The following is a 128614-nucleotide window of genomic DNA, read 5'->3' on the forward strand; positions in this document are numbered from 1 at the left end:
CTGGCCCACCTGAAAACCATCACGGATCTGCTGTTAGATCCCTTGCAATTTACCTACTGTTAGTATGACTCTGCACCAGGAGTGAAATCCAGCAGGTTCTGACAGGTTCTGGAAAACCAGTAGTGGAAATTTTGATTAGTTTAGAGCAGTGTTTCCTTAAACACCTTAAACTCCCAGAATTCCCCAGCCAGTGAATGCTGGCGGGGGAATTCTGGGAGTTGAAGTCCAGATATCTTTAAGTTGCCAAGGTTGGGAAACACTGGTTTAGATAACTGGTAGCTGAAATTTTGAGTAGTTCAGAGAACTGGCATATACCACCTCTGGTTTGCCCCAGAGTAGGGTGGGAATGGAGATTTTGCAATAATCTTCCCCTGGAGTGTGGGTGTGGGGAGAATTGAGATTCTCCACAGTGGGTGGAACTAATCTCCAAGAATGGGATGACCCCGTCCCTTCAGCCAATAAGGACTGAGTCTGACCTCTATATAAAAGCATCCCTGGCCTCTATTCCCCCTCTTGCAACTCAATCCTTGGCTGAACAGATGCATGCTTTCCATTGCTCCCTTTCTTCGAGGTCTGTCTTTTATTTGACCTGTACTTTGTGAGTTTTTGTTCCAGACGGTCATTCCATCTGACCGCTGGAATTTTCTGCACTCTTCTTCTAATTAACCACATTTCTCACAGTGGCCTCCTTCTGCTAGTCTTCATCAATCACCTATACCTGTGACAGAGATTGTAATGTCCTCCGTGGAACTGGCACGCTCGCATGGGTATCTTGTCACTGACAGCTGGCCCGAGGCCTGTCCCCTTGACCACTCCAACTGACCCACCCTGCCATATCTGATCAGCCACTGTGACGTACAGCTGATTTTTATAGCTAAGAGGCTTTGAAGGGCCGCAGGAGCTTTTGCACTCGCACAGCCAGCCTTCTTTCATCAAATTGCTGTCCAGGGCCCAAAGCTGTCTCTCCCGCCCTTTTGGGTGCCGATAAGGCATACCTACCTTAGGCCTGCTGATCTTCACCTTCACAGAGGCTTCTGAGGGAATGGAAGCCATCTTGGTTGCATTGAGGGCAGCAGTGGCCATTTTGAAGCAACTCAAGGCAGTGGCCATATTGAATGCTCTTGCAAGGGCAGCGGCCATCTTGAGGCAACTAAGGGGGTGGCCATGTTTGATTTACCCTTTTCAAATGGTGGCAGCCATTTTGAAGCTGATTGCCAGGCTATTGTGAATGCTCTACCTGGCCAGTGGCCATTTTGAAATGCAACCTGAGAGTGGTGGCCATTTTGATTGTCTCAGTGTGGGCAGTGGCCATTTTGAATGCCCCAATAAGGTTAGTGGCCATTTTGATTATCTCAAAGTGAGGACAGCGGCCATTTAAAGGCTCCAACAGGGTGGTGGCCTTTTTGAATGACCCAAAATGACTATAGGCCTCACAGATTATAGATTGTAATTTTAGTAGTATTGACCATGTGTAATTAACAGGCTGGATTTTATCATGGATTTTATCTGTTGTTTCCTATTTTATCCTGCAACTTTTGATTATGTGTTTGCTGAGTGTTTTTGTTTGCTTTACTATCTGGTCTATTACCACAATAAAATATACAATACAGTGATCCCCCGAGTTTCGCGATCTCGATCTTTGCGAAGCGCTATATCGCGATTTTTCCACCCGATGACGTCACTCCCTTCCTTTCTCATCTTTCTTTCGCTCTCTCTTTCTCTCTCTTTCTTCTTCCTCTCTCACACTCTCTTCCTCCCTCTCTCATCTCTTTCTTTCCTTCTCTCTCTTTCTCTATCTCTCCCCCTCTTGCTCTCGAGCGGCAAGCGAGCAGCCGAGCGGGCGGGTGAACGGGCAAGCGGAGCGACCGGGCGGGCGGGTGAACGGGCAAGCGAGCAGCCGGGCGGGTGGGCAAACGGGCAAGCGGAGCGGCCGGCCGGGCGGGTGAACGGGCAAGCGAGCAGCCGGGCGGGCGGGCGAACGGGCAAGCGGAGCGGCCGGGCGGGCGGGTGAAAGGGCAAGCGAGCAGCCGGGCAGGCGGGTGAACGGGCAAGCGGCAAGCGATCTTGGGGTTTCCCCTTTGCCTGGGCGGCGGGAAGACCCAGGGAAGGTTCCTTCGGCCGCCCAACAGCTGATCTGCTCTGCAGCGCAGCAGCAGCGAGGAGCCGAAGATGGGGTTTCCCCGTTGGGCAACGGGGAAACCCCATCTTCGGCTCCTCGCTGCTGCCGCGCTGCGGAGCAGATCAGCTGTTGGGCGGCCGAAGGAACCTTCCCTGGGTCTTCCCCGCCGCCCACACGCAAACTCCACCATCTGCGCATGTGCGGCCATGGAAAAAGGGGTGCGCATGCGCAGATGGTGTTTTTACTTCCGCACCACTACATCCCGAAAAATCGATTATCCCAAGGGGTCTTGGAACGGAACCCTCGCGATAATCGGGGGATCACTGTATACAATACAGCACAGTATCATCATTAGAGACCTTTAAGTTTCTAGGTTCTATTTTAAGACTTAGAATGGACACACCTAACATCAAAAATGTCATCCAAAAAGCACAACAAAGAATGTTCTTTCTGTCCCAACTCAGAAAGCTCAAACTGCTCAAGGGTCCCACATCAGCTCCTTTTCAATCCTCAGTTAATTCTCTGATGCTTCAGGGTTTGATACGAAGAATGAATTAACCAGTTCTGCTTTCTGTCTGCTATCTGTTATTTCCTTACCACCTTCTTTCTTTAATAGACCTACTACTTTTTTCTTGTTATTTGTATGTTGAAAGAAATGTGTATGTTGAAAGACATGTGCTTTTATTATCTTTGTCTTTTGTTGCAAGTCTTTGTTCATTAACAAATTTTGAATTCCAATACGACGTGGTCACTCTCATCCAAACCTAAATGTCATCTTTCTTCTGACCTAAGTGTAGTACATAAAATTATCTGCTACCTACTTGTCCTACCTGTCAATGACTACTTCAGCTTCAACCACAACAATACATGAGCAAGCAACAGATACATGCTTAAAGTAAACCACTCCAAACTTGATTGCAGAAAAAACATCATCAGCAACAGAGTAATTAGTGCCTGGAATGCACTAACTGACTCTGTAGTTTCTTCCCCAAATCCCCAAAACTTTAACCTTAGACTGTCTACTGTTGATCTCACCTCATTCCTAAAAGGTCTGTAAGCACACCAACATGCCTATTGTCCCTGTTCTAATATCCCTTTTTATTCATATCCATTTCATGTATTCATAATCATGTTTATACTTACATCCAGGGGTGGGCTGCTAGCCGGAATGCTAAATTGGGCTCGCTGCCGCAGTTCGTGAATACTTGCGGGGCCGGCACAATTTTACTTCTGCACCTGTGGAGATAGCAAAATCACGCACAGGGCTGCAAGTGCGCCCGTGTTTTGGTGAGGTTTTTTTGCTTCCGAGCATGCTGAAACATGGCTCTGTGCGCGATTTTGCTATCTTCACAGGTGCAGAAGCAAACCTGCGCTGGCCCCACAAGCGCTCATGAGCCGCAGCGGCGAGCCCAATTTAGAGTTCAAGCTGGAGCCCACCTCTGTTTACATCTGTACATGTTTGACAAAATAAATAAATGAATAAATACATGCATGCATGAATGCATAGATAGATAGATAGATAGATAGATAGATAGATAGATAGATAGATAGATAGATAGATACATACATACATACATACATACATACATACATACATACATACATACATACATATATACATCAACTTTGATTCCTTCCATCACTGCTTCCTTATTAATAAGAATTAAGTCCAGTATAGCTGTTCCTCTAGTTCCCTCATCTATCTTTTGGATGACAAAGTTGTCAGCTATGTTGGTTAGAAATATATTGATCCCTCACTTGCTGCAGAGTTTGTCTCCTAGTTGATTTCAGGGTAGTTAAAGTCTCCCATTAGGACTGTGATATGTTTCCTAAATACATTCATTAATTGATTAGCAAAAAGCTAATATATTTCTTCTGCTTGATTAAGTGGCCTGTACCATATGCCTATAACAATATCATTCTGTTTTTCCTTTTGTATTGACCCATATGGATTCTAGGAGGTTTTCATCCTTGATTTTGTGGATTTCTGTAGAGATGTAGTGATCTTTCATTTATAATGCAACTCCACCTCTTCTTTTGTTAGGTCTGTTTCTTTTCAATAGTTTGTATCCTTCCATCAGTAAATTTCACTCATGAGTTTCATACCACTTAGTTTCATCCCACCATAGCAAAATGTGAGGAAAGTTTGTAAATATGCAGAGCCTTCAGGAAAAACGATTTTTAAAAGACACTTGCAACTTTTTTCAATTTCAACTGTAATATGCATTTTTTAATATTTTTTATACACGCATATACCCAAATATAGTTCAGTAAAACATCAACAATGTTTAAAATGGAGATAGTTGTATGATGAATCTTCTATGTTTCATTTACAGCAGTAAAAAATCACATTATTAAGCCCTGTGTTATCAAAAGTGTATGAATTTTTATAAGCCTCAACCCTGGTCCTGAGGCCACAAATGGCTCCATCATCACAGGATTCACTCCGTGGACCATATTCACCCCAATCAGTTGGAGAATAAGTCTCCAGGACCTTCCGATCTTGGCAAGTGAACTTAATATTATTGGCTGAAGTTTCATCAATACGTTCTCCATATTTTGCCACTTGGAGACTGAAGCTAATTAAATAGCCCCTGGAGCACTTAAAAAGTGTTCCCCAATCTCCAATCCTGTAAGGAAATACAGTATTCAGAAAAAAAACATAGAAGGGGCCTCAGAGAGCTTCTAGTCCAACCCCCACCCCCATGCTCAAAGACAAGAACTTTCTTTATACCACTCAAATGATTATCCAATCTACTTTTCATCATCTAGTGAGGAACAACTCTGCTAGGCAAGCTATTCCATTGATTAATTGTTCTCATAACCAGAACATTTCATCTTAGTTCTAAGTTGGATGTTTCTTCCATAAGCTTCCACCCATTGTCCTGCCCTCTGATGCTTTGGAGAATAAGTCAATCCCCTCTTTTCTGTGACCATCCCTCTGAGGAAGACACCGCAAGATATGTATTTTCCTATATACCTTAAGAAGTGGTTTAATAAGAATTTCTTCTACTTGTGGTTTCCATTCCCTTGACTGGTAACTGGTTTTTGCTGCAACACCTCAATTCTGGAAGATATTTCTTATGTGTCCCCTAATCCTTCTCTTCATTAGGCTGAACATATCTAGTTTCCTCAAGAGTTTATCATATATTATACTGACGTTTTATGCGTAATAACGTAAAACTGCATAAAATATTTAGTGTCCTGCAACACTTTATGATTGCATATGTATGATTGCATATAAATAAATCTGCACCTTAACTTTCTGTGTAACTAGCTGTTCTTGTGTACCAGGAGCAAATTCAATGGGTTTTTTGCTCCTGAATTTCAGCTTCATTTCTGACAAGCAGTTTAACATTGGAGGTTGAGGAAAACAGTGATTTTTTTCTTTAGATTCATATTATCAGCACAGACCAAATATGCAATGACTAAAAATTATCCTATTTTGATCACACCAGTTCATGCAGCATAAGCAGAGGTGGATTGCTCCCAGTTTGGACTGGTTCTATTGAACTGGTAGCTGGAATTTTCCCCTGCTCGCTGAACCAGGAGTGATCACCGGCTGACCAGATCCCCAAATTGGCTCTCTTGACGGTGCCATAGGTTCTGCCATCTTGTTTCTGGATTCTATGCATATGTAGAAGCTCTCTTTTGCTTCTGCACATGAGTAGAATCCATGTTTTCGTGGTGCAGGAGGAAGCAAACTGGTGGTGAAATACGTTAAAACCCACCCCTGAGCATGACATATTTCAGCCAACCCTACAAAGTGAAAAAGTGTCCAATCCAAAAGATACTCACTCTGAAACAGTAGACTCTATAGTAGTACCAAATTCACAGTAAAGACGGATGCCAGTAAGAGATGAGTCATCTGAAAACCAACCGTGGTATGGTTGAAACTAATGCAAAAGTAAAAAACAAACAAGACCACATCTAATAATAATAATTAATAATAATAATAATAATTTATTAGATTTGCATGCGGCCCCTCTCCAAAGACTCAGGGCGGCTCACAACACAATAGCAATACAATATAGATAAAAATCTAATGTTAAAAAATTGAAAAAAACTAATTTAAAAATACATTATAAAAACTTAATCCTCAACTGACTGTAATTGAGCTCTCAATTGGTTATACGTTGATCATTAAGCAGGACATCACATGACTGCACCTGATTTTATTACCTTTTGCATCAAGCTTTAAATGGGTGATGCAGCCATTAAGCAAAACCACTCTTCAATCTGAAGAGGTGGAGTTGCATAACTTTGAATGCTCCTTAAACAAGCAGTCATACATTAAGAACTATCTTTATGATGAAACTGATTCTGTGGTCTTGAATTTAACAGGACCTTTGTAAGCAAACTCAGTGGGAGAAACTAAACTATCTATTGACATGTCAAGACATACCCAATCCCCACTATTTCTTTCAAGCAGGACGTTGGAGGCCCCAAACTTGCAATGAAGCATTATATCTGAATTGGATTACTTCATAAGTCAGTCTCCCAAAAGTGCTATTTTCAAGAAGCAACTGGACTCTGGTTTTTCTTTGAAGACTTTTCACTTCTCTGAAGAAGCTCTCTAGATGAGAAGTGAAACATCTTCAAAGAATAACCAGAAAGTCCAGTTGCCTTTTTAAGAAAGCACCTTTGGGACAACCATGACCTGGATGACTGAGAATCTCCATAGACATTCCCACTTGAATATAATTAGGAATTGGGATCTCTTTTGGAGGTAAGGGGATGTAAGAAAGTTGCCAGGCATTTCTACTTTCCCATCTGCCCAACACCAAGTCCTGATCTGAGGTGATTTTCTTTTGTTGAAAATACGATAAAGTATAATGCTGTCCTTTGCAAAATAACAAAAACTATTATTATTTTTCATAACAGTTATATCCTTTATATTAAAAAGATCTCACATGAAGTTTCCATATTTATTTTCTCCAGTTGATAATCTCATTTTAAAACCTTATTAAACTTTCTTAAATTCTTCTATTTTCTACTGCCATAAAATAATAAATGGATGTGAAGCAATAGAAAGGGTAATTAAGGAATTATTACTCAGTAATCTTAATGTTAGGCTCAAAAATTGGGCCTTTGAGTTTGCAGCCAGATTTCTGGAGGCTACAATGAAAGAAGCATAGGATTGTGAGTTATCCATCCTGCATGAATGAATGAATGAATGAATGAATGAATGAATGAATGAATGAATGAATGAATGAATGAATCAACCAACCAACCAATCAAAATCTCTTTAAGGACAATGTTACTAATCATGACCGCAGAGAATCTTGGCTAGTGTGGACTGATCTAACATCACAGAATGATATTAGCCAAGTGAATGCCATTGCAATATAAAATATTGAGAGCTACTTTTTAATATTACTTCCGTAGGACAATCAAAAAATGAAGTTTTTCTCAGAGTAATGAAGATTTAATAGCTGACCAGCTGATGGAAGGCTGTAAACTGAAATATGGATACAATGAGGATAAGTCAACAGCATTACTGCTGCATTAAGAATCTGTCTATGTAAGTGGGGCTATGAGAGATTGTATCTCTCTCTCTTCATGTATCTTTCTCTTCCTTGTGTTCTATCTGCATTATAGTACTTTGTGTAGAGGTGAACATTGGTTGCTTTTTACGTATGTGCCTACCACGTGTATGTATGTAAAAGTCCTATATATAAACCATTATTTATAAGACAAACCTCTGATTACTGTATTTTGCTCCTGGGTTATCTCAAAAGAGTAGTCATGCTGTGCACACTCTGACAATTAATAAGTTAGCGCTGAATAGCATTCAATAAATTAGGTCATCTTGAATTGTCTTTAGACTGCTTGTAGCCATTATGCCTAAATTAGGTACAAAAATAAATAAATCGAACATAGCTGCTTCCATCAGGCGTATCTATGATCTAGATATTTGTAGCAAGATGCTTCATCTGACTTTCGCTCAAAATCTTTTCTTTAACTTAACTTCCCTCCCCATTTTTAGTACTATAACCTCAACTTCCACGATTTCATTTTCCCAAGCCTAGGGGAAGTTTTAACAGCCCCCAAAATGGGTTAAGACGACTTTAGAGAGATGACTGGGAGAGTTCTTTAGCCTCATGAGGTCTGAACAGGGTAAGACCAGGAGATTATTACCTTCAAGATGAATCCACTTGCAAAACCTTTATCACACATTTCAACATCCCCCCATTTTCCAAACCCTCCTCCATTTGTCACTGTGAGTATCTGGTTATAAGTTCGACATTCTGCATTCCAAAGCCAGCAGGAAAGGATCAGGAACACTGCGGAGCTGAAGCGGGGGTCCATTGTCCAACAATTCTGTATAGATCAACATAAGAAATACTTAATACTTTTCAAGTTTTGGGCTGTGCACCTGACAGTTTAGTCTACCCACCCACACCCTTTTGGCACATGAACCAAAACAGGTTTGCTGTCACTGTTCTAGATGCTTCCCCAAACATGCCCATGTTACACCAACACTCCGCAGTCTGCATTGGTTGCAGATCAGTTTCCGGTCACAATTCAAAGTGTTGGTTATGACCTATAAAGCTCTTCATGGCACCGGACCAAATTATCTCCGGGACCGCCTTCTGCTGCACAAATCCTAGCGACCAGTTAGGTCTTCTCTGAGTCCCGTCAACTAAACAATGTTGTTTGGCAGGGCGCAGGGGAAGAGCCTTCTCTGCGGCGGCCCCGGCCCTCTAGAACCAACTCCCCCCAGAGATTAGAATTGCCCCCACACTCCTCGCCTTTCGTTAGCTTCTTAAAACCCATCTTTGCCGTCAGGCATGGGGGGAACTCAGATACTCTTCCCCCCTAGGCATTTACAATTTATGCATGGTATATTTGTATGTATGTTTGGTTTTATAATAAGGGATTTTTTTAGTTGTTTTAATATTGCATTGTTACATGCTGTTTTTATCACTGTTGTTAGCCGCCCCGAGTCTACAGAGAGGGGTGGCATACAAATCCAATAAATAAATAAATAAATAAATAAATGTTAGCTCTCTTCTTTTGACATGGGGCCAGGCCAGCTTAATCAAGGCGATATTTTGGGGTCGCCGGCCAGACCGTCTCTACTGGGCCCTCATAGCAAATTGTGCGGAAGGAGTGCCATTTGGAGCTTTTGCCCAGCTGCAGAGGATGCTCCTCCTTGTCCAGCAGAAGGTTTGCCACACTGTTTCTATCTACGACGGTGCCCGCCAAGAACAACAAGCACCCACACAGCTGCACTGCACTGCCTGGCTTCTCTTTCGGGCTCAGAGCAGTGTGCAACTTGGAATACACTTGCCCACCAGGGGAATCTATCCAGAGGGACCATACCTGATCCCCAGGGTCACATGCACTCCCCCAGCATTGCTCCACTCCACCTTCATCCCCCAGAGTTTTAAAAATGTATAATCTAGACATTGTAGCTGAATCTCTGGTTCTACTTTATTTAAGTTCAACCTATCTTCTTCCAACCCTCAAACCTTTTCTCCATTTCATCTTCTCTACCCAGACACTGGTTTTCTCTTTCTCTTTTCCTTATCACTGTTCTTCTCCATTCATTCCTTACTTTACTAGACTTCTTAAACCTTGCTTGTTTCCCCCTCATTCTTCAAAACATTATATTTCGTCCATATCCTTTCATCAGAAATTGTTCTCTGACTCTGCCTCACTTTTTCCCTTCTGCAATTATAATCCAGGGATAAGTGACATGATACCTTTAGTCAAAAATGGATCTGGAAACCATAATCTAGACCCATGATGGCAAAGCTATGGCCATATGGGAGGGCATGCAAGACTTTGTTCTGTTTCAACTCGGCCTTGGAAAAGGCTGTTTTGTCCTCCAGACACTTCAGGCGAGTTTCCCTGAAACCCAGGAGGGAAGAAAAACCCCAACAGACAAACTGGAAGTTCAAGAAAATGCATTTTTTTCCACCTACCAGTAATGGTAGGTTCATACCAATGTGATCCCGAGAGCCGCATCAGTATGAGCCCACTGATTTTCGGTGATATTTTGTCCAGCATCTACATGTGGAGGAAGCTCTCAGCTGTACTTTGGATGAAGAATACAAGTCAGCATTAAGACAAAGGTGGGCGGAGGGCTTCTTCCACATGGGGAGGCCGTAAAAAGAATCGTTGAAAATCAGTGGGTTCATAATGGTGCAGCTCTCTGGACCACATTGGTTGAAAACCCTCCACTGCCGACCAGTCTTCAGAAAGGTCTGTGCACATGGTGGAGGGCAGTGCAAGGGTGGTGAACATGCATGGGGAGAGGGAAGGGGTGTGGGTACATGCACAAATGCTAGTCTACCCACACACACCCTTTTGGCACATGAACCAAAAAAGGTTCCCCATCATTGCTCTAGATTTTATCTCTCTTTTTTTGCTCCAAAATATGCCCTGAAAACCACCTATAAACAGTGAGCTTTTTTCACTGAATTTATTAATAACTTACCTTATGGAAATGACTAGAAATCCTAGAAGATTAGTTTGCCTTCAGATGCATGGGTTATTTGGGGATTAATAATAATAATTAATAATAATTTATTAGATTTCTATGCTGTCCCTCTCCGAAGACTTGCTCATGTCCACAGGGCCATCACTTTATTCATGGGGGAGATTCCCAAGCCAGCCATTTTTCAAGCATGCAAGTGTGCCCATCATAGATTTTCAACATTCCAAATTGGCCCATGTGACAAAAGATTGCATATTTCTCACTTAATATATTTTTTCTTTTATTACTCAAAGCTTTTCACATTCTATAGACTCTTTTGCCTTTTCTTTGATTTTGCCTTAATTTCTCAGTCTCCCCTTCTTTTTCAACCATCTCTTACTTTCATGTTCATGCTACTGTTAGAGCAAAAATAGTTATCCTTATTTCACTTGAACCAAGTTTTCTATTTTTCTACACAACTAAATGTGTGTAATTCTGACTCAGTCACAACCTCTGGTCTCCCTTCCCTGCTCTCTGTGGCCTGTGAAGCTCCACTTACCCTTTTCCTGCAGTTAATTATCTTACAGCCAGAATGAGAAAGATTTTAAATGGGGAACTATTTGTAGGCAGGGCAAGAAATAGGGACAGGGCAGTTCTAGATATTCATGTTTGGCATACATAAGAAACCAGACTATTAGTTTCACTCACTAAATTTGGAATAAATTGGTCACACACTGAGATTTTATGTATTTCCATACATGCAATAACAGTAAGTCAAGGTACTCATTTTTTATAACTAGTCATACAAGATTTGGAGATCAAGTTGTCTATTTCTGCAATAAGTGATAGTTTGCACAGCACAACAGTAATTTACATAGCACTAACTCAAAGAGACCATATTATTGGACACCATCATGAATGAATCCAGCCACTAGAAGGAATGAATTTCCTTCTTTTTACTAAAATGGGTAAAATACAAAATACTGTGTGTATAGTATTTGAAGGAAGACAAAATTATTAATCATGTCCCCATACTAATCACATTATTGCATGCTCTTTCCAAAAATCTCTGCAGAGATGCAGCAATCCTGGAATGTGACTATGCAGAATGTTTTTGCTGGAAAACATTTTTTAAAATGTTTAAAATGCCTTGGAAAACATATTTTCAAAACTAAAAACTCCCTTAGCCCACTAAGTTCTTAATTTTGAAAATGTACATATTTATTTATTCAATATTTCCCCCCTAATATATAGTCTTGACACTGTAGCCATTCAGTTCAACAATTTGCATTTCTTGTTCTAGAAGTATAGAAGTCTATGCAGGTCTTTTTCTTCCGAACAGTTAATCAAGAAATTCAACTAATTCTACATTTACTGTATTTATTAAGTTTTGAAATGGATTATGTAGGCAGATCTTAAACAAATTGCTGAAAATAATTGCTGAAATACTTTCTAAAAATTTACTGTGAGAACAAATTGCTGAACTATGCCCTGGTAAAAACCATAACCTCATGGAAACTTACTTTTATCAGTTTAAGTCTATCTGCCATATTTAGTGTAATTTATGACCTGAAGGGAACATGTCCTTGGAACAGATCATTCTGTTGAGATTATATGGACCTCTGCAAAAAACAGCCCAGTAATTGCATTAGTGAAGAACAGTAGACCATCACTAAAACATTTTGTTTATAAGTTAGGAGGATGCAAATTAGATGCAAGAGTGTGTGCTGTTATTCTTTTAACAGGGAAGGGCAAGTGTTGAATTGGGGTAACCAGTGTAGAATTCTTGGGATTATTATCTAGGCCCTCAACAGTCTGGATTCAGGCCTGGCTACAGCATGGAAACTGCTTTGGTCGCGTTGATGGATGATCATCCACACACAATCTTGAACAGGAAAAACCATGATCTTGACGAAACCTTGAATCAGATAAACTGCCATGAGGCTAAAACAACAGGCTGCTCTTTTATCTGTAGCACTAATTACAGCAGCCCCACCCAACCAAAGGTGGCCTCATTTATCTCCTGTAATAATCCTTCAGTTGTTGTCTCCTATGCATCACTCTACGCATGCGTGGATGTGTCATACATTCTTGTTCAAAATCCAGGGATGATAAGGATGATTGATCTCCTCCTGGGCTGTCTGCCAAACTCCCTTCTTCCAAGTCACCGCCACCTTCTTCTTCTTCCGAGGAAACTTCACTACCTGCCTCTGTCGGCAATAAAACAGGCATATGACATGTTGATGTTTCCCCTGCATCCACCTCCACATTCCTTGGAGCAGGAGCTGGGCCAGAGCCAACCACAACATATTAATTGATTAGCAAAAGGCTAATCTGATTCTTCTTCTTGATTGGGTCGTCTACAGTATATGCCTATAACAATGTCATTCTTTTTTTCCTTTTTATTGACCCAAATGGATTCTAGGAGGTTTTCATTCTTGGGGTTTTTTTGAATTTCTGTAAATATGTGTAAATACCCAGAGGCTTCAGGAAACACGATTTTAAAAAGACACTTGCAACTTTTTTCAATTTCATTGTGCATGTTTTTTAATTTTTTTTTTAATATTCGAGCATAAACTCAAATGTAGTTCAGTAAAACATCAACAAAGTTTAAAATGGAGACAGTTGATGAATCCTCTAGGTTTCAGTTACAACAGTAAAAAAAACTACATCATTAAGCCCTGTGTTATCAGAACGGAAGTCACGGCTAAAAGCCTGAACCCTGGTCCTGATGCCATATATGGCTCCAACTTCACAGGAATCACTCCATTTACCAAAACTACCCAAATCTTTTGGAGAATTACCCTCCAGCACTTTCTGATCTTGGCAAGTGAACTTAATATTATTGGCCGATACATTGTCCTCAGACTTTCCTCTATATTTTGCCACTTGGAGTCGGAAGGAAATTAAATTGCCACTGGAGCACTTCACAAGATTACCCCAATCTCCAATCCTGTAAAAAAATACAATATTCAGAAAAAACATAGAAGGGGCCTCAGAGAGCTTCTAGTCAAACCACCACCACCATGCTCAAAGAAAAGAATTTTATACCATTCAAATGGATATCCAGTCAATTTTTCATCATCAAGTGAGGAACAAGCTATTCTATTGATTAATTGTTCTCACAACCAGAACATATCTCCTCAGTTCTAAATTGGATATTTCTTTAAGCTTCCACCCATTGTCCTGCCTTCTGAAGTCAATCCCCTCTTTTCTGTGACCATCCCTCAATACTGGAATATATTTATTATGTGTCCCCTAATTATGTGCCTCCTCTTCATTAGAGTGAACATACCTAGTTTCCTCAAGTGTTTATCATATATTATACTGAAGTTTAATGCATGATAATGTAAAACTGCATAAAATATTTAGTGTGCTGCAACACTTTATGATTGCATATGTATGATTGCACATTAATAAATCTGCACCTTAACTTTCTGTGTAAGTAACATTTTGTGTGTTCCAACAAAAACAAATTTGGCAGTTTTTTTGCTCCTGAAATTTAGCTTCATTTCTGACAAGCAGTTTAACATTGGAGGTTGAGGAAAAAAGTGATTCTTGCTTTTTCTGTCTTATTTTCTTTAGATTCATATTATAAGCAGAGGTGGATTGCTCCTGGTTTGAATCTATTGAACTGGTAGCGGGAATTTTCCCCTGATTGCCAAAGCGGGAGCGGTTGCCGGGTGGCCAGATCCCCAAACTGGCTCTCTTGGTGGTGCCTTAGGTTCTACCTTCTTGTTTTTGGTTTCTACACATGCATAGAAGCTCTTTTTGCTTCTGCACATGAATAGAATCCATGTTTTCATGGTGCAGGAGGAAGCAAACTGGTGGTGAGATAAGTTAGAACCTATTCCTGAGCATAATATATTTCTGCCAACCGTATAAAATGAAATAGAGTGCAATCTGAAAGATACTCACTCTGAAGAAGAAGACTCTATAGTAGTACCTTGTTGACAATGAAGACGGATCCCAGTAAGATATGAGTCATCTTCAACCTCACCTTGATATGGTTGAAACTAATGCAAAGGTAAAAAACAAACAAGACCGCATGTAATCCTCGACTGATTGTAATTGAGCATGCTTGGTTTTGCCACCAAATCTCTGGAGGCTACAATGAAGAAAACTTAGGATTATCAGTTATCCATCTGTCAGCGCCCCAAATAGCATGTGGGAAATAAATCAGATTCCAATCCAATTCTCTGATCTAAAGTTCGATTTATTATCAGAGCCATGTTGGTCACGCCATTGCCATCCTGATATTAACTTCCTTCCAGTTCCCCATCCAGGTTAAGGTTAATCCCCCCACCATACAAGTTCATCATGAGGATCAATCCGAGTGCAGGGATTTTACCGACCTCCTCTTTACATCCATGGATGCAGACCAAAAGATGACCTTGGACTCTAAGAAAGGAATTTGTTGTGGCTCCTTAAGGACAAAGTTACTAATTATGACGGCAGAGAATCTTGGCTAGTGTGGGACAGATCCAACATCACAGAATGATATTAGCCAAGTGAATGTCATTGCAATATAAAATATTGAGCTACTTTTTATCTCCACAGGTGCAGAAGCAAAATCGGGCTGGCCCTGCAAGCATCCACGAGTTATGGCAGTGAGCCCAATTTAGCATTCCGGCTAGCAGCCCACCCCTGGATGTAAGTATAAACATGATTATGAATACATGAAATGGATTTGAATAAAAAGGGATATTAGAACAGGGACAATAGGCATGTTGGTGTGCTTATGTATGCCCTTTACAGACCTTTTAGGAATGAGGTGAGATCAACAGTAGACAGTCTAAGGTTAAAGTTTTGGGGATTTGGGGAAGAAACTACAGAGTCGGTTAGTGCATTCCAGGCACTGATTACTCTGTTGCTGATGATGTTTTTTCTGCAATCAAGTTTGGAGTGGTTTACTTTAAGCATGTATCTGTTGCTTGCTCATGTATTGTTGTGGTTGAAGCTGAAGTAGTCATTGACAAGTAGGACAAGTAGGTAGCAGATAATTTTATGTACTACACTTAGGTCAGAACAAAGATGACGTATAGGTTTGGATGAGAGTGACCACGTCATATTGGAATTCAACATAATGCATACACAAGCAATAGAATATAATCCAATCATTGTCTTAAACTTTAGAAGAGCCGATTTTAACAAATTTTAACAAATTCAAAAAATTTGTTAATGAACAAAGACTTGCAACAAAAGACAAAGATAATAAAAAGACATTTCTTTCAACATACAAATAACAAGAAAAAAGTAGTAGGTCTATTAAAGAGAGAAGGTGGTAAGGAAATAACAGATAGCAGACAGAAAGCAGAACTGCTTAATTCATTCTTCGCATCAATCTTCACGCAAAAAGAAACTATAGCCCAACTGCCCAAAACTTAACTGTAAAAAACAGACTAGAAATAAAAATTAAAATAAGCCAGAAAATATTTAGAGAACTTCTATCTGATCTTGATGAAAATAAATCACTGGGAATTGACAGATTGCATTCCAGAGTTCTGAAAGAGGTGGCAGATATTATCTCAGAAACATTGTACTATATTTTTCAAAAATCCTGGAGCACCAGAGAATTAACTGAGGATTGAAAAGGAGCTGATGTGGGACCCTTGAGCAGTTTGAGCTTTCTGAGTTGGGACAGAAAGAACATTCTTTGTTGTGCTTTTTGGATGACATTTTTGATGTCCATTCTAAGTCTTAAAATAGAACCTGGAAACTTAATGGTCTCTAATGATCATACTGTGCTGTATTGTATTGTATTGTATATTTTATTGTGGTAATAGACCAGATAGTAAAGCAAACAAAAACACTCAGCAAACACATGATCAAAAGTTGCAGGATAAAATAGGAAACAACAGATAAAATCCATGATAAAATCCGGCCTGTTAATTACACATGGTCAATACTACTAAAATTACAATCGATAATCTGTGAGACCTATAGTCATTTTGGGGCATTCAAAATGGCCACCACCCTGTTGGAGCCTTTAAATGGCCGCTGTGCTCACTTTGAGGTAATCAAAATGGCCACTAACCTTATTGGGGCATTCTCCTGCTCCTGCCCCAAGGAATGTGGAGGTGTATGCAGGGGAATCATCAACATGTCATAGGCCTGTTTTATTGCCGACAGAGGTAGGTGGTGAAGTTTCCTCGGAAGAAGAAGGTGGGGGTGACTTGGAAGAGGGGAGTTTGGCAGACAGCCCAGGAGGAGATCAATCATCCTTATCATCCCTGGATTCTGAACAAGAATGTATGACACATCCACGCATGTGTAGAGTGATGCATAGGAGACAACAACTGAAGGATTATTACAGGAGATAAATGAGGTCACCTGTGGTTGGGTGGGGCTGCTGTGATTAGTGCTACAGATAAAAGAACAGCCTGCTGCTTTAGCCTCATGGCAGTTTATCTGATTCATAGTTTCGTCAAGATCGTGGTTTTTGCTGTTCAAGATTGTGTGTGGACTTTCTGGACTCAATTTCCCAGTTATTGGGTGAGCATTTGGATTGCATTTAATCTGTGCCTTGTGTGTACCAGAAAATCCCTTTGACATTTTAAAAGGGAGCTGTTTCTGTTTTTCTGTTGATAAAGACTTTTGGGTTTTCCTTTTATCGTGTGGTGTGTGTCTTTCTGGACTAATTATCCTGTAATTACGGGCGGTTGAGACACGCCGGCAGAACATAATGAATGTATTTAGGAAACATATCACAGTCCTAATGGGAGACTTTAACTACCCTAAAATCAACTGGGAGATAAACTCTGCAGCAAGCTGGGGGATCAAATAGAATAGAATAGAATAGAATAGAATAGAATAGAATTTTATTGGCCAAGTGTGATTGGACACACAAGGAATTTGTCTTGGTGCATATGCTCTCAACGTACATAAAATATACATTTGTCAAGAATCATGTGGTAATGATTGTCATAGGGATCAATAATGATTGTCATAGGGATTGTCATAGGGATCAATAATGATTGTCATAGGGATCAAATAAGCAATGAAGAAGCAATATTAATAAAAATCTTAGGATATACGCAACAAGTTACAGTCATACAGTCAACATGGGAGGAAATGGGTGATAGGAATGATGAGAAAAACTAGTAGAATAGAAGTGCAGATTTAGTAGAAAGTCTGACAGTGTTGAGGGAATTATTTGTTTAGTAGAGTGATGGCGTTCAGAAAAAAAACTGTTCTTGTATCTAGTTGTCTTGGTGTGCAGTGCTCTGCAGCGACGTTTTGAGGGTAGGAGTTGAAACAATTTGTGTCCAGGATGTGAGGGGTCAGTAAATATTTTCCCCGCCCTCTTTTTGACTCGTGCAGTATACAGGTCCTCAATGGAATAGATTTTTAACCAACATAGCTGGCAACTTAGTCATCCAAAAGATAGATGAGGTAACTAGAGGGAAAGCTATACTGGACTTAATTGTTATTAATAGGGAGGAAGGGATAGAAATAATTGAAGTCACTTGAACTTTGGGTGAGAGTGATCACATCTTATTGGAATTCAATACAATTCAAACACAACCGATAGAATAAAATCCAACCTTATTTTAAAGATTAAAAATTGAATTAATAAATTCAAAGAAAGCTTAACCTTAGCACCTAGAGTTTTGTTTATTTAGTTTTGAATGTCTTAAATTCTTCCCCTTTCTCCTCCTGTGGCCAACCACTCAATGCCTATTTCAAAACTTCATAGTTCATATGTTCCACAATTTCCTTTGATGTAATAAAACTGGTTTCCTCTATGTTGACAAGTACGATTTCAGCCACAAGTGCAGGGTCCTACACAAATTCTGTTTTATTCCTAGGGGTACAGCTTTATTTATTTTTTTGTCTGTGGGATGAATACCTGACCTGTTGATTAATAATAATAATAATAATAATAATAATAATAATAATAATAATAATAATTTATTAGATTTGTATGCCGCCCCTCTCCAAAGACTTGGGGAGGCTCACAGCAATAATAAAAACAATGTTACGGTGGAACAAATCTAATATTAAAAGAGAAAGAAACATATAAAACCCTATCATTTAAAACCAAACAACACATACATACCAAACATAAAATATAAAAGCCTGGGGAAGGTGTCTCAGTTCCCCCATGCCAGGCGATATAGGTGGGACTTGAGTAATTTACGAAAGACAAGGAGGGTGGGGGCAGTTCTAATCTCTGGGGGGAATTGATTCCAGAGGGCTGGGGCCGCCACAAAGAAGGCTCTTCCCCTGGGGCCCGCCAAACGACATTGTTTAGTTGACGGGACCCAGAGAAGGCCAACTCTGTGGGACCTTATCGGTCGCTGGGATTCGTGCGGGAGCAGGCATTTTCGCAGGTACTCTGGTCCAATGCCATGTAGGGCTTTAAAAGTCATAACCAACACTTTGAATTGTGACCGGAAACTGATCAGCAGCCAGTGCAGGCCACGGAGTAGAAACGTGGGCGAATCTGGGAAGCCCCACAATGGCTCCCACGGCCGCATTCTGCACGATCTGAAGTTTCTGAACACTTTTCAAGGGTAGCTCCATGTTGAGAGCGTTGCAGTAATCAAACCTCAAGGTGATGATGGCATGAGCGACTGTGAGCAATGATTCCCTGTCCGAATAGGACCGCAACTGGTGCACCAGGCGAACCTGGGCAAACACCCTCCTCGCCACAGCCAAAAGATGGTGTTCCAATGTTAGCTGTGCATCGAGGAGGACACCCAAGTTGCGAACCTTCTCTGAGGGGGTCAATAATTCCCGCCCCCCAGGGTAATGGACAGACAGATGGAATTGTCCTCGGGAGGCAAGACCCACAGCCACTCCATCTTGTCTGGGTTAAGTTTGAGTTTGTTGACACCCATCCAGACCCCAACAACCCCCAGGCACCGGTACATCACTTCCACTGCTTCATTGACTGGTCATAGTGTGGAGGTGCATAACTGGGTATCATCGGCATATTGATGATACCTCACCCCATGCCCTTGGATGATCTCACCAAGCGGTTTCATGTAGATATTAAACAGCAGGGGGGAGAGGACCAACCCCTGAGGCACCCCACAAGAGAGAGATCTAGAGGTCTACCCCTGACCCCCCCCACGGACCGTGACCGACTGGAGAGGTAGGAGGAGAACCACTGGAGAACAGTGCCTCCCAGTCCCAACCCCTCCAGACGGCGCAGAAGGATACCATGATCGATGGTATTGAAAGCCACTGAGAGGTCAAGAAGCACCAGGACAGAGGACAAGCCCCTGTCCCGGGCCCGCCAGAGATCATCCATCAATGTGACCAAAGCAGTTTCCGTGCTATAGCCAGGATTGAATCCAGACTGTTGAGGGCCTAGATAATAATCCCAAAAATTCTACACTGGTTACCCCAATTCAACACTTGCCCTTCCCTGTTAAAAGAATAACAGCACAGACTCTTGCATCTACTTTGTATCCTCCTAATTTATAAACAAAATGTTTGGTGATGGTCTATTGTTCTTCACTAATCAAAATACGGGGCTTTTTTTTTGCAGAGGTCCATACAATCTCAACAGAATGATCTGTTCCAAGGACATGTTCCCTTCAGGTCATAAATTACACTAAATATGTCAGATAGACTTAAACTGATAAAAATAAGTTTCCATGAGGTTATGGTTTTTACCAGGACACTGTTCAGCAATTTGTTCTGACAGTAAATTTTTAGAAAGCGTTTCAGCAATTAGTTTCAGCAATTTGTTCAAAAAACAAAGTTTGAGCTGTTCATTTCAGTATTTGTTTAAGATCTGCCTACGTAATCAATTTCAAAACTTAATAAACACAGTAAATGTAGAATTAGTCGAATTTCTTGATTAACTGTTCTGAAGAAAAAGACCTGCATAGACTTCTATACTTCTAGAACAAGACATGCAAATTGTTGAACTGAATGGCTACAGTGTCAAGACTATATATTAGGGGGGAAATATTAAATAAATAAATATGTACATTTTCAAAATTAAGAACTTGGTGGGCTAAAGGAGTTTTTAATTTTGAAAATATGTTTTCCAAGGTATTTTAAACATTTTAAAAAATGTTTTCCAGCAAAATCATTCTGCATAGTTACATTCCAGGATTGCTGCATCTCTGCAGAGGTTTTTGGAAAGATCATGCAATAATGTGATTATTATGGGGACATGATTAATAATTTTGTCTTCCTTCAAATACTATACACACAGTATTTTGTGTTTTACCCATTTTAGTAAAAAGAAGGAAATTCATTCCTTCTAGTGGCTGGATTCATTCATGATGGTGTCCCATAATATGGTCTCTTTGAGTTAGTGCTATGTAAACTACTATTGTGCTGTGCAAACTATCGTTTATTGCAGAAATAGACAACTTGATCTCCAAATCTCGTATGACTAGTTATAAAAAATTAGTACCTTGACTTACTGTTATTGCATGCATGGAAATATATAAAATCTCAGTGTGTGACCCATTTATTCCAAATTTAGTGAGTGAAACTAATAGTCTGGTTTCTTATCTATGCCAAACATGAATATCTAGAACTGCCCTGTCCCTATTTCTTGCCCTGCCTTCAAATAGTTCCCCACTTAAACTCTTTCTCATTCTGGCTGTAAGATAATTAACTGCAGGAAAAGGGTAAGTGGAGCTTCACAGGCCACAGAGAGCAGGGAAGGAAGACCAGAGGTTGTGACTGAGTCAGAATTACACACACTTAGTTGTGTAGAAAAATAGAAAACTTGGTTCAAGTGAAATAAGGATAACTATTTTTGCTCTAACAGTAGCATGAACATGAAAGTGAGAGATGGTTGAGAAAGAAGGGGAGACTGAGAAATTAATAAGGCAAAGAAAAAGAAAAGGCAAAAGAGTCTATAGAATGTGAAAAGCTTTCAGTAATAAAAGAAAAAATGTATTAAGGGAGAAATATGCAATTTTTGTCACATGGGCCAATTTAGAATGTTGAAAATCTATGATGGGCACACTTGCAAAATGGCTGGCTTGGGAATCTCCCCCATGAATAAAGTGATGGCCCTGTGGACATGAGCAAGTCTTCGGAGAGGGACAGCATAGAAATCTAATAAATTATTATTAATTATTATTATTAATTCCCAAATAACCCATGCATCTGAAGGCAAACTAATCTTCTAGGATTTCTAGTCATTTCCATAAGGTAAGTTATTAATAAATTCAGTGAAAAAAGCTCACTGTTTATAGGTGGTTTTCAGGGCATATTTTAGAGAAAAAAAGAGAGATAAAATCTAGAGCAATGATGGGGAAACTTTTTTGGTTCATGTGCCAAAAGGGTGTGTGTGGGTAGACTAGCATTTGTGCATGTACCCACACCCCTTCCCTCTCCCCATGCATGTTCACCACCCTTGCACTGCCCTCCACCATATGCACAGACCTTTCTGAAGACTGGTCGGCAGTGGAGGGTTTTCAACAAATGTGGTCCAGAGAGCTGCACCATTATGAACCCACTGATTTTCAACGATTCTTTTTACGGCCTCCCCATGTGGAAGAAGCCCTCCGCCCATCTTTGTCTTAATGCTGACTTGTATTCTTCATCCAAAGTACAGCTGAGAGCTTCCTCCACATGTAGATGCTGGACAAAATATCACCGAAAATCAGTGGGCTCATACTGATGGGGCTCTCGGGATCACAATGGTATGAACCTACCATTACTGGTAGGTGGAAAAAAATGCATTTTCTTGAACTTCCAGTTTGTCTGTTGGGGTTTTTCTTCCCTCCTGGGTTTCAGGGAAACTCACCTGAAGTGTCTGGAGGACAAAACAGCCTTTTCCAAGGCCAAGTTGAAACAGAACAAAGTCTTGCATGCCCTCCCATATGGCCATAGCTTTGCCATCATGGGTCTAGATTATGGTTTCCAGATCCATTTTTGACTAAAGGTATCATGTCACTTATCCCTAGATTATAATTGCAGAAGGGAAAAAGTGAGGCAGAGTCAGAGAACAATTTCTGATGAAAGGATATGGACGAAATATAATGTTTTGAAGAATGAGGGGGAAACAAGCAAGGTTTAAGAAGTCTAGTAAAGTAAGGAATGAATGGAGAAGAACAGTGATAAGGAAAAGAGAAAGAGAAAACCAGTGTCTGTGTAGAGAAGATGAAATGGAGAAAAGGTTTGAGGGTTGGAAGAAGATAGGTTGAGCTTAAATAAAGTAGAAGCAGAGATTCAGCTACAATGTCTAGATTATACATTTTTAAAACTCTGGGGGATGAAGGTGGAGTGGAGCAATGCTGGGGGAGTGCATGTGACCCTGGGGAACACGTATGTTCCCTCTGGATAGATTCCCCTGGTGGGCAAGTGTATTCCAAGTTGCACACTGCTCTGAGCCCGAAAGAGAAGCCAGGCAGTGCAGTGCTTCTGTGTGGGTGCTTGTTGTTCTTGGCGGGCACCGTTGTAGATATAAACAGTGTGGCAAACCTTCTGCTGGACAAGGAGGAGCATCCTTTGCAGCTGGGCAAAAGCTCCAAATGGCACTCCTTCCACACAATTTTCTATGAGTGCCCAGTAGAGACGGTCTGGCCGGCGACCCCAAAATATCACCTTGATTCGGCAAGCCTGGCCTCATGTCAAAAGAAGAGAGATAACATCTAGAACAGTGACACCAAACCTGTTTTGGTTCATGTGCCAAAAGGGTGTGGGTGGGTAGGCTAAACTGTCTGGTGCACAGCCCAAAACTTGAAAAGTATTAAGTATTTCTTATGTTGATCTATACAGAATTGTCAGACAATGGACCCCCGCTTCAGCTCCGCAGTGTTCCTGATCCTTTCCTGCTGGCTTTGGAATGCAGAATGTCGAACTTATAACCAGATACTCAAAGTTATAAATGGAGGAGGGTTTGGAAAATGGGGGGATCTTGAAATGTGTAATAAAGGTTTTGCAAATGGATTCCTCTTGAAGGTAAAAATCTCCTGGTCTTACCCTGTTCAGACCTCATGAGGCTAAAAAACTCTCCCAGTCATCTCTCTAAAGTCGTCTTAACCCATTTTGGGGGCTGGTAAAACTTCCCCTAGGTTTGGGAAAATGAAATCGTGGAACTTGAGGTGATAGTACTAAAAATGGGGAGGGAAGTTAAGTTAAAGAAAAGATTTTGAGCTAAAGTCAGATGAAGCATCTTGCTACAAATATCTAGATCAGAGATAGGCCTGATGGAAGCAGCTATGTTCCATTTATTTATTTTTGTACCTAATTTAGGCATAATGGCTACAAGCAGTCTAAAGACTATTCAAGATGACCTAATTTATTGAATGCTATTCAGTGCTAACTTATTAATTGTCAGAGTGTGTACAGCATGACTACTCTTTTGAGATAACCCAGGAGCAAAATACAGTAATCAGAGGTTTGTCTTATAAATAATGGTTTATATATAGGACTTTTATATACATACACGTGGTAGGCACATACGTAAAAAGCAATCAATGTTCACCTCTACACAGAGAACTATAATGCGGATAGAACACAAGGAAGAGAAAGATACATGAAGAGAGAGATATACAAACTCTCACAGCCTCCCTTACATAGACAGATTCTTTAATGCAGCAGTAATGCTGTTGACTTATCCTCATTGTATCCATATTTCAGTTTACAGCCTTCCATCAGCTGGTCAACTATCTTCATTACTCTGACAAAAACTTCATTTTTTGATCGTCCTACGGAAGTAATATTAAAAAGTAGCTCTCAAATTTTTTTATTGCAATGGCATTCACTTGGCTAATATCATTCTGTGTTGTTAGATCAGTCCCCACTAGCCAAGATTCTCTGCGGTCATGATTAGTAACTTTGTCCTTAAAGAGATTTTGATTGATTAATTGGTTAGTTGATTCATTCATTCATTCATGCAGGATGGATAACTCACAATCCTATGCTTCTTTCATTGTAGCCTCCAGAAATTTGGTTGCAAACTGAGAGGCCCAATTTTTGAGCCTAACATTAAGATTACTGAGTAATAATTCCTTAATTACCCTTTCTATTGCTTCACATCCATTTATTATTTTATGGCAGCAGAAAATAGAAGAATTTAAGAAAGTTTAATAAGGTTTTAAAATGAGATTATCAACTGGAGAAAATAAATATGGAAACTTCATGTGAGATCTTTTAAATAAAAAGGATATAACTGTTACAAAAAATAAAAATAGTTTTTGTTATTTTGCAAAGGACAGCATTATACTTTATCGTATTTTCAACAAAAGAAAATCACCTCAGATCAGGACTTGGTGTTGGGCAGATGGGAAAGTAGAAATGCCTGGCAACTTTCTTACCTCCCCTTACCTCCAAAAGAGATCCCAATTCCTAATTACATTCAAGTGGGAATGTCTATGGAGATTCTCAGTCATCCAGGTCATGGTTGTCCCAAAGGTGCTTTCTTAAAAAGGCAACTGGACTTTCTGGTTATTCTTTGAAGATGTTTCACTTCTCATACAGAAAGCTTCTTCAGCTTCTTCAGAGAAGTGAAAAGTCTTCAAAGAAAAACCAGAGTCCAGTTACTTCTTGAAAATAGCACCTTTGGGAGACTGACTTATGAAGTAATCCAATTCAGATATAATGCTTCACTGCAAGTTTGGGCCTCCGACGTCCTGCTTGAAAGAAATAGTGGGGATTGGGTATGTCTTGACACGTCAATAGATAGTTTAGTTTCTCCCACTGAGTTTGCTTACAAAGGTCCTGTTAAATTCAAGACCACAGAATCAGTTTCATCATAAAGATAGTTCTTAAACTGCTTGTTTAATGAGCATTCAAAGTTATGAGGGATCTCATAAAATCTCATTAGGTGGATCCAGGTTTTACTTTGAAACTTGAATCCCTGGTGATCACATGACCACATATATGGCCATTTGGAGCATCTTGCTATCTTGCCATGTGAACTTGCTCTGCAACATTTTTGCCAGAAATTGGCATTTATTTTCAGTTTCCAGAAAAAACCTGCCCCAGATTGAAGAGTGGTTTTGCTTAATGGCTGCATCACCCATTTAAAGCTTTCTGCAAAAGGTAATAAAATCAGATGCAGTCATGTGATGTCCTGCTTAATCACCAACATATAACCAATTGAGAGCTCAATTACAGTCAGTTGAGGATTAAGTTTTTATAATGTATTTTTAAATTAGTTTTTTCAATTTTTTAACATTAGATTCTTATCTATATTGTATTGCTATTGTATTGTGAGCCGCCCCGATTCTTTGGAGAGGGGCAGCATGCAAACCGAATAAATTATTATTATTATAAATTATTATTATTAGATGTGGTCTTGTTTGTTTTTTACTTTTGCATTAGTTTCAACCATACCAAGGTTGGTTTTCAGATGACTCATCTCTTACTGGCATCCGTCTTTACTGTCAACATGGTACTACTATAGAGTCTACTGTTTCAGAGTGAGTATCTTTAGGATTGGACACTTTTTCACTTTGTAGGGTTGGTTGAAATATGTCATGCTCAGGGGTGGGTTTTAACGTATTTCACCACCAGTTTGCTTCCTCCTGCACCACGAAAACATGGATTCTACTCATGTGCAGAAGCAAAAAGAGCTTCTACTCATGCGTAGAAGCCAAAAACAAGATGGCAGAACCCATGGCACCGTCAAGAGAGCCAATTTGGGGATCTGGCCAGCCGGTGATCACTCCTGGTTCAGCGACCAGGGGAAAATTCCAGCTACCAGTTCAATAGAACCAGTCCAAACTGGGAGCAATCCACCTCTGCTTATGCTGCATGAACTGGTGTGATCAAAATAGGATAATTTTTAGTCATTGCATATTTGGTCTGTGCTGATAATATGAATCTAAAGAAAATAAGACAGAGAAAGGAAGAATCACTGTTTTCCTCAACCTCCAATGTTAAACTGCTTGTCAGAAATGAAGCTGAATTTCAGGAGCAAAAAAAACACTGAATTTGCTCCTGGTAAACAAGAACAGCTAGTTACATAGAAAGGTAAGGTGCAGATTTATTTATATGCAATCATACATATGCAATCATAAAGTTGCGGAACATTAAATAGTTTATGCAGTTTTACGTTATTATGCATAAAACGTCAGTATAATATATGATAAACTCTTGAGGAAACTAGATATGTTCAGCCTAATGAAGAGAAGGATTAGGGGACACATAAGAAATATCTTCCAGAATTGGGGTTTTGCAGCCAAAACCAGTTACCAGTCAAGGGAATGGAGACCACAAGTATACGAAATTCTTATTAAACCACTTCTTAAGGTATATAGGAAAATACATATCTTGCGGTGTCTTCCTCAGAGGGATGGTCACAGAAAAGAGGGGATTGACTTATTTTCCAAAGCATCAGAGGACAGGACAATGGGTGGAATCTTATGGAAGAAACATCCAACTTAGAACTAAGATGAAATGTTCTGGTTATAAGAACAATTAATCAATGGAATAGCTTGCCTAGCAGAGTTGTTCCTCACTGGATGATGAAAAATAGATTGGATAATCATTTGAGTGGTATAAAGAAAGTTCTTGTCTTTGAGCATGGGGGTGGGGGTTGGACTAGAAGCTCTCTGAGGCCCCTTCTATGTTTTTTTTTCTGAATACTGTATTTTCTTACAGGATTGGAGATTGGGGAAATCTTTTTAAGTGCACCACGGGCAATTTAATTAACTTCAGTCTCCAAGTGGCAAAATATGGAAAACGTACTGATGAAACATCAGCCAATAATATTAAGTTCACTTGCCAAAATCGGAAGGTCCTGGAGACTATTTCTCCAACTGATTGGGGTAAATATGGTCCATGGAGTCAATCCTGTAATGATGGAGCCATTTGTGGCATGAGGACCAGGGTTGAGGCTTATAGAAATTCATACCGTTTTGATAACACAGGGCTTAATAATGTGATTTTGTACTGCTGTAAATGAAACATAGAGGATTCATCATACAACTATCTCCATTTTAAACATTGTTGATGTTTTACTGAACTACATTTGGGTATATGCGTGTATAAAAAAAATATTTAAAAATGCATATTACAGTTGAAATTGAAAAAAGTTGCAAGTGTCTTTTAAAAATCGTTTTTCCTGAAGGCTCTGCATATTTACAAACTTCCCTCACATTTTGCTATGGTGGGATGAAACTAAGTGGTATGAAACTCATGAGTGAAATTTACTGACGGAAGGATACAAACTATTGAAAAGAAACAGACCTAGCAAAAGAAGAGGTGGAGTTGAATTATAAATGAAAGATCACTACATCTCTACAGAAATCCACAAAATCAAGGATGAAAACCTCCTAGAATCCATATGGGTCAATACAAAAGGAAAAACAGAATGATATTGTTATAGGCATATGGTACAGGCCACTTAATCAAGCAGAAGAAATATATTAGCTTTTTGCTAATCAATTAATGAATGTATTTAGGAAACATATCACAGTCCTAATGGGAGACTTTAACTACCCTGAAATCAACTAGGAGACAAACTCTGCAGCAAGTGAGGGATCAATATATTTCTAACCAACATAGCTGACAACTTTGTCATCCAAAAGATAGATGAGGGAACTAGAGGAAAAGCTATACTGGACTTAATTCTTATTAACAAGGAAGCAGTGATGGAAGGAATCAAAGTTGCTGTGTGTGTGTGTGTGTGTGTGTGTGTGTGTGTGTGTGTGTGCATGCATGCATTCATGCATGCATGTATTAATTCATTTATTTATTTTGTCAAACATGTACAGATGTAAACAGAGGTGGGCTCCAGCTGGAACTTTAATTGGGCTCGCCGCTGCGGCTCATGAGCGCTTGTGGGGCCAGCGCAGGTTTGCTTCTGCACCTGTGGAGATAGCAAAATCGCACACAGAGCTGCAGATGCACCCGTGTTTCAGCATGCTCGGAAGTAAAAAAACCTCACCAAAACACGGGCGCACTTGCAGCCCCGTGCGTGATTTTGCTATCTCCACAGGTGCAGAAGTAAAATCGTGCTGACCCCCAAGTAGTCACGAGCTGCAGCAGTGAGCCCAATTTAGCATTCCAGCTAGCAGCCAACCCCTGGATGTAACTATAAACATGATTATGAATACATGAAATGGATATGAATAAAAAGGGATATTAAAACAGGGACAATAGGCATGTTGGTGTGCTTACAGACCTTTTAGGAATGAGGTGAGATCAACAGTAGACAGTCTAAGGTTAAAGTTTTGGGGATTTGGGGAAGAAACTACAGAGTCAGTTAGTGCATTCCAGGCACTAATTACTCTGTTGCTGATGATGTTTTTTCTGCAATCAAGTTTGGAGTGGTTTACTTTAAGCATGTATCTGTTGCTTGCTCATGTATTGTTGTGGTTGAAGCTGAAGTAGTCATTGACAGGTAGGACAAGTAGGTAGCAGATAATTTTATGTACTACACTTAGGTCAGAACAAAGACGACGTATAGGTTTGGATGAGAGTGACCACGTCATATTGGAATTCAACATAATGCATACACAAGCAATAGAATATAATCCAACCAGTGTCTTAAACTTTAGAAGAGCCAATTTTAACAAATTTTAACAAATTCAAAAAATTTGTTAATGAACAAAGACTTGCAACAAAAGACAAAGATAATAAAAAGACATTTCTTTCAACATACAAATAACAAGAAAAAAGTAGGAGGTCTATTAAAGAGAGAAGGTGGTAAGGAAATAACAGATAGCAGGTAGAAAGCAGAATTGCTTAATTCATTCTTCACATCAGTCTTCACCCCAAAAGAAACTATAGCCCAACTACCCAAAACCTAACTGTAAAAAACAGACTAGAAATAAAAATTAAAATAAGCAAGAAAATATTTAGAGAACTTCTATCTGATCTTGATGAAAATTAATCACTGGGACTTGACAGATTACATCCCAGAGTTCTGAAAGAGGTGGCAGATATTCTCTCAGAAACATTGTACTATATTTTTCAAAAATCCTGGAGCACCAGAGAATTAATTTAGGATTGAAAAGGAGCTGATGTGGAACCCTTGAGCAGTTTGAGCTTTCTGAGTTGGAACAGAAAGAACATTCTTTATTGTGCTTTTTGAATGACATTTTTGATGTTAGGTGTGTCCATTCTAAGTCTTAAAATAGAACCTAGAAACTTAAAGGTCTCTAATGATGATATTGTGCTGCATTGTATTGTATATTTTATTGTGGTAATAGACCAGATAGTAAAGCAAACAAAAACACTCAGCAAACACATAATCAAAAGTTGCAGGATGAAATAGGAAACAACAGATAAAATCCATGATAAAATCCGGCCTGTTAATTACACATGGTCAATACTACTGAAATTACAATCTATAATCTGTGAGGCCTATAGTCATTTTGGGGCATTCAAAATGGCCACCACCCTGTTGGAGCCTTTAAATGGCCACTGTCCTCACTTTGTGGAAATCAAAATGGCCACTAACCTTATTGGGGCATTCAAAATGGCCACTGCCCACACTTTGAGACAATCAAAATGGCCACCGCTCTCAGGTTGCAATTCAAAATGGCCACTGGCAAGGTAGAGCATTCACAATAGCCTGGCAATCAGCTTCAAAATGCCTGCCACCATTTGAAAAGGGTAAATCAAACATGGCCACCCCCTTCGGTGCCTCAAGATGGCCGCTGCCCTTGCAAGGGCATTCAATATGGCCACTGCCTTGAGTTGCTTCAAAATGGCCACTGCTGCCCTCAATGCAACCAAGATGGCTTCCATTCCCTCAGAAGCCTCTGTGAAGGTGAAGATCAGCAGGCCTGAGTTAGGTATGCCTTATCGGCACCCAAAAGGGCGGGAGAGACAGCTTTGGGCCCTGGACAGCAATTTGATGAAAGAAGGCTGGCTGTGCGAGTGCAAAAGCTCCTGCGGCCCTTCAAAGCCTCTTAGCTATAAAAATCAGCTGTACGTCAGAGTGGCTGGTCAGATATGGCAGGGTGGATCAGTTGGGGTGGTCAAGGGGACAGGCCTCGGGCCAGCTGTCAGTGACAAGATACCCATGCGAGCGTGCCAATTCCATGGAGGATGTTACAATCTCTGTCACAAGTATAGGTGATTGATGAAGACTAGCAGAAGGAGGCCACTGTGAGAAATGTGCTTAATTAGAAGAAGAGTGCAGAAAATTCCAGCGGTCAGATGGAATGACTGTCTGGAACAAAAACTCACAAAGTACAGGTCAAATAAAAGACAGACCTCGAAGAAAGGGAGCAATGGAGAGCATGCATCTGTTCAGCCAAGGATTGAGTTGGAAGAGGGGGAATAGAGGCGAGGGATGCTTTTATAGAGAGGTCAGACTCAGTCCTTATTGGCTGAAGGGATGGGGTCATCCCATTCTTGGAAATTAGCTCCATTCTCTGTAGAGAATCTCAATTCTCCCCACACCCACACTCCAGGGGAAGGTTATTGCAAAATCTCCATTCCCACCCTACTCTGGGATAAACCAGAGGTGGTATATGCCAGTTCTCTGAACTACTCAAAATTTCAGCTACCAGTTCTCTAAACCAGTGTTTCCCAACCTTGGCAACTTGAAGATATCTGGACTTCAACTCCCAGAATTCCCCCACCAGCATTCGCTGGCTGGGGAATTCTGGGAGTTGAAGTCCAAATATCTTCAAATTGCCAAGGTTGGGAAACACTGCTCTAAACTAATTAAAATTTCCACTACTGGTATTCCAGAACCTGTCAGAACCTGCTGGATTTCGCTCCTGGTGCAGAGTCATACTAACGGCAGTGTATGTTGATTTATTCAGTAGGCAAATTGCAAAGGATCTAACAGCAGATCCGTGATGATTTTCAGGTGGGCCAGCACTAGCCTTTCAAAGGTTTTCATAACTGTAGAGACATTCACATTTCTAGGTTCTATCATATCTCAAGACCTAAAATGGTCACCTAACATCCGAAACATCATCAAAAAAGCACAATAAAGAATGTTCTTTCTGTGCCAGCTCAGGAAGCTCAAACTGCCCAAGGAGCTGATGATCTACAGAGGAATCATTGAGTCTGTCATCTGCACCTCTATAACTGTCTCATTTGGTGCTGCAACCCAACAGGACTGGCACAGACTTCAGAGGACAATCAGAACTGCAGAAAAAACAATTGCTGCCAACCTACCTTCCATTGAGGACCTGTATACTGCACGAGTCAAAAAGAGGGCGGGGAAAATATTTACTGACCCCTCGCATCCTGGACACAAACTGTTTCAACTCCTACCCTCAAAACGTCACTACAGAGCATTACACACCAAGACAACTAGACACAAGAACAATTTTTTCCCAAACGCCGTCACTCTACTAAACAAATAATTCCCTCAACACTGTCAGACTTTTTATTAAATCTGCACTTCTATTTCTACTAGTTTTTCTCATCATTCCTATCATCCTTTTCCTCCCACTTAGGACTGTATGACTGTAGCTTGTTGCTTGTATCATAAGATTTTTATTAATATTGATTGTTTCTTCATTGCTTATTTGACCCCTATGACAATCATTAAGTGCTGTACCACATGCTTCTTGACAAATGTATCTTTTTCTTTTATGTACACTAAGAGCATATGCCCCAAAACAAATTCCTTGTGTGTCCAATCACACTTGGCCAATAAATAATTCTATAAATGACATGAAGCTAGCTATGCCCACCCTGGCCATGCTACCCTGGTCCCCCCAGGTCAAACCCAATCATGATGTGGCCCCCAATGAAATCAAATATGACATCCCTGTCCTGGAGAGAAGGAAGACAACCTCTTTTCTGCCATTCGCACCACTCTTTGCACAGCCTTCTTGTCCAAAACAGTAACACTTCAAAACCAATCAGTAATACAATGGGACAGGATATCTTCAATCGTGCCTCTATAGTAAGTGGTAAGAATAAAGGAAGGAAGATGTGCTCTTCTCATATGACACAGAAAATGTAGGCAATGATATGTCTGCTTCATCAGGATTTCTCTGGTGAGTGACCAAGCTAAACTGTTAGATGGACACCCCAAAACCTGAAAAGTATTAAGTATATCTTATGTTGATCTACACAAGATTGTCAGAGAATATACCCCGCTTCAGCTTCGCAGCGTTCCTGATCCTTTCATGCTGGCTTTGGAATGCAGAATGTCGAAATTATAACCAGATACTCAAAGTGTCAAATGGAGGACAGTTTGGAAAATGGGGAGAGCGTAAAATCTGTCCAAAAGGCTACGCAAATGGATTCTACTTGAAGGTAAAAATCTCCTGGTCTTACCCTGTTCAGACCTCATGAGGCTAAAAAACTCTCCCAGTCATCTCTCTAAAGTCGTCTTAACCCATTTTGGGGGCTGTTAAAACTTCCCCTAGGCTTGGGAAAATGAAATCGTGGAACTTGAGGTGATAGTACAAAATGAGGAGGGAAGTTAAGTTAAAGAAAAGATTTTGAGCAAAAGTCAGATGGAGCATCTTGCTACAGATATCTAGATCGGAGATAGGCCTGATGGAAGCAGCTATGTTCCATTTATTTATTTATTGTACCTAATTCAGACGTAATGGCTGCAAACAGTCTAAAGCAGTGTTTCCCAACCTTGGCAACTTGAAGATATTTGGACTTCAACTCCCAGAATTCCCCCGCCAGCGAATGCTGGTGGGGAATTCTGGGAGTTGAAGTCCAGATATCTTCAAGTTGCCAAGGTTGGGAAAAACTCGTTTTAGAGAACTGGTAGCTGAAATTTTGAATAGTTCAGAGAACTGGCATATACTACCTCTGGTTTGTCCCAGAGTAGGATGGGCATGGAGATTTTGTAATAACCTTCCCCTGGAGTGTGGGTGTGGGGAGAATTGAGATTCTCCACAGTGGGTGGAGCTAATCTCCAAGAATGGGATGACCCCGTCCCTTCAGCCAATAAGGATTGAGTCTGACCTCTATACAAAAGCATCCCTCGCCTCTATTCCCCCTCTTCCAACTCAATCCTTGGCTGAACAGATGCATGCTTTCCATTGCTCCCTTTCTTCGAGGTCTGTCTTTTATTTGACCTGTACTTTGTGAGTTTTTGTTCCAGACGGTCATTCCACATGACCGCTGGAATTTTCTGCACTCTTCTTCTAATTTACCACATTTCTCACAGTGGCTTCCTTCTGCTAGTCTTCATCAATCACCTATACCTGTGACAGAGATTGTAACGTCCTCCATGGAACTGTCACGATCGCATGGGTATCTTGTCACTGACAGCTGGCCCGAGGCCTGTCCCCATGACCACCCCAACTGACCCACCCTGCCATATCTGACCAGCCACTCTGACGTACAGCTCATTTTTATAGCTAAGAGGCTTTGAAGGGCCGCAGGAGCTTTTGCACTCGCACAGCCAGCCTTCTTTCATCAAATTGCTGCCCAAGGCCCAAAGCTGTTTCTCCCGCCCTTTTGGATGCCGATAAGGCATACCTACCTCAGGCCTGCTGATCTTCACCTTCACAGAGGCTTCTGAGGGAACGGACGCCATCTTGGTTGCATTGAGGGGAAGCAGTGGCCATTTTGAAGCAAGTCAAGGCAGTGGCCATATTGAATGCCCTTGCAAGGGCAGCGGACATCTTGAGGCAACTAAGGGGGTGGCCATGTTTGATTGCCAGGCTATTGCGAATGCTTTACCTTGCCAGTGGCCATTTTGAATTGCAACCTGAGAGTGGTGGCCATTTTGATTGTCTCAAAGTGTGGGCAGTGGCCATTTTGAATGCCCCAATAAGGTTAGTGGCCATTTTGATTACCTCAAAGTGAGGACAGCGGCCATTTAAAGGCTCCAACAGGGTGGGGACCATTTTGAATGCCCCCAAATGACTATAGGCCTCACAGATTATAGATTGTAATTTTAGTAGTATTGACCATGTGTAATTAACAGGCCAGATGTTATCATGGATTTTATCTGTTGTTTCCTGTTTTATCCTGCAACTTTTGATTATGTGTTTGCTGAGTGTTTTTGTTTGCTTTACTATCTGGTCTATTACCATAATAAAATATACAATACAATACAGCACAGTATTATCATTAGAGACCATTAAGTTTCAAGGTTCTATTGTAAGACTTAGAATGGACACACCTAACATCAAAAATGTCATCCAAAAAGCAGAACAAAGAATGTTCTTTCTGTTCCAACTCAGAAAGCTCAAACTGCTCCTGGGTCCCACATCAGCTCCTTTTCAATCCTCAGTTAATTCTCTGGTGCCCCACGATTTTTGAAAAATATAGTACAATGTTTCTGAGAGAATATCTGCCCCCTCTTTCAGAACTCTGGGATGCAATCTGTCAAGTCCCAGTGATTTATTTTCATCAAGATCAGATAGAAGTTCTCTAACTATTTTGTTGCTAATTGTAATTTTAATTTTATTTCTAGTCTGTTTTTTACAGTTAGGTTTTGGGTAGTTGGGCTATAGTTTCTTTTTGCGTGAAGATTGATGCGAAGAATGAATTAAGCAGTTCAGCTTTCTGTCTGCTATCTGTTATTTCCTTACCACCTTCTCTCTTTAATAGACCTACTACTTATTTCTTGCTATTTGTATGTTGAAAGAAATGTTTTTATTATCTTTGTCTTTTGTTGCAAGTCTTTGTTCATTAACAAATTTCTGGTATTTGTTAAAATTTGTTAAAATCAGTTCTTCAAAAGTTTAAGACACTGGTTGGATTATATTCTATTGCTTGGGTATGCATTATATTCCAATATGATGTGGTCACTCTCATCGTTGTCTTTGTTCTGACCTAAGTGAAGTACATAAAATTATCTGCTACCTACTTGTCCTACCTGTCAATGACTACTTCAGCTTCAACCACAACAATACATGAGCAAGCAACAGATACGTGCTTAAAGTAAAGCACTCCAAATTTGATTGGAAAAAACCTCAGCAACAGAGTAATCAGTGCCTGGAATGCACTACCTGACTCTGTAGTTTCTTCCCCAAATCTCCAAAACTTTAACTTTTGTCTACTGTTGATCTCACCTCATTCCTAAAAGGTCTGTAAAGGGCATACATAAGCACACCAATATGCCTGTTGTCCCTATTCTAATATCCATTTTTATTCATATCCATTTCATGTATTCATAATCATGTTTATACTTACATCCAGGGATGGGCTGCTTGATTAAGTGGCCTGTACCATATGCCTATAACAATATCATTCTATTTTCCCTTTTGTGTTGACCCATATGGATTCTAGGAGCTTTTCATCCTTGATTTTGTGGATTTCTGTAGAGATGTAGTGATCTTTCATTTATAATGCAACTCCACCTCTTCTTTTGATAGGTCTCTTTCTTTTCAATAGTTTGTATCATTCCATCAGTAAATTTCACTCATGAGTTTCATCATACCTAGTTTCATCCCACCATAGCAAAATGTGAGGGAAGTTTGTAAATATGCAGAATCTTCCGGAAAAACGATTTTTAAAAGACACTTGCAACTTTTTTCAATTTCAACTGTAATATGCATTTTTAAATATTTTTTATACAAACATATACCCAAATATAGTTCAGTAAAACATCAACAATGTTTAAAATGGAGATAGTTGTATGATGAATCCTCTATGTTTCAGTTACAGCAGTACAAAATCACATTATTAAGCCCTGTGTTATCAAAACGGTATGAATTTCTATAAGCCTCAACCCTGGTCCTCATGCCACATATGGCTCCATTATTACAGGAATCACTCCATAGACCATATTTACCCCAATCAGTTGGAGAAATAGTCTCCAGGACAGTCCGATCTTGACAAGTGAAGTTAATATTATTGACTGATGTATCATCAGTACGTCCTCCATATTTTGCCACTTGGAGCCTGAAGTTAATTAAATTGCCGGTGGGGCACTTTAAAAGATCTCCCCAATCTCCAATGCTGTAAGGAAATACAGTATTCAGGAAAAAAAACATAGAAGGGGCCTCAGAGAGCTTCTAGTCCAACCCCACCCCCATGCTCAAAGACAAGAACTTTCTTTATACCACTCAAATGATTATCCAATCTATTTTTCATCATCCAGTGAGGAACAACTCTGCTAGGCAAGCTATTCCATTGATTAATTGTTCTCATAACCAGAACATTTCATCTTAGTTCTAAGTTGGATGTTTCTTCCATAAGCTTCCACCCATGGTCCTTTGAGAATAAGTCAATCCCCTCTTTTCTGTGACCATCCCTCTGAGGAAGACACCACAAGATATGTATTTTCCTATATACCTTAAGAAGTGGTTTAATAAGAATTTCTTATACTTGTGGTCTCCATTCCCTTGACTGGTAACTGTTTTTTGCTGCAACACCTCAATTCTGGAAGATATTTATTATGTGTCCCCTAATCCTTCTCTTCATTAGGCTGAACATATCTAGTTTCCTCAAGAGTTTATCATATATTATACTGACGTTTTATGCACAATAACGTAAAACTGCATAAAATATTTAGTGTCCTGCAACACTTTATGATTGCATATGTATGATTGCATATAAATAAATCTGCACCTTAACTTTCTGTGTAACTAGCAGGAGCAAATTCAGTGGGTTTTTTGCTCCTGAAATTCAGCTTCATTTCTGACAAGCAGTTTAACATTGGAGGTTGAGGAAAACAGTGATTCTTGCTTTCTCTGTCTTATTTTCTTTAGATTCATATTATCAGCACAGACCAAATACGCAATGACTAAAAATTATCCTATTTTGATCACATCAGTTCATGCAGCATAAGCAGAGGTGGATTGCTCCCGGTTTGGACTGGTTCTATTGAACTGGTAGCTGGAATTTTCCCCTGATCGTGATCACCAGCTGGCCAGATCCCCAAATTGGCTCTCTTGACGGTGCCATAGGTTCTGCCATCTTGTTTTTGGCTTCTACGCTCTTTTTGCTTCTGCACATGAGTAGAATCCATGTTTTCGTGGTGCAGAAGGAAGTAAACTGGTGGCGAAATACGTTAAAACCCACCCCTGAACATGACATATTTCAGCCAACCCTACAAAGTGAAAAAGTGTCTAACCCAAAAGATACTCACTCTGAAACTTTAGACTCTATAGTAGTACCATGTTGACAGTAAAGACGGATGCCAGTAAGAGATGAGTCATCTGAAAACCAACCTTGGTACGGTTGAAACTAATGCAAAAGTAAAAAACAAACAAGACCACATCTAATAATAATAATTTATAATAATAATAATTTATTAGATTTGCATGCCGCCGCTCTCCAAAGACTCAGGGCGGCTCACAACACAATAGCAATACAATGTAGATAAGAATCTAATGTTAAAAAATAGAAAAAACTAATTTAAAAATACATTATAAAAACTTAATCCTCAACTGACTGTAATTGAGCTCTCAATTGGTTATACGTTGGCCATTAAGCAGGACATCACATGACTGCACCTGATTTTATTACCTTTTGCAGAAAGCTTTAAATGGGTGATGCAGCCATTAAGCAAAACCACTCTTCAATCTGGGGCAAGTTTTTTTCTGGAAACTGAAAATAAATGCCAATTTCTGGCAAAAAATGTTGCAAAGCAAGTTCACATGGCAAGATAGCAAGATGCTCCAAATGGCCATATATGTGGTCATGTGATCACCAGGGATTCAAGTTTCAAAGTAAAACCTGGATCCACCTAATGAGATTTTATGAGATCCCTCATAACTTTGAATGCTCATTAAACAAGCAGTCATACATTAAGAACTATCTTTATGATGAAACTGATTCTGTGGTCTTGAATTTAACAGGACCTTTGTAAGCAAACTCAGTGGGAGAAACTAAACTATCTATTGACGTGTCAAGACATACCCAATCCCCACTATTTCTTTCAAGCAGGACGTCGGAGGCCCAAACTTGCAGTGAAGCATTATATCTGAATTGGATTACTTCATAAGTCAGTCTCCCAAAGGTGCTATTTTCAAGAAGCAACTGGACTCTGGTTTTTGTTTGAAGACTTTTCACTTCTCTGAAGAAGCTGAAGAAGCTTTCTGTATGAGAAGTGAAACATCTTCAAATAATAACCAGAAAGTCCAGTTGCCTTTTAAAAAAAGCTCCTTTGGGACAACCATGACCTGGATGACTGAGAATCTCCATAGACATTCCCACTTGAATGTAATTAGGAATTGGGATCTCTTTTGGAGGTAAGGGGATGTAAGAAAGTTGCCAGGCATTTCTACTTTCCCATCTGCCCAACACCAAGTCCTGAGTTTGCAACCAAATTTCTGGAGGCTACATTGAAAGAAGCATAGGATTGTGAGTTATCCATCCTACATGAATGAATGAATGAATGAATGAATGAATGAATGAATGAATGAATGAATCAACCAATCAATCAATCAAAATCTCTTTAAGGACAAAGTTACTAATCATGACAGCAGAGAATCGTGGCTAGTGTGGACTGATCTAACATCACAGAAGGATATTAGCCAAGTGAATGCCAATGCAATATAAAATATTGAGAGCTACTTTTTAATTTACATCCATAGGACGATCAAAAAATAAAGTTTTTGTCAGAGTAATGAAGATTTAATAGCTGACCAGGTGATGGAAGGCTCTAAACTGAAATATGGATACAATGTGGATAAGTCAACATCATTACTGCTGCATTAAGAAGCTGTCTATGTAAGTGGGGCTATGAGAGTTTGTATCTGTCTCTCTTCATGTATCTTTCTCTTCCTTGTGTTCTATCCCCATTATAGTTCTCTCTGTAGAGGTGCATTGATTGCTTTTTACGTATGTGCCTACCACGTGTATGTATGTAAAAGTCCTATATATAAACCATTATTTATAAGACAAACCTCTGATTACTGTATTTTGCTCCTGGGTTATCTCAAAGGAGTAATCATGCTTTGCACACTCTGACAATTAATAAGTTAGCGCTGAATAGCATTCAATAAATTAGGTCATCTTTAATAGTCTTTAGTCTGCTTGTAGCCATTATGCCTAAATTAGGTACAAAAATAAATAAATGGAACATAGCTGCTTCCATCAGGCCTATGTCTGATCTAGATATTTGTAGCAAGATGCTTCATCTGACTTTTGCTCAAAATCTTTTCTTTAACTTAACTTCCCTCCCCATTTTTAGTATTATCACCTCAACTTCCACAATTTCATTTCCCCAAACCTAGGGGAAGTTTTAACAGCCCCCAAAATGAGTTAAGACGACTTTAGAGAGATGACTGGGAGTGTTCTTTAGCCTCATGAGGTCTGAACAGGGTAAGACCAGGAGATTTTTACCTTCAAGAGGAATCCATTTGCAAAACCTTTATTACACATATCACCATCCCCCCATTTTCCAAACCCTCCTCCATTTACAACTTTGAGTATCTGGTTATAACGTCGACATTCTGCATTCCAAAGCCAGCAGGAAAGGATCAGGAACACTGCGGAGCTGAAGCGGGGGTCCATTGTCTGACAATTCTGTATAGATCAACATAAGAAATACTTAATACTTTTCAGGTTTTGGGCTGTGCACCTGACAGTTTAGCCTACCCACCCAGACCCTTTTGGCACATGAACCAAAACAGGTTTGGTGTCACTGTTCTAGATGTTATCTCTCTTCTTTTGACATGCGGCCAGGTCAGCTGAATCAAGGCGATATTTTGGGGTCGCCGGCCAGACCGTCTCTACTGGGCACTCATAGAAAATTGTGCAGAAGGAGTGCCATTTGGAGCTTTTGCCCAGCTGCACAGGATGCTCCTCCTTGTCCAGCAGAAGGTTTGCCACACTGTTTATATCTACAACGGTGCCCACCAAGAACAACAAGCACCCACACAGCTGCACTGCACTGCCTGGCTTCTCTTTCGGGCTCAGAGCAGTGTGCAACTTGGAATACACTTGCCCACCAGGGGAATCTATCAAGAGGGACCATACCTGATCCCCAGGGTCACATGCACTCCCCCAGCATTGCTCCACTCCACCTTCACCCCCCAGAGTTTTAAAAATGTATAATCTAGACATTGTAGCTGAATCTCTGGTTCTACTTTATTTAAGTTCAACCTATCTTCTTCCAACCCTCAAACCTTTTTTCCATTTCATCTTCTCTACCCAGACACTGGTTTTCTCTTTCTCTTTTCCTTATCACTGTTCTTCTCCATTCATTCCTTACTTTACTAGACTTCTTAAACCTTGCTTGTTTCCCCCTCATTCTTCAAAACATTATATTTTGTCCATATCCTTTCATCAGAAATGGTTCTCTGACTCTGCCTCACTTTTTCCCTTCTGCAATTATAATCCAGGGATAAGTGACATGATACCTTTAGTCAAAAATGGATCTGGAAACCATAATCTAGACCCATGATGGCAAAGCTATGGCCATATGGGAGGGCATGCAAGACTTTGTTCTGTTTCAACTCGGCCTTGGAAAAGGCTGTTTTGTCCTCCAGACACTTCAGGTGAGTTTCCCTGAAACCCAGGAGGGAAGAAAAACCCCAACAGACAAACTGGAAGTTCGAGAAAATGCATTTTTTTCCACCTACCAGTAATGGTAGGTTCATACCATTGTGATCCCGAGAGCCGCATCAGTATGAGCCCACTGATTTTCGGTGATATTTTGTCCAGCATCTACATGTGGAGGAAGCTCTCAGCTGTACTTTGGATGAAGAATACAAGTCAGCATTAAGACAAAGGTGGGCGGAGGGCTTCTTCCACATGGAGACGCCGTAAAAAGAATTGCCGAAAATCAGTGGGTTCATACTGGTGCAGCTCTCTGGACCACATTGGTTGGAAACCCTCCACTGCCAACCAGTCTTCAGAAAGGTCTGTGCACATGGTGGAGGGCAGCGCAAGGGTGGTGAACATGCATGGGGAGAGGGAATGGATGTGGGTACATGCACAAATGCTAGTCTACCCACACACACTCTTTTGGCACATGAACCAAAAAAGGTTCCCCATCATTGCTCTAGATTTTATCTCCTTTTTTCTCTCCAAAATATCCCCTGAAAACCACCTACAAACAGTGAGCTTTTTTCACTGAATTTATTAATAACTTACCTTATGGAAATGACTAGAAATCCTAGAAGATTAGTTTGCCTTCAGATGCATGGGTTATTTGGGGATTAATAATAATAATTAATAATAATTTATTAGATTTCTATGCTGTCCCTCTCCGAAGACTTGCTCATGTCCACATGGCCATCACTTTATTCATGGGGGAGATTCCCAAGCCAGCCATTTTGCAAGCGTGCAAGTGTGCCCATCATAGATTTTCAACATTCTAAATTGGCCCATGCGACAAAAGATTGCATATTTCTCCCTTAATATATTTTTTCTTTTATTACTCAAAGCTTTTCACATTCTATAGACTCTTTTGCCTTTTCTTTTTCTTTGCCTTATTAATTTCTCAGTCTCCCCTTCTTTCTCAACCATCTCTTACTTTCATGTTCATGCTACTGTTAGAGCAAAAATAGTTATCCTTATTTCACTTGAACCAAGTTTTCTATTTTTCTACACAACTAAATGTGTGTAATTTGACTCAGTCACAACCTCTGGTCTCCCTCCCCTGCTCTCTGTGGCCTGTGAAGCTCCACTTACCCTTTTCCTGCAGTTAATTATCTTACAGCCAGAATGAGAAAGATTTTAAGTGGGGAACTATTTGTAGGCAGGGCAAGAAATAGGAGCAGGGCAGTTCTAGATATTCATGTTTGGCATAGATAAGAAACCAGACTATTAGTTTCACTCACTAAATTTTGAATAAATTGGTCACAAACTAAGATTTTATGTATTTCCATACATACAATAACAGTAAGTCAAGGTACTAATTTTTTATAACTAGTCATACGAGATTTGGAGATCAAGTTGTCTATTTCTGCAATAAGCGATAGTTTGTACAGCACAGCAGTAGTTTACATAGCACTAACTCAAAGAGACCATACTATGGGACACCATCATGAATGAATCCAGCCACTAGAAGGAATGAATTTCCTTCTTTTTACTAAAATGGGTAAAATACAAAATACTGTGTGTATAGTATTTGAAGGAAGACAAAATTATTAATCATGTCCCCATAATAATCACATTATTGCATGATCTTTCCAAAAACCTCTGCAGAAATGCAGCAATCCTGGAATGTGACTATGCAAAATGTTTTTGCTGGAAAACATTTTTTTAAATGTTTAAAATGCCTTGGAAAACATATTTTCAAAACTAAAAACTCCTTTAGCCCACTAAGTTCTTAATTTTGAAAATGTACATACCGGTATTTATTTATTTAATATTTCCCCCCTAATATATAGTCTTGACACTGTAGCCATTCAGTTCAACAATTTGCATGTTCTAGAAGTATAGAAGTCTATACAGTTAATCAAGAAATTCGACTAATTCTACATTTACTGTATTTGTTAAGTTTTGAAATGGATTATGTATGCAGATCTAAAACAAATACTGAAATGAACAGCTCAAACTTTGTTTTTTAAACAAATTGCTGAAACTAATTGCTGAAATGCTTTCTAAAAATTTACTGTCAGAACAAATTGCTGAACTATGTCCTGGTAAAAACCATAATCTAAGGTAAACCTATTTTTATAATCTTAAGGTAACCTGCCATATTTAGTGTAATTAATGACCCGAAGGGAACATGTCCTTGGAACAGATCATCCTGTTTGGGTTGTATGGACCTCTGCAGCAAACAGCCCAGCAATTGTATTAGTGAAGAAGAGTAGACAATCGCCAAAATATTTTGATAGTAAGTGAGGAAGATGCAAAGTAGATAGGACCAAGAATGTGCTATTATTTTGTTAACAAGGGAAGGGAATGGGAAGGACTTAGAGCAGAGTTGTCAAACTCAATTTTATTGAGGGCCTCATCAAGGTTGTTTATGACTTCAGGAGGATCAGATGAAGCTTTATCCCTGCTGCCCGTACAGTCAACACTAGAAAGCCGCTTTGGCAGGCTGTTGCCCACGTTCCCTTAGCTGAAGCCTCCAGTAATCCTGTGTCAGAACTACCATCTACAAATGGCAAATAACTGGTGGGATCATAAGCCCGAAATAGTGGTCAAAAATAAGCAAGCAAAACTACTGTGGGACTTTCGACTTCCAACCGGATTTTGAAACATAATACACTAAGACATCATGATTGTGGAGGAAAAGAAAGTATGAATCATCAACATCCCAATCCCAGGGGACAGCAGAATTGAGGAGAAGCAGCTAGAGAAATTTGTGAAATACGAAGATCTGAAAATCGAGCTGCAATGACTCTGGCATAAGCCAGTGTAAGTGGTCCTTGGCACACTGGGTGTAGTGCCAAAGAGTCTTTGTGGATATTTGAAAACCATTGGAATTGACAAAATCTCCATCTGTCAATTGCAAAAGGCTGTTTTACTGCAATCAGCATACATAATTCGCCGCAACATCTCGCAATCCTAGCTGATTGGGAAGCACCCGACTGGTGATGAAATATGAACTCCAGCATAGTGAACTCATTTGCTGTGTTGCATTGTTAATAATAATAAGCTGTTCCACAGGTTAATTGTTCTAATTGTCGGGACATTTTTCTTTAGTTCTAAGTTACTTCTTTCCTTATTTAGTTTCTTCCCATTGCTTCTTGTTCAACCCTCAGATGCTTTGGAGAATAGACTGACTCCCTCTTCTTTGTGGCATCCACTGATATATTGGAACACTGCTATCATGTCTCCTCTGGTCCTTCTTTTCATTAAACTAGACATACCCAGTTCCTGCAGCCATTATTCATATATTTTAGCCTCCAGTCCAATTTAGCCTCCAATCCCTATCAGTAGATCAACGTTTTCCACTCTTGGCAAGTTTAAGATGGACAAACATCTTGCTGCCCTAGGAATTCTAGAATTGAAATCCATGCACCATAAAATTGCCAAAGTTGAGAAGCATGGCAGAGCTTAGGCTTGTCCATTCTTGTTTTATATAGAGGTGTCTAGAATTTTAAAAATCAGTTAGGTTAGGTTAGGTTTATTGGATTTATATGCCGCCCCTCTCCGCAAACTCGGGGCGGCTCACAACAATAATAAAAACAGCACAGTACATAATACCAAATCCAATGCCCACCCATCTAGTTACAATTTAAATTAATAATCTCATAAAACAGTATATATATAAAAAAAACAGGCACACAGTCAACCAATCAACAAAACAACATGGGCAAGGGGGAGGTGTTTTAGTTCCCCCATGCCTGACGGCAAAGGTGGGTCTTAAGAAGTTTACGAAAGGCAGGGAGGGTGGGGGCAATCCTAATCTCAGGGGGGAGCTGGTTCCAGAGGGTCGGGGCCCCCACAGAGAATGCTCCTCCCCTGGGTCCCGCCAGACGACATTGTTTAGTCGACGGGACCCGGAGAAGGCCAACTCTGTGGGACCTAACCGGTCGCTGGGATTCGTGCGGCAGGAGGCGGTCCCGAAGATATTCTGGTCCGGTGCCATGAAGGGCTTTATAGGTCATAACCAACACTTTGAATTGTGACCAGAAACTGATCGGCAACCAATGCAGACTGCGGAGTGTTGGAGTGATATGGGCATACTTGTAGAAGCCCATAATTGCTCTCGCAGCTGCATTCTGCACGATCTGAAGTTTCCGAACACTTTTCAAAGGTAGCCCCATGTAGAGAGCGTTACAGTAATCGAGCCTCGAGGTGATGAGGGCATGAGTGACTGTGAGTAATGATTCCCGGTCCAAATAGGGCCGCAACTGGCGCACCAGGCGAACCTGGGCAAACGCCCCCCTCGCCACAGCTGAAAGGTGTTTTTCTAATGTGAGCTGTGGATCGAGGAGGACACCCAAGTTGCGGACCCTCTCTGAGGGGGTCAATAATTCCCCCCCCCAGGGTAATGGACGGACAGATAGAATTGTCCTTGGGAGGCAAAACCCACAGCCACTCCGTCTTGTCTGGGTTGAGTTTGAGTTTGTTGACACCCATCCAGGCCCCAACAGCCTCCAGGCACCGGCACATCACTTCCACTGCTTCGTTGACTGGATATGGGGTGGAGATGTACAACTGGGTATCATCGGCATATTGATGATACCTCACCCCATGCCCTTGGATGATCTCACCCAGCGGTTTCATGTAGATATTAAATAGCAGGGGGGAGAGGACCGACCCCTGAGGCACCCCACAAGGGAGAAACCTTGGGGTCAACCTCTGACCCCCCACTAACACCGACTGCGACCGATCGGAGAGGTAGGAGAACCACTGAAGAACAGTGCCTCCCACTCCCAACCCCTCCAGCCGGCGCAGATGGATACCATGGTCGATGGTATCGAAAGCCGCTGAGAGGTCACGGAGCACCAGGATAGAGGACAGGCCCCTGTCCCGGGCCCACCAGAGATCATCCATCAACGCGACCAAAGCAGTTTCCGTGCTGTAGCCGGGCCTGAATCCAGACTGTTGAGGACCTAGATATTTCCCTAACAAATAGTGATTAAAGCAATAAGAACCATTAATTGACTGTTTGTGAGAAACAGATATTAAAAGTTGATCTGGGCTTTGATAATTAGATATGGGATATGGAAATAAAGTAGACAAATGATAATCATAGAGCAAGATATCAAAATTTAGAATGAAATTCATTGGGAGCCAACCAGTGGTAGTGGCAGCACAAGGCTCCACTCAACTGCACAGACATAACAATTTTATTGTTTTTAACCCTTTGTGCATGCAGAAAGCCCTCTGTGCATCTGCCAGCATTACGTGGAGAGACTCGAAAGCTGCCAGACTCTGGTAGAATGCACATCTCATGGCATTTTGAAATGAGCTCCTTGAGGCGAGGAAGAGGATGAAATGCAGGGATCAAGGCTCTAGCACTATTGCAGCAGCAGGGAGGAGAACACTAGCTGCCCCATCCACCAGCGCTATGCGGAGAGACATGGAAGGGCCCTTCCAGCCGCCTGCTCCAAGATCCACCTCCCTGCACCTCTGGCTTGGTGGGCAACTCTCTCGACCGGCTCCATAGTGGTCCCTCCTGCTGCCTCGGCTCTTTCCTGCCATTGACCGCCACGCCACGCTGCTGAGCATGAGTTCCATCACTGGGTGAGTTGATGCTGCTGCTGTGACCATCTGTCTCTCCAGGGAAAGGATGGGGGGCTTGGAACAAATGGGAGCCATTCCGATATAAACACAATCCTTCAACCCTTACTCGCTGAATCCAAATGTCACAAAGGAAAGCCCACATTTTGTAATTAACATCCATGCCCTTTTTTGACCAGCAGATTGCTGTAGGAGATTGAGTGCTGTCTCACAATCTGGCCATGGTTCTGACCATGACCAGCCAGCCAGCCATTAGATCAAAAAAACAGTTGTTTAAAAAGTTGCAGCTCACCACTGCCTAAGATGAGTGGCCAATACATTTAATGAATAATGATAAGAATATCACTCAAGGTAACATGAACAATTAAAAAGCAAACTATGAAATCACAAATTCAACCATTAAAGTTATTGAAAACAATTGAAACCTACAGAAACTGCCAAAAAACCCAACAATTTTCTAGGCTGCATTAACAGAGGGAAAAAATCAAGATCATGTGAAGTGTTAATACCACTTTATAAGGCCTTGGTAAGGCCACACTTGGAACACTGCCTTCAGTTTTGATCACCACAATGCAAAAAGGATGTTGAGACTCTAGAATAAGTGCAGATGATTAGGGCACTAGAGGCTAAAACATATGAAGAACGGTTGCAAAAATTGACCATGGCTAGTTTAATGAAAAGAAGGACCAGGGAAGACATGATAGCAGTGTTCCAATATCTCAGAGGATGTCACAAAGAAGGAGGAGTCAACCTATTCTCCAAAGCACCTGAGAGTAGAACAAGAAGCAATGGGTGGAAGCTAAACAAGGAGAGAAGCAACTTAGAACTAAGGAAAAAATTCCTGACAATTAGAACAATGAATCAATGGAACAGTTTGCCTCCAGAAGTTGTGAATGCTCTAACACTGGGAGTTTTTAAGAAGATGTTGGATAACCATTTGTCTGAAGTCATGTAGGGTTTCCTGCCTAAGCAGGGGGTTGTACTAGAAGACCTCCAAGGTCCCTTCCAACTCTGTTGTTATGATTATGATTAATTTCCTATTTTCTAGGCTGAACGTACTTCCTCATATGTTTAGTCTTTTCATATCTGTTTCCCTGAAGTCACTTAACATCTTAATTGCTTTCTTCTGTACATTCAGGTCATCAATGTTCTTCCAAAGTTGCAGTGCTCAGAACTGAATGTAATATTCTTGAAGTGGTCATACCATGCCAGAGGGATTATGACTTCTGGTGTGGGCCCAGTTCAAGACCTTACAATTGTTATGCAATCATTGTATTGTTTTATGTGGTCTCACTTTCAGGTTCAGTAAAAGCTCAGATCATTTTTGCTCAGCATACTTTCATTCCACTAATACTATACTTCTCCATAGTGGTTCCCTCCCGCTGGCACATTACCACCATGAAGATATGATTGGCCCTCATCTTGGTACTCTTTCGAAAGGCCCTGGATAGATGGTTTGCTAGAGCCCTTGGGGAACAGTTGAGTGATATCTACCCTATTAAGGGGATTGCTTGATATGAGCTGGATAGGGAAGGACTTATTGAATTTTGTCTTTGGGGGTTTTAATTCTATAACCTGCCTGAAGATATTTTGAGTGAGTTGGACAGTACTTATCTATTTATTTATTTATTTATTTATTTATTTATCTATTTATTTATTTTGTCCAATACACAATGAAGGTTATAGAGGATATACTCATAGTAAAATGTATCAGTTTTCTACATAGTGCTGCTGTTTGTTCAGATCTTCCTTGAACCTTGATTCAGTCCTCATAGACGTATCCTATTGTGTATGGTCTTGCCCATGATATTTATAAACATATTGAGCAGTACTGGATCCAGCATCTCACTTGCATGTGTGGTAAGATGGGCAGTCAATAAATTTATAAATGCTATTAGGGAAAATTGTATTATGTATACTGATATATAATAGAACACATTATAATTACCAAATGCTAGAAGTTGAAAAATTAGGATTATGCATATCAAAAATTAGTAGTAATACTGTATTTAAAATATATCGACCCAGGCAATACACTATTCACCAAGCATTTATGGATTTTAAAGAAAAAACAATTAAAAAACTATTTAAAAATTTAATAAAATAGTGATGGCCTGGATTGATTATAAGAAAGAATCTGATTCTGTTTCACATAGTTGGATTTAGAAATGCTTAGGCATTTTTGTATGCTGAACATCTAACTTACAATAGATACTATAAATACCACACACATATTACCTCCCCCTCTGCTAGAGAGAACTTCTGGTTTTGACCCAGATTGGATATTTCAACTTCCTCCTGGGACATGTATGTTTGCCTGCATTCAGCAGCAAAAATAACTGGGAACATCAGGTTGACACAGTTCTTGAAAATCAACAGGTATCATGCAGAAGAAATTCTATCGATAGTCCCACCAAATACAGAAGGTCCAACAGAATTTTATTTGCATGCAAGCAAGTATCATATGGTATTGTACTTTGATGTTGTGACTTGGATCAAAATGATGAGAGGGAAAGATGGTCAATCACTTGCAGTGCTTGAGGTTCTGCTATCTCCCTTATGTCTTTCCAATCAGGACTGTTTTGAAGTCCAGTTTCTACCTGGGGGAACGGTTAGTTTGTACTACCGCATTATGCAGAAATATTTATTTGTTTGTTTGTTTATTTGTTTGTCGATTATTATTTATTAATTACATACATTATCTATTTTAGTTGGTTCTTGACTAATGCAGGCCCACCTATAGTTTATTTTCTTTAATATTTCTGTATTCTTTGTAGTGAGATGCAGAGTACAAGAATAAATAAACCCAAAGAAATACATATGTATCATTGTGGCCCAAACCTGCCTCAATGAAAGAAAAACATGACTTTGAAGATGCAACACCATTTTTATTTCCAAGCAAGAAATCAGTAATACAGAATTACAGTTTGGTTCTGTGACTTGATTCAAAATAATAGAGAAGAGATCATCAATCTTTGAAAAGCTTGAGGTTTCTGCCATCACATTTGTTTTCTCTCCAATTTGAATCCATTTCAATACACACATGTGGGAGCAGGATTACCTTGTACTACTATATTTTACACAAACATATCCTCTCTTCTCAAGTTAATATTGGACTATAATTAACAGTTTTTGAAAATGTATAGCAAAAGTGCATTTCATGGTGACAAAATATGTATCAGCTATTAACAGCAGAAAAAGCGCACATCATTGAGGGCTGTGTCATCACCAGCACCCTGGTCCCTCTCCAGCCTTGTTCGTAACCCACATATACCCTTTGACGTTGAGGGGCAGCGACTAGACCACTTGTCAAATTTTCCCCAATTATGGCCATAGCCCCTCAGAACCTGACCATCACTGCAGCTGAACTGGATGTTGTTGGCTGCGGTATCATCACGAACTCCTTGAGCGGGTTCCACTCTCAGAGAAAAGGAAACCAGGTAGTGGGTTGGCCGACAGTACTGGGACTTGGTCCAGATTCCCCACCTGCCCAAATAAAAGATAGATATGCATCTCTTTGGTGTGTATATTATGCCCTTGTCATTAGGTCACAAGACTTAAGCATAATGGCTAAAATCTGGGACTAGGAACCAGTTGAACTCTATGCCTGAATATCTAAATTCATTATCTCTGGATATATAATTGACTTTCCACCTAACTCGTTGGGCTGTTTTAGGTGGTGGGGAAGGGAAGAGGATGTTGTGGTTTCTGCCATAATCTCCTGGAAGTGGGGGTGGGAAATAAAGATTTTTTTTTTAATCCCAAACCTTCCCTTGACCACATTTCCAACTCTATTCCCAAACCACGTCACACTCAGAAACCATTAGAGCACAGATTTCTTATTCTGGAAATTGCAGTATTGAAAGCACCATTTCCCCTGAAAAGATCTTTTATTTCTATTACCCACTAGTGAAGAGGTGAGTCATTATTCAGCTAGTGAGGCTGGTAGAGTATTCATGGCTTGCAAAGCCATGTTAACAAGGATAGCCAATGAATAGGCATAGCAACTAAGTCAGCCAATGGGAGCTAACCACTTTTGAGTCTGTACAGAGACTCGAAACTGGAACTTAATCTTAATCCTCTTGGTATTCTCTGCTGAAATGAAACTAACTCCTGCTTGTGTTTACTTGAAATAATCTATCATTATGTTTATAAAGATGTTATTGAATCTAGCTGAATCAGTCAACAGTCTGCACTTCTGGTTTTGAATTTTGCAACAAACTATAATAGAGTCCACTGTGGTAATTCAGTGCCTCATTTTCTTACTGGAAATCTGGACTTCCATCTCAGTTCACAAAAACATAGAGTGTCCCTTCTGGTTGCCATGTGGGTCTTCCCCATGCTTTTCTTTGGAGAGAGACTATATTTCAATAAATAAAAATTGGAACAACCTCTCATAAACCCAATGCTGCCCAAATCCTGATTTGAGGCATTTTGATTGCTGAGACCTTCATTTGCAATCAAGCTGATTTTATAATCTGATAAATAAATCAAAGATACTGTAAATTATAGACATTACCATAAATCAGTACAGTAACAGAAATACATGTGTCTGAATTGACTGAGATTTGACGTTTAAAAAGCTATACCCAGAATTCAAGTACAGGACATTAATAACAGCCACATTTCTGACTTTCATAAACAGCAATCTCACATGTAGTTCAAGACTGAAGTCTATGTCTCCCTACAAACAGAGTTATTATAAAGTGACCAGATTTTAAGATTGGGAAAGAAGGACACCGTTGGGGGTGGGGACTAAAAAATATTCACAAAAAATGTTTTTCTCTCTGTCCCTTCCTCTTTTTTCTCTCTTTTTCTCTCTCTTCCTTCCTCCTTATTTTTTTCTTTCTCTCTTCCTCCTTCCCTCCCTCTTGGTCTCTTTATGTCTCTCTTCCTTCCTCTCCTTTTTTCTCTCTTCCTTCCTCCCTTTCACTCTTTCTCCCCCTCTCTTGCTATCTCTCTCTCTCTTTCTCTCTCTTCCTTCCTCTCCTTTTCTCACTCTCTTCCTTCCTCCCTTTCTCTCTCTCTCTTCCCCGCTCTCTTTTCTCTCTCTCCCCTTTTCTCTCTCTCTTCCTTCCTCTCCTTTTTTCTCTCCTTTCCTTCCTTTCTCTTCATCTCTCTCCCCAACTCTCTTTCTCTGTGAGTGTGTCTCTCTCTCTCTCTCTCTCTCTCTCTTTCTCTCTTGTAAACCACATACAGGGGTCAAAGTAGGAGCGGGATGCCGCCGGCATCAGCAGCACTTGGCAATAGCAGCGGGGTGGCGGCAGGGTGGTTGGCTGCAAGCAGGAGCTCCAGGGCGGAGGCATCGACGGCGTTGACTGGACATGTTGCTGGATGCTGTACATGCTGGTGCTGTGCTGGGCATAGGTGTGGGGCTGGCACTGGCCCACTGGCTGGGCCGGGATGGAGGTGACAGCCTAGTGCCGCTGCTGCCGCCGCCCTGTCAGTCCTACTTTGACCACTGCTTGGTGGCACCGCCTTCACTGCCCACCCCACTGCCCCGTGCCCGCCAGAGCTGCCCGGCCCCACTGCCCCTGCAGGCCCACCTCGGGCCCAAGCCCTTCCTGCCACCCAAGAGCTGCAAAGCTAAGCTCCCACTGGCAGGCCCCAAATCTCACCTGCCGCCACCAGCAGGAAACTCCAGCTGGGCGGAGCGCTGCAGCTGTGGGAGAGGTCACCTCCGTAGCCGAAGGGTGGAAACTCAGTGCTTGGAAGGGCTGTGTATGCATTTGCTCCAAACCTTTTGCAAACTTTGCCAGGCTTCGGGACTGGGGGAGGGGGAAGCCAGCTCCAAAATTGGGACATTTCTGAACTGCCATGTGACAGGGAAAAAAATCATTCAAAAGCGGGACTATCCCATTGAAGGCGGGACGTCTGTTCACTTTAAGTTATAAGAACAGCAGATAGAACCATGGATTGCATATGAGAGAAGTTTGTGGGAGACTGTAGCCAATAAAGGGCTGTTTGGGGGCATGAATGAAGGTCAGGAAAGAGCACGCGTTAGAGATCGATTACAAAATATTGGTAGCTATTTGGGGACTTTTTGGGAATAAACAAATCTCCAACCATGTCCCTGCTGCTAATTCAGAGAGACCATTGCACAACAGTGTCAGAAAGTCAGCTGTACTCATTCCAGTGCATCCTCTTCTAAAATCAGTAGCGGTAGATAAGGATCAGTCACCTATTTCCCAATTCCTTTTTTTTCCTGCCAAATAATTTTTATTTTATTTTTCACTCTAATCACACATACAAAGTAAAATACCATCAATATCGAATTGCATTACAATAAATCATTTTTAAAATTTCTGGAGACATAATCCATCCAATACTACCTCCTTACATTTGACATCTGGACAAAAATAATTACTCAAATTTCTTATATGATATTTAAAAAGCTGTTAGTTAATACACTTTTTAGGCTGTTCCTAATCACATCAAATTAATAGGCCATAGTGCTTCAATTTTCTCTATATATCCTTAATATCAATGTCCATGTATGGAATTTCTAATTACACCCAGCAGTTTTTAATTTAAATCAAATCATTACTAAGAAAAAAATAGAACAATTTTGTGCGGGAATATCCAAATAATGTGTCACAACCCCATGAACCGAATTAATAATACTTCCCTTTAATAGGTAAATTAAAAATTAAAAATAAAATTTAAAAATTTAAAAAGGAGGAAAGAGAAAGAGAAGGAGGTTCGTTTACTTTTGAACCATAAAATTCCGTAGGGTTCTATAAGGAATGTATACAAGAAAAAGGAGAAAGATATGCTCCCCGATTCCTGATGATAAGAAAATAAAATAGTACAAGTAAGTCAGTTACTCACGGCCCAACTGCAGACTGAATGTATCCACCTTCGGAACAGTGCAAACGGATTCCATTCACAGCTGTGTCATCAGAACTTCCTTGTGCTGCTTCTACCTAAGAAAATAAGACTCTGATAAAGTTCAAGATCAGTCCTTCTGCCCTTCAATGCTGAGAATTTTCAACATTGACCCATTAATATGGAACAATCAGTGCCTCTCTTTAATTATAGAATTTTTTAAAAATGTTAAGCATCAACACATATCTTATGGCCGTTCTTAAAACACAAAGTGAAAAAATGAAGAGTTAATTTGAAGGAAAGAGAAAGAAGTAGAAATGTAAGTTCTTACCTTCAGGGAGAAGCCATTTACAAAGCCTTCAAGACAAAAGCCATCTCCGCCCCAGTAACCCCAGGCACCCCCATTTTTTACAAAGATTGTACTTTTGAACTCTCGAATTTCGGTATTCCCCAGGCAGCAGAAGATGGTCAGAAGAAGAGCGGTGCTGACAGAGAGGTCCATGGAAGAGTTAACCAGCCTGCCTTTTAAAAGAAAAATGTCTTCAGAAATTGTGGTCTTCTAGAAACCAAGAGTCTTTTATCAAGTATCTGCGGTACCACTCTTATGAAATCATCCTTTTCGATTTATTTATTCTGTACACTTGAATCAGTTTTCTTGGACTATGTCCTGAAAATTTCTGTGCAAATTTGAGAAGTTTTTTGCCACTGCTTCCATCTTCCTAGAGAAGAAGGGACTGGTCCAAGGTCAGAATCAGAATTAGAACGAGCTGAAAGTGACCTTAGAGGTCTTCTACTCCCACCCCCTATACCCGTGATAGCGAACCTATGGCATGCGTGCCACAAGTGGCATGCGAAGCCATATCAGCGGGCACACAAGCTCAGGTGTGGTGTGCATGCACATGCGGCCAGCTGATTTTCAGGCCTTCCAGGCCCACTGGGAGTCAGGAAACATTTTTCTTGTTCTTCTTAAAATCCAGAGCCTTTGCAGGAACCTGGGCAGAACAAAAGAGCAGGCCTTCCCGTTCAAATGAAACATGGCAAATGGGTCATTTTCTGCCTCCAGAGGGCCTTTGACAGGGTGAGGAAGACCATTTTCACCTTCTCAGGCTCCTAGAGTGAAAAAATGGTTTGCCATTGGGTGCTGGGACTGGGGGGTTCGGGTGCGAATGGATGGGAGGGCATGGAATTATGGGTGGGGGCCCACACGGGCATGCCCCCAGCACCCCCTTCTGGCATGTGAATCAAAAAGTTTCACCATCACTGCTATAGACTCTTTAGCCTTCTCTTTTTCTATGCCTCAATTTCTACATAACTAGATGTGTGTCATTCTGACTCAATCACAATCTTTGGTCTCCCTTCCTTGTTCTCTGCTTACCGTCTTCCTGCAGTTAATTGTCCTACAGCCAAAATGGGTAAGACTTTAAATGGAGAACTATTTGTAGGCAGGACAAGAAATTAGGGCAGGGACAGTTCTAGATGTTCACTGTTTGGTATAGATAAGAACCCAGACTATTCGTTTCACTCACTAAATTTTGCATAAATTGATCACGCACTGAGATTTTATATATTTCTGTACTTGAAATAAGAGAAAGTCAAGGTACTAATTTTTAATAATTGGTCATAAGAGACTTGGAGATCAAGTTGCTTACCTCTGCAGTAAGTCACAGTTTGCACAGCACAACAGTAGCTCACATAGCATTAACTCAAACAGACCATATTATGGGTTACCACAATGTATGAATCCTGCCAGTGGAAGGAATACATTTCCTTCTTTTTGCTAAAACACAAAATACCACGTGTGTGGTATTTGAGGGAAGACAAAATTATTAATCATGTATCCATGCTAATCACATTATTGCATGGTCCTTCCAAAAACCTCTGCAGAGAGGCAGCAATTCTAGAATGTGACTATGCAGAATGTTTTGCTGGAAAACAGGGGGGGGGATGTGTCCAATGCCCCGGAAAACATATTTTCAAAACTAAAAAACCCTTAGCCCATTAACTTCTTAATTTTGAAAGTGTACACATTGATTTATTTAATATTTTCCACTAATGTCTTGGCACTGTAGCCATTCAGTTCAACAATTTGCATGTCTTCTTCTAGAAGTATGGTGTCTATACAGGTCTTTTCCTTCAGAACAGTTAATGAAGAAATTTGACCAATTTTTTTCTTCAAAAAAATATCTTTATTCCTTATTTACATTACTAAAAAAAGACGACATAGAAAAAAACCCTACATACATACAAACAAGACAAAATAAAGCATAATGCTTTATACATTAAGTCACTTTGGTATCAGAACTTAAAGTAGATACCTGCTATATAGCAGGATATTTTTTGTTTGCAGCTTCTTCATTCACAACCATTTCAATTCCTACTTACTAATATACGTTAATCTCATTAAATTATCAATATCTATTTCTCTATATTTCCTTTCGTTTCGACTATATTTATTCTGTGGTATAATGGTTCATTAAGGCAGCTATATTTACATTTGACAATAGTTTGGGGTTTTTTCTCTCCATTTTTCTCCATTTTCATTTGTGTGTGTATTCACAATCAGGATTTTAATTATTTATATAATACCCAAGTGTTGTGGAATTCCTTATTATCTTTATCCTGTAGTTCTTCAGTAAGCTTAGTCATCTCTACTACCTCATAGACCTTTAATATAAACTAATGTAGACTAATTCTACATTTAATGTGTTTAAGTTTTGAAATGGATTACTTAGGCAGATCTAAAACAAACACTGAAATGAACTGCTCAAACTCTGTTTTTTAAACAAATTGCTGAAACTAATTGCCGAAATGCATTCTAAAAATTTACTGTCAGAACAAATTGCTGAACTATATCCTGGTAAAAACCATAATCTAAGGTAAACCTATTTTTATAACCTTAACATAATCTGCCATATTTAGTGTAATTAACGACCCAAAGGGAACAGATCATTCTGTTTGGGTTGTATGGACCTCTGCAGCAAACAGCCCAGCAATTGTATTAGTGAGGAAGAGACAATTGCCAAAACATTATGATAGTAAATGAGGAAGACGCAAGGTAGATAGGACCAAGAGTGTGTGCTATTATTCTGTTAACAAGGGAAGGGAAGGGGAAGGACTTAGAGCAGAGTTGTCAAACTCAATTTTATTGAGGGCCACATGAAGGTTGTGTATGACTTCAGGAAGATCGTCTGAAGCATTGTCCCTGCTGCCCGTACAGCCAACACTACGCTCACGCTCCCTTAGCCGGAGCCACCAGTAATCCTGTGGACGGTGGCAGGTGCACGGGTACACCACCGCCACCGCCGCTCCCACAATGGAAAGGCAGCTGAGGGGAAAAGACTTAGAAAACAAAACAAAGGGAACTTCATAAAGAAAAGCGCAAAACCCACATCATTCCAAGTACTTCCGGTCTGAAGCTAACCGGTTTTCTAACCCAAGTGGCCCAACCAAAAAAGTGGATCATCGTGGGAACAGAAAGATGCAAATAGCTACCTCTATAAGCAATGCTGGAGCCAGCAACGCAGAATAGATAAGGGGGCTGGGGGTTGAATAAGATGTGTTCCCAGTTTATAACTTCTGGGTAAATCTTAGGGCTTCTTAAAGCCTTCTCTCCCAAGGGAAATGGGAGTTTAGCTGAATCTTTAGTGCTCTAAAATGGAAGTCTCCAACCTTGGAAACTTTAAAACTTTATTTATTTGTTTGTTTGTTTGTTTGATTGATTGTTTATTTATTTTGTCCAATACACAATGAGGGTTTTAGTGGGTATATATCTATATACACATAGTGAAATATATGATGAAGGTTATAGAGGAGATACTCATAGTAAAATATATCTAAGAAATAATAGAAAAGAAGGTATAGTAATAGAGCATATCAATGAAAGAATAGAAGAAGAGATATAGGAATAGAAGAAAGGTATAGGAGATATAGGAGAGCAATAGGACAGGGGACAGAAGGCACTCTAGTGCACTTGTACTCGCCCCTTACTGACCTCTTAGGAATCTGGATAGGTCAATCGTAGATAATCTAAGGGTAAAGTGTTGGGGATTTGGGGATGACACTATGGAATCCGGTAATGAGTTCCACACTTTGACAACTCGGTTACTGAAGTCATATCTTTTACAGTCAAATTTGGAGCGGTTAATATTAAGTTTAAATCTGTTGTGTGCTCTTGTGTTGTTGTGGTTGAAGTTGAAGTAGTCGCCGACAGGCAGGACGTTGCACCATATGATCTTGTGGGCAATACTTAGATCTTGTTTAATCCATCTTAGTTCTAAACTTTCTAGGCCCAGGATTGAAAGTCTAGTCTCATAGGCAAATGTGGCTGAGGAACTCTGGGAATTGTAGTCCACAAGTCTTAAAAGTTGCCAAGGTTGGAGATCCCAGCTCTAGAAACACTCCATTTAAGGAGTGTTTCAGGTTTATCATCATCACCATATATTTCCATGCACTTCCATTGTGAAAATTGGAGTAGTCAAGAGAGGGGTCTTTAAAACCTCATGGTATAGTAGTAATATTAAGGCAACCTCAGCAGGGAACTGTAATTGTAAATAATTCTATCACTAGCCATTTTTGTGACTAAAAGAACAACTACCAAATTGAATTGACCTCGTTTGCTTGTTTTGTTTATTTGTTGGAATTAGGGGTTAGGAGTGCAAGGATCTTCAAACCTGGCAAGTTTAAGGCTTGTGGACTTTAAGTCCCATTTCTGAGCTAGCATGAATGGTGGAGAAATTCTGGGAGTTGAAGTCCACAAGAAATGAAGCTGTCAAGTTTGAAGTTTGTAAAAAGTGTACATGATTTTGAAAAGTATATATTGTTTTGAAAAGTATACATGGTTATAAAAAGTATTCTGCTACACTGGTATTTTAATAAACAATATAAAACTACACCATTTGGTTCAGAATTCAATGGTACCTCTAGTTACAAATGCCTCTACGTACAAACTTTTTGAGAACCGGGTGTTCACGGGGTTTTTTGCCTCTTCTCACGAACCATTTTCAACTTACGAACCCTGCTTCTCTCTCAGCTGCTGCTGCTGTGAGCAGCGGCCAAAACAAGCACTTTTAAGTTTGTAGGCTCTGATGATCGCAAGGGAACTGGAACCAGGCTTTGCCCTGCAGGGCATTGCAGAAGAGAGAGAACGGGCGGAGGACGTAGCAGAAGGCAAGGGGCATTTTGAAGAGAGTTTGGGCAGAGAACGTAGCAGAAGGCAGGGGGCATTTTGAAGAGAGTTCGGGCACAGGATGTAGCAGCAAGCAAGGGGCATTTTGAAGAGAGTTTGGGCACAGAACATAGCAGCAAGCAAGGGGCATTTGAAGAGAGTTCAGGCACAGAATGTAGCAGCAACAAGGGGCATTTTGAAGAGAGTTTGGGCACAGAACATAGCAGCAAGCAAGGGGCATTTGAAGAGAGTTCGGGCACAGAATGTAGCAGCAACAAGGGGCATTTTGAAGGGAGTTTGGGCACAGAATGTAGCAGCAACAAGGGGCATTTTGAAGAGAGTTTGGGCACAGAACGTAGAAGAAGGCAGGGGTCATTTTGAAGAGAGTTCGGGCACAGAACGTAGCAGCAACAAGGGGCATTTGAAGAGAGTTTGGGCACAGAATGTAGCAGCAACAAGGGACATTTTGAAGAGAGTTTGGGCACAGAACATAGCAGCAAGCAAGGGGCATTTTGAAGAGAGTTCGGGCACAGAATGTAGCAGCAACAAGGGGCATTTTGAAGAGAGTTTGGGCAGAGAACGTAGCAGAAGGCAGGGGGCATTTTGAAGAGAGTTCGGGCACAGGATGTAGCAGCAAGCAAGGGGCATTTTGAAGAGAGTTTGGGCACAGAACATAGCAGCAAGCAAGGGGCATTTGAAGAGAGTTCAGGCACAGAATGTAGCAGCAACAAGGGGCATTTTGAAGAGAGTTTGGGCACAGAACATAGCAGCAAGCAAGGGGCATTTGAAGAGAGTTCGGGCACAGAATGTAGCAGCAACAAGGGGCATTTTGAAGGGAGTTTGGGCACAGAATGTAGCAGCAACAAGGGGCATTTTGAAGAGAGTTTGGGCACAGAACGTAGAAGAAGGCAGGGGTCATTTTGAAGAGAGTTCGGGCACAGAACGTAGCAGCAACAAGGGGCATTTGAAGAGAGTTTGGGCACAGAATGTAGCAGCAACAAGGGACATTTTGAAGAGAGTTTGGGCACAGAACATAGCAGCAAGCAAGGGGCATTTTGAAGAGAGTTCGGGCACAGAATGTAGCAGCAACAAGGGGCATTTTGAAGAGAGTTTGGGCACAGAATGTAGCAGCAACAAGGGGCATTTTGAAGAGAGTTCGGGCACAGAACATAGCAGCAAGCAAGGGGCATTTTGAAGAGAGTTCGGGCACAGAATGTAGCAGCAACAAGGGGCATTTTGAAGAGAGTTCGGGCACAAAATGTAGCAGCAAGCAAGGGGCATTTTGAAGAGAGTTCGGGCACAGAATGTAGCAGCAACAAGGGGCATTTTGAAGAGAGTTCGGGCACAGAATGTAGCAGCAACAAGGGGCATTTTGAAGAGAGTTTGGGCACAGAACGTAGCAGAAGGCAGGGGTCATTTTGAAGAGAGTTCAGGCACAGAACGTAGCAGCAAGCAAGGGGCATTTTGAAGAGAGTTCGGGCACAGAACATAGCAGCAAGCAAGGGGCATTTGAAGAGAGTTTGGGCACAGAATGTAGCAGCAACAAGGGACATTTTGAAGAGAGTTTGAGCACAGAACGTAGCAGCAAGCAAGGGGCATTTTGAAGAGAGTTCGGGCACAGAATGTAGCAGCAACAAGGGGCATTTTGAAGAGAGTTTGGGCACAGAATGTAGCAGCAACAAGGGGCATTTTGAAGAGAGTTCGGGCACAGAACGTAGCAGCAACAAGGGGCATTTTGAAGAGAGTTCGGGCACAAAATGTAGCAGCAACCAAGGGGCATTTGAAGAGAGTTCGGGCACAGAATGTAGCAGCAACAAGGGGCATTTTGAAGAGAGTTTGGGCACAGAACGTAGCAGAAGGCAGGGGTCATTTTGAAGAGAGTTCGGGCACAGAACGTAGCAGCAAGCAAGGGGCATTTTGAAGAGAGTTTGGACACAGAACATAGCAGAAAACAAGGGGCATTTGAAGAGAGTTCGGGCATAGAATGTAGCAGCAACAAGGGGTATTTTGAAGAGAGTTCGGGCACAGAACGTAGCAGCAAGCAAGGGGCATTTTGAAGAGAGTTCGGGCACAGAACATAGCAGCAAGCAAGGGGCATTTGAAGAGAGTTTGGGCACATAACGTAGCAGAAGGCAAGGGGAATTTTGGAGACATTGATCTCATAAAGAAGAGAAGCTGTTTGGAAGAGATCGTTTTGGGGTGAGGGAAAAGAAAGGCAAGGACACATTGAGCTCATAAAGAAGAGAAAGCTGTTTGGAACAGATCATTTTTGGTGGGGGGAAAGGAAGACAAGGACAAATTGAGCTCATAAAACAAAGAAAACTGTTTGGAAGAGATCGTTTTGGGGTGATAGAAAAGGAAGGAAAGAACACATTGAGCTCATAAAGTAAAGAAAACTGGAAGAGTTCGTTTTTGGGTGAGGGAAGAGGAAGGCATTGAGCACATAAGGATATCGTTTTAAGAGAGATTGGGCATAGAACGTAGCAGCAAGCAAGAGATCGGGTGGCTGCAGAGAGCTCCCAGGACTCTCTTCAAAATTCCCCTTGCTTGATGCTACGTTCTGTGCCCAAACTCTCTTCAAAATGCCCCTCACTTGATGCTACGTTTTGTGCCTGAACACTCTTCATAATTCGCACATTGTTGGTTAGTGACTGTATCTCAGACACTAACTAACACTGTGCAAAGAATTATTATTATTATTATTATTATTATTATTATTATTATTATTATTATTAATCAAGGAAAACAGGCAGCAAGGGACTTTTGCAAATGAGGCAGACACTGGAAGAAGAGAAGCATGCATTAACTGACTATGTGAAAGAGAACAAAGAGTCAGCGTGGATAGAGGTCAACAATAGGAAGCTTCTCAAAGTGAGGCAAACCAAGGATCAATATAGGAAACCTGTAAATCAATGTCAGAGCGACAGTTGGCGGAACAAAGCATTGCATGGCCAGTTCTTGGGGAACATTGAAGGCAAAGTGGATAAAGAAAAGACCTGGTCATGGCTTACAAGTGGAACACTCAAAAAGGAGACAGAAGGATTAATACTGGCTGCAGAGAAACAGGCCATTAGAGTGAAAAATCAACAGTTTGCAGTTCAGGTATAGGATATGGGAATAAGATATAGGAATAAAATATATCAATGAAAGAATAGAGAAAGGATATAGGAATAGAAGAAAAGATATAGGAGATATAGGAGAGACAATAGGACGGGACAGAAAGCACACTAGTGCACTTGTGCATGCCCCTTACTGACCTCTTAGGAATCTGGTGAGGTCAACCGTGGATAGTCTAAGGGTAAAATGTTAGGGGTTAGATGATGACACTGTGAAGTCTGGTAATGAGTTCCATGCTTCAACAACTCAATTATTAAAGTCATATTTTTTACAGTCAAGTTTGGAGCGGTTAATATTAAGTTTGAATCTGTTGTGTGCTCTAGTGTTGTTGTGGTTGAAGGACATTGCAGCATATGATCTTGTGGGCAGTACTTAGATTATGTTTAAGGCATCGTAGTTCTAAGCTTTCTAGACCCAGGATTGTAAGTCTAGTTTCGTAGGGTATTCTGTTTCGAGTGGAGGAGTGAAGGGCTCTTCTGGTGAAGTATCTTTGGACATTTTTGAGGGTGTTAATGTCCCAGATGTGGTATGGGTTCCAAACAGATGAGCTGTATTTGAGGATGGGTCTGGTGAAAGTTTTGTAAACTATGGTAAGTAGTGTAAGATTGCCGGAGCAGAAGCTACATAGGATTAGGTTAACAACTCTTGAAGCCTTCTTGGCGATGTTGTTGCAGAGGGCTTTGGCACTTAGGTCTTTTGCTATTAGTATTCCGAGGTCTTTAACCAAGTGGGGGTTATCTGTGATAATTTGTTTATTCAGTTTGTATTTGGAGTTCTGATTTTTTTTTGCCGATGTGTAGGACAGAGCATTTGCTGGTTGAGATTTGGAGTTGCCATGTGTTAGACCAATCAGAGACAGAGTCTAGGTCTTTTTGGAGAGTAGTTTGCTATCGGTGGTGCTGAAGAGTTTTACATCGTCAGCGAAGGGAACACAGTTGCTTGTGATATCATTGATGTAGAGAATAAAGAGCGTTGGTCCCAGTACGCTACCTTGGGGAGCACCACTTTTAACAGGGACGAGGGTGGATATGGTGCTTCCTATTTTGACCACTTGTTGTCTGTTTGACAGGAATGCTGTAATCCAGCTGTGGGGGGATCCTGAGATGACATAGAATTTGAGTTTTAGGAGTAGTTTGTTGTGGACCACTGAATCAAAGGCTTTGCAGAAGTCGATATAAATTACATCACTTTTCCTTGATCTAGATGAATTGTGCACATGTTTTTGAAGTGGAGGAGTTGCAGGTTGCAGGATAGGTTTTTTCTGAATCCAAATTGTTTGTTAGAGAGCAGTTTATTAATTTCTAGGTGGAGAGCAATGTTTCCTCTAATTTTTTTTTGGTGTGGGCAGAAAAGTATAATGTATGAGCGGCACATTTTCATGGCTGGGCGTGATTCGGTTAGTAACAAAAGGGAGTTACGTGACCTCAGGATACACAGCAACAGTCATAAATATGAAACGGCATTAAAGTTTTGATCCTGTGATCATCGGGCTGCTGCGGAGGTCCTCAGTGTGAAAAGGGTGCATAAGTCACTTTTTTCAGGGCCGTTGCGACTTTGAACGGTCAGTAAATGAACCATTGTAAGTCGAGGACAACCTGCCTTCCCCCCTAGATGTTTTCTGTGGAGCTTCAAAATGGACTCCTGATCTGCTGATCTGCTTCTAAAAAAGTGCACTGGTCAGACAGATAATCCTCGACTTCTGTTCTGACCCCAGTGGAGGCCAATGTTTCTATCTCCTGAGTAAGACGGTTATTAAGTGAGTTCTGCCGCACTTTACCACCTTTCTTGCCACAGTTGTTAAATGAATCCCTGCAGTTGCTTGTCAGAAGATCCCAAAAGATGTTCACATAACCCTGGGACATTGCCACCATCATAACTAAGTTGTCAAGTGTCAAAAGTTTGATCCAAAGAATAAAGAATAAAATGGAAAAGGGGACTAAAAGGGGATACAAAAAAATAAAAAAATAAAAGGGTTCAGTTCAAAGTTCTGCTTAGATTAAAGAAATTGGAGTTTAAGAAGGTTTGATTAAGCTTGGAGTATTGTTTTCTTTGCTCTTTTTTAACTTTAATTCTTTTTTCTATTTAGATATATGAATTTAGGAATTGCTGATCTGTTTTAATAAAGTTAGAATTATTGATTATAATAAAATATGTAGTAGGTAATACTGATTTGGATTAATGCATAAATCAAATTGAATTTAGAATTGTTGGGGAGATTTATGGTATTAATGATTTTTAATTGATTGAAAATAGAGAATATTTAGAATTTCACCCTTTTTTCTATTCTCAAATTGACTGAAATTTAAGATTAATAATTAAGTAAGAAATGTAGATAAGTATTAATTGGCTAAATGTTAGATGGGCTAAAATATTTTTTAAATTTGGGATTAGGTAAATGTAGGGAAAGAAGTCTGAAATTCATATATGTTTATGTTTTGTTTTTAATTTTCTTTTGTTAACATCTGATTGGCTATACAAGGTTTTCTTGGTTTACAGAAAAATGTATAAAGAAAGAAGGAAGCACTTTGGCATAAAGGTTAATAAGTTAGAAATCTAATTGGTGCTCTACTTTTTGAAGGAACATTAAGGAGGGAATTTAATTAAAAGACAATTTATGTAACTGGATGATAAAATTAGAAAAAAAAACTTTTGAAATTTTTTTGATGATTGATATTAGCTACTAATAAAATACTTCATTTTATTCATGGAAAATTAGATGGTACACTGTATTGTTTGAATGTATGTTGAGAGAAAAAAATTAAAAAATTTACACCCCCCCAAAAAAAAGTCTTTCCTTCCTCTGTCTTCCCCATTCCTTCCTTGTTTTCTCCATTTGTCCTTCCTTCCTTCTTCCCTCCATTTGTCCTTCCTTCCTTCCTTCCCTCCTTCCTTCCTCTCCACTTCTCCCTTTCCTTCCCTCTTTTTCCCTTTTCTTTCTTTCTCTGCACTTCTCTCTCTCCCTTTTCCCTCTTTTCCCTCTCTTTTTCTTTCCCTTCAGGCCTCTCCCATTTCTGGGTACTTCTCCCTCCCCCCTTCTCTCTCTCATTTGTTTCTCCTCCCTTTTTGCTCTCATTTCTTATTTGTTAATATTTTTCTCACCTTCATTTCTGTTTTTCTCTCGCTTTGATCTCCCTTTTGCTTTCTCTTGGGATGCAGGATTGTGGTGGGGCCTGACGGAGTGAGCCCCCTCGTGCTGATCAAGGCCACCCCGCGGGCTTTCTCGAGCATCTGGATACACAGAGCGCTGACGCACACCTGCTTTTCCTCTACTGCTGCCACAGGTCCCATATCACTTGCCCAGCGGCAGGCATTTCTCGCAGGGTCCCTGCCGGCAGCGCCCCCATTTCAGATGCCCGTGGTGACTAGCTGCCCCCATCCAAACTGGGGGGGGGGTGCTGGCAGGGACCCTGCAAGAAATGTTCTCTGCCGGCAAGTGATACAGGGCACGCAGTGGCAGCTATGGGGAAGTGGAAGGGCATCCCTCGGCACTCTGTGTATCCAGATGCTCGGGCGGCCTTGATCGGTGCGAGGGGGCTGGCCTCCATCAGCTCCCCCACCCCAATCTTCTGCCTTCTTCTGAGGTTGCAAGGGAGGTGGGTGTGCATGACGGCCGCCCCACACAGAGCCAGAAAAGCTGAGGGTTTCTCCCCCGCTGACAGCTTGGGGGGCGGATCAGCTGTCAGGCAGGGAGAAACGGCACTGGCTCCACTGCACGGGCTTGGAAAATGCTGTGCCGCCTTTGGGATTTGCCTGCACCACAGCACGCTGCGAAGGTTAGAGGGAACATTGATGGAGAGTAATTGATTGGTTTATAATTGATTCCATGACTTTGCATGGGACGCAGCATAGTGATACTGGTCTGTAGTTATCAACAAGAAAGGGCTCTCCTTTTTTGAAGATGGGGGTGACCATTGCTTTCGACCATAGCTTGGGAAGTGTGCTGGTTCTGAAGGATTTTTTGATGTATGGTCCGGCCCATGCTATTTATAAACATATTGAGCAGTACTGGATCCAGCATCTCACTTGCATGTGTGGTAAGATGGGCAGTCAATAAATGTATAAATGCTGCTAGGGAAAATTGTATTATGTATACTGATATATAATAGAACATATTATAATTACCAAATGCTAGAAGTTGAAAAATTAGGATTATGCATATCAAAAATTAGTAGTAATACTGTATTTAAAATATATTGACCCAGACAATACACTTTTCACCAAGCATTTATAGATGTTAAAGAAAAAACAATTTAAAAAGTATTTAAAAATTTAATAAAATAGTTATGGCCTGGATTGATTATAAGAAAGTATTTGATTCTGTTCTACATAGCTGGATTTAGAAATGCTCAGGAATTTTCAAATGCCAAACATCTAACTTACAATAGATACTATAAATACCACACATAATCTACATCCCCCTCTGCTAGAGAGAGTTTCCCTGATAATGGGATTCAGCATGAGTCCAAAAGCTTGGAAGACAAAACTTCTGGCTTTGATCCAGATTGGATATTTCAACTTCATCCTGGGACACATATATTTGCCTGCGTTCAGCAGCAAAAATAACTGGGAATATCAGGTTGCAGAATTCTTGAAAACCAACAGGTATCATGCAGAAGAACCGAGCAACTGAGTCCTTCCACCCCCCGGCCTTCAACCAACCGGGAAAGCACAGCTGTTCAGTTGCTCGGCTGTTCAGAGGCTCAGCATTTCCTTGCTTCCATGTATGCTCATAAGCAAAGAAATACCATGATTGGCAAAATGGTACACTGCATGGACACCCCACCCCACCCAAGCATTCCAGTAGGGCCGCGAATGGCTGCCCTTTGCTAGAAGTAGGGTTTGATGGTGGGAGTTAGTTTTCTTCTTAGTGGTTTCTTGATCAGGCATTTGCTTGCTGTTTGTTTATCAGAGTTGGTAGTCCTTGGTTGGGATATTGTTTATGGTTTCATCGTTCATCTGGAATTAATATCAGCTAACAAAAGGACACATTTTCCTAGTGGAATCAGACTTGTGGTCATGTTGGGATAGGTAAGTGATAGTTCCTCATTTTCAGAAGGTCAAGGGGTGGCATTTCAGTCCTAGGCCTCAGGAAAAGACATGCTATTGGACGTAGGTTAACTTCCAGCTACCTTCAAGAAGAAACTAAGGAGGGATCCTTTCTTTTATTTATGTTTAGGGATTTTAGTTATATTTCAATTTATCCCAAACTGGGTTTGTGTCAATTTGTAAGCAACCAAGAGCCTGATTAGGTTGCAATGATGTACAAATCAAATCAATCAATAAATAAAAATAAATATTCATAGCCAATGAAAGGCATGAGATTGAAAGAGAGGTCTATTTTTGTGGGTGTTTAAAGAACAGAACAGTAGTAATTTGGATAACGGATTATTTACAGGCTTTATCTAAGAAAACTTTTGTAGCTCATTATACACATAAAAACACATATATCAACTATTTCCATTGGTTCCATTGGCTAATGCTGGCCCATCTATAACTTATTTTCTTTAATATTTCTGTATTCTCTACTGAAAAGCAGAGTACAATAATGTTGTGATTGGCTAACATCCAGTTCCTTGGGTGATGGACTTTAAGGAGAACGAACCAGGTCCATCTGGGTATCAGAGGACAGTGTGTTTACCAGAGGCATTGGAAAATGAGAGTGAGGGAGAGTGAGGGTCTGGGAACCCTGCAGAGGCTGCAGACACCCCCCCCCCCCCAATGTGTGGTAATGTCGGAGTCCGATGAGGAGGGAGATATTGTGGACCCAATATTAGACACGAGAGTCAGAAGAATATGAGGGAAGCAAGAATATTTCCGGCAACATAGATCTAGCCATAGCTTGTGATAATAGATAGTATGAAAGGGGAGAAGCATGAGAAGTCCATTGCAGAAGCTCAATGTTCCTTTAGGGAGAGAGAAAGAATTAGGAGCCAATTTTTTTTTTCTGTGAAATCTTTCGGAAACCCTGTAAACCTAGCCTTGAAAGACATTTTTGTCCTGTCCATGCCGAGGATTAATGACTTGAATGTATGACTTTCCTTTTGAAGTTTATTATCAGCTGTGCCGATAACACTGGGCTTTTGGCAGGCAAATTCACATTCCTCTGATTTTATTACTGTTTCCGGCACGTTGCTTTGTAAACAGACTACGATACCTAATGATTTGGCTTCCCAGTCTTCATCAAAGCTTAATTAATGTTAATTAACCAGGCTGGACAGAATAAGTAATAAATAAACCCAAACAAATACATATGTATTTTGATACCAATTAATTTTTATTTCCAGTTTGGTTCTGTGACTTGATTAAAATAATAGAGAAGAGATCATCAATCTTTGCAAAGCTTGAGGTTTCTGCCACCACATTTGATTTCTCTCCAATTTGAACCCACTTCAAGACACACATGTGGGGGCAGTTTTACCTTGTACTATCCCATTTTACACAAATATATCCTCTCTTCTCAAGTTAATATTTTACTATAATTAATAGTTTTTGGAAATGTATACCAAAAATGCATTTCATGGTGACAAAATATGTATCAGCTATTAACAGCAGAAAAAGAGCACATCATTGAGTGCTGTGTCATCACCAGAACCCTGTTCCTCCTCCACCTTAGTTCGTATCGCACATATACCCTTTGATGTTGAGGGGCAGCGACTAGACCACTTCTCACATTCCCCCCAATTCAGGCCCTGGCCCCTCAGAACCTGACCATCACTGCAGGTGAACTGAATGTTGTTGGCTGCAGTATCATCACCACTTCCTTGAGCAGGTTCCACCTTCAGAGAAAAGGAAACCAGGTAGTAGTTTGGTTGACAATACTGGGGCGTGGTCCATTTTCCCCACCTGTCCAAACAAAAAAGGTGGATATGCATATCTTTGGTGTGTAGATTATGCCCCTGTCATCAGGTCATAAGACTCAAGCATGATGGCTAAAATCAGTTGAACTCTATACCTGAATATCTAAATTCATTATCTATGGGTCTATAATTGACTTTCAATCTAACTCATTGGCCTGTTTAGGTGGGGAGGAAGGGAAGAGAACGTTGTGGCTTCTGCCATAATCTCCTGGCGAGGGGTGGATAAAGAATACATTTTTAAAATCCCAAATCTTCCCTTGACCACATTTCCAAGGCTACTCCCAAACCACATCATGCTCAGAAACCATTACAGCACAGACTCCTTATTACGGAAATTGCAGTATTGTAAGCACCATTTCCCCAGAAAAGATCTTTTATTTCTATTACCCACTAGTGAAGAGGTGAGTCATTATTCAACTAGTGAGGCTGTTTGAATATTCATGACTTGCAGAGCCATGTTAAAAAGGTTAGCCAATGAATAGGCATAGCAACTAAGTCAGCCAATGGGAGCTAACCACTTTTGAGTCTGTGCAGAGAATTGAAACTGGAACTTAATCTTAAAGCTGAGCATGGTTCAGTCTACTCTCCAATCTGCACTCTCCTCTCAGTATTCTCTGCTGAAGTGAAACTAAATCCTGCTTGTGTTTACTTGAAGAAATAATCTACTAATGGTATTTTAAATTCATCTGTCATTATGTTTATAAAGAAGTTATTAAATCTTGTTGAATCAGTCATCAGTCTGCACTTCTGGTTTTGAATTTTGCAACAAACCTTAATAGAGGCCCCTGTGGGAATTCAGTATCTCATTTTCTTACTGGAAATCTGGACTTCCATCTCAGTTCACAAAAACATAGAATATCCCTTGTGGCTGCCATGTGGGTCTTCCCCATGGTTTTCTTTGGAGAGAGACTATTTTTCAATAAATAAAAATTGGAACAACCTCTCATAAATCCAATGCTTTCCCAGTCCTGATTTGAGGCATATTGATTGCTGAGACCTTCATTTGCAATCAACCTGATTATATAATCTGATAAATAAATCAAAGATACTTTAAGTCAGTGTTTCCCAACCAGTGTGCCGTGGCACACTAGTGTGTCGCGAGACATGGTCAGGTGTGCCGCGAAGAAGGAACCTCAACTTCTGGTCTCACAACTTTTTGCTGAGAGTGTGAAGAGCAAAAACTTGTGAGACCGGAAGCTGAGCTTCCTTCTTTGCGACTTCCAAGTTTTCCGGCAGCTGCAGCACCCCGCCCAGCTGGAGCTTCCCTGGCGGTGGCAGCAGGTGAACTTTGGGGCCCAGCGGGAGGGTGGTGTCAGTGGGAAGGCAGCGGCAGCAGCGGCACCGTGCAGTTGCCCTCTGGGGGGTGGCAGGGTGGTCGGCTGTGAGCCAGAACTCCAGGACAGAGGCACCGATATTGGCGGCTGGACATGTTGCTGTATGCCGTACATGCTGGCATTGCATGGCTGGCACTTGCCTGCTGGCTGGGCCGGGACAGAGGCTGCAGCCCCACGCCCATGCCCAGTGCAATGCCAGCATGTACGGCATCTAGCAACAATTCCAGCTGCCACAGTCAGTGCCTCCATTCCTGAGCTCCGCCTCACAGCTGACCACCCTGCCGCCACCCCACGGCTACTGCCCAATGTCGCTGCTGCGGTGTGGTGTATGAGAAAGAGAGAGAGAAAGAAAGAAAAAGATAGCAAGAGAAAGAAAGAGAGAAGGAGTGAGAGAAAGCAAAAGAGAGAGAGAAAGAGAGAGAAAGCGATAGCAAGAGAGGGAAAGAGAGAAAGAGAGAGAGAGAGAAAGCAAAAAAGAGAGAGAAAGAAAGAGATAGCTATAGAGAGAAAGAGATAGCAAGAGAGGGAGAGAGAGAAAGAGAGAGGGAGAAAGAGAAAGCAAAGAGAGAAAGATAGCAAGAAAGAGAAAGAGAGAAAGAAAGAGATAGCAAAAGAGAGAAAGAGATAGCAAGAGAGGGAGAGGGAGAAAGAGAGAGAAAGCAAAAAAGAGAGAGAGAGAGATAGCAAGATAGAGAGAGAGAGAAAGAGAGAGGGAGAGAGAGGGGAAGAGAGAAAGAGAGAGAAAGACAGCGAGAGAGAGAGAGAAAGCAAGAGAGAGAGAAAGAGGAGGGAAGGAGGGGGAAGGAAAGACATAGAGGGAGGGAATGAGGGAGAGAGAAAGAGAGCAAAAAAGAGAGGAAGGAAGGGAGAAACAAAGAGGGATGGAGAGAGAGGGGAAAGAAAGAGGAAGGAAGGGAGAGAAAGAGGGAGAGAGAGAGAAATAGAGTGAAAGGGAGGAAGAGAGATATTTTTTGTCAAAACTTTTTTAGGTCCCCCCCGCCCCGCTCAATGTTCCCCAGGATTTTGTAAATGTGAATAATGTGCTGCAGCTCAAAAAATGTTGGGAAACATTGCTTTAAATTATTACCATAAATCTTTAATGCAGTAACAACTACATTGAGGTTTACAGAGCTATACCCAGAATTCAAGCACAGGACATTAATAGCAGCCACACTTCTGACTTTCATAAACAGCAAAAATGAAGTTCATGTCAAACAGAGGTATAACAACAGCAGATAGAACCATGATTTGCATATGAGGGAAGTATGTGAGAGACTACACTCAATAAAGGACTGTTTGCGGGCAAGAATGAAGGTCAGGAAAGAGCATGTGTTAGAGATCGATTACAAAATATTAGTAGCTTTTTGGGGATTTCTCGGGAATAAACAAATCCCCAACCATATCTCAGCTGCTAATTCAGAGAGACCATTACACAACAGTGCCAGAAAGTCAGCTCTACCCATTCCAGTGCATCCTCTTCTAAAATCAGTAGCAGTAAATAAGGATCAGTCATCTATTCCCCGATTCCTTTTTCTTTTCTGGCAAAGGATTTTTTTTTCTTTTTCACTCCAATCACATATACAAAGTAAAATACCATCAATATTGAATTGCATTATAATAAATCACTTTTAAATTTTCAGGAAACAAAATCCATCCAATGATACCTCCTTACATTTGACATCTGGACAAAAATAATTACTCAAATTTCTTATATGATATTTTAAAAGTTGTTAGCTAATACACTTTTTAGGCTATTCCTGATCTTAATTAATCAAATGAATAGGCCATAGTGCTTCAATTTTCTCTATATATCCTTAATATCAATTTCCATGTATGTTTTTTAACCTTCTTTTATAATAAATGCCTTTTAAAAGAAACAAAAACAAGGAAAAAGAGCAAAGATTTCTAATTACACCCAGCAGTTTTTAATTTAAATCAAACCCTTACTAAGAAAAAATTGTAACAATTTCGTGGGGGAATATCCAAATAATGTGTCACGAAAATTGCCATGAACCCAATTAATAATAGTTCCTTTTATTAGGTTAATAAAAAAAGAAAAATAAAATAAAAAAATTTTAAAAAGGAGGAAAGAGAAGGGAAGAAAAAAGAACAAAAAGAGAAAAAAGACAGAAAAGAGAAAAAAAAAGGAGGTTGGTTTACTTTTGAACCATAAAATTCTCTAGGGTATGACTGGGTTCTATAAGGAATGTATACAAGAAAAAGGAGAAAGATATGCTCCTTGATTCCTGATGATAAGAAAATAAAATAGTACAAGTAAGTCAGTTACTCACGACCCAACTTCAGACTCAATGCTTAGGCCTTTTGAACAGTGCAAACGGATTCCATTCAGAGCTGTATCATCATCACTTCCTTGGACTGCTTCTACCTAAGAAAATAAGACTCTGATAAAGTTCAAGATCAGTCCTTCTGCCCTTCAATGCTGAGAATTTTCAACATTGACCCATCAATATGGAACAATCAGTGCCTCTCTTTGATTACAGAATTTTTAAATAATGTTAAGCATCAAAACATATCTTGTGGCTATTCTTAAAACACAAAGTGAAAAAATGAAGAGTTAATTTGAAAGATAGAGAAAGAAGTAGAAGAGCACCTGAAATATAAGTTCTTACCTTCAGGGTGAATCCATTTGCATAGCCTTTGAAACAAAAGTCTTCTGCGCCCCAGGAACCCCAGGCACCCCCATTTTCTACAGAGATTACACTTTTGAACTCTCGAGTTTCGATATTCCCCAGGCAGCAGAAGATGGTCAGAAGAAGAGCGGTGCTGACAGAGAGGTCCATGGAAGAGTAAACCAGCCTGCCTATTAAAAGATAAATGTCTTCAGAAATTTTGGTCTAGAAATCAGAAATTTTTTATCAAGTATCTTTGGTACCACTCTTATGAAATCACGCTCTTCGATTTATTTATTCTGTACACTTGAATCAGTTTTCTTGGACTATGTCCTGAAAATTTCTGGGCAAATTTCAGAAGTGTTTTGCCACTGCTTCCCTCTTCCCAGAGAAGAAGGTCAGAATCAGAATCGAGCTGAAAGTGACCTTAGAGGTCTTCTACTCCCGCCCCCTATACCCTTGATAGTGAACCTATGGCAAGTGTGCCACAAGTGGCATGCGGACCCATATAAGCAGGCATGCGAGCTCAGTTGTGGTGTGCATGCATGTGCGGCCAGCTGATTTTCAGGCCTTCCAGGCCCACTGGGAGTCTCTGCTATAGACTTTTTAGCCTTCTCTTTTACTTTGCCTTATTTTTACACAACTAGATTTGTGTCATTCTCACTCAGTCACAATCTCTGGTCTCCCTTCCTTGTTCTCTGCTTACCGTCTTCCTGCAGTTAATTGTGTTACAGCCAGAATGGGAAAGGCTTTAAATGGAGAAATATTTATAGGCAGGACAAGAAATTAGGGGAGGGACAGTTCTAGATGTTCATTGTTTGGTATAGATAAGAACCCAGACTATTAGTTTCCCTCACTAAATTTTGCATAAGTTGACCACGCACTGAGATTTTATGTATTTCTTTACTTGAAATAACAGGAAGTCAAGCTATTAATTTTTAATAACCAGTCATAAAAGACTTGGAGATCAGGTTGCTTCCTTCTGCAATAAGCCATAGTTTGTGCAGCACAACTGTAGCTAGCATAGTTCTAACTCAAACAGACCATATTATGGGATACCACCACGTATTAATTCAGCCATTGGAAGGAATAAATGTCCTTCTTTTTACTAAAATGGGTAAAAGCTCAGCACCTACCTTTACTCGCTGTATACACATGACTCATCTGAGCCATCCAGCATCATAATAAAGATTGCAGATGACACAATGATGCTGGGTCTCATAATTGTGGGGGACGGTGCACAAAGTGAAGCAAGCGGATTAAGAAGGCGGGGGCAGCCCAGTTCTGCTCAGCATCCCACTACAAAGTTTCGGATCCCTTAACCGTTCTTCCTGCCCCTGTTGCTGGAGGCAACCAAGGTTGCGGAATCCATGACCCTCATCCCTGGAAGAAGTGGCAGTGGCAGCATCACCTCTCTTACCCACCCTGCAGCAGATGTGCAAATACACCGTCCACCCACACTGTGCCTGCCTTCAATCGGCGTTGCCCCGGGAAAGGCAGCGGAACAAATTTCTTTTGCGGAGTTTTTCCTGTGTGGAAATTGCCCCGGAATGACCTTCGCCTGCCATTTGATTCCCGGGCAACTTTCCCAACCAAGCAACTGAGTCCTTCCACCCCCCCGCCCTTCACCCCGCTGGGAAAGCACAGCTATTCATTGTCTCAGCTGTTCAGTGGCTCAGCATTTCCTTGCTTCCATACATGCTCATAAGCAAATAAATACCAAGTTTGGCAAAATGGTACACTGCATGGCCACCCCCACCGGAACATTCCAGTAGGGCCGCGAATGGCTGCCCTTTGCTTGAAGAAGAGTTTAATGGTGGGAGTTAGTTTTCTTCTTAGTGGTTTCTTGATCAGGTGTTTGTTGCTGTTTGTTTATCAGAGTTGGTAGTCCTTGATTGGGATTTTGTTTATGGCTTCATCTTTCATCTGGAATAAATATCAGTTAACAAAAGGACACATTTTCCTAGTGGAATCAGACTTGTGGTCATGTTGGGATATGTAAGTGATAGTTCCTCATTTTCAGAAAGTCAAGGGATGGCATTTCAGTTCCAGGCCTCTGGAAAAGACATACTGCTTGACCTTAGGATAACTTCCAGCTACCTTCAAGAAGAAACTAAGGAGGGATTCTTTCTGAAGAGTGTCAGTGTGATATGTTCTTTTATTTATGTTTAGGGATTTTAGTTATATTTCAATTTATCCCAAACTGGGTTTGTGTCAATTTGTAAGCAACCGAGAGCCTGATTAGGTTGCAATTATATACAAATCAAATCAATAAATACATAAAAATAAATATTCAGAGCCATTTAAAGGCATGAGATTGGAAGAGAGGTCTATTTTGGGGGGTGTTTAAAGAACAGAACAGTAGTAATTTGGATAACGGATTATTTACAGGCTTTATCTAAGAAATCTTTTGTAGCTCATTATACACATAAAAACACATACATCAACTATTTCCGTTGGTTCTTAGCTAATGCTGGCCCATCTATAACTTATTTTCTTTAATATTTCTGTATTCTCTACTGAAAAGCAGAGTACAATAATGTTGTGATTGGCTAACATCCAGTTCCTTGGGTGATGGACTTTAAGGAGAACGAACCAGGTCCATCTGGGTATCAGAGGACAGTGTGTTTACCAGAGGCATTGGAAAATGAGAGTGAGGGAGAGTGAGGGTCTGGGAACCCTGCAGAGGCTGCACACACTCCCCCCCATATCTGTTAATGTTGGAGTCAGATGAGGAGGGAGATATTGTAGACCCAATATTAGACACGAGAGTCAGGAGAATATGAGGGAAGCAAGAATATTTCCGGCAATGTTGATGTAGGCATACCTTGTCATAATAAATAGTATAAAGGGGAGGAGCATGAGAAGTCCATTGCAGAAGCTCAATGTTCCTTTAGGAAGATAGAAAGAATTAACAGCCGAAGTGTTTTTTCCATGAAATCTTTCTGGAACCCTGTAAACATAGCCTTGAAAGACATTTGTGAGCACCTGTCCATGCTGAGGATTAATGACTTGAATGTATGACTTTCCTTTGGAAGTTTATTATCAACTGTGCCGATAACACTGGGCTTTTGGCAGGCAAATTCACATTCCTCTGATTTTATTACTGTTTCCGGCACGTTGCTTTGTAAATAGACTACGATACCTAGTGATTTGGCTTCCGAGTCTTCATCGTAGCTTAATTAATGTTAATTAACCGGGCTGAACAGAATAAGTAATAAATAAACCCAAACAAATACATATGTATTTTGATACCAATTAATTTTTATTTCCAAGCAAGAAATCAGTAATACAGAATTACAGTTTGGTTCTGTGACCTGATTAAAATAATAGAGAAGAGATCATCAGTCTTTGCAAAGCTTGAGGTTTCTGCCACCACATGGCAGAAACCAATCTGAACCCATTTCTCTCCAATCTGAACCCATTTCAAGACACACATGTGGGGGCAATGTTACCTTGTACTATCACATTTTACACAAACATATCCTATCTTCTCAATTAATATTGGACTATAATTAACAGTTTTTGAAAATGTATACCAAAAATGCATTTCATGGTGACAAAATATGTATCAGCTATTAACAGCAGGAAAAGCGCACATCATTGAGTGCTGTGTCATCACCAGTACCCTGTTCTATCTCCACCTTAGTTCGTATCGCACATATACCCTTTGCCGTTGAGGGGCAGCGACTAGACCACTTATGAAATTCCCCCCAATTCAGGCCCTGGCCCCTCAGAACCTGACCATCACTGCAGGTGAACTGGATGTTGTTGGCTGCAGTATCATCACCACTTCCTTGAGCAGGTTCCACCTTCAGAGAAAAGGAAACCAGGTAGAAGGTTGGCTGACAATACTGGGCCGTGGTCCATTTTCCCCACCTGTCCAAAAAAAAAAGATGGATATGCATATCTTTGGTGTGTAGATTATGCCCCTGTCATCAGGTCATAAGACTCAAGCATGATGGCTAAAATCAGTTGAACTCTATACCTGAATATAATACTAATAATAAAAGATTTAAGTGCCAAAGCCCACTGCAACAATATAGCCAAGAAGGCTTCAAGAGTTGTAAACCTAATCCTATGTAGCTTCTGCTCTGGCAATCTCACACTACTTACCAGAGCTTACAAAACTTTTGCCAGACCCATCCTCGAATACAGCTCATCTGTTTGGAACCCATATCGCACCTCAGACATTAACATCCTTGAAAATGTCCAAAGATACTTCACCAGAAGAGCCCTTCACTCCTCCACTCAAAATAGAATACCCTATGAGACTAGACTTTCAATCCTGGGCCTAGAAAGTTTAGAACTAAGACGCCTTAAACAAGATCTTAGTGTTGCCCACAAGATCATATGCTGCAACGTCCTGCCTGTCGGCGACTACTTCAGCTTCAGCCACAACAACATAAGAGCACACAACAGATTTAAACTTAATATTAACTGCTTCAAACTTGACTGTAAAAAATATGACTTCAGTAACCGAGTTGTTGAAGCGTGGAACTCATTACCGTACTCCATAGTATCATCCCCAAACCCCCAACAATTTACCCTTAGATTATCTACGGTTGACTTATCCAGATTCCTAAGAGGTCAGTAAGGGGTGAGTACAAGTGCATTAGAGTGCCGTCCGTCCCCTGTACTATTGCTCTCCTACATCTCCTATACCTTTCTTCTATTCCTATATCTCTTCTTCTGTTCTTTCATTGATATGTTCTATTACTATATCTTCTTTTGTATTATTTCTTAGATATATTTTACTATGAGTATCTCCTCTATAACCTTCATCATGTATTTTACTATGTATATATAGATATATACCTTCATTGTGTATTGGACAAAATAAAAAAATAAAAAAATAAAAAAATCTAAATTCATTATCTATGAGTCTATAATTGACTTTCAACCTAACTCATTGACATGTTTTAGGTGGGGAGGAGGGGAAGAGAATGTTGTAGCTTCTGCCATAATCTCCTGGCGGGGGGTGGATAAAGAATACATTTTTAAAATCCCAAATCTTCCCTTGACCACATTTCCAAGTCTACTCCCAAACCACGTCACGCTCAGAAACCATTACAGCACAGACTCTTTATTCCAGAAATTGCAGTATTGTAAGCACCATTTCCCCTGAAAAGATCTTTTATTTCTATTACCCACTAGTGAAGAGGTGAGTCATTATTCAGCTAGTGAGGCTGGTAGAATATTCACGACTTGCACAGCCGTGTTAACAAGGTTAGCCAATGAATAGGCATAGCAACTAAGTCAGCCAATGGGAGCTAACCACTTTCGAGTCTGTGCAGAGAATTGAAACTAGAACTTAATTTTAAAGCTGAGCATGGTTCAGTCTACTCTCCAATCTGCACTCTCCTCTCAGTACTCTCTGCTGAAGTGAAACTAAATCCTGCTTGTGTTTACTTGAAGAAATAATCTGCTAATGGTATTTTAAATTCATCTGTCATTATGTTTATAAAGAAGTTATTAAATCTAGTTGAATCAGTCATCAGTCTGTACTTCTGGTTTTGAATTTTGCAACAAACCTTAATAGAGGCCCCTGTGATTATTCAGTACCTCATTTTCGTACTGGAAATCTGGACTTCCATCTCAGTTCACAAAAACATAGAATATCCCTTGTGGCTGCCTTGTGGGTCTTCCCCATGGTTTTCTTTGGAGAGAGACTGTTTTTCAATAAATAAAAATTGGAACAACCTCTCATAAACCCAATGGTGTCCCAATCCTGATTTGAGACATATTGATTTGTGAGACCTTCATTTGCAATCAACCTGATTATATAATCTGATAAATAAATCAAAGATACTTTAAATCGATGTTTCCCAACCAGTGTGCTGCGAGACATGGTCAGGTGTGCCACGAAGAAGGAACCTCAGCTTCTAGTCTTGCAACTTTTTGCTGAGAGTGCTGAGAGTTCGAAGAGCAAAAACTTGTGATACCGGAAGCTGAGCTTCCTTCTTCGTGCCTTCCAAGTTTTCCGGCAGTTGCAGCGCCCTGCCCGGCTCGAGCTTCCCTGGCAGTGGCAGCAAGTGAGCTTTGGGGCCCGGCGGGAGGGCGGTGGCAGTGGGAGGGCAGCGGCAGCAGCGGCACCTGGCAGTAGCCGTTGGGCGGTGACAGGGTGGTCAGCTGTGAGCCAGAACTCCAGGACAGAGGCACAGACAGCGGCGGCTGGACATGTTGCTGTATGCCGTACATGCTGGCATTGCATGGCTGGCACTTGTCTGCTGGCTGGGCCGGGACAGAGGCTGCAACCCCAGGCCCATGCCCAGCGCAATGCCAACATGTCCAGCCGCCGCCGTCAGTGCCTCCATTCCGGAGCTCCGCCTCACAGCTGACCATCCTGCCTCTGCCCCACGGCTACTGCCCAATGCCGCTGCTGCGGCGTGGTGTACGAGAAAGAGAGAGAGAAAGAAAGAGAGAGATAGCAAGAGAAAGAAAGCGAGAAGGAGTGAGAGAAAGCAAAAGAGAGAGGAAGAGAGAGATAGCAAGAAAGAGAGAGAGAAAGAGAGAGAGATAGCAAGAGAGAGAAAGAGAGGGAGAGAGAGAAAGCAAAAAAGAGAGAGAGAGAGATAGCAAGAGAGAGAAAGAGAGAGATAGCAAGAGAGAGAAAGAGATAGCAAGAGAGGGATAGAGAGAAAGAGAGAGAAAGCAAAAGAGAGAGGGAGAGGGGGAAGAGAGAAAGAGAGAAAGACAGCGAGAGAGAGAGAAAGCAAGAGAGAGAAAGAGTGGGGAAGGTGAGGGAAAGACATAGAGGGAGGGAAGGAGGGAGAGAGAAAGAGAGCAAAAAACAGAGGAAGGAAGGGAGAAACAAAGAGGGATGGAGAGAGAGGAGGAAAGAAAGAGGAAGGAAGGGAGAGAAAGAGGGAGAGAGAGAGAAATAGAGTGAAAGGGACAAAGAGAGATTTTTTTTGGTCCAATCTTTTTTAGGGCCCCCCCCCCTCGCTCAATGTTTCCCAGGATTTTGTAAAGGTGAATAATGTGCTGCGGCTCAAAAAATGTTGGGCAACACTGCTTTAAATTATTACCATAAATCTTTAATGCAATAACAACAACATTGGGGGTTACAAAGCTATACCCAGAATTCAAGTACAGGACATTAATAGCAGCCACACTTCTGACTTTCATAAACAGCAAGAATGAAGTCCATGTCTCGCTACAAACAAAGGTATAACAACAGCAGATAGAACCATGGATTGCATATGAGGGAAGTATGTGAGAGACTACAGTCAATAAAGGGCTGTTTGGGGGCAAGAATGAAGGTCAGGAAAGAGCATGTGTTAGAGATCGATTACAAAATATTAGTAGCTTTTTGGGGATTTCTCGGGAATAAACAAATCCCCAACCATATCTCAGCTGCTAATTCAGAGAGACCATTGCACAACAGTGCCAGAAAGTCAGCTGTACCCATTCCAGTGCATCCTCTTCTAAAATCAGTAGCAGTAAATAAGGATCAGTCATCTATTCCCCAATTCCTTTTTCTTTTCTGGCAAAGGATTTTTTTTTATTTTTCACTCCAATCACATATACAAAGTAAAATACCATCAGTATTGAATTGCATTATAATAAATCACTTTTAAATTTTGGGGAAACAAAATCCATCCAATGATACCTCCTTACATTTGACATCTGGACAAAAATAATTACTCAAATTTCTTATATGATATTTTAAAAGTTGTTAGCTAATACACTTTTTAGGCTATTCGTAATCTTAATTAATCAAATGAATAGGCCATAGTGCTTCAATTTTCTCTATATATCCTTCATATCAATTTTCATGTATATTTTTTTAACCTTCTTTTATAATAAATGCCTTTTAAAAGAATCAAAAACAAGAAAAAAGAGCAAAAATTTCTAATTACACCCAGCAGTTTTTAATTTAAATCAAACCCTTACTAAGAAAAAATTGTAACAATTTCCTGGGGGGATATCCAAATAATGTTTCACGAAAATCGCCATGAACCCAATGAATAATAGTTCCTTTTAATATGTTAATAAAAAAAGAAAAATTAAATTAAAAAAATTAAAAGGAGGAAAGGGAAGAGAAGAAAAAATAACAAAAAGATAAAAAAGAGAGAAAAGAGAGAAAAGAGAAAGAGAAGGAGGTTGGTTTACTTTTGAACCATAAAATTCCATAGGGTATGATTGGGTTCTATAAGGAATGTATACAAGAAAAAGGGGAAACATATGCTCCCCAATTCCTGATGATAAGAAAATAAAATAGTACAAGTAAGTCAGTTACTCACGGCCCAACTGCAGACTCAATGTATCCACCTTCGGAACAGTACAAACGGATTCCATTCAGAGCTGTATCATCAGCACTTCCTTGGGATGATTCTACCTAAGAAAATAAGACTCTGATAAAGTTCAAGATCAGTCCTTCTGCCCTTCAATGCTGAGAATTTTCAACATTGACCCATCAATATGGAACAATCAGTGCCTCTCTTTGATTACATAATTTTTTTAAAAATGTTAAGCATCAACACATATCTTGTGGCTGTTCTTAAAACACAAAGTGAAAAAATGAAGAGTTAATTTGAAAGATAGAGAAAGAAGTAGAAGAGCCCCTGAAATATAAGTTCTTACCTTCAGGGTGAAGCCATTTGCATAGCCTTCAGGACAAAACTCATTTCTGCCCCAGGAACCCCAGACACCCCCATTTTTTACAGGGATTATGCTTCTGAAATCTCGAGTTTCGATATTGCCCAGGCAGAAGATGATCAGAAGAAGAGCGGTGCTGACAGAGAGGTCCATGGAAGAGTAAACCAGCCTGCCTTTTAAAAGAGAAATGTCTTCAGAAATTTTGGTCTAGAAATCAGAAATCTTTGATCAAGTATCTGTGGTACCACTCTTATGAAATCATGCTATTCAATTTATTTATTCTGTACACTTGAATCAGTTTTCTTGGACTGTGTCCTGAAAATTTCTGGGCAAATTTCAGAAGTGTTTTGCCACTGCTTCCATCTTCCCAGAGAAGAAGGTCAGAATCAGAATCGAGCTGAAAGTGACCTTAGAGATCTTCTACTCCCGCCCTCTATACCCTTGATAGTGAACTTATGGAACACATGCCACAAGTGGCATGCAGAGCCATATCAGCGGGCACACAAGCTCTGGTCTGGTGTGCATGCACACGCGACCAGCTGATTTTCAGGCCTTCCGGGCCCACTGGGAGTCAGGAAACATTTTTCTTGTTCTTCTTAAGCTCCAGAGCCTTTGCATGAACCTGGGCAGAGCAAAAGACCAGGCCTTCCCGTTCAAATGAAACATGGCAAATGGCCCATTTTCTGCCTCCAGAGGACCTTTGACGGGGTGGGGAAGGCCATTTTCGCCATCCCAGGCTCCTAGAGTGAAAAGTGGTTTTGCCATCATGTGCCAAGAGTGGGGGAGTTCCACGTGCAAATGTATGGGAGAGCATGGAATTATGGGTGGGGGGACACATGGGCATATCCCCGGCGCCCCCATCTGGCATGTGGACCAAAAAGATTCGCCATCTCTGCTATAGACTTTTTAGCCTTCTCTTTTACTTTGCCTTAATTTCTACAGAACTAGATTTGTGACTTTCTTACTCAGTCACAATCTCTGGTCTCCCTTCCTTGTTCTCTGCTTACCGTCTTCCTGCAGTTAATTGTTTTACAGCCAGAATAGGAAAGACTTTAAATAATGAACTATTTGTAGGCAGGACAAGAAATAGGGGCAGGGACAGTTCTAGATGTTCATTGTTTGGTAGATAAGAACCCAGACTATTAGTTTCCCTCACTAAATTTTCTATAAGTTGATCACGCACTGTGATTTTATATATTTCCGTACTTGAAATAACAGAAAGTCAAGGCAGTAATTTTTAATAATTAGTCATAAGAGACTTGGAGATCAAGTTGCTTCCTTCTGCAATAAGCCACAGTTTGCACAAGACAACAATAGGTCACACAGCATTAATTCAAACAGACCATATTATGGGACTCCACCAAGCCTGCCAGTGGAAGGAATAAATTTCCTTCTTTTTAATAAAATGGGTAAAACACAAAATACCATGTGTGTGGTATTCAGTTTTCTCAGAAGGCAGCTTACAATATAATACTATTGGTGGATATAGCATTGCTTCCAGCTGTAGGGATTCAGCTCCAGTGATCCCAGAGGCCGATCTCTTAGAAGAACTTGAACAATTAAAGACAAATAGGGCAATGGGTCCAGATGGCATCCACCCCAGAGTTCTTAAAGAACTCAGATATGTGATTGCTACCCCCTTGACTGATTTGTTTAACCAATCCCCTTTAACAGGAGATGTTCCTGAGGATTGGATAATGGCCAGTGTTGTGCCTATCCACAAGAAGGGCTGTAGAGAAGAAACTAGTAACTACAGGCCAGTTAGCTTGACATCAGTTATAGTTAAAATGATGGAGACTCTACTCAAAAAGAGGATAAATCAGCATCTAAAAAACAATAACTTATTGGACCCAAACCAGCATGGCTTTACTGAGGGTAAATCATGTCAGACTAATCTCATTGATTTCTTAAACTATGTCACAAAGGTGTTGGATGAAGATAGTGCCATGAAGTCTATTGGCTATCTGGACTTCAGCAAAGCCTTTGATATGGTTCCACATAAAGAGCTGATAGATAAGTTATTGAAGATTGAACTTAATTCCTGGATGGTTCAGCGGATTTGCTGAAGCGTAGACATCAGAGAGTTTTTGTTAATGGTGAGCATTCTGAGCAGAGACTGGTTACAAGTGGTGTGCCACCAGCGTCTATTCTGGGTCCTATTCTTTTTAATATGTTTGTGAGTGACATAGGGGATGGTTTGGTAGGTAAGGTTTGCCTATTTGCCGATGGCTATAAAGTGTGCAATAGGGTTGATATTCCTGGAGGCGTCTGTAATATGGCAAATGATTTAACTTTTTCAAAATGGGTGAAAAGTACAGACTAGATGGACCATGAGGTATTTTTCTGCTGTCAATCTTCTATGTTTCTGTGTTTCTATGGTATATGAAGGAAGAAAAAATTATTAATCATGTATCCATGCAAATCACATTATTGCATGGTCCTTCCAAAAACCTCTGCAGAGATGCAACAATTCTGGAATGTGACTATGCAGAATGTTTTGCTGGAAAACGGGGGGAAATGTGTGCAATGCCTGGAAAACATATTTTCAAAACTAAAAACTCTGTTAGCCCATTAATTTCTTAATTTTGAAAGTGTACACATTGATTTATTTAATAATTTTCTGCTAATATCTCATATAGTCTTGGCACTGTAGCCATTCAGTTCAACAATTTGCATGTCTTGTTCTAGACGTATGATATCTATACAGGTCTTTTCCTTCAGAACAGTTAATCAAGAAATTCTACTAATTCTACATTTACTGTTTTTAAGTTTTAAAATGGATTATGTAGGCATATCTAAAACAAATACTGAAATGAACTTTTCAAACTCTGTTTTTTAAACAAATTGCTGAAACTAATTGCCGAAATGCTTTCTAAAAATTTACTGTCAGAACAAATTGCTGAACTATGTCCTGGTAAAAATCATAATCTAAGGTAAACTTATTTTTATAACCTTAAAATAATCTGCCATCTTTAGTTTAATTAATGACCTGAAGGGAACATGCCCTTGGAACAGATCATTCTGTTTAGGTTGTATGGACCTCTGCAGCAAACAGCCCAGCAATTGTATTAGTGAAGAAGAGTAGACAATCACCAAAATATTTTGATAGTAAGTAAGGAAGATGCAAGGTAGATAGGACCAAGAGTGGGTGCTATTATTTTGTTAACAAGGGAAGGGAAGGGGAAGGACTTAGAGCAGAGTTGTCGAACTCAATTTTATTGAGGGCCACATTAAGATTGTGTTTGACTTCAGATGTCGAGTTGGGCATGGCCAGCTCAATATCACTCATGTAAGAAGTACCTCTGGTGGCCAAAGTACTCTGCCAGCAAAATGATTTTCAGTAGTTGTGACTGGAATTCCAAAGATATGTCCCTTAATCACAAACATGATTTCAAAATAAATTCTAAGATATAGATTATCTATCTTTATTATGCCATTGCTTTATAACTTGTTTGTAGGCCCAGTTTAAAATGTAAATAATAATAATAATAATAATAATAATAATAATAATAATAATAATAATAATAATAAATAAGTGAAGCAGACAGTGGAAGAAAAGAAGCATGCATTAGCTGACTATATGAAAGAGAGCAAAGAGTCAGCATTGATGGAGGTCAACAATAGGAAGCTTCTCAAGGTGAAGCAAACTAAGGACCAGTACAGAAAAACTGTAACTCAATGTGGTATGGACAGTTGGTGGTACAAAGCATTGCCTGGTCAGTGGATAAAGAAATGACCTGGTCATGGCTTACAAATGGAATACTCAAAAAGGAGACATCTGTCAATTGCAAAAGGCCGCTTTACTGGGATCAGCAAACATAATTCACCTCTACATCACACAGTCCTAGATGCTTGGGAAGCACCTGACTGGTGATGAAATATGAAATCCAGCTTAGTGATCTCATTTGCTGTGTTGTATTGACATAATAATAATAATAATAATAATAATAATAATAATAATAATAATAACAACAACAACAACAACAACAACAATAATAATAATAATAATATAAAATAAAAACAATTAAAAAGCAAACTATGAAATCACAAATTCAACCAGGCTATAAATACTTGGGCCATACCTGTCATTAGATACACAGCTGACATAGTGAACTGGACTCAAGCAGAGCTGGACAACCTGGACAGGAAAACCAGAAAATTAATGACGATCCATCATGCACTACACCCCCGCAGTGATGTTGACAGGCTGTATTTACCAAGGAAAATAGGCGGCAGAGGACTTTTGCAAGTGAAGCAGACAGTGGAAGAAGAGAAGCATGCACTAGCTGACTATGTGAAGGGGAGCAAAGACTCAGCATTGTTGGAGGTCAACAATAGGAAGCTTCTCAAGGTGAAGCAAACTAAGGACCAGTACAAAAAAACTGTAACTCAATGCTGTATGGACAGTTGGCGGAACAAAGCATTGCATGGCCAGTTCTTGGAGAAGATTGAAGGCAAAGTGGATAAGGAAAAGACCTGGTCATGGTTTACAAGTGGAACACTCAAAAAGGAGACAGAAGGACTAATACTGGCGGCACAAGAACAGGCCATTAGAACAAATGCTATCAAAGCCAGAATTGAAAAATCAACAGATGATCCAAAGTTCAGACTCTGTAAAGAAACAGATGAAACAATCGATCACATACTCAGCTGCTGCAAAAAGATCGCACAGACTGACTACAAGCATAGACATGATGCTGTGACACAGATGATCCACTGGAACTTGTGCCGGAACTACCATTTACCAGTGGCAAAGAACTGGTGGGATCATAAACCCGAAAAAGTGGTTGAAAATGAGCAAGCAAAGCTACTGTGGGACTTCCGACTTCACACTGACCAAATTCTGAAGCATAACACACCAGACATTGTGATCGTGGAGAAAAAGAAAATATGGATCATCAACATCGCAATCCCAGGAGACAGCAGAATTGAGGAGAAGCAAATAGAGAAATGAGTGAAATACGAAGATCTAAAAATTGAGCTGCAATGACTCTGGCATAAGCCCGTGAAAGTGGTCCAAGTGGTACTTGGCACGCTGGGCGCAGTACCAAAGGATCTCAGCGGACATTTGAAAACCATTGGAATTGACAAATCTTCATCTGTCAATTGCAAAAGGCCGCTTTACTGGGATCGGCAAATATAATTCGCTGCTACATCACACAGTGCTAGGTGCTTGGGAAGTGCTCGACTGGTGATGAAATACGAAATCCAGCATAGTGATCTCGTTTGCTGTGTTGTACTGACATAAAAATAAAAATTAATAATAATAATAATAATAATAATAATAATAATAATAATAATAAACAATTAAAAAGCAAACTATGAAATCACAAATTCAACCATTAAACTTATTGAAAACAATTAAAACCTACAGAAACTGTCAAAAAAGCCAACACAGTTCTAGGCTGCATTAACAGAGGGATAGAATCAAGATCATGTGAAGTGTTAATACCACTTTATAAGGCCTTGGTAAGGCCACACTTGGAACACTGCCTTCAGTTTTGGTCACCACAATGCAAAAAGGATGTTGAGACTCTAGAAGAAGTGCAGATGATTAGGGCACTAGAGGCTAAAACATATGAGGAACGGTTGCAAAAATTGACCATGGCTAGTTTAATGAAAAGAAGGACCAGGGAAGACATGATAGCAGTGTTCCAATATCTCAGAGGATGTCACAAAGAAGGAGGAGTCAACCTATTCTCCAAAACATCTGAGAGTAGAACAAGAAGCAATGGGTGGAAGCTGAACAAGGAGAGAAGCAACTTAGAACTAAGGAAAAATTTCCTGACAATTAGAACAATGAATCAATGGAACAGTTTGCCTCCAGAAGTTGTGAATGCTCTAACACTGGAAGTTTTTAAGAAGATGTTGGATAACCATTTGTCTGAAGTCATGTAGGGTTTCCTGCCTAAGCAGGGGGTTGTACTAGAAGACCTCCAAGGTCCCTTCCAACTCTGTTGTTTTGATTATGATTAATTTCCTATTTTCTAGGCTGAACGTACTTCCTCATATGTTTAGTCTTTTCATATCTGTTTCCCTGAAGTCACTTAACATCTGAATTGCTTTCTTCTGTACATTCAGGTCATCAATGTTCTTCCAAAGTTGCAGTACTCAGAACTGAATGTAATATTCTTGAAGTGGTCTTACCATGCCAGAGGGATTATGACTTCTGGTGTTCAAGACCTTTCAATTGTTATGCAATCATTGTATTTTTCTGTGGTCTCACTTTTAACTTCAGTAAAACCTCAGATCATTTTTGCTCAGCATACTTTCGTTCCTCTAATACTATGGGTGAGATCATCCAAGGGCATGGGGTGAGGTATTATCAGTACGCTGATGATACCCAGTTGTACATCTCCACCCCATGTCCAGTCAACGAAGCAGTGGAAGTGATGTTCCGGTGTCTGGAGGCTGTTGGGGTCTGGATGGGTGTCAACAGACTCAAACTCAACCCTGATAAGACGGAGTGGCTGTGGGTTTTGCCTCCCAAGGACAATTCTATCTGTCCATCCATCGCCCTGGGGGGGGAATTATTGACCCCCTCAGAGAGGGTCCGCAACTTGGGCATCCTCCTCGATCCACAGCTCACATTAGAGAAACATCTTTCAGCTGTGGTGAGGGGGGCATTTGCCCAGGTTCGCCTGGTGCACCAGTTGTGGCCCTATTTGGACCGGGAGTCACTGCTCACAGTCACTCATGCTCTCATCACCTCGCGGTTCGACTACTGTAATGCTCTCTACATGGGGCTACCTTTGAAGAGTGTTCGGAAACTTCAGATCATGCAGAATGCAGCTGCGAGAGCAATCATGGGCTTCCCTAGGTATGCCCATGTTACACCAACACTCTACAATCTGCATTGGTTGCCGATCAGTTTCCGGTCACAATTCAAAGTGTTGGTTATGACCTATAAAGCCCTTCATGGCACCGGACCAGGATATCTGCAAGACCGCCTTCTGCCGCACGAATCCCAGCGGCCGGTTAGGTCCCACAGAGTTGGCCTTCTCCGGGTCCCGTCGACTAAACAATGTCATCTGGCGGGACCCAGGGGAAGAGCCTTCTCTGTGGCGGCCCCGACCCTCTGGAACCAGCTCCCCCCAGGGATCAGGACTGCCCCCACCCTCCTTGCCTTTCGTAAACTTCTTAAAACCCACCTCTGTCATCAGGCATGGGGGAACTGAGACATCCCCCCCTTGCCTATGTAGCTGTATGTATGATATGTTTGCGTGTATGCTTTTTTATATATTGAGGTTTTTTAGGCTTTTTAATGTAAAATTGTTATTTTAAACTTTAATGTTAGATTTGTTACTTTATATTGTTTTTATCATTGCTGTGAGCTGCCCCGAGTCTGCAGAGAGGGGTGGCATAAAAATCTAAATAATAATAATAATAATAATAATAATAATAATAATAATAATAATAATAAATAAATAAAAATACTTCTCCATAACATTACCACCATGAAGATAAGATTGGCCCTCACCTTGATACTTTTTCAAAAGGCCCTGGATAGATGGTTTGCTAGAGCCCTTGGGGAACAGTTGAGTGATATCTACCCCATCAAGGGGATTGCTTGATATGGAGCTGGATAGGGAAGGACGTATTGAATTTTGTCTTTGGGGGTTTTAATTCTATAACCTGCCTGAAGATATTTTGAGTGAGTTGGACAGTATTTATCTATTTATTTATTTTGTCCAATACACAATGAAGGTTATAGAGGATATACTCATAGTAAAATATATCAGTTTTCTACACAGTGCTGCTGTTTGTTCAGATCTTCCTTGAACCTTGATTCAGTCCTCATAGACGTATCCTATTGTGTATGGTCTTGCCCATGATATTTATAAACATATTGAGCAGTACTGGATCCAGCATCTCACTTGCATGTGTGGTAAGATGGGCAGTCAATAAATTTATAAATGCTATTAGGGAAAATTGTATTATGTATACCAGCGTTTCCCAACCGGTGTGCCGCGGCACACTGGTGTGCCGCGAGACACCGTCAGGTGTGCCGCGGCGAGAGGCGGCGGAGGAGAGTGGGCGGATCGGGCGGGCAATGGGGCAGGGCGGAGAAGCCAGGGGCGCGTTTGGCCGGAGGCACCGTGGGGAGGCAGGGGCAGCCGCGGCTCCCTTTACTCCTACTGCCGCACTTCCCTGCCCCTGCCTCCCCACGGTGCCTCCGGCCAAACGCGCCCCTGGCTTCTCCGCCCTGCCCCATTGCCCGCCCAATCCGCCCACTGTCCTCCGCTGCCGCCTCCTGCCTTGGGGCGAGCAATCCGGGAGTCCGGGACTGTGTGGCTTTGCACCATGAAGAGAAAACGGCTGACTTTTCCCTGCTGCCGTTTTCTCTTCATGACGCAAAGCCACACAGTCCCGGACTCCCAGATCGCTCGTTTCTCCAGTCAGCAAAGCCATCTGCCCAGGAAAGCGCCGCGCTGGCCGGAGAAGCGAGCAATCCGGGAGTCCGGGACTGTGTGGCTTTCGGCCGGGCTAACGGGAGGCGGCGCGAGGCCGGGCGCTGGGGACGTCTGGAAGGGCGAGGAGGCTGATGGCTGCTGCGCACTCCACTCTCTCTCCGGCTCTCTCTCACTCTTTCTTTTTCTCTCTGTTGCTGGCGTGGTGAACGAGAGAGAAAGAGAGAGAGAGAGAAAGTAGGGGAGAGAGAATGAGAGAAAGAAAGCAAGAGAAAGAGAGGGAAAGAAAGCAAGAGAGAGAGAGAAAAAAGGGGGGAAGGAGGGAGAGGGAAAGAAATAGAGGGAGGGAAGGAGGGAGAGAGAAAGAGAGCAAAAAAGAGAGGAAGAAAGAAAGAGGGATGGAGAGAAAGAAGGGAAGGAAGGAAGAGAGAGAAAGAGGGAGGGAGAAATAGAGTGAAATGGAGGAAGAGATATTTTTTTTGTCCAAACTTTTCTTTAGCCCCCCCGCGCCCCCCTTCAGTGTTCCCCAGAAATTTGAAAACATGAATAATGTGCCGCGGCTCAAAAAAGGTTGGGAAACACTGATGTATACTGATATACAGTGATCCCTCGATTTTCGCGGCTTCAAACTTCGTGAAACGCTATACCACGGTTTTTAAAAAAATATTAATTAAAAAATACTCCACGGTTTTTTTTCTATACCACGGTTATTTTGACCGCCCTCTTTTGCAGTATATAAAGTCCTCAATGGAAGGCAGACTGGCAGCAATTGTTTTTTCTGCAGTTCTGGCTCAGAAAATAATTTTTAAAAAAACCTATACCAGGACAGCTAGAAATCTCTCAACAAGAAGAAAATAATTAAAATGGGGATTGAAAGCATGTAAAGACGCCGGTGCAGTTTAGCGGCTGCGCTCCAATGGATTTACTTTCCTCTCGGTGCCAAGGGGCTCCAAGGAGAAGGCGTGAGCCGTCGCAACCACTCCTACCTTCGGGCAAGGCGGGAGCAGCCTGGGCTCCGGGACGTCGCGAGGGCGGCGCAGTGGCCATTCGGTTTGGCGCGAGGGAGCGAAGGAGAAAGGTAGGCGGCAGGCTGGACATGAGGGTCCGGCTGGCTGGAAGGGAGCCTCCCCCTGACCCTCCCCCCCCCAAAGTTTTGCAGAGCGGCTGTTGCGCTGGCGGCAATGTGGCTGCTCCTGGGCTCGGCGGGTGAGTGGGAGCTGGACGAAGGGGAGCAGAGGCGGGCGAGGACAGCTGCCTGCTCCAGCGAAGAAGAGGCGTGAGCTTGAGGGGCGAGCCAAGGGGGAGATGCTGGGGGAAGGGAAGCCTTAGGGCAGCGGGACATGGGACTGCCTCCCGCCGCCTCTTCTCCTTCCCGCCCCCTTCTTGCTTTGTGTACGTGTGTGTGTGCGCGCGGGGAAAAGTTGCTTAGCCGCTCCAGAGCCTCCCGTTCCAGGCACGTAAAGTTCACCAGGAGCTCCCATTTCTCCTTCAGGAGCCGCTCCGTCACGTCGCATTCCAGGGGCGACTCGAGCGCCCAGAATGCGGCGCTGCCCAGCAACAGGTAGCTCAGGTAGAGGAGCAGCAGCAGCGTCATGGAGGGAAACCCGCAGCGCCGCTCCGTCGGGGCAGCCTCCTCTACTCTACTCTGGCCGTCAGGAACGGCGGAGGGGTAGAAATGCCGGAGAGAAGCACAGCCATGAGGAGAAATTGCGCCCGCGGCCTCCCTTCCGAAGACTCCATGCAACAGCGGTGCTTCTCCGCCCGGATTCTTCTCCCTGGGCGGGGCCAAAGCAGCAGCATTCCTGATGGTTTCCCCAAACGGAGCGAATCGTTCGATTTGAGCGGCTAAATTTCTAAGCTTAACTTTTGAGTCTCGTGTGTGTGTGGAAGCCTAACAAGAAAAGAATGCGTGGTTTTGGGCCCCTTGGACAGAAGGGAGTGGGCAGCGGGCGGGCGGGCGAGCAGTGAACGGCGGGCGGGCAGGTGCCTACGGGGAACGGGGTGGATCGGGCAAGCGGGCGGTAGCGGTGAGGGCGCTGGAGGCGCTGGGGGGGGTGGGGGCAGCCAAAAATGGTGTTTTTACTTCCGCGCCGCTATATCGCAGAAAATCGATTTTCGCGGGAGGCCTTGGAACGTAACCCCCGCGAAAATCGAGGGATCACTCTATAATAGAACACATTATAATTACCAAATGCTAGAAGTTGAAAAATTAGGATTATGCATATCAAAAATTAGTAGTAATACTGTATTTAAAATATATTGACCCAGACAATATTCACCAAGCATTTATGGATGTTAAAGAGAAAACTATTTAAAAACTATTTAAAAATTTAATAAAATAGTGATGGCCTGGATTGATTATAAGAAAGAATTTGATTCTGTTCCACATAGTTGCATTTAGAAATGCTTAAGCATTTTTGAATGCTGAACATCTAACTTACAATAGATACTATAAATACCACGCACAGACTCCCTCCCCCTCTGTTAGAGAGAAGTTCCCTGATGATGGAATGCAGCATGAGTCCAAAAGCTTGGAAGACAAAACTTCTGGTTTTGACCCAGATTGGATATTTCAACTTCATCCTGGGACACGTATGTTTGCCTGCGTTCAGCAGCAAAAATAACTGGGAACATCAGGTTGACACAGTTCTTGAAAATCAACAGGTATCAAGCAGAAGAAATTCTATTGATAGTCCCACCAAATACAGAAGGTCCAACAGAATTTTATTTGCATGCAAGCAAGTATCATATGGTATTGTACTTTGATGCTGTGACTTGGATCAAAATGATGAGAGGGAAAGATGGTCAATCACTTGCAGTGCTTGAGGTTCTGCTATCTCCCTTATGTCTTTCCAATCAGGACTGTTTTGAAGTCCAGTTTCTACCTGGGGGAACGGTTAGTTTGTACTACCACATTATGCAGAAATATTTGTTTGTTTGTTTGTCTGTCTGTTTGTTTTTCTCCAATCATTAGTGTAATCCATAGTCAGTGGGTTGACCTCCATCCGTCAACCAATCAGGACTGAGCCCATGTTATAAAAGCTCAAGTTCTGTCAGTCTTCCCGCTTTTTTCCTCAGTCCTCAGCAGGACAAGATGTGTGGTCAACTTACTGACTGTTTTCTTCACCTATTTCACCTAAACCTTCCTTCTTTACTTCTCAGGTAAAAAAAAATATCTTCCCATTCCTTTCTTCCCTTAGCTGCTGCCTTGGGAAGGAAGTTGTGAGGTAGGAGGGCTCTGCCTTCCTCGTGGGCCTCGCTCATATAGCCAACCGAGTTGCTAATTCAGCAACTCCTCTGCCGCCTTTTCAGCCGCAAGCAACCAGTCAGAGGAGGGGTGTTAAAACCTACAGAGCCGAAAAGCCCTTCCCGAGGCCCTAACAAGCTGGCGAACCAACGCCGAAGCAATAGAGTTCCCTTAGCCGTTGCCTTGGGAAGGCACTCGTGATGTCGGAGGGCTCTGCCTTCCTGGCTGGCCCGGCTCATATAGACAGCCGAGTTGCTAATTCAGTGACTCCTCTACCGCCTTTTCAGCCACGAGCAACCAGTCAGGGCAGGGGTGTTAAAACCTACAGAGCCAAAAAGTCCTTCCCGAGGCCCCAACGAGCCGGCAAACCAACGCCGAGGCGATAGACTGCCTGATGAATAATTCTGCCATATTTTTTCTTCTTGGCTCGCAGATCCGCAGGTTCTTCTTCAAATTACATCAGCGCCTCACAGCTGATCAGCTTGAGTGACAGTGCAGCGTGCTGCTCCTGTTTGACAGGCCCCCATAGGACTTAATTGCCACTGTACCACTGAACATCAATAAAATCTAAATAAAAAATCCAAAATCCATAAAAACTAGAATTTCATTTTTAAAAAGCCATTCATACTAACAATAAATCCTAATTCCAGTCATGCCAGAAAAGCCAGGTCTTAACAGCTTTCCATTAAGAATCTCTGGGGCAGTTGATTCCACAGGGTGAGAACCACCACAGAGAGGGCTCTTCCCCATGGTCCCACCAGCTAACATTGTTTCACAGACGGGACCTTGAGAAGGCCGACTCTGTGGGCCCTTCCTGGCAGCAGCAAGGTATGAGGGAGGAGGCGGTCCCATAAATAGTCTGGCCCTAAGCAATTTAGGGCTTTAAAGGTCATAACCAACACCTTGAACAGCATCCAGAGACCGACTGGCAACCAAAGGAGCTTGCATAAAGATTGAGTAATACAAGCGTACCTTGGTACCCCTGTAATTGCATGCACCGCTGCATTTTGCACCAACTGAAGTCTCCAAATGCTGTTCAAGGTTTGCCCCATGTAGAGCACATTGCAATAGTCAACGCGAGAGGTGATGAGGGCAATGCCTCTCAGGCCAACACTATCACTGCAGTTGAACTGGATGTTATTAACTCATGTATCATCTCCATCGCTCCTTCCTCAGTCTTTTCAAACTTTTGATGAAAAAACAGTTCAGCTTTATTAACTGAATCCATTCTATATCTATATCCTTGATTGGGATATTGTTAATGGCTTCATCTTTCATTTGGAATTAATATCCAAATGGACACATTTTACTACTGGAATCAGACTTGTGGTCATATTGGGATAAGTAGCTGATAGTTCCTCATTTTCAGAAGGTCAAGGGATGGCTTTTCAGTCCCAGGCCTCGGAAAAAGACATGCTGCTTGACCTTAGGTTAACTTCCAGCTACCTTCAAGAAGAAACTAAGAAGGGATCCTTTCTGAAGAGTGTCAGTGCAATATTTTCTTTTATTTATGTTTAGGGATTTTAGTTATATTTCAATTTATCCCAAACTGGGTTTGTGTCAATTTGTAAGCAACCAAGAGCCTGATTAGGTTGCAATGATGTACAAATCAAATCAATCAATACATAAAAATAAATATTCAGAGCCTATGAAAGGCATGAGATTGGAAGAGAGGTCTATTTTTGTGGGTGTTTAAAGAACAGAACAGTAGTAATTTGGATAACGGATTATTTACAGGCTTTATCTAAGTAAACTTTTGTAGCTCATTATATACATAAAAACACATACATCAACTATTTTCGTTGGTTCTTAACTAATGCTGGCCCATCTATAACTTATTTTCTTGAATATTTCTGTATTCTCTAGTGAAAAGCAAAGTACAATAATGTTGTGATTGGCTCACATCCAGTTAATAATAACAATAATAATAATAATATTATAAGATTTGTATGCCACCCCTCTCTGAGAACTCAGAGAGGCTCTCAACAGCAATGTTTGTTTGTTTGTTTGTTTGTTTGTTTGTTTGTTTGTTTGTTTGTTTGTTTGATTTGTATGCCGCCCCTTTCCGTGGACTCGGGGCGGCTCACAACACAATAAAACAATAGTAATAGTAATACAATAGAATACAAATCCAATATTAAAAAACTAAACTAAAAACCCATTATTACTAAAAAAAAGCCTAGCAATTCTATACAATCACACCATAGAAACATAGAAACATAGAAGACTGACGGCAGAAAAAGACCCCATGGTCCATCTAGTCTGCCCTTTTACTATTTCCTGTATTTTATCTTACAATGGATATATGTTTATCCCAGGCATGTTTAAATTCGGTTACTGTGGATTTATCTACCACGTCTGCTGGAAGTTTGTTCCAAGGATCTACTACTCTTTCAGTAAAATAATACTTTCTCATGTTGCCTTTGATCTTTCCCCCAACTAACTTCAGATTGTGTCCCCTTGTTCTTGTGTTCACTTTCCTGTTAAAAACACTTCCCTCCTGAACCCTATTTAACCCTTTAACATATTTAAATGTTTTGATCATGTCCCCCCTTTTCCTTCTGTCTTCCAGACTATACAGATTGAGTTCATTAAGTCTTTCCTGATACGTTTTATACTTCAGACCTTCCACCATTCTTGTAGCCCGTCTTTGGACCCGTTCAATTTTGTCAATATCTTTTTGTAGGTGAGGTCTCCAATCTCAAATACTTCAATTAGAAGGTTGGGGGGAGAAGTTAATCCCCCTATGCCTGGTGGCATAAATGGGTCTTCAACAACTTGCAGAAGGCAAGGAGGGTGGGTGGGGGCAATTCAGATCTCAGAGGGGAGTTGATTCCAGAGTGCCAGAGCTGCCACAGAGAAGGCTCTTCCCCTAGGTCCCGTCAGACAACATTGTTTAGTTGACGGGACCCACAGAAGGCCAACTTGGTGGAAGTGATGTGCCGGTGCCTGGAGGCTGTTGGGGCCTGGATGGGTGTCAACAGACTCAAGCTCAACCCGGATAAGATGGAGTGGCTGTGGGTTTTGCCTCCCAAGGACAATTCCATCTGTCCGTCCATTACCCTGGGGGGGGGGGAATTATTGACCCCCTCAGAGAGGGTCCGCAACTTGGGTGTCCTCCTCGATCCACAGCTCACATTAGAAAACCATCTCTCAGCTGTGGCGAGGGGGGCGTTTGCCCAGGTTCGCCTGGTGCACCAGTTGCGGCCCTATCTGGACCGGGACTCATTGCTCACAGTCACTCATGCCCTCATCACCTCGAGGTTCGACTACTGTAATGCTCTCTACACGGGGCTACCTTTGAAAAGTGTTCGGAAACTTCAGATCGTGCAGAGTGCAGCTGCGAGAGCAGTCATGGGCTTACCCAGGTATGCCCATGTTTCACCATCACTCCGCAGTCTGCATTGGCTGCCGATCAGTTTCCGGTCACAATTCAAAGTGTTGGTTATGACCTTTAAAGCCCTTCATGGCATCGGACCAGAATATCTCCGAGACCGCCTTCTGCCGCACGAATCCCAGCGACCGATTAGGTCCCACAGAGTGGGCCTCCTCCGGGTCCCGTCAACTAAACAATGTCGGTTGGAGGGCCCCAGGGGGAGAGCCTTCTCTGTGGCGGCACCGACTCTCTGGAACCAACTCCCCCCGGAGATCAGAACTGCCCCTACTCTTCCTGCCTTCCGTAAACTTCTCAAAACCCACCTTTGCCGTCAGGCATGGGGAAACTAAACATCTCCCCCTGGGCCCGCTAAATTTATACATGGTATGCTTGTGTGTGTGTATGTTAGTATAGGGGTTTTTTTAAACTTTTAATATTTTAATTAATTGGATTATGTATTGGATTGTTTTTCACTTGTTGTGAGCCGCCCCGAGTCTTCGGAGAGGGGCGGCATACAAATCCAAATAATAAATAAATAAATAAATAAATAAATAAATAAATAAATAAATAAATAAATAAATAAATAAATAAATAAATAAATAAATAAATAAATAAACAAACAAACATAATCAGCTGCTGGGATTCGTGCGGCAGAAGGTGGTCCTGTAAGTATTCTGGTCCGATACCATATAGGGCTTTATAGGTCATTACCAACACTTTGAATTGTGACCAGCAGCCAATGCAAGCCGCGGAGTGTTGACGAGACATGGACGTACCTAGGGTGGCCTATGATAGTTCGCATGGCCACATTCTACATGATCTGAAGTTTCCAAACACTTTTCAGAGGTAGCTCCATGTAGAGAGCATTGCAGTAGTCGAACCTTGAAGTGATGAGGGCATGCATGATTGTGAGCAGAGACTCCCTGATCCCCCACTAACACTGACTGCGATCTGCCAGATAGGTAGGAGGAGAACCACTGCAGAACAGTGCCCCCCACTCCCAACCTCTCCAGCTGTTGCAGAAGGATACCATGGTCGATGGTATTGAAAGCTGCTGAGAGGTCAAGAAGCACCAAGCAGAGGATAAACCCCTGTCCCGGGCCTGCCAGAGATCATCCATCAGAGCGACCAAAGCAGTTTCCGTGCTGTAGTAGGGCCTGAATCCTGACTGTTGAGGGCCTAGATAATCGGCTTCTTCCAAGGGAAGTTTGGAGACTGGACGGTAGTTGTTTACAGCTGGGTCCAGGGAAGGCTTCTTGAGGAGGGGGTGCACGAGTGTCTCCTAGGAGGGAGCTGGGAAGGACTCCCCCTCAGAGAAGCATTGAGAATTTCCTGGACACAGCTCCGTGTCATCTCCCTACTGGCTGAAACCAGCCAGGAGGGACACGGGTCCAAGAAACAGGTGGCGGAACTCACAGCTCTAATGGCCCTTGTCCACCTCATCAGGCCAAATCTGTGGAGCCTAATCAGTCGCTGGGATTTGTGCGGCAGAAGGCGGTCCCATAGTTATTCTGGTCTGATGCCATGTAGGGCTTTATAGGTCACTACCAACACTTTGAATTGTGACCAGAAACTGATTGGCAGCCAATGCAAGCCGTGGAGTGTTGATGAGACATGGGTGTTCCTAGGGTGGCCTATGATAGCTCGTGTGACCGCATTCTGCACGATCTGAAGTTTCTGAACACTTTTCAGAGGTAGCCCCATATAGAGAGTATTGCAGTAGTCTAACCTCGAAGTGATGAGGGCATGAGTGACTGTGAGCAGAGACTCCCTGTCCAGATATGGCCGCAACTGGTACACGAGGTGAACCTGGGCAAACGCCCTCCTCACCACAGCCAAAAATGATATTCTAATGTTAGCTGTGGATTGAGGAGGATGCCCAAGTTGCAGACCCTCTCTGAGGGGGTCAATAAATCCGCCCCCCATGGTAATGGACGGACAGATGGAATTGTCCTTGGGAGGCAGAACCCACAGCTACTCCATCTTGCCAGGGTTGAGTTTGAGCCTGTTGACACCCATCCAGACCCTAACAGCCTACAGGCACCGGCACATCACTTCCATTGCTTCACCGACTAATGCTGGTCTACCTATAGTTTATTTTCTTTAATATTTCTGTATTCTTTGTAGTGAGATGCAGAGTACAAGAATAAATAAACCCAAAGAAATACATATGTATCATTGTGGCCCAAACCTGCCTCAATGAAAGAAAAACATGACTTTGAAGATGCAACACAATTTTTATTTCCAAGCAAGAAATCAGTAATACAGAATTACAGTTTGGTTCTGTGACTTGATTCAAAATAATAGAGAAGAGATCATCAATCTTTGAAAAGCTTGAGGTTTCTACCATCACATTTGTTTTCTCTCCAATTTCAATACACACATGTGGGGGCAGGATTAACCTTCTACAACTATATTTTACACAAACATATCCTCTCTTCTCAAGTTAATATTGGACTATAATTAACAGTTTTTGAAAATGTATAGCAAAATGTATAGCATTTCATGGTGACAAAATATGTATCAGCTATTTACAGCAGAAAAAGTGCACATCATTGAGTGCTGTGTCATCACCAGAACCCTGTTCCTCCTCCACCTTTGTTTGTATCCCACATATACCCTTTGACCTTGAGGGGCAGCGACTAGAAAACTTGCCAAATTTCCCCCAATTCAGGCCGTTGCCCCTCAGAACCTCACCATCACTGCAAGTGAACTCGATGTTGTTGGCTGCGGTATCATCACCACTTCCTTGAGCAGGTTCCACTCTCAGAGAAAAGGAAACCAGGTAGTAGGTTGACCGACAGTACTTGGACTTGGTCCATTTTCCCCACCTGCCCAAATAAAAGATGGATATGCATTTCTTTGGTGTGTACATTATGCCCTTGCCACCAGGTCACAAGACTTAAGCATAATGGCTACAATCTCGGACTAGGAACCAGTTGAACTCTATGCCTGAATATCTAAATTCATTATCTCTGGGTATATAATTGACTTCCCACCTAACTCGTTGGGCTGTTTTAGGTGGTGGGGAAGGGAAGAGGATGTTGTGGTTTCTGCCATGATCTCCTGGAAGTGGGGGTGGGAAATAAATAATATTTTTTTTAATCCCAAACCTTCCCTTGACCACATTTCCAAGTCTATTCCCAAACCACGTCACGCTGAGAAACCATTAGAGCACAGATTCCTTATTCCGGAAATTGCAGTATTATAAGCACCATTTCCCCTGAAAAGATCCTTTATTTCTATTACCCACTAGTGAAGAAGTGAGTGAGCTAGTAAGGCAGGTAGAATATTCATGACTTGCAGAGCCATGTTAACAAGGTTAGCCAATGAATAGGCATAGCAACTAAGTCAGCCAATGGGAGCTAACCACTTTCGAGTCTGTGCAGAGAATTGAAACTGGAACTTAATCTTAAAGCTGAGCATGGTTCAGTGTACTCTCCAATCTGCACTCTCCTCTCAGTACTCTCTGCTGAAGTGAAACTAACTCCTGCGTGTGTTTACTTGAAGAAATAATCTGCTAATGGTATTTTAAATTCATCTGTCATTATGTTTATAAAGAAGTTATCTGCACTTCTGGTTTTGAATTTTGCAACAAACCTTAATAGAGGCTCCTGTGGTAATTCAGTACCTCATTTTCTTACTGGACTTCCATCTCATTTCACAAAAATATAGAATATCCCTTGTGACTGCCATGTGGGTCTTGCCCATGGTTTTCTTTGGAGAGAGACTATTTTTCAATAAATAAAAATTGGAACAACCTCTCATAAACGCATTGCTCCCTGATTCCTGATGATAAAAAAATAAAATAGTACAAGTAAGTCAGTTACTCACGGCCCAACTGCAGACTGAATGCTTAGGCCTTTTGAACAATGCAAACGGATTCCATTCAGAGCTGTATCATCATCACTTCCTTGGACTGCTTCTACCTAAGAAAATAAGACTCTGATAAAGTTCAAGATCAGTCCTTCTGTCCTTCAATACTGAGAATTTTCAACATTGACCCATCAATATGCAACAATCAGTGCCTCTCTTTGATTACAGAATTTTAAAATAATGTTAAGCATCAAAACATATCTTGTGGCCGTTCTTAAAACACAAAGTGAAAAAATGAAGAGTTACTTTGAAAGATAGAGAAAGAAGTAGAAGAGCACCTGAAATATAAGTTCTTACCTTCAGGGAGAAGCCGTTTGCAAAGCCTTTGAAACAAAAGTCATATCTGCCCCAGGAACCCCAGGCACCCCCATTTTCTACATAGATTACACTTCTGAAAGCTCGATTTTCGATATTCCCCAGGCAGAAGAAGATGGTCAAAAGAAGAGTGGTGCTGACAGAGAGGTCCATGGAAGAGTGCCTGCCTTTTAAAAGATAAATGTCTTCAGAAATTTTGGTCTAGAAATCAGGAATCTTTTATCAAGTATCTGTCGTACCACTCTTATGAAATCACGCTCTTCGATTTATTTATTCTGTACACTTGAATCAGTTTTCTTGGACTATGTCCTGAAAATTTCTGGGCAAATTTCAGAAGTGTTTTGCCACTGCTTCCATTTTCCCCGAGAAGAAGGTCAGAATCAGAATCTAGCTGAAAGTGACATTAGAGGTCTTCTACTCCCGCCCCCTATACCCATCATAGCGAACCTATGGCACGTGTGCCACAAGTGGCATGCAGACCCATATCAGCGGGCATGCGAGCTCAGGTGTGGTGTGCATGCATGTGCGGCCAGCTGATTTTCAGGCCTTCCAGGCCCACTGGGAGTAAGAAAACATTTTTCTTGTTCTTCTTAAGCTCCAGAACCTTTGCATGAACCTGAGCAGAGCAAAAGAGCAGGCCTTTCCGTTCAAATGAAACATGGCAAATGGCCCGTTTTCTGCCTCCAGAGGGCCTTTGACGGGGTGGGGAAGGCCATTTTCACCCTCTCAGGCTCCTAGAGTGAAAAAATGGTTTGCCATTGGGTGCTGGGACTGGGGGTTCGGGTGCGAATGGATAGGAGGGCATAGAATTATGGGTGGGGGCCCACACGGGCATGCCCCCGGCACCCCGTTCTGACCTGTGAACCAAAATGGTTTACCATAACTGCTATAGACTTTTTAGCCTTCTCTTTTACTTTGCCTTAATTTTTACACAACTAGATTTGTGTCATTCTCACTCAGTCACAATCTCTGGTCTCCCCTCCTTGTTCTCTGCTTACCGTCTTCCTGCAGTTAATTGTGTTACAGACAGAATGGGAAAGACTTTAAATGGAGAAATATTTATAGGCAGGACAAGAAATTAGGGCAGGGACAGTTCTAGATGTTCACTGTTTGGTATAGATAAGAATCAGTCTATTAGTTTCCCTCACTAAATTTTGCATAAGTTGACCACGCACCGAGATTTTATATATTTCTGTACTTCAAATAACAGAAAGTCAAGCTATTAATTTATAATAACTATTAATAAGAGACTTGGAGATCAGGTTGCTTCCTTCTGCAATAAGCCATAGTTTGTGCAGCACAACTGTAGCTCACATATCTGTAACTCAAACAGACCATATTATGGGATACCACCACGTATTAATTCAACCATTGGAAGGAAGAAATGTCCTTCTTTTTACTAAAATGGGTAAAAGCTCAGCACCCACCTTTACTCGCTGTATACACATGACTCCTCTGATCCATCCAGCATCATAATAAAGTTTGTAGATGACACAATGATGCTGGGTCTCATAACTGGAGGGGGATGGTGCACAAAGTGAAGCGAGCGGTTAAGAAGGCAGGGCAGTCCAGTTCCGCTCAGCATCCCATTACAAAGTTTCAGATCCCTTAACCGTTCTTCCTGCCCCAGTTGCTGGAGGCAGCGAAGGTTGCAAAATACATGACCCTCATCCCTTGAAGAAGTGGCAGTGGCAGCATCACCTCTCTTGCCCACACTGCAACAGATGTTGAAGTCCACCGTCCACCCACACTGTGCCTGCCTTCGATCGGCGTTGCCCCGGGAAAGGCAGCGGAACAAATTTATTTTGCGGAGTTTTTCCTTTGTGGAAATTGCCCCGGAATGACCATCACCTGCCATTTGATTCCCAGGCAACTTTCCTAACCGAGCAACTGAGTCCTTCCACCCCCTGCCCTTCACCCCGCCGGGAAAGCACAGCTGTTCAGTTGCTCGGCTGTTCAGTGGCTCAGCATTTCCTTGCTTCCATGCATGCTCATAAGCAAATAAATACCAAGTTTGGAGCATTCCGGTAGGGCCGCAAATGGCTGCCCTTTGCTAGAAGTAGGGTTTAATGGTGAGAGTTATTTTCTTCTTAGTGGTTTATTGATCAGGTGTTTGCTTGCTGTTTGTTTATCAGAGTTGGTAGTCCTTGATTGGGATTTTGTTTATGGCTTCATCTTTCATCTGGAATTAATATCAGCTAACAAAAGGATACATTTTACTAGTGGAATCAGACTTGTGGTCATGTTGGGATAAGTAGCTGATAGTTCCTCATTTTCAGAAGGTCAAGGGATGGCATTTCAGTCCCAGGCCTCTGGAAAAGACATGCTACTTGACCTTAGGATAACTTCCAGCTACCTTCAAAATGAAATAAAGGAGGGATCCTTTCTGAAGAGTGTCAGTGCGATATTTTCTTTTATTTATGTTTAGGGATTTTAGTTATATTTCAATTTATCCCAAACTGGGTTTGTGTCAATTTGTAAGCAACCAAGAGCCTGATTAGGTTGCAATGATGTACAATTCAAATCAATAAATACATAAACATAAATATTCATAGCCAATGAAAGGCATGAGATTGGAAGAGAGGTCTATTTTTTGGGGTGTTTAAAGAACAGAACAGTACTAATTTGGATAATGGATTATTTGCAGGCTTTATCTAAGAAAACTTTTGTAGCTCATTATACACATAAAAACACTTACATCAACTATTTCCGTTGGTTCTTAGCTAATGCTGGCCCATCTATAACTTATTTTCTTTAATATTTCTGTATTCTCTACTGAAAAGCAGAGTACAATAATGTTGTGATTGGCTCACATCCAGTTCCTTGGGTGATGGACTTTAAGGAGAATGAACCAGGTCCATCTGGGTATCAGAGGACAGTGTGTTTACCAGAGATATTGGTAAATGAGAGTGAGGGAGAGTGAGGGTCTGGGAACCCAGCAGAGGCTGCAGACAACCCCCCCCCCCCCCCAATGTGTGGTAATGTTGGAGTCAGATGAGGAGGGAGATATGGTAGACCCAATATTAGACATGAGAGTCAGAACAATATGAGGGAAGCAAGAATATTTCTGGCAACATTGATCTAGGCATAGCTTGTGATAATAGATAGTATAAAAGGGGAGGAGCATGAGAAGTCCATTACAAAAGCTCAATGTTCCTTTAGGGAGATAAAAAGAATTAGGAGCCAAAGAGTTTTTTCCATGAAATCTTTCTGAAACCCTGTAAAACTAGCCTTGAAAGACATTTGTGAGTACCTGTCCATGCCAAGCTGAATGTATGACTTTCCTTTGAAAGTTTATTATCAGCTGTGCCGATAACACTGGGCTTTTGGCAGGCAAATTCACATTCCTCTGATTTTATTACTGTTTCCGGCACGTTGCTTTGTAAATAGACTATGATACATAGTGATTTGGCTTCCGAGTCTTCATCGGAGCTTAATTAATGTGAATTAACCAGGCTGGACAGAATAAGTAATAAATAAACCCAAATAAATACATATGTATTTTGATACCAATTAACAGAAATAATATTGACAATTTTAGTAACCTTAGTTATATTAACCATACTCACATCATTATGAAGCAACCCTCAAAACATACATTATCTATTTTAGTTGGTTCTCGACTAATGCTGGTCCACATATAGTTTATTTTCTTTAATATTTCTGTATTATTTGTAGTGAAATACAAGAATAAATAAACCCAAAGATATCCATATGTATTATTGTGGCCCAAACCTGGCTCAATGAAAGAAAGACATAACTTTGAAGATGCAACATAATTTTTATTTCCAAGCAAGAAATCAGTAATACAGAATTACAGTTTGGTTCTGTGACTTGATTCAAAATAATAGAGAAGAGATCATCAATCTTTGCAAAGCTTGAGGTTTCTGCCACCATATTTGTTTTCTCTCCAATCTGAACCCATTTCAAGACACACATGTGGGGGCAGTGTTACCTTGTACTATCACACTTTACACAAACATATCCTCTCTTCTCAAGTTAATATTGGACTATAATTAACAATTTTTGAATTGTATACCAAAAATGCATTTCATAGTGACAAAATATGTATCAGCTATTAACAGCAGTAAAACTGCACATCATTGAGTGCTGTGTCATCACCAGAACCCTGTTCTTCCTCCACCTTTGTTCGTATCCCACATATACCCTTTGACGGTGACTGGCAGCGACTAGACCACTCGTCATAATACCCCCAATTCCGGCCCTTGCCCTTCAGAACCTCACCATCACTGCAAGTGAACTTGATGTTGTTGGCTGCGGTATCATCACCACTTCCTTGAGCGGGTTCCACTCTCATAGAAAAGGAAACCAGGTACTGGTTTTGTTCACAATACTTGTACTCTGTCCATTTTCCCCACCTGTCCAAAAAAAAGAGATGGATATGCATATCTTTGGAGTGTAGATTATGCCCTCATCCAGGGCCGCCGATAGGCCAGTATTACTGGTAGTGGCGTCAGGGGCCAGGCCAAATTGAAAAATGGGAGAGGGCGATTGAAGAAGACCGGTAACATCTGCGGTGTGCTGGTGAGTTGGAGTGCTAAGGAAGCTAATTGGATTCATTTGCAAAATTGTTACAATCGGGACCAGGCAAGATCACAGATCAGCAAAAATACCTAATTTTCTCTCTTCTGCCTGAATAGCTTCATAGCTGTTAAAGATGAAGTTTGGATCAGAGCTAATTTGGTATACATTTTGATTATGGTGTTAGGTTTTTTTCGAAATTGTTCCCTTCCAAGTGTGAGTAAAAGATGTGTTGCTTTGGAGTTGACATGTTTTTTGGAGCCGTCTCGCCATTTTAGATTCGAGAAGCAAACACCATCCTGGATTCGAGAAGCAAGCATTGTAGGAAGTGAGAAGATTTGAATATGCAAAGGAGAAGCTGTGTAGAGCTACTATCTAAGGGCTTTTCAAAAAACAAACAACTACATCATATCTTGAGACTTGTGCAGAGAAGATCTCAAGTGGGAGTTTGTTATTTTACATTTTACATTCTACATTATGTTAAATGCATACACAGTAACATCTCACAGTATGTTTAATAGATATGATAACATCCTAGGAAAAGAAGAAGAAAGAAGAAAAGAGAAAGAAAAGGTGTTGTTCTTAGAGCCACGGTCATGCTATTTGTTAAGAGTACATTACACATTTAAAAGCTTAAATATATTAAGTTATGGAGCTTAATAGTAGGTACATATATGAGAAAAAATCTTGGGTTTTTTCACATTTGCTTCATAATACGGATTTGATAATACATGAGGGTATGTTCTTTTTTATAAAGCAATTTTAAAATTTTGCAAACTTTGGAAAATGCTATAAGGAGATAGGTGGAGAGGTTAATGAGAAGTCGAGAGAAGGTTTTTTTGCTCTTCCCTCCTCTTTCTCTTCTTTTTTCCTGTACTGTGCTTTTCTTTTTCCTGTTTTTTCTTTTTATCCTGTTGTGTCTTTACATTCGTAGTTACTTTATCTACTTAGTGTAATTTTCTATTTTCTGTTTATATCTCTTTGTGTTCTTATTTTTTTATAGATTTAATTCTATTTTTTAAACTTTCTTATTTTTAATTTTTTATATAAAGGAATTAGTAATTAGGTTTGTAATTGGATTAATTGGGCAATATTTGGTGATCCTATTTGTTTTGTATTTTTCCCCTTTGATTATGCTACTGCAAAATGTTTTCAATTTTTTTTAGGGGTATTTTTTAATAGGCGCTAATTATCTGTAAAGGGTTGACTTTTTTACACCTATGGTGGAGTTTACGTATAGTTTTAAACATTATTGCGTATAATTTATCTTCTGGTTACCTGTTATTTATTGGTATTATTGTGAAAACAAATATTTTTCTAGTGTGGTGCAGGAGTATTTTGTCTTTATCCTTTGTGCCATCTTATTGCTGCTTTTAATATAGTTGATGGCAAAATTAATAATATTTTGTTAATTTGGTGTATTTGCACTGTTCTGGTTATTTATTTATATGTATGTAATATGTTGATGTGACTTGAATATATTTTCTGCATTATTAACACATTGGTCAAAAACTGAGAGGCCACCGAAGAGACATGTGGAATCAGCGCGGCTTTACTAAAGCTGAATATATGACAGAACTGATGGCCCTAGCAGCTGCACTTTATAATGTTATATTTGTTATATGTTGTGTATATGTTTACAGTTTACTGTGCTTTCCTTTATGATGTCATATTTGCACTATAGTAATAAACATTACTGTAGTAATAAACATTACTGTGTTCAGTTCTGGAGACCTCACCTACAAAAAGATATTGACAAAATTGAACGGGTCCAAAGACGGGCTACAAGAATGGTGGAAGGTCTGAAGTATAAAACGTATCAGGAAAGACTTAATGAACTCAATCTGTATAGTCTGGAAGACAGAAGGAAAAGGGGGGACATGATCGAAACATTTAAATATGTTAAAGGGTTAAATAGGGTTCAGGAGGGAAGTGTTTTTAACAGGAAAGTGAACACAAGAACAAGGGGACACAATCTGAAGTTAGTTGGGGGAAAGATCAAAGGCAACATGAGAAAGTATTATTTTACTGAAAGAGTAGTAGATCCTTGGAACAAACTTCCAGCAGACGTGGTTGGTAAATCCACAGTAACCGAATTTAAACATGCCTGGGATAAACATATATCCATTGTAAGATAAAATACAGGAAATAGTAAAAGGGCAGACTAGATGGACCATGGGGTCTTTTTCTGCCGTCAGTCTTCTATGTTTCTATGTAACATACTTCACCAAAAGATTTAACAAAATGACTCATATTATTAATCTGTCAAACAAGTGCACCTTGTTGTAGTGGCAGGGTTTAATTTTCTTTTGTGAAAGGTAAATTTAATACATAATTGGTATGTTGCAAAATAAAGTAGTTTTAAAATGGGGGGGGCAGACACTTAGGCTGTATGGGGCCCCAAAATTCCTGATGGCGGCCCTGCCCTTGTCATCAGGTCATAAGACTCAAGCATAATGGCTAAAATCAGTTGAACTCTATGCCTGAATATCTAAATCTATGGGTCTATAATTGACTTTCCACCTAACTCATTGGCCTGTTTTAGGTGGGGAGGAAGGGAAGAGAATGTTGTGGCTTCTGCCATAATCTCCTGGCCCGGGGGGGGGGGGATAAAGAATACATTTTTATAATCCTAAATCTTCCCTTGACCACATTTCCAAGTCTACTCCCAAACCACGTCACACTCAGAAACCATTAGAGCACAGATTCCTTATTCTGGAAATTGCAGTATCGTAAGCACCATTTCCCCTGAAAAGATCTTTTATTTCTATTACCCAATAGTGAAGAGGTGAGTCATTATTCAGCAGGTGAGGCGGGTAGAATATTCATGACTTGCAGAGCCATGTCAACAAGGTTAGCCAATGAATAGGGATAGCAACTAAGTCAGCCAATGGGAGCTAACCACATTTGAGTCTGTGCACAGAATTGAGACTGGAACTTAATCTTAAAGCTGAGCATGGCTCAGTCCACCCTCCAATCTGCACTCTCCTCTCGGTACTCTCTGCTGAAGTGAAACTAAATCCTCCTTATGTTTACTTGAAGAAATAATCTGCTAATGGTATTTTAAATTCATCTGTCATTATTTTTATAAAGAAGTTATTAAATCTAGCTGAATCAGTCATCAGTCTGCACTTCTGGTTTTGAATTTTGCAACAAACCTTAATAGAGGCCCCTGTGGGAATTCAGTACCTCATTTTCTTACTGGAAATCTGGACTCGCCTCTCAGTTTACAAAAACATAGAATATCCCTTCTGGCTGCCATGTGGGTCTTCCCCATGGTTTTCTTTGGAGAGAGACTATTTTTAAATTTTTAAAAAATGGGAACAACCTCTCATAAACCCAATGCTGTCCCAATCCTAATTTGAGGCATATTGATTGCTGAAACCTTCATTTGCAATCAATCTGATTATACAATCTGATAAAGAAATCAAAGATATTTCAAATTATAGACATTACCATAAATCTTTAACACAGTAACAAAAATACATGTGACTGAATTGACTGGGGTTGAGGTTTACAGAGCTATACCCAGAATTCAAGTACAGGACATTAATAGCAGCCTCACTTCTGACTTTCATAAACAGCAAGAATGAAGTCCATGTCTCCCTACAAACAGAGGTATAACAACAGCAGATAGAACCATGATTTGCATATGGGGGAAGTATGTGAGAGACTACAGTCAATAAAGGGCTGTTTGGGGACAAGAATGAAGGTCAGGAAAGAGCATGTGTAAGAGATCGATTACAAAATATTAGTAGCTTTTTGGGGATTTCTCGGGAATAAACAAATCCCCAACCATATCTCAGCTGCTAATTCAGAGAGACCATTGCACAACAGTGCCAGAAAGTCAGCTGTACCCATTCCAGTGCATCCTCTTCTAAAATCAGTAGCAGTAAATAAGGATCAGTCATCTATTCCCCGATTCCTTTTTCTTTTCTGGCAAAGGATTTTTTTTTATTTTTCACTCCAATCACATATACAAAGTAAAATACCATCAATATTGAATTGCATTATAATAAATCACTTTTAAAATTTCGGGAAACAAAATCCGTCCAATGCTACCTCCTTACATTTGACATCTGGACAAAAATAATTACTCAAATTTCTTATATGATATTTTAAAAGTTGTTAGCTAATAAACTTTTTAGGCTATTCGTAATCTTAATTAATCAAATGAATAGGCCAAAGTGCTTCAATTTTCTCTACATATTCTTAATATCAATTTCCATGTATGTTTTTTAACCTTCTTTTATAATAAATGCCTTTTAAAAGAAACAAAAACAAGAAAAAAGAGCAAAAATTTCTAATTACACCCAGCAGTTTTTAATTTAAATCAAACCCTTACTAAGAAAAAATTGTAACAATTTCGTGGGGGAATATCCAAATAATGTTTCACGAAAATCGCCATGAACCCAATTATTAATAGTTCCTTTTATTAGGTTAATAAAATAAGAAAAATTAAATAAGAAAAATTAAAAAGGAGGAAAGAGAAGGGAAGAAAAAACATAAAAAAGATAAAAAAAAGAGAGGAAAGAAAAGAGAAGGAGGTTGGTTTACGTTTGAACCATAAAATTCCGTAGGATATGATTGGGTTCTATAATGAATGTATACAAGAAAAAGGAGAAAGACATTCTCCCCGATTCCTGATGATAAGAAAATAAAATAGTACAAGTAAGTCAGTTACTCACGGCCCAACTGCAGACTGAATGTTGACGCCATCGGAACAGTTCAAACGGATTCCATTCAGAGCTGTGTCATCACCACTTCCTTGGTGATCTTCTACCTAAGAAAATAAGACTCTGATAAAGTTCAAGATCAGTCCTTCTGCTCTTCAATGCTGAGAATTTTCAACATTGACCCATCAATATGCAAAAATCAGTGCCTCTCTTTGATTACAGAATTTTTTAAAAACTGTTAAGCATCAACACATATCTTATGGCGGTTCTTAAAATACAAAGTGAAAAAATGAAGACTTAATTTGAAAGATAGAGAAAGAAGTAGAAGAGCCCCTGAAATATAAGTTCTTACCTTCAGGGAGAAGCCATTTGCAAAGCCTCTGTTACAATACTCAAGTTCGTCCCAGGAACCCCAGGCACCCCCATTGTCTACATATATCATACTTTTGAACTCTCGAGTTTCGGTAGTTCTAAGGCAGCAGAAGATGGTCAGAAGAAGAGCGGTGTTGACAGAGAGGTCCATGGAAGAGTAAACCAGCCTGCCTTTTAAAAGATAAATGTCTTCAGAAATTTTGGTCTAGAAATCAGGAATCTTTGATCAAGTATCTGTGGTACCACTCTTATGAAATCACGCTCTTCGGTTTATTTATTCTGTACACTTGAATAAGTTTTCTTGGACTATGTCCTGAAAATTTCTGGGCACATTTCACAAGTGTTTTGCCACTGCTTCCATCTTCCAAGAGAAGAAGGTCAGAATCAGAATCGAGCTGAAAGTGACCTTAGAGGTCTTATACTCCCGCCCCCTATACCCATGATGGCGAACCTATGGCACGCGTGCCACAAGTGGCACGCGGACCCATATCAGCGGGCATGCGAGCTCAGGTGTGGTGTGCATGCACGTGCGGCCAGCTGGTTTTCAGGCCTTCCAGGCCCACTGGGAGTCAGGAAACATTTTTCTTGTTCTTCTTAAGCTCCAGAGCCTTTACATAAATCTGGGCAGAGCAAAAGAGCAGGCCTTCCCGTTCAAATGAAACATGGCAAATGGCCCGTTTTCTGCCTCCAGAGCGCCTTTGACGGGGTGGGTAAGGCCATTTTCACCCTCTCAGGCTCCTAGAGTGAAAAAATGGTTTGCCATTGGGTGCTGGGATTGGGGGGTTCGGGTGCGAATGGATGGGAGGGCATAGAATTATGGGTGGGGGCCCACACGGGCATGCCCCCGCCACCCCATTCTGACCTGTGAACCAAAAAGGTTCACCATAACTGCTATAGACTTTTTAGCCTTCTCTTTTACTTTGCCTTAATTTTTACAAAACTAGATTTGTGTCATTCTCAATCATTCACAATCTCTGGTCTCCCTTCCTTGTTCTCTACTTACCGTCTTCCTGCAGTTAATTGTGTTACAGCCAGAATGGGAAAGACTTTAAATGGAGAAATATTTATAGGCAGGACAAGAAATTAGGGCAGGGACAGTTCTAGATGTTCATTGTTTGGTATAGATAAGAACCCAGACTATTAGTTTCCCTCACTTAATTTTGCATAAGTTGACCACACACTGAGATTTTATGTATTTATGTACTTAAAATAACAGGAAGTCAAGCTATTAATTTTTAATAACTAGTCATAAGAGACTTGGAGATCAAGTTGTGTCCTTCTGCAATAAGCCATAATTTGTGTAGCACAACTGTAGCTCACATAGCTCTAACTCAAACAGACCATATTTTGGGATACCACCACGTATTAATTCAACCATTGGAAGGAATAAATGTCCTTTTTACTGAAATGGGTAAAAGCTCAGCACCTACCTGTACTCGCTGTATACACATGACTCCTCTGATCCATCCAGCATCATAATAAAGTTTGCAGATGACACAATGATGCTGGGTCTCATAAGTGGAGGGGATGGTGAACAAAGTGAAGCGAGCGGTTTAAGAAGTCGGGGGCAGCCCAGTTCTGCTCAGCATCCCACTACAAAGTTTCAGATCCCTTAACCGTTCTTCCAGCCCCTGTTGCTGGAGGCAACCAAGGTTGCGGAATCCATGACCCTCATCCCTGGAAGAAGTGGCAGTGGCAGCATCACCTCTCTTGCCCACCCTGCAACCAATGTTCAAGTACACCATCTACCCACACTGTGCCTGCCTTCGATCGGCGTTGCCCCGGGAAAGGCAGCGTAACAAATTTCTTTTGCGGAGTTTTTCCTGTGTGGAAATTGCACCGGAATGACTATCACCTGCCATTTGATTCCCGGGCAACTTTCTTAACCGAGCAACTGAGTCCTTCCAAACCCCGCCCTTCACCCCACCGGGAAAGCACAGCTGTTCAGTTGCTTGGCTGTTCAGTGGCTCAGCATTACCTTGGTTCCATGCATGCTCATAAGCAAATAAATACCAATATTGGCAAAATGGTACACTGCATGGCCACCCCCACCGGAGCATTCCGGTAGGGCCGCGAATGGCTGCCCTTTGCTAGAAGTAGGGTTTAATGGTGGGAGTTAGTCTTCTTCTTAGTGGTTTCTTGATCAGGTGTTTTCTTGCTGTTTGTTTATCAGAGTGGGTAGTCCTTTATTGGGATACTGTTTATGGTTTCATCGTTCATCTGGAATTAATATCAGTTAACAAAAGGATACATTTTCCTAGTGGAATCAGTCTTGTGGTCATGTTAGGATAAGTAAGTGATAGTTCCTCATTTTCAGAATGTCAAGGGATGGCATTTCAATCCTAGGCCTCAGGAAAAGACATGCTACATGACCGTAGGATAACTTCCAGCTACCTTCAAGAAGAAACTAAGGAGGGATCCTTTCTGAAGAGTGTCATTGCGATATGTTCTTTTATTTATGTTTAGGGATTTTAGTTATATTTCAATTTATCCCAAACTGGGTTTGTGTCAATTTGTAAGCAACCAAGAGCCTGATTAGGCTGCAATGATGTACAAATCAAATCAATAAATTCATAAAAATAAATATTCAGACCCAATGAAAGGCATGAGATTGGAAGAGAGGTCTATTTTTGGGGGTGCTTAAAGAACAGAAGAATAGAAATTTGGATAAAGTATTATTTACAGGCTTTATCTAAGAAATCTTTTGTAGCTCATTATACACATAAAAACACATACATCAACTATTTTTGTTGATTCTTAGCTAATGCTGGCCCATCTATAACTTATTTTCTTGAATATTTCTGTATTCTCTACTGAAAAGCAGAGTACAATAATGTTGTGATTGGCTCACATCCAGTTCCTTGGGTGATGGACTTTAAGGAGAATGAACCAGGTCCATCTGGGTATCAGAGGACAGTGTGTTTACCAGAGACATTGGTAAATGAGAGTGAGGGAGAGTGAGGGTGTGGGAACCCTGCAGAGGCTGCAGACCACCACCACCACCCATGTGTGGTAATGTCGGAGTCAGATGAGGAGGGAGATATCGTACACCCAATATTAGACATGAGAGTCAGAACAATATGAGGGAAGCAAGAATATTTCTGGCAATGTTGATCTAGGCATACCTTGTCATAATAGATAGTATAAAAGGGGAGGAGCATGAGAAGTCCATTGCAGAAGCTCAATGTTCCTTTAGGGAGAGAGAAAGAATTAGCAGCCAAAGTTTTTTTCCTTGAAATCTTTCGGAAACCCTGTAAACCTAGCCTTGAAAGACATTTGTGAGTACCTGTCCATGCCGAGGATTAATGACTTGAATGTATGACTTTCCTTTGAAAGTTTATTATCAGCTGTGCCGATAACACTGGGCTTTTGGCAGGCAAATTCACATTCCTCTGATTTTATTACTGTTTCCGGCACGTTGCTTTGTAAATAGACTACGATACCTAGTGATTTGGCTTCCGAGTCTTCATCGGAGCTTAATTAATGTGAATTAACCGGGCTGGACAGAATAAGTACTAAATAAACCCAAATAAATACATATGTATTTTGATACCAATTAACAGAAATAATATTGACAATTTTAGTAACCTTAGTTATATTAACCATACTCACATCATTATAAAGCAACCCTCGAAACATACATTATCTATTTTAGTTGGTTCTTGACTAATGCTGGCCCACATATAGTTTATTTTCTTTAATATTTCTGTATTATTTGTAGTGAAATACAAGAATAAATAAACCCAAAGATATCCATATATATTATTGTGGCCCAAACCTGGCTCAATGAAAGAAAGACATAACTTTGAAGATGCAATATAATTTTTATTTCCAAGCAAGAAATCAGTAATACAGAATTACAGTTTGGTTCTGTGACTTGATTCAAAATAATAGAGAAGAGATCATCAATCTTTGCAAAGCTTGAGGTTTCTGCCACCATATTTGTTTTCTCTCCAATCTGAACCCATTTCAAGACACACATGTGGGGGCAGTGTTACCTTGTACTATCACATTTTACACAAACATATCCTCTCTTCTCAAGTTAATATTGGACTATAATTAACAATTTTTGAATTGTATACCAAAAATGCATTTCATAGTGACAAAATATGTATCAGCTATTAACAGCAGTAAAACTGCACATCATTGAGTGCTGTGTCATCACCAGAACCCTGTTCTTCCTCCACCTTTGTTCGTATCCCACATATACCCTTTGACGGTGACTGGCAGCGACTAGACCACTCGTCATAATACCCCCAATTCCGGCCCTTGCCCTTCAGAACCTCACCATCACTGCAAGTGAACTTGATGTTGTTGGCTGCGGTATCATCACCACTTCCTTGAGCGGGTTCCACTCTCATAGTAAAGGAATCCAGGTAGTGGTTTGGCTTACAATACTTGTACTCTGTCCATTTTCCCCACCTGTCCAAAAAAAAAGATGGATATGCATATCTTTGGAGTGTAGATTATGCCCTCGTCCAGGGCCACCGATAGGCCAGTATTACTGGTAGTGGCATCAGGGGCCAGGCCAAATTGAAAAATGGGAGGGGGCGATTGAAGAAGACCGGTAACATCTGCGGTGTGCTGGTGAGTTGGAGTGCTAAGGAAGCTAATTGGATTCATTTGCAAAATTGTTACAATCGGGACCAGGCAAGATCACAGATCAGCAAAAATACCTAATTTTCTCTCTTCTGCCTGAAGAGCTTCATAGCTGTTAAAGATGAAGTTTGGATCAGAGCTAATTTGGTGTACATTTTGATTATGGTGTTAGGTTTTTTTCGAAATTGTTCCCTTCTAAGTGTGAGTAAAAGATGTGTTGCTTTGGAGTTGACATGTTTTTTGGAGCCGTCTCGCCATTTTGGATTCGAGAAGCAAACACCATCCTGGATTCGAGAAGCAAGCATTGTAGGAAGTGAGAAGATTTGAATATGCAAAGGAGAAGCTGTGTAGAGCTACTATCTAAGGGCTTTTCAAAAAAACAAACAACTACATCATATCTTGAGACTTGTGCAGAGAAGATCTCAAGTGGGAGTTTGTTATTTTACATTTTACATTCTACATTATGTTAAATGCATACACGGTAACATCTCACAGTATGTTTAATAGATATGATAACATCCTAGGAAAAGAAGAAGAAAAGAGAAAGAAAAGGTGTTGTTCTTAGAGCCACGGTCATGCTATTTGTTAAGAGTACATTACACATTTAAAAGCTTAAATATATTAAGTTATGGAGCTTAATAGTAGGTACATATATGAGAAAAAATCTTGGGGTTTTTCACATTTGCTTCATAATACGGATTTGATAATACATGAGGGTATGTTCTTTTTTATAAAGCAATTTTAAAATTTTGCAAACTTTGGAAAATGCTATAAGGAGATAGGTGGAGAGGTTAATGAGAAGTCGAGAGAAGGTTTTTTTGCTCTTCCCTCCTCTTTCTCTTCTTTTTTCCTGTACTGTGCTTTTCTTTTTCCTGTTTTTTCTTTTTATCCTCTTGTGTCTTTACATTCGTAGTTACTTTATCTACTTAGTGTAATTTTCTATTTTCTGTTTATATCTCTTTGTGTTCTTATTTTTTTATAGATTTAATTCTATTTTTTAAACTTTCTTATTTTTAATTTTTTATATAAAGGAATTAGTAATTAGGTTTGTAATTGGATTAATTGGGCAATATTTGGTGATCCTATTTGTTTTGTATTTTTCCCCTTTGATTATGCTACTGCAAAATGTTTTCAATTTTTTTTAGGGGTATTTTTTAATAGGCGCTAATTATCTGTAAAGGGTTGACTTTTTTACACCTATGGTGGAGTTTACGTATAGTTTTAAACATTATTGCGTATAATTTATCTTCTGGTTACCTGTTATTTATTGGTATTATTGTGAAAACAAATATTTTTCTAGTGTGGTGCAGGAGTATTTTGTCTTTATCCTTTGTGCCATCTTATTGCTGCTTTTAATATAGTTGATGGCAAAATTAATAATATTTTGTTAATTTGGTGTATTTGCACTGTTCTGGTTATTTATTTATATGTATGTAATATGTTGATGTGACTTGAATATATTTTCTGCATTATTAACACATTGGTCAAAAACTGAGAGGCCACCGAAGAGACATGTGGAATCAGCGCGGCTTTACTAAAGCTGAATATATGACAGAACTGATGGCCCTAGCAGCTGCACTTTATAATGTTATATTTGTTATATGTTGGGTATATGTTTACAGTTTACTGTGCTTTCCTTTATGATGTCATATTTGCACTATAGTAATAAACATACTTCACCAAAAGATTTAACAAAATGACTCATATTATTAATCTGTCAAACAAGTGTACCTTGTTGTAGTGGCAGGGTTTAATTTTCTTTTGTGAAAGGTAAATTTAATACATAATTGGTATGTTGCAAAATAAAGTAGTTTTAAAATGGGGGGGGCAGACACTTAGGCTGTATGGGGGCCCAAAATTCCTGATGGCGGCCCTGCCCTTGTCATCAGGTCATAAGACTCAAGCATAATGGCTAAAATCAGTTGAACTCTATGCCTGAATATCTAAATCTATGGGTCTATAATTGACTTTCCACCTAACTCATTGGCCTGTTTTAGGTGGGGAGGAAGGGAAGAGAATGTTGTGGCTTCTGCCATAATCTCCTGGCCCGGGGGGGGGGGGTGGATAAAGAATACATTTTTATAATCCTAAATCTTCCCTTGACCACATTTCCAAGTCTACTCCCAAACCACGTCACACTCAGAAACCATTAGAGCACAGATTCCTTATTCTGGAAATTGCAGTATCGTAAGCACCATTTCCCCTGAAAAGATCTTTTATTTCTATTACCCAATAGTGAAGAGGTGAGTCATTATTCAGCAGGTGAGGCGGGTAGAATATTCATGACTTGCAGAGCCATGTCAACAAGGTTAGCCAATGAATAGGGATAGCAACTAAGTCAGCCAATGGGAGCTAACCACATTTGAGTCTGTGCACAGAATTGAGACTGGAACTTAATCTTAAAGCTGAGCATGGCTCAGTCCACCCTCCAATCTGCACTCTCCTCTCAGTACTCTCTGCTGAAGTGAAACTAAATCCTCCTTATGTTTACTTGAAGAAATAATCTGCTAATGGTATTTTAAATTCATCTGTCATTATTTTTATAAAGAAGTTATTAAATCTAGCTGAATCAGTCATCAGTCTGCACTTCTGGTTTTGAATTTTGCAACAAACCTTAATAGAGGCCCCTGTGGGAATTCAGTACCTCATTTTCTTACTGGAAATCTGGACTCGCCTCTCAGTTTACAAAAACATAGAATATCCCTTCTGGCTGCCATGTGGGTCTTCCCCATGGTTTTCTTTGGAGAGAGACTATTTTTAAATTTAAAAAAAATGGGAACAACCTCTCATAAACCCAATGCTGTCCCAATCCTAATTTGAGGCATATTGATTGCTGAGACCTTCATTTGCAATCAATCTGATTATACAATCTGATAAAGAAATCAAAGATATTTCAAATTATAGACATTACCATAAATCTTTAACACAGTAACAAAAATACATGTGACTGAATAGACTGGGGTTGAGGTTTACAGAGCTATACCCAGAATTCAAGTACAGGACATTAATAGAAGCCTCACTTCTGACTTTCATAAACAGCAAGAATGAAGTCCATGTCTCCCTACAAACAGAGTTATAACAACAGCAGATAGAACCATGATTTGCATATGGGGGAAGTATGTGAGAGACTACAGTCAATAAAGGGCTGTTTGGGTGCAAGAATGAAGGTCAGGAAAGAGCATGTGTTAGAGATCGATTACAAAATATTAGTAGCTTTTTGGGGATTTCTCGGGAATAAACAAATCCCCAACCATAACTCAGCTGCTAATTCAGAGAGACCATTGCACAACAGTGCCAGAAAGTCAGCTGTACCCATTCCAGTGCATCCTCTTCTAAAATCAGTAGCAGTAAATAAGGATCAGTCATCTATTCCCCGATTCCTTTTTCTTTTCTGGCAAAGGATTTTTTTTATTTTTCACTCCAATCACATATACAAAGTAAAATACCATCAATATTGAATTGCATTATAATAAATCACTTTTAAAATTTCGGGAAACAAAATCCATCCAATGATACCTCCTTACATTTGACATCTGGACAAAAATAATTACTCAAATTTCTTATATGATATTTTAAAAGTTGTTAGCTAATAAACTTTTTAGGCTATTCGTAATCTTAATTAATCAAATGAATAGGCCAAAGTGCTTCAATTTTCTCTACATATTCTTAATATCAATTTCCATGTATGTTTTTTAACCTTCTTTTATAATAAATGCCTTTTAAAAGAAACAAAAACAAGAAAAAAGAGCAAAAATTTCTAATTACACCCAGCAGTTTTTAATTTAAATCAAACCCTTACTAAGAAAAAATTGTAACAATTTCGTGGGGGAATATCCAAATAATGTTTCACGAAAATCGCCATGAACCCAATTAATAATAGTTCCTTTTATTAGGTTAATAAAAAAAGAAAAATTAAATAAAAAAAATTAAAAAGGAGGAAAGAGAAGGGAAGAAAAAACATAAAAAAGATAAAAAAAAGAGAGGAAAGAAAAGAGAAGGAGGTTGGTTTACGTTTGAACCATAAAATTCCGTAGGATATGATTGGGTTCTATAATGAATGTATACAAGAAAAAGGAGAAAGACATTCTCCCCGATTCCTGATGATAAGAAAATAAAATAGTACAAGTAAGTCAGTTACTCACGGCCCAACTGCAGACTGAATGTTGACGCCATCGGAACAGTTCAAACGGATTCCATTCAGAGCTGTGTCATCACCACTTCCTAGGGGAACTTCTACCTAAGAAAATAAGACTCTGATAAAGTTCAAGATCAGTCCTTCTGCTCTTCAATGCTGAGAATTTTCAACATTGACCCATCAATATGCAAAAATCAGTGCCTCTCTTTGATTACAGAATTTTTTAAAAAATGTTAAGCATCAACACATATCTTATGGCGGTTCTTAAAATACAAAGTGAAAAAATGAAGAGTTAATTTGAAAGATAGAGAAAGAAGTAGAAGAGCCCCTGAAATATAAGTTCTTACCTTCAGGGAGAAGCCATTTGCAAAGCCTCTGTTACAATACTCAACTTCGTCCCAGGAACCCCAGGCAGCTCCATTGTCTACATATATCATACTTTTGAACTCTCGAGTTTCGGTAGTTCTAAGGCAGCAGAAGATGGTCAGAAGAAGAGCGGTGTTGACAGAGAGGTCCATGGAAGAGTAAACCAGCCTGCCTTTTAAAAGATAAATGTCTTCAGAAATTTTGGTCTAGAAATCAGGAATCTTTGATCAAGTATCTGTGGTACCACTCTTATGAAATCACGCTCTTCGGTTTATTTATTCTGTACACTTGAATAAGTTTTCTTGGACTATGTCCTGAAAATTTCTGGGCACATTTCACAAGTGTTTTGCCACTGCTTCCATCTTCCAAGAGAAGAAGGTCAGAATCAGAATCGAGCTGAAAGTGACCTTAGAGGTCTTATACTCCCGCCCCCTATACCCATGATGGCGAACCTATGGCACGCGTGCCACAAGTGGCACGCGGACCCATATCAGCGGGCATGCGAGCTCAGGTGTGGTGTGCATGCACGTGCGGCCAGCTGGTTTTCAGGCCTTCCAGGCCCACTGGGAGTCAGGAAACATTTTTCTTGTTCTTCTTAAGCTCCAGAGCCTTTACATAAATCTGGGCAGAGCAAAAGAGCAGGCCTTCCCGTTCAAATGAAACATGGCAAATGGCCCGTTTTCTGCCTCCAGAGCGCCTTTGACGGGGTGGGTAAGGCCATTTTCACCCTCTCAGGCTCCTAGAGTGAAAAAATGGTTTGCCATTGGGTGCTGGGATTGGGGGGTTCGGGTGCGAATGGATGGGAGGGCATAGAATTATGGGTGGGGGCCCACACGGGCATGCCCCCGCCACCCCATTCTGACCTGTGAACCAAAAAGGTTCACCATAACTGCTATAGACTTTTTAGCCTTCTCTTTTACTTTGCCTTAATTTCTACAAAACTAGATTTGTGTCATTCTCAATCATTCACAATCTCTGGTCTCCCTTCCTTGTTCTCTACTTACCGTCTTCCTGCAGTTAATTGTGTTACAGCCAGAATGGGAAAGACTTTAAATGGAGAAATATTTATAGGCAGGACAAGAAATTAAGGCAGGGACAGTTCTAGATGTTCATTGTTTGGTATAGATAAGAACCCAGACTATTAGTTTCCCTCACTTAATTTTGCATAAGTTGACCACACACTGAGATTTTATGTATTTATGTACTTAAAATAACAGGAAGTCAAGCTATTAATTTTTAATAACTAGTCATAAGAGACTTGGAGATCAAGTTGTGTCCTTCTGCAATAAGCCATAATTTGTGTAGCACAACTGTAGCTCACATAGCTCTAACTCAAACAGACCATATTTTGGGATACCACCACGTATTAATTCAACCATTGGAAGGAATAAATGTCCTTCTTTTTACTGAAATGGGTAAAAGCTCAGCACCTACCTGTACTCGCTGTATACAAATGACTCCTCTGATCCATCCAGCATCATAATAAAGTTTGCAGATGACACAATGATGCTGGGTCTCATAAGTGGAGGGGATGGTGAACAAAGTGAAGCGAGCGGTTTAAGAAGTCGGGGGCAGCCCAGTTCTGCTCAGCATCCCACTACAAAGTTTCAGATCCCTTAACCGTTCTTCCAGCCCCTGTTGCTGGAGGCAACCAAGGTTGCGGAATCCATGACCCTCATCCCTGGAAGAAGTGGCAGTGGCAGCATCACCTCTCTTGCCCACCCTGCAACCAATGTTCAAGTACACCATCTACCCACACTGTGCCTGCCTTCGATCGGCGTTGCCCCGGGAAAGGCAGCGTAACAAATTTCTTTTGCGGAGTTTTTCCTGTGTGGAAATTGCACCGGAATGACTATCACCTGCCATTTGATTCCCAGGCAACTTTCTTAACCGAGCAACTGAGTCCTTCCAAACTCCGCCCTTCACCCCACCGGGAAAGCACAGCTGTTCAGTTGCTTGGCTGTTCAGTGGCTCAGCATTACCTTGGTTCCATGCATGCTCATAAGCAAATAAATACCAATATTGGCAAAATGGTACACTGCATGGCCACCCCCACCGGAGCATTCCGGTAGGGCCGCGAATGGCTGCCCTTTGCTAGAAGTAGGGTTTAATGGTGGGAGTTAGTCTTCTTCTTAGTGGTTTCTTGATCAGGTGTTTTCTTGCTGTTTGTTTATCAGAGTGGGTAGTCCTTTATTGGGATACTGTTTATGGTTTCATCGTTCATCTGGAATTAATATCAGTTAACAAAAGGATACATTTTCCTAGTGGAATCAGTCTTGTGGTCATGTTAGGATAAGTAAGTGATAGTTCCTCATTTTCAGAATGTCAAGGGATGGCATTTCAATCCTAGGCCTCAGGAAAAGACATGCTACATGACCGTAGGATAACTTCCAGCTACCTTCAAGAAGAAACTAAGGAGGGATCCTTTCTGAAGAGTGTCATTGCGATATGTTCTTTTATTTATGTTTAGGGATTTTAGTTATATTTCAATTTATCCCAAACTGGGTTTGTGTCAATTTGTAAGCAACCAAGAGCCTGATTAGGCTGCAATGATGTACAAATCAAATCAATAAATTCATAAAAATAAATATTCAGACCCAATGAAAGGCATGAGATTGGAAGAGAGGTCTATTTTTGGGGGTGCTTAAAGAACAGAAGAATAGAAATTTGGATAAAGTATTATTTACAGGCTTTATCTAAGAAATCTTTTGTAGCTCATTATACACATAAAAACACATACATCAACTATTTTTGTTGATTCTTAGCTAATGCTGGCCCATCTATAACTTATTTTCTTGAATATTTCTGTATTCTCTACTGAAAAGCAGAGTACAATAATGTTGTGATTGGCTCACATCCAGTTCCTTGGGTGATGGACTTTAAGGAGAATGAACCAGGTCCATCTGGGTATCAGAGGACAGTGTGTTTACCAGAGACATTGGTAAATGAGAGTGAGGGAGAGTGAGGGTGTGGGAACCCTGCAGAGGCTGCAGACCACCACCACCACCCATGTGTGGTAATGTCGGAGTCAGATGAGGAGGGAGATATCGTACACCCAATATTAGACATGAGAGTCAGAACAATATGAGGGAAGCAAGAATATTTCTGGCAATGTTGATCTAGGCATACCTTGTCATAATAGATAGTATAAAAGGGGAGGAGCATGAGAAGTCCATTGCAGAAGCTCAATGTTCCTTTAGGGAGAGAGAAAGAATTAGCAGCCAAAGTTTTTTTCCTTGAAATCTTTCGGAAACCCTGTAAACCTAGCCTTGAAAGACATTTGTGAGTACCTGTCCATGCCGAGGATTAATGACTTGAATGTATGACTTTCCTTTGAAAGTTTATTATCAGCTGTGCCGATAACACTGGGCTTTTGGCAGGCAAATTCACATTCCTCTGATTTTATTACTGTTTCCGGCACGTTGCTTTGTAAATAGACTACGATACCTAGTGATTTGGCTTCCGAGTCTTCATCGGAGCTTAATTAATGTGAATTAACCGGGCTGGACAGAATAAGTACTAAATAAACCCAAATAAATACATATGTATTTTGATACCAATTAACAGAATAATATTGACAATTTTAGTAACCTTAGTTATATTAACCATACTCACATCATTATAAAGCAACCCTCGAAACATACATTATCTATTTTAGTTGGTTCTTGACTAATGCTGGCCCACATATAGTTTATTTTCTTTAATATTTCTGTATTATTTGTAGTGAAATACAAGAATAAATAAACCCAAAGATATCCATATATATTATTGTGGCCCAAACCTGGCTCAATGAAAGAAAGACATAACTTTGAAGATGCAACATAATTTTTATTTCCAAGCAAGAAATCAGTAATACAGAATTACAGTTTGGTTCTGTGACTTGATTCAAAATAATAGAGAAGAGATCATCAATCTTTGCAAAGCTTGAGGTTTCTGCCACCATATTTGTTTTCTCTCCAATCTGAACCCATTTCAAGACACACATGTGGGGGCAGTGTTACCTTGTACTATCACATTTTACACAAACATATCCTCTCTTCTCAAGTTAATATTGGACTATAATTAACAATTTTTGAATTGTATACCAAAAATGCATTTCATAGTGACAAAATATGTATCAGCTATTAACAGCAGTAAAACTGCACATCATTGAGTGCTGTGTCATCACCAGAACCCTGTTCTTCCTCCACCTTTGTTCGTATCCCACATATACCCTTTGACGGTGACTGGCAGCGACTAGACCACTCGTCATAATACCCCCAATTCCGGCCCTTGCCCTTCAGAACCTCACCATCACTGCAAGTGAACTTGATGTTGTTGGCTGCGGTATCATCACCACTTCCTTGAGCGGGTTCCACTCTCATAGTAAAGGAATCCAGGTAGTGGTTTGGCTTACAATACTTGTACTCTGTCCATTTTCCCCACCTGTCCAAAAAAAAAGATGGATATGCATATCTTTGGAGTGTAGATTATGCCCTCGTCCAGGGCCACCGATAGGCCAGTATTACTGGTAGTGGCATCAGGGGCCAGGCCAAATTGAAAAATGGGAGGGGGCGATTGAAGAAGACCGGTAACATCTGCGGTGTGCTGGTGAGTTGGAGTGCTAAGGAAGCTAATTGGATTCATTTGCAAAATTGTTACAATCGGGACCAGGCAAGATCACAGATCAGCAAAAATACCTAATTTTCTCTCTTCTGCCTGAAGAGCTTCATAGCTGTTAAAGATGAAGTTTGGATCAGAGCTAATTTGGTGTACATTTTGATTATGGTGTTAGGGTTTTTTTGAAATTGTTCCCTTCTAAGTGTGAGTAAAAGATGTGTTGCTTTGGAGTTGACATGTTTTTTGGAGCCGTCTCGCCATTTTTGATTCGAGAAGCAAACACCATCCTGGATTCGAGAAGCAAGCATTGTAGGAAGTGAGAAGATTTGAATATGCAAAGGAGAAGCTGTGTAGAGCTACTATCTAAGGGCTTTTCAAAAAACAAACAACTACATCATATCTTGAGACTTGTGCAGAGAAGATCTGAAGTGGGAGTTTGTTATTTTACATTTTACATTCTACATTATGTTAAATGCATACACGGTAACATCTCACAGTATGTTTAATAGATATGATAACATCCTAGGAAAAGAAGAAGAAAGAAGAAAAGAGAAAGAAAAGGTGTTGTTCTTAGAGCCACGGTCATGCTATTTGTTAAGAGACATTATACATTACACATTTAAAAGCTTAAATATATTAAGTTATGGAGCTTAATAGTAGGTACATATATGAGAAAAAATCTTGGGTTTTTTCACATTTGCTTCATAATACGGATTTGATAATACATGAGGGTATGTTCTTTTTTATAAAGCAATTTTAAAATTTTGCAAACTTTGGAAAATGCTATAAGGAGATAGGTGGAGAGGTTAATGAGAAGTCGAGAGAAGGTTTTTTTGCTCTTCCCTCCTCTTTCTCTTCTTTTTTCCTGTACTGTGCTTTTCTTTTTCCTGTTTTTTCCTTTTTATCCTGTTGTGTCTTTACATTCGTAGTTACTTTATCTACTTAGTGTAATTTTCTATTTTCTGTTTATATCTCTTTGTGTTCTTATTTTTTTATAGATTTAATTCTATTTTTTAAACTTTCTTATTTTTAATTTTTTATATAAAGGAATTAGTAATTAGGTTTGTAATTGGATTAATTGGGCAATATTTGGTGATCCTATTTGTTTTGTATTTTTCCCCTTTGATTATGCTACTGCAAAATGTTTTCAATTTTTTTTAGGGGTATTTTTTAATAGGCGCTAATTATCTGTAAAGGGTTGACTTTTTTACACCTATGGTGGAGTTTACGTATAGTTTTAAACATTATTGCGTATAATTTATCTTCTGGTTACCTGTTATTTATTGGTATTATTGTGAAAACAAATATTTTTCTAGTGTGGTGCAGGAGTATTTTGTCTTTATCCTTTGTGCCATCTTATTGCTGCTTTTAATATTGTTGATGGCAAAATTAATAATATTTTGTTAATTTGGTGTATTTGCACTGTTCTGGTTATTTATTTATATGTATGTAATATGTTGATGTGACTTGAATATATATTTCTGCATTATTAACACATTGGTCAAAAACTGAGAGGCCATCGAAGAGACATGTGGAATCAGCGCGGCTTTACTAAAGCTGAATATATGACAGAACTGGTGGCCCTAGCAGCTGCACTTTATAATGTTCTATTTGTTATATGTTGTGTATATGTTTACAGTTTACTGTGCTTTCCTTTATGATGTCATATTTGCACTATAGTAATAAACATACTTCACCAAAAGATTTAACAAAATGACTCATATTATTAATCTGTCAAACAAGTGCACCTTGTTGTAGTGGCAGGGTTTAATTTTCTTTTGTGAAAGGTAAATTTAATACATAATTGGTATGCTGCAAAATAAAGTAGTTTTAAAATGGGGGGGCAGACACTTAGGCTGTATGGGGGCCCAAAATTCCTGATGGTGGCCCTGCCCTTGTCATCAGGTCATAAGACTCAAGCATAATGGCTAAAATCAGTTGAACTCTATGCCTGAATATCTAAATCTATGGATCTATAATTGACTTTCCACCTAACTCATTGGCCTGTTTTAGGTGGGGAGGAAGGGAAGAGAATGTTGTGGCTTCTGCCATAATCTCCTGGCCCGGGGGTGGAGGGGTGGATAAAGAATACATTTTTATAATCCTAAATCTTCCCTTGACCACATTTCCAAGTCTACTCCCAAACCACATCACACTCAGAAACCATTAGAGCACAAATTCCTTATTCTGGAAATTGCAGTATCGTAAGCACCATTTCCCCTGAAAAGATCTTTTATTTCTATTACCCACTAATGAAGAGGTGAGTCATTATTCAGCAGGTGAGGCAGGTAGAATATTCCTGACTTGCAGAGCCATGTCAACAAGGTTAGCCAATGAATAGGCATAGCAACTAAGTCAGCCAATGGGAGCTAACCACTTTTGAGTCTGTGCACAGAATTGAGACTGGAACTTAATCTTAAAGCTGAGCATGGTTCAGTCTACTCTCCAATGTGCACTCTCCTCTCAGTACTCTCTGCTGAAGTGAAACTAAATCCTGCTTATGTTTACTTGAAGAAATAATCTGCTAATGATATTTTAAATTCATCTGTCATTATTTTTATAAAGAAGTTATTAAATCTAGCTGAATCAGTCATCAGTCTGCACTTCTGGTTTTGAATTTTGCAACAAACCTTAATAGAGGCCCCTGTGGGAATTCAGTACCTCATTTTCTTACTGGAAATCTGGACTCTCATCTCAGTTTACAAAAACATAGAATATCCCTTCTGGCTGCCATGTGGGTCTTCCCCATGGTTTTCTTTGGAGAGAGACTATTTTTAAATAAATAAAAATGGGAACAACCTCTCATAAACCCAATGCTGTCCCAATCCTAATTTGAGGCATATTGATTGCTGAGACCTTCATTTGCAATCAATCTGATTATACAATCTGATAAAGAAATCAAAGATATTTTAAATTATAGACATTACCATAAATCTTTAACGCAGTAACAAAAATACATGTGACTGAATTGACTGGGATTGAGGTTTACAGAGCTATACCCAGAATTCAAGTACAGGACATTAATAGCAGCCACACTTCTGACTTTCATAAACAGCAAGAATGAAGTACATGTCTCCCTACAAACAGAGTTATAACAACAGCAGATAGAACCATGGATTGCATATGAGGGAAGTATGTGAGAGATTACTGTCAATAAAGGGCTGTTTGGGGGCAAGAATGAAGGTCAGGAAAGAGCATGTGTAAGAGATCGATTACAAAATATTAGTAGCTTTTTGGGGATTTCTCAGGAATAAACAAATCCCCAACCATATCTCAGCTGCTAATTCAGAGAGACCATTGCACAACAGTGCCAGAAAGTCAGCTCTACCCATTCCAGTGCATCCTCTTCTAAAATCAGTAGCAGTAAATAAGGATCAGTCATCTATTCCCCGATTCCTTTTTCTTTTCTGGCAAAGGATTTTTTTTATTTTTCACTCCAATCACATATACAAAGTAAAATACCATCAATATTGAATTGCATTATAATAAATCACTTTTAAAATTTCGGGAAACAAAATCCATCCAATGATACCTCCTTACATTTGACATCTGGACAAAAATAATTACTCAAATTTCTTATATGATATTTTAAAAATTGTTAGCTAATAAACTTTTTAGGCTATCCGTAATCTTAATTAATCAAATGAATAGGCAAAAGTGCTTCAATTTTCTCTACATATTCTTAATATCAATTTCCATGTATGTTTTTTAACCTTCTTTTATAATAAATGCCTTTTAAAAGAAACAAAAACAAGAAAAAAGAGCAAAAATTTCTAATTACACCCAGCAGTTTTTAATTTAAATCAAACCCTTACTAAGAAAAAATTGTAACAATTTCCTGGGGGAATATCCAAATAATGTTTCACGAAAATCGCCATGAACCCAATTAATAATAGTTCCTTTTAATAGGTTAATAAAAAAAGAAAAATTAAATTAAAAAAAATAAAAAGGAGGAAAGAGAAGGGAAGAAAAAACATTAAAAAGATAAAAAAAGAGAGAAAAGAGAAAGAGAAGGAGGTTGGTTTACGTTTGAACCATAAAATTCCGTAGGGTATGATTGGGTTCTATAAGGAATGTATACAAGAAAAAGGAGAAAGATATGCTCCCCGGTTCCTGATGATAAGAAAATAAAATAGTACAAGTAAGTCAGTTACTCACGGCCCAACTGCAGACTGAATGTTGACGCCATCGGTACAGTGCAAACGGATTCCATTCAGAGCTGTGTCATCACCACTTCCTTGGTGATCTTCTACCTAAGAAAATAAGACTCTGATAAAGTTCAAGATCAGTCCTTCTGCTCTTCAATGCTGAGAATTTTCAACATTGACCCATCAATATGCAAAAATCAGTGCCTCTCTTTGATTACAGAATTTTTAAAAAAATGTTAAGCATTAACACATATCTTATGGCGGTTCTTAAAATACAAAGTGAAAAAATGAAGAGTTAATTTGAAAGATAGAGAAAGAAGTAGAAGTGCCCCTGAAATATAAGTTCTTACCTTCAGGGAGAAGCCATTTGCAAAGCCTCTGTTACAATACTCAACTTCGTCCCAGGAACCCCAGGCAGCCCCATTGTCTACAAAGATCATACTTTTGAACTCTCGACTTTCGGTAGTTCTAAGGCAGCAGAAGATGGTCAGAAGAAGAGCGGTGTTGACAGAGAGGTCCATGGAAGAGTAAACCAGCCTGCCTTTTAAAAGATAAATGTCTTCAGAAATTTTGGTCTAGAAATCAGGAATCTTTGATCAAGTATCTGTGGTACCACTCTTATGAAATCACGCTCTTCGGTTTATTTATTCTGTACACTTGAATAAGTTTTCTTGGACTATGTCCTGAAAATTTCTGGGCACATTTCAGAAGTGTTTTGCCACTGCTTCCATCTTCCAAGAGAAGAAGGTCAGAATCAGAATCGAGCTGAAAGTGACCTTAGTGGTCTTCTACTCCCGCCCCCTATACCCGTGATGGCGAACCTATGGCACGCGTGCCACAAGTGGCATGCGGACCCATATCAGCAGGCTTGCGAGCTCAGGTGTGGTGTGCATGCACGTGCGGCCAGCTGGTTTTCAGGCCTTCCAGGCCCACTGGGAGTCAGGAAACATTTTTCTTGTTCTTCATAAGCTCCAGAGCCTTTGCATAAATCTGGGCAGAGCAAAAGAGCAGGCCTGCCCGTTCAAATGAAACATGGCAAATGGCCCGT

General features: G+C 40.6%; 10 protein-coding genes across 10 annotated transcripts; 1 reads left to right on the top strand and 9 right to left on the bottom strand.

The window, feature by feature from the left end:
* Positions 1 to 4445: 4445 nt before the first annotated feature.
* LOC139167099 (vitelline membrane outer layer protein 1-like) lies at positions 4446 to 8431 on the bottom strand. Its single transcript, XM_070751527.1, has 3 exons — positions 8261 to 8431; positions 5918 to 6015; positions 4446 to 4749 (listed from the first exon to the last, which is right to left on the bottom strand). The coding sequence occupies exons 1-3, from the start codon at positions 8429 to 8431 to the stop codon at positions 4446 to 4448; spliced, it is 573 nt and encodes a 190-aa protein (XP_070607628.1).
* A 14836-nt stretch (positions 8432 to 23267) lies between these two features.
* On the top strand, positions 23268 to 27390 carry LOC139167100 (vitelline membrane outer layer protein 1-like). Its single transcript, XM_070751528.1, has 3 exons — positions 23268 to 23438; positions 25806 to 25903; positions 27087 to 27390. Exons 1-3 carry the CDS (start codon positions 23268 to 23270, stop codon positions 27388 to 27390), a joined length of 573 nt encoding a protein of 190 aa, XP_070607629.1.
* Positions 27391 to 35983: 8593 nt separating this feature from the next.
* Positions 35984 to 39791, bottom strand: LOC139166321 (vitelline membrane outer layer protein 1-like). Its single transcript, XM_070749713.1, has 3 exons — positions 39621 to 39791; positions 37420 to 37517; positions 35984 to 36287 (listed from the first exon to the last, which is right to left on the bottom strand). Exons 1-3 carry the CDS (start codon positions 39789 to 39791, stop codon positions 35984 to 35986), a joined length of 573 nt encoding a protein of 190 aa, XP_070605814.1.
* A 9764-nt stretch (positions 39792 to 49555) lies between these two features.
* LOC139166326 (vitelline membrane outer layer protein 1-like) lies at positions 49556 to 53710 on the bottom strand. The gene is made up of 3 exons (XM_070749720.1): positions 53530 to 53710; positions 53202 to 53296; positions 49556 to 49856 (listed from the first exon to the last, which is right to left on the bottom strand). The coding sequence occupies exons 1-3, from the start codon at positions 53698 to 53700 to the stop codon at positions 49556 to 49558; spliced, it is 567 nt and encodes a 188-aa protein (XP_070605821.1). The 5' UTR covers positions 53701 to 53710.
* A 14236-nt stretch (positions 53711 to 67946) lies between these two features.
* Positions 67947 to 72471, bottom strand: LOC139166320 (vitelline membrane outer layer protein 1-like). The gene is made up of 3 exons (XM_070749712.1): positions 72301 to 72471; positions 71962 to 72056; positions 67947 to 68322 (listed from the first exon to the last, which is right to left on the bottom strand). The coding sequence occupies exons 1-3, from the start codon at positions 72469 to 72471 to the stop codon at positions 68022 to 68024; spliced, it is 567 nt and encodes a 188-aa protein (XP_070605813.1). The 3' UTR covers positions 67947 to 68021.
* Positions 72472 to 75878: 3407 nt separating this feature from the next.
* On the bottom strand, positions 75879 to 81057 carry LOC139166327 (vitelline membrane outer layer protein 1-like). The gene is made up of 3 exons (XM_070749721.1): positions 80890 to 81057; positions 80550 to 80644; positions 75879 to 76179 (listed from the first exon to the last, which is right to left on the bottom strand). Exons 1-3 carry the CDS (start codon positions 81055 to 81057, stop codon positions 75879 to 75881), a joined length of 564 nt encoding a protein of 187 aa, XP_070605822.1.
* Positions 81058 to 98465: 17408 nt separating this feature from the next.
* On the bottom strand, positions 98466 to 100282 carry LOC139166323 (vitelline membrane outer layer protein 1-like). Its single transcript, XM_070749716.1, has 3 exons — positions 100112 to 100282; positions 99773 to 99867; positions 98466 to 98769 (listed from the first exon to the last, which is right to left on the bottom strand). Exons 1-3 carry the CDS (start codon positions 100280 to 100282, stop codon positions 98466 to 98468), a joined length of 570 nt encoding a protein of 189 aa, XP_070605817.1.
* Positions 100283 to 104207: 3925 nt separating this feature from the next.
* LOC139166324 (vitelline membrane outer layer protein 1-like) lies at positions 104208 to 109870 on the bottom strand. Its single transcript, XM_070749717.1, has 3 exons — positions 109700 to 109870; positions 109360 to 109454; positions 104208 to 104508 (listed from the first exon to the last, which is right to left on the bottom strand). The coding sequence occupies exons 1-3, from the start codon at positions 109868 to 109870 to the stop codon at positions 104208 to 104210; spliced, it is 567 nt and encodes a 188-aa protein (XP_070605818.1).
* Positions 109871 to 113840: 3970 nt separating this feature from the next.
* Positions 113841 to 118980, bottom strand: LOC139166329 (vitelline membrane outer layer protein 1-like). Its single transcript, XM_070749723.1, has 3 exons — positions 118801 to 118980; positions 118461 to 118555; positions 113841 to 114141 (listed from the first exon to the last, which is right to left on the bottom strand). The coding sequence occupies exons 1-3, from the start codon at positions 118969 to 118971 to the stop codon at positions 113841 to 113843; spliced, it is 567 nt and encodes a 188-aa protein (XP_070605824.1). The 5' UTR covers positions 118972 to 118980.
* Positions 118981 to 122943: 3963 nt separating this feature from the next.
* LOC139166328 (vitelline membrane outer layer protein 1-like) lies at positions 122944 to 128096 on the bottom strand. Its single transcript, XM_070749722.1, has 3 exons — positions 127917 to 128096; positions 127577 to 127671; positions 122944 to 123244 (listed from the first exon to the last, which is right to left on the bottom strand). The coding sequence occupies exons 1-3, from the start codon at positions 128085 to 128087 to the stop codon at positions 122944 to 122946; spliced, it is 567 nt and encodes a 188-aa protein (XP_070605823.1). The 5' UTR covers positions 128088 to 128096.
* Between the last annotated feature and the right edge of the window lie 518 nt (positions 128097 to 128614).

Source organism: Erythrolamprus reginae, chromosome 4 (genome assembly GCF_031021105.1).
Source record: "Erythrolamprus reginae isolate rEryReg1 chromosome 4, rEryReg1.hap1, whole genome shotgun sequence".
NCBI lineage: Eukaryota > Metazoa > Chordata > Lepidosauria > Squamata > Dipsadidae > Erythrolamprus > Erythrolamprus reginae.

Excerpts from the sequence above, each read along its gene's own strand:
- LOC139167099 (XM_070751527.1), bottom strand. The coding sequence starts at position 8,431 with ATGGACCCCCGCTTCAGCTCCGCAGTGTTCCTGATCCTTTCCTGCTGG. Across the intron at positions 6,016-8,260 it reads CAAGTGGATTCATCTTGAAG|TTTCAACCATACCACGGTTG; the intron begins GTAATAATCTCC and ends CTTTTGCATTAG. Across the intron at positions 4,750-5,917 it reads ATAGAGTCTACTGTTTCAGA|GATTGGAGATTGGGGAACAC; the intron begins GTGAGTATCTTT and ends ATTTCCTTACAG.
- LOC139167100 (XM_070751528.1), top strand. The coding sequence starts at position 23,268 with ATGGACCCCCGCTTCAGCTCCGCAGTGTTCCTGATCCTTTCCTGCTGG. Across the intron at positions 23,439-25,805 it reads CAAATGGATTCCTCTTGAAG|TTTCAACCATACCAAGGTTG; the intron begins GTAAAAATCTCC and ends CTTTTGCATTAG. Across the intron at positions 25,904-27,086 it reads ATAGAGTCTACTGTTTCAGA|GATTGGAGATTGGGGAAATC; the intron begins GTGAGTATCTTT and ends ATTTTCTTACAG.
- LOC139166321 (XM_070749713.1), bottom strand. The coding sequence starts at position 39,791 with ATGGACCCCCGCTTCAGCTCCGCAGTGTTCCTGATCCTTTCCTGCTGG. Across the intron at positions 37,518-39,620 it reads CAAATGGATTCCTCTTGAAG|TTTCAACCGTACCAAGGTTG; the intron begins GTAAAAATCTCC and ends CTTTTGCATTAG. Across the intron at positions 36,288-37,419 it reads ATAGAGTCTAAAGTTTCAGA|CATTGGAGATTGGGGAGATC; the intron begins GTGAGTATCTTT and ends ATTTCCTTACAG.
- LOC139166326 (XM_070749720.1), bottom strand. The coding sequence starts at position 53,700 with ATGGACCTCTCTGTCAGCACCGCTCTTCTTCTGACCATCTTCTGCTGC. Across the intron at positions 53,297-53,529 it reads TAAATGGCTTCTCCCTGAAG|GTAGAAGCAGCACAAGGAAG; the intron begins GTAAGAACTTAC and ends TTATTTTCTTAG. Across the intron at positions 49,857-53,201 it reads ATTCAGTCTGCAGTTGGGCC|GTGGGGAATCTGGACCAAGT; the intron begins GTGAGTAACTGA and ends TTATTTGGGCAG.
- LOC139166320 (XM_070749712.1), bottom strand. The coding sequence starts at position 72,471 with ATGGACCTCTCTGTCAGCACCGCTCTTCTTCTGACCATCTTCTGCTGC. Across the intron at positions 72,057-72,300 it reads CAAATGGATTCACCCTGAAG|GTAGAAGCAGTCCAAGGAAG; the intron begins GTAAGAACTTAT and ends TTATTTTCTTAG. Across the intron at positions 68,323-71,961 it reads ATTGAGTCTGAAGTTGGGTC|GTGGGGAAAATGGACCACGC; the intron begins GTGAGTAACTGA and ends TTGTTTGGACAG.
- LOC139166327 (XM_070749721.1), bottom strand. The coding sequence starts at position 81,057 with ATGGACCTCTCTGTCAGCACCGCTCTTCTTCTGATCATCTTCTGCCTG. Across the intron at positions 80,645-80,889 it reads CAAATGGCTTCACCCTGAAG|GTAGAATCATCCCAAGGAAG; the intron begins GTAAGAACTTAT and ends TTATTTTCTTAG. Across the intron at positions 76,180-80,549 it reads ATTGAGTCTGCAGTTGGGCC|GTGGGGAAAATGGACCACGG; the intron begins GTGAGTAACTGA and ends TTTTTTGGACAG.
- LOC139166323 (XM_070749716.1), bottom strand. The coding sequence starts at position 100,282 with ATGGACCTCTCTGTCAGCACCACTCTTCTTTTGACCATCTTCTTCTGC. Across the intron at positions 99,868-100,111 it reads CAAACGGCTTCTCCCTGAAG|GTAGAAGCAGTCCAAGGAAG; the intron begins GTAAGAACTTAT and ends TTATTTTCTTAG. Across the intron at positions 98,770-99,772 it reads ATTCAGTCTGCAGTTGGGCC|GTGGGGAAAATGGACCAAGT; the intron begins GTGAGTAACTGA and ends TTATTTGGGCAG.
- LOC139166324 (XM_070749717.1), bottom strand. The coding sequence starts at position 109,870 with ATGGACCTCTCTGTCAACACCGCTCTTCTTCTGACCATCTTCTGCTGC. Across the intron at positions 109,455-109,699 it reads CAAATGGCTTCTCCCTGAAG|GTAGAAGATCACCAAGGAAG; the intron begins GTAAGAACTTAT and ends TTATTTTCTTAG. Across the intron at positions 104,509-109,359 it reads ATTCAGTCTGCAGTTGGGCC|GTGGGGAAAATGGACAGAGT; the intron begins GTGAGTAACTGA and ends TTTTTTGGACAG.
- LOC139166329 (XM_070749723.1), bottom strand. The coding sequence starts at position 118,971 with ATGGACCTCTCTGTCAACACCGCTCTTCTTCTGACCATCTTCTGCTGC. Across the intron at positions 118,556-118,800 it reads CAAATGGCTTCTCCCTGAAG|GTAGAAGTTCCCCTAGGAAG; the intron begins GTAAGAACTTAT and ends TTATTTTCTTAG. Across the intron at positions 114,142-118,460 it reads ATTCAGTCTGCAGTTGGGCC|GTGGGGAAAATGGACAGAGT; the intron begins GTGAGTAACTGA and ends TTTTTTGGACAG.
- LOC139166328 (XM_070749722.1), bottom strand. The coding sequence starts at position 128,087 with ATGGACCTCTCTGTCAACACCGCTCTTCTTCTGACCATCTTCTGCTGC. Across the intron at positions 127,672-127,916 it reads CAAATGGCTTCTCCCTGAAG|GTAGAAGATCACCAAGGAAG; the intron begins GTAAGAACTTAT and ends TTATTTTCTTAG. Across the intron at positions 123,245-127,576 it reads ATTCAGTCTGCAGTTGGGCC|GTGGGGAAAATGGACAGAGT; the intron begins GTGAGTAACTGA and ends TTTTTTGGACAG.